Source organism: Zingiber officinale, chromosome 10A (genome assembly GCF_018446385.1).
Source record: "Zingiber officinale cultivar Zhangliang chromosome 10A, Zo_v1.1, whole genome shotgun sequence".
NCBI classification, from domain to species: Eukaryota; Viridiplantae; Streptophyta; class Magnoliopsida; order Zingiberales; family Zingiberaceae; genus Zingiber; species Zingiber officinale.
This window is the reverse complement of record NC_056004.1, coordinates 21806082-21950260: the sequence shown is the minus strand read 5'-3', so window position 1 is coordinate 21950260 and position 144179 is coordinate 21806082. Positions and strand designations below refer to the sequence as shown.

Genomic DNA, 144179 nt, shown 5'->3' with positions numbered 1-144179 from the left:
CTTAGTCCATTAAATAGGATTGTGCCCCTTCAGATGGAGAAGATCATACAAACCTAAATAATTTCCTATAATCATCCATAAAGGGAGTTTGATCTAGTGATCCACAAACAAACTCATTCGATGTGGAGGAAGACACTCAAAGCCAACACGCAAGTTTGAATGCATCACTTACAAACCAGTAATGGAGACCGTGGAATTTAAATAATTCCTTTCCCACTTAGTTATTTAAAACCAGGAATTTTAACATGCACACACATACAGCACATATAAACAGCATAAAAGGCAATAAATATGAAAAATAATTTTCCAACTATTATGGCCTGATCCATAGCTGTCCTCCGTGTGCCACTAACCCTAGCCGCCGCCAACGGGTCATGTCATCGCGTCTATCTTGCTTCCTTTTCCGCTGTGCCTCTGATCCTCAAATAGCACCACGCCTCACAAGGATACGATCCGTGACAAAAATAAAATTTTACATTTATCGATCCTATATTCCACAAGGGAATGTACATGTAATCTAGATCGAACAGAATGTAAAATCCTAAAACTAATATAACTCCTGCTGTATTTAATAATTACAATCATGCACACACATAAAATGCCCTCAACATGCCCGAGGGTCCAAATCACACACAAACACAATAGGGACATAATAGTTGGAACTAGGATGTCTGCAACCACAGAGTTAATCTATTTACACATCCTACTATTATCCTGCCTAAATTTATGTATGAAAAGTGCATAATTTAACTGAAAACTAAACACACAGAGGCAGAAAACTAACTCTGATACCAATTGTTGGCACTACTTGGAATTCCGTTCTGTTTCCCCTGTATAAAAATTTGTACAAGCACAGAACTTTTCCTAGCAACCCATGTGTTTTTCAGAAGTTAAACTTGGATTGCAAATGAAACTTAATATTATTAATCCAAGTTCAGCCCATGTGTTCATCAGAAGTTAAACCATATTACAGAAGTTGATTAAATATCTATTTTAAGGATTAGCTTCCAGGTCGTTGGCGAGGCACTCGGCCTTCTTAGGTATGGGATCATCCACCACTTCCTAGTCAAAGCTTTTCAAAGAAATTGAATATTTTAAACTCCTTACAGTAAACCCTAGGTTAAACTATGGACACCTCAATCAAAGCACAAGATCGCTCGCCTCTTGTGTTGGTACTTCAGGATCCATACAAAGAAAAAATAAACTAATACACAGCGGAAACAATTAACTAGTTATACCTTTCTTTGAAACTTAAAGACCTCTTAATCTTCTGCCTTATTCCTCTCCTCCTCTTGGACGTCGTGTGGGTGACGATCTACCAAGATGCAAAAACCACCCAAGTCCTTCTTTCTTCCAAGACTTTCGGCCACCAAGGGATCAAAACTAGGAACACCATCTCTTGTTCTTCTTTCTTCCTTGCAACCCGTCGGCCACAAGATGGTTGAAGCCTCTTGATGCCGCCGGCCTTAGGTGAGAAAGCAAGGGGAGAATAAGAATATGAGGGACCCGCCATAAAGAGAATAGAAGAGGAATAGAAATTGTGTAGATGATTATTATTTCTAAGACACCATCTATCCTCTTTTATAATCCTTGGTAATGGCTAAAAAGGAAAGATTTTAACAACAATTAAAATCTCTCTTTTAAATTTCCTATTGTGGATAGCTACAAAAGGAAAGTTTTAAAATTAAAAATTCCTCTTTTAAACATTATAGATGGCTACAAAAAGGAAATATTTTTAAAATTAAAACTTCTCTTTTAAATCATGGTTACAAAAAAGGAAAGTTTTAACAAAAATAAAATCTCTCTTTTAAACCATTGTAGATGGCTACAAAAGAAAAGATTTTTTAAAACTAAAACTCTCTTTTAAAACCATGTGGATGGCTTCAAAAAAGGAAAGTTTTTAAAATTTAAAATCTCTCTTTTAAAATATTGTAAATGGCTACAAAAAGACAGATTTAAAAAATTAAAAACTCACTTTTAAACCCATCTTGGTCGGCCCCTTGCTTGGGCACCAAGCAAGGATGTGGTCGGCCATAAGGATGACTTGGGTGGATGCGAGGCTTTATACATAGAGGTTACAACAGGGACCTAGAGGAGAAATTAGTTTTGGCCTCCTGATGAGCTTGAGCTCCTGTGTTCGATCCAAACACTCAACTCAAGTTCATCAATAATAACTCATACCACTAAAGAGTTATTATTGAACTACCGTACCAATCCCATATTATATTATGGGATCCTTCTTATCATGAGTGTGTTAATCTCCCTGTGTTTAAGATATCGAATGTCTATTAATTAAATGAGTTACTGACAACTCACTTAATTAACATCTAGCTCCAAGAGTAGTACCACTCAACTTCATTGTCATGTCGAAACTAAGTCCACCAGCAGGGTTTACATGACAATCCTTATGAACTCCTCAAGGGGACATCATCATCCTAATAAATAGGACACATTTTTCTTCTATAATCAACAACACATCATATAAATAATATTATTTCCCAACTTATCGGGCCTATTGATTTAACGAATAAATCTCACCCTTTGATAAATTAAAGAAATAAATACTAAGTACATGCGCTTGTTATTATATCGGGATTAAGAGTACGCACATCCATAATAATAGAGGTTCTGTTCTTTTATGCAGTCTGTATAAAAGGAACAACATCAAATGGTCCTGCTCTATACACACATAGTGTACTAGTGTAATTTTATAGTCAAGATAAATTAGTACCAAATTACACTACAACCATTCCAATGGTTTGTCCCAATCCATCTTGGTTGTGAGCTTCTATTTATAATTTATAAGGAACTGATAACATGATCTTCTGTGTGACACCACATACCATGTTATCTATAATATAAATTAAATGGATAATTGTATTTAACTAAATGCAGACATTTGACCAATGTGATTCTCATTTTAAAATAAATGTTTATACAAAAAACTAGGCTTTTAGTATACATTCTAACACTAGTCACTCAGTAAACTTCTCACCCTTACCTAATCTCTATTTAGGACTTCTCTTGTCAAACCTCCAAATAAGACTAGTCACTCTGTAGACTTTTCACCCTTGCATAACCTCTAGTTATGACTTCTACTTGCCTAACCTTAATTAGGACTTTACATTGCCTAACCTTAAGTTAGAGTTTTCCTTCCCTAACCTCCAATTAGGACTTTCTAGTCAAGTATCTGGTTCTCCCTTGATCTACTTGATTTTGTTGGTGCAAGTTACACTAGAATCAAACCTAAGTTTTGATGTTATCAAAAGTTTAAGTTAAGTCTTGTTGTGATCTAATAAGTTGACTAAGTGTGTAGGTTGTTTACTCAACCGGAAAAGACCTAGTTGGAGGCTAGGCGGAAGAAGTCTTAGTAGATCATGGAACCCAGGTGGAAAGACCGAGTGGGTCGAGAGGACTTGACACTTGGCAGTGAGATCGAGAGGTCTAGAGGACCAAAAATCTAGAGAAAGTCCTAACGAGCCAATCAAGGCTAAGTGAAAAGTCCAAACAGATATGGAGGATCAAAATTTGGCAGGTAGGTTGAGGTAAACAACTGGAGCAGTGACAGTGAGGTCGTGTCCTGAAAGGAACAACCTAAGGTCGTTGATCCAACTGAAGAACTTGGAAAGGTTTTCAAGTGGAGATCAAGACAGTTGAACTGTCTATTATTATTACTCATACATTTTTTATATTATTGTGCTCATCTTTATTTTTCAAGAATGTACTGTTTAACTCTATTTTGCAAGTTCGGCCTGATCGATCAACCAGACAGGAGGATCGGTCGACCAAACAAGGCTAACTCAGAACAGACACCAGTTCAGATCAAAGCAAAGCGAAATTCGATCAAAGCTCAATCGATCGACCGAACCAAAGGATCGGTCGTCCGAACCCTGACGATGTGGCATATATCAGTTCAGTCAGAAGCAGACAAGGAAACTAAGTTGATTGGTCAACCGAACCTACAGATCGATTGACTGAATGATCACCTCATCAATATAGCATTAAGTGTGAATCTTGACGAACAAGGAAATTCTCTATTCGATCGATCGAAAAAAAGTGATCGGTCGATCGAACACTTTAATGTCATTAAATGCTGAAGATCGAAACATCATCGGAGCTCAGCAAAGATAGGAAGGAGCTAGTTTGGTCGACCGAATCTAGGGATCGATCGACCGAACGTCGACGACTCTTATAAAAGTGAGCTCGAGGTCCGAGGTTAGGTAATGAAATCTGGTGGGTTTGAAGTTCATCTCTGTGCTAGCTGCTGCTATTCATACTATTGCTCTACAACTCGTCTTCACGCAAGCAACTACTTCATTTAAGCATCGACCGAGCATCATCTTCCATACAAGTATCGGTATATTTTTATTTTAAGAAGCTTGCATTGTACTTAAACTCACATAAGATAGTAGGTTGTTACTATCTTATATTCTTGCATATTTTACGCACTACTTCTTTCCGAGGTTTTCAGAAAGAAGAGTTTCAGTGGATTGCCCAACGGTGCGATCAAGGATTGCGGACCTTGGAGTAGGAGTCGATCTAAGCTCCGAACCAAGTAACTGAACATGTTCTTTTTTTCTGCTATACGACTTTGATTTAAACAATTAAAAGAAAAGTTTTTAAGAGTGCGATATTCACCCCCCCTGTGTTGCACTCTTTCGATCCTACAGATTTCTCTCTCATATATTGTCAAATATCAAAACTCAAGTTCGAGTTAATCCGAGATTAGCCAACTTAGTCAACCTTGACCTGAGAATGATTGCACCAATAATATCTCTCCTTTTTGATATTTGACAATATATTTAAGTTAGGATAATCCATTAGCCCAAGTTCCATCTTCATCCCAAGCCAAATGAGGGTTTCCTAACTTAAACCATACATTCTCCCTATTTAACACACATCAAAATTCTTCTCCCAAGATTCATCTAACCATGACAATGAAGGTTCTGTAAAATACGATATCCAAACAAGAACTAAATAATAGGATTATTGAGAAATAATCTTATTAAAATTTTTAGGAATTTTTAGAAATTTTATGGAATTTAATCGGACCTCATATAACGTATTTAGAGGGCATATATTTATGGGCTTGAGAAAAACCTGTTTAGAATATCCGGAAGTGGAAGTTGATTGAGAAACCAATCTAAGGTTTAATTTACAAATCCATAAGTTATAAAGGGAAATCTTCCCGTGCCCTAACTCCCATTCACTCGCCGATCTCCTCTTCCCTGAGCCTCACCTCGCGACGCTGCCCCATCTTCACCGCCAGCCTCTACCGAGCCCTCACCTCGCGACACCATCGAGCCCCTTTACCCCCTACCCGAATCCCATTCCTTCTCCTCTACTCCCGACCCTCTCCTTCACCTCTTCTTCTCACGCGATAGGAGCAGACGACGCCCTTCTTTGCCGCGGGACGCTACCACCCAACATCGATATCTTCCTCTCCTCAACAACTCCAGCATAGTTCTACCATTGGAGCTTCGCGAGGGGGCAAACCAGGAACGTCGACGCTGAGACATCCTTCCGATTCAGCGAGTGGATTTCCCCTGGTAAGTATGGATGAATGTTTCTTCTTGTAGGGATTCCATGAACTAGATTGCGGGGTTCTTCCTCGATTAGGGTTCTTCCCTGCTTGAGCGAGATTAGTTTGTGTGAGCTACTGATTGGCTTCGGTTGGTGGTTTTCCTGTTTATACCATCTTTATTCCTTCGAGATTGAGCTTAGCTGCAATGAGTTAACTAGACAACTTCGTAACTTTGTTTCGATAATTTAGCTTGAGTTGTTTGATTGTTACTGGTTTTCATCAGGATTCCCTATAGTTTATGGTTCTAGTGTACTTATTTCGTTTCTACTTTAAATCAAATTGTATATTAGGGGTTTCGTTCGGTTTCCCTCACAGGGAGTTTATATGTGATTTGGTTTTGATGATGTTAGGCTTCTCCATAATGTTTTCAATAAGGTCCATGCATTTGGCGTTGGTTCCTATAGCGAGTTCTAAGGAGACTCGATTGATTCCTGATGAAGCACTTCTCCCTCATAATGTTTCTTTTGACTTTCTAACAACCGATTGGGTAGACTGCCAATTATTCTAGGATTGGGTTAGATATGGTCTGAGAATTGGTATTAGCTATTTGATTCAAATGAAGATAGTTAATTTGTGTGCGTTGGTGCAGGACGTTGATTGAGATGGTTGATGTGATGGGGCGTGATCTGGTTCAGATTACATATTGAAGGCGGGTACTTCTTATCTTGATTCTGTAGTTCTTTGAACTTAGTGCATGAGCTACCTTTGGATAGAAATTGCTTTTACCTTGACTCCACTCGTATTTTTCCTGTGCTTGATACTTCCACGTGATCTTTGAGATATTCATTTCCATATCTATACAGTCTCTTGTTGTTGTCCATGATAAGTAGCAGATACTAGATATCATGTTTGTATGCTTTGACTGTTGTTTATTTATGTAATATATTGAGCATGCTGGCTTCATGTAGTATACCTAATTTCTTGCTTATATTGGTATGATGACTGTTGTTTGTTTATGTACCGTATTGAGCATATTGTCTTCATGTAACATACCTAATTTCTGCTTATATTTGTATGATGACTGTTGCATTTGGCGCATCATATCATGGCATGCATGTCAACGGCCAATTCTCCCTTGCGGTCGAGAGAGTCGTTGACTAGGGCCACATCCTCGGCCACTCGAGAGAGTGGTAGCTGGAGTTGATGCCGCTTATCCTGTCGTGATAGCTAAAGTTGAGAGCAGCAGGGACCCTCGTCGCAGATGTAGCTAGTTAGCTACTATGCAATTGTCCCCTCGGCCACTCGAGAGAGTGGTAGCTGGAGTGGTGTACAGTCTGTCACTGACCCGGCCTCTCGACCATACAGGGGTCATGATGTAGAAGGATGGGCGGGAGTGACCATCCATGTATACGCTGTTGTTATACTTGCTTTGGCTGCTGCTGTGTACATATGCTGTTATTGCTTACTTACTGTTGTTGCTCACTTATGCTGCTATGCTTGCTTATGTTGAGATATACTCTCGTTGTAGGTGTTTAGTCCTTGGTTTACTTATTGAAAGTTTGTATATACCTTACATATTTCATCTGTAGTTATGAGCAGTACTGTAGCAGATTAGTACTACTTCTGACCTTCTATTACTAGCCTAGGATATGGTTTCAAGTATGAGCATTTATTATGATTTTATTTTAGTATATGCTATTTCCTTTATGAGACTGTATACTCTTGGCTCACTTACTATTTGTATATTATGTTCATGCACTATCTTTCCTTACCCGCTGAGTTCCAATACTCACCACCCATAAACTGATTTTTCTTTCGTCAGGTAGCAGGTAGATGAATTATAAATACTTGGAGAGTCCCGACTACCGGTCCCACTTCCCACATCATATCTGAGGACATTTATCGGTTTTGTTCCGCTTTACTTATATTTTTAGTATTCAACAGTTTTACTATTGTATGAATTTGACTGTGTTTGAAGTTTGATTCGTGGTGTTTTGCTATCATGATCTTTTGGTTGTGTAAGTCTAATTGGCTAGTAAACTTTAGTTGTGGATTGTAAGTTTTCTATTCATTTTTCTGTTGTGCTTTTAAAACAGTCGTGTGGGCTAAATATTAACTGCGTGGTTGTTTTATTGATTTATGTCCAGCCGGGTAGGCTGTGTTATATAAACTGCGTGGTTATGTATGTTCCAGCCGTGTGGGCTGATGAATATGTTATATGTTGTTTGTGTATGTATATTGCTTCATATTGTCACCATTACAGGGGAGATGCTGTCGAAATTTTATCAGTAGACACTCCTTTGGGGTATGACAGGTTCCCTATCTTCCATTATTTCCAAATACTCAACCTTGAGCAGTTCTCAAAATTCCTTTTTATAAGTATCCCGGGTTAGTTTTGATATGATCAATTGAGTTAAGTTAGACCTTGTATGTTTGATGCCTTGTGTCTGAGTATGTAGGGACTTAGGAACACAAGAAGTGGAGCGAAAGATGCAGTGAGTAAGAATGATGGCACAGGAAGAAAGTTGATAGGCTTGGTGCATCCGAGGGATGAAGAGCTACGAAAGAGTACACTGGTGGAGGGAGAAGGATGCATGTGGTGCATCCGATGGACAAGACGCTGGGGAGAAAGTCTATTCGAGGAGAAGGTTAGAGTTGAATTTAGATGAGCTCAACTCTAGATAACTAGAAATCACCCAAGTGTGTAGGGCCCAAAAATGGTCAAATCAGGTGTTGACCATGAAGACTTGAGGCGCCTCAGTTGGCTTAAGGCGCCTCAAATGCCTCAGTAGAAGAGCTATCGTGGAAGTAACTTGAGGTGCCTCAATTACCTTAAGGCGTCTCGAATGAACAGTACACAAGGCGTCTCAGTTGACTAGAGGTGCCTCTAATGAAAAGTAGCCGAAGAGCCTCTAGTTGATCTGAGATACCTCCATTGAATAGTAATCATTATGTTGTCATTGCATTTAGGGGTGAGCAAAAATTAGGTTAAACCAAAAAAATCAACCAAACCAAATGAATTTAAAAATTCAGTTCGGTCTATTCAAAAATTCAATTTTTTCTTTAAAAAAATTGATTATATCGGCTCAGTTTCGATTTTAGAAATTGTTATTTGATTAAACCGAAATAGAATAAATAAGAATTTAAAAATCCAACCCTATAGAAAGTATTAGAATTTAGAAGCCCTAAATCCTGAATCTATTCCGCCACACTGCCATCCACGACTTTTTCTCCTTTTCTCAACATCCCTCAACTTCGCGTCCCCTCCCTATTGCACGATCCCTCCCGTCCCTTCATTCTCGCCTCCTGCATCGGCGAGCCTCGATCCCCTCCCGTGATCTCCTACCGTCGCTCTTTCATAGTCGAGCCCTCAATGCCTCAACCCTCCTTAGTCCTCAAGTCGCTCTCTTACAGTCGGACCCTCAAGGCCAAACCTGTTGGTGCAATCGACCTAGGTTTTGATGTGTGTGTCAAAGAGTTTAAGTTATGCTTTCATATGTATTTGATATGTGTTTGAGTCTTGTAGGACTTGGTGAAACACATGAGAACTTGGTGCGGCCAAGTGTGGGAAAGCTCATCCAAGGACTCGGATCCTTGAGTCGGTGAAGGATGATGTGGAAGACATCTGAGGGACCGTCGGACGAGGAGCAATGGAGTGGAGCCGAGGAAAGCGGACTTCAAGGTAACGTGAAGGATGACATGGAGAGGAGTCGTGGGCTCGGGTGCATCTGAGAGACGAAGGCAAAAGAAGAGGGCTTCAAAGGCGACTCCGGAAAGGATGAGAGGAGTGAATGTACTGGGACCAGTCGACTCGCCATGGGACCAGTCGACTGATCCTATTTCACAGAATGCACAGAATTATTCTGTTTTTGTCGACTACGGGGACCAGTTGACTGGTCTTGGGACCAGTCAACTGGTACATAGCCATTGGCAGAAAATGGGCTCGACAGAGAGTCATTGGCTATGTCTAACGGCTACATCAGTCGACTGGTGCATGGACCAGTCGACTGGTGTCAGGGTTTGAGTTGATTAGTGATCAACTCTCTCCTCTTATTTAAGGGGTGCTTTGGGGCATGAAGAAGGTTACTTATGCACATTGAATAACTTCTAGTCTCTGCCCAAAGCTTCCAAAGTTCACTCTCTTCCTCCTAAACCTAAGTTTCATCTTGTAAAGAGGAAGAGACCTTTGTGAGAGGTTTGCTCCACCGAGAAGGAGAAGCTCTAGCTGGAGATTGTCGGGGACTGATCCACCGAAGGATCAAGGGCTTGTCCACCTCAAGGACACGTCGTGGAGTAGGAGCAAGCAATCTCCAAACCACGTTATATCGAGCTTGTTAGCATTTGTATTTTTCCTTGATTGCTTTCATTGTTTTGTTTAGTGTATTTCGCTGTGTACTAACCTTCTTGTAGAGAAGAAATCGATTTGGGGGTGGCCTAGCTATCCAACCCCCCTTCAAGCAGGCCACCGATCCTCCTACAGTTGGTATCAGAGCGAGGTTACCCTTCAACAGACTAATCGCTGAGAAGAGCATTCATCAAAATGGCCGGCTCAAACATTCATCCACCAAAATTCGAAGGCGACTTCTCTTGGTGGAAGAAGAGAATGGAGGTATTTTTCAATACCGATTTTGACATTATGCTAATCATGAGAAGTAGTTTTGAAGAGCCCAAGGATGAACACAATGAAACAATCGACATAACAAGATGGACCAAAAGGCAAAAAGAAGAGCATCTAGCAAATTCCAAGGCAATCCATCATCTACTAAATGTTCTTCCTCAACAAAAAGTAACAAGGGTTGGAACTTACTCAAGCGCCAAGGAGTTATAGGAAAAGCTAGTGGAGCTTCATGAAGGGACATCGGAAGCAAAATTGGCAAGAAGAGACCTCCTTCGAACTCAACTCAACAATATCAAGCTTGAGAAAGGAGAAAAGGTATCAATTTTACATTCTAGAATTAAGGAAATTATTAATGGACTAACAAGTGTAGGTGAGACACTTTCAAATTGAGACATGATGATGAAAGCCCTAAATGCTTTCCCAAGAACTACAACTTGGAGCTCCATTGTAGATTCATACTACATATCAAAGGACCTAGAGAAATCCTCTCTAGATGAACTCTTCTCAACAATGGAGCTCCACGAAACAAGAGTTGAAGGATTAGATGGAGAAGCTCATAGATCAAGAGGAGTAGCCCTTATGGCAAACAAGGGAAAGGATAAGAAGAAGAAGTCTTCATCCCCACCATCCTCCGACTCCGAAGAATCAAGCGCCTCAATGGATAGTGATCAAGAGGCGTATATGATAAGAAAAATGAGAAGGGTATTTAAAAAATTTTCTACTAACAAATCTCATGCTAGGAAAAGCTTAAGAAGCAAAAGTAGAACAAGGAGGGTAATTTGTTACAATTACCAAGGAGAGGGACACATAAGAGATTATTGTCCTCTCTTGAAGAAGAAGGAAGGAAAGAAGAGGGAGGAGAAGAAGACAAAAGAAAAGGGGAAGAAGGCTCAAAACCTAAAAGCAACATGGGATGATCCTTCATCATCATCGGAGGAAGAAGAACATCATGTAGTCAATTTTGTTCTAATGGGAATTGATGATATAGCCTCCACTTCATCTGAAAATGAAGAAGGAAAGAGCTCAAGTGAAGATGAAGAGGGGAGCTCAAGTGAAGGGGGAGGTCAAACTTCGGATTCGGACTTCTCGGTAAGTGAGGTACATAATCTTCCTCCCCATATTTTAATCAAAATTATTTCAAGTACAAATGATGATTTGTTTAAAGCTAAAAGGAAAAATAAATCTTGAAACATGAGATTATTTGTCTTGAAGAAAAATTAGAATCCATGCTTATTTCTTCCTCTACAAGTTTAAATAATTCATGTTTAGAAGAGGAAAATAGGAAATTAAGGGAAAAGGTAGAATACCTTACCAATACCCTTAGGAAATTTGAAATTGGCTCTAAAACCCTAAACATGATTATTGGGAGCCAAAGGGCAAGTTTTATGAAAAATGGGTTAGGATACAATGAACCCAACAATGAAAAGACCTATCATTGTCTACTTGCTAGGGGGCAATCAAAGACCAAGACCATAGATAGAAAATGGATCCCCAAGGAATATTTGGTTAACCCAATTAGAAAGAATTTCTATTGGGTACCAAAATCAATCCTCAAGGGTTAGAGGATTTTGGGTCAAGTCAATCATGGAAATCATAATTCAAATCTTTAGAAAATGGTTGACTTAAAACCTTAAGGGGGAGCACTTAGCCTTGATAGAGATTTATGATCAAGAGGGCTAAGTAGAGGTTACCTTTATCTCACAATGATTTATATTATTTTTTAACCATAAATGTGAGATATTAGGATGATACAAATAATTCACTTATACTTATGGCATTTTGATGAGTTATAATATGTATCAAATTGTTAGTAATTATAGACCAACTATGGGGAAAGCAAATGTTTAATTAATGTACATCTTGCCCATAGATCATAGTTGAATATTTTAAATATTTTGGAAACAATTCTATGTTTTATTTACTATGATATAGCTATATGGAAACATATGAGTGTAAAACTGGGTTCTAATTTGATACAAACTTACATGTTTTCAAGATTTTTGAGATTTGGTCAAAATTTCAAAAATACTTTGATTTTTCATGAGAATATATTTTTCCTAGTTAAAAGACATTTCAAGAAATATGTGTTCAAAATTTCATGATTTTTCAAATTTTCTAAAAAATTTTATGCATTTCTGAAGTTGACCTCAAAAGGTTAAAATTTGAGTTCAGCATGTACCAGTCGACTGTGACAGGTACCAGTCGACTGGTACCAGCCTTCCAGCATTCTGTTGGTTTCTAAAATCAAATTTTTGGTCAAAATTTGGTTAAATTTGATACCATAGTATGTGTACATCTTTGGTACAATTTTTGATGGTGTCAAAGGGGGAGAAATTGGTAGGTTTAAGTTAGAAACCTTTATTTCCATACTTGTGTATAACATTTTGAAAATTAAGGATTGAGAGCATATTTTAAGGGGAAGTGTGGTTTTATGCTTCATGTTTACATATTGCTTCTAATTTTCAAAGTTGTTATTTGTGTCTAACTTAAACATATTGTCACACATCAAAAAGGGGGAGATTGTTGGTGCAATCGACCTAGGTTTTGATGTGTGTGTCAAAGAGTTTAAGTTAGGCTTTCATATGTATTTGATATATGTTTGAGTCTTGTAGGACTTGGTGAAACACATGAGAACTTGGTGCGGCCGATCGATTCAGGCTTTCTCGCGATCGCGCAAGAAAACCAACTGCCAATCGATTGGCGGTGCCTAATCGATCGGCTGATCGATTGGGCAACTCTCTGTGCTCGCGACACTTGCTCCCAATCGATCCGCCGATCGATTGAGCTACTGCTTGTCGCAACACTCTCCCAATCATTCGACTGATCGACTGGGCTTAGGTCAATCGATCAGCCGATCGATTGCCCCAGCCTTGACTTGCCTAAACTCAAGTCCAAGGTTCTCAAACCCAATATCCGGTCAACCGTGACCTGTTAGGACTCTTCATGCCTAGCATCCGATCTACCTTGACCTGTTGGGACTTCTTCACCAAGTAGCTGGTCAATCTTTTGACCCACTTGGACTTTTCTCCTTGTGACAAGTGTCCGATCAACCTTGACCCACTTGGACTTACTATCTCATGCCAAGTGTTCGGTCCTCCATGATCCATTTGGACTTCCACCAAATGTCTGGTCACCCTTGACCCATCTAAATTTCTTCATGCCAAGTATCCGGTTAATCCTTTGACCTACTTGGGCTTCCCAACACCAGGTGTCCGGTCAACCTTGACCCACCTGGATCTCCATGTGCCTGCTTCACTTACCAGGTCTTTCTATCTGCCTAGCTTCACTCACTAGGGCATCTGTCTGGCTTCACTCACCAGGACTTTTATCTAGCTTCACTCACTAGGATTTTCACCTAGTTTCACTCACCAGGATTTTTCCACTGCCCGGCTTCACTCACCGGGACTTTCACCTGCCTAGCTTCACTCACTAGGTCTTTCACCTGACTTCACTCACCAGGATTTTCCCTTGCCTAACCACCAGTTAAGAATTTCTCAATCAAGTATCCGGGCAACCTTGACATACTTAACTCTTCTTCACATCTAACTGATCAGTCCTTGACTAGAGGGGAATTGTATCAACAATCTTCCCAATCGAACGATTGCACTAGCAATCTTCATGTATTATCAAACATCAAAACTCAAATATCAAGACTCAAGCTTGAGTCAACTCAAGCTTAGTCAAACCAGGTCAACATTGACCTAGGGATATTGCACCAACAATCTCTCCCTTTTTATATTTGACAATACCTTTAAGTTAGGCTAATCTCATAGCCTCAACTTATTCTTCATGTTAATGCCCTTTGGATAATGGAGGTATAATTTAGACCCTACATTCTCCTCCAAACTTTCCTTAAGGGATAAAGGTCTAACTTAAATCCTACATTTCTCCCCCTATTTGGACACATCAAAATGCTCCCCCTGAAGAGTTACTCAACTTTATTCATAACCTCACATGTTATTTGCAACACCACAATGAAGGTCTCATACCCTTCATCGTATCTAATGCTCATCCTTGAGTATACTCCTTTTCTACAATAAAGATATCTAATCTTCCATTGTTCCCCAATGCTCAACCTTGAGCATTTTTCCAAACGAAGGATTTACCACCTTCCATGATTTTGGAAAAATATTTCCATATTTTTAAAGAGTAGCTCCCCCTAAAAATATGCTTCAAACTTCTATGATTGCACTAACAATGACTTGGAATCCCTAAACCTTTAGAAAATCCAAAATTTGAAGTTTTGAGGTTTAAAAATCCAATATTGAAACTAAACCTAAACCTAAACTTCAACTTAGTCTTCCTTAACCAATCCATCCTTGTTTTCATCATGAAAACTCCCCCTAAAATATATACAAATGTATTTCAAGAGGTTAGGAATGGTTTTCTAGACTAAGAATGGTTTAAAGTGCTGAAATCAGACATTTACAGTCGAAAACAGCCTTCTCAATCGATTGAAGTTGGGTCTCAATCGATTGAAAATATTTCAATCGATCCACTGATCGATTCTATAAGCTTCTTCTTGTAGAAAATATGCGTGAATTGATCCACTGATCAATCCAGGTTTGGGTCAATCGATCGGTTGATCGATTCAATGACACTCTGTTCGTGAAAAATACCTTCTTAATCGATTGACCGATCGATTGAGGCTTCCCAATCGATCGGCTGATCGATTGGGTTTCTAAAATTCTGAAATCCAATTTCAACTGAATTTCAGAAATGCCCTAAAAATTTTACAAAATTCTAAAAATCATGAAAATTGTTGTAGACATTATATAGGGTATATACTATCATGGAAAAATAATTTTCAAATAAAATACACCTTATTTTCAAAGATTGACACAAACTTAGAAACTTGCAAAAATTTCAATGTTTCTTTCAAGTTTGTGTTTAACTTTTCAATGATGATTACTATCAAAAGATAGCCTTCACCAAGATTTTTCAAAGTATATTTAAAATGTTTTTTAAAATCAATTTCTAACCATATTCTTTGGGCTCAATGTACATGACTTGTACATTAGCTTTCTCAATGATTGGAAGTCATATAACTATGTGATTTGATGAATTTATAACTCAATAAGATGTACTAAATCAACATCTTGAGTCTTGTTCATCATCCTAACATCTTACTTATATCTAATGTGTGTTAAAACACATACAAATCACCTTATAGTCCTTGTAAGATGTAGTTTTTGGTTTTGCCCTAAACTAGGGATCATGCATATCTATCTAGGCATTTTAAATTATGAACATCCACCTAGGATGTCACTTGTTAGTAAATGTCATTATCCTTAATTGCAAAGAATTAAAAAATAATGCATGATGATTTATGGCATACATCAAACTAAATGATTTTCAAAAAAGAAAATATACTATTATTACATGATGTATGTATGACATGACATGGTATTTTTATTGTGTTTTTCATAATAAACATGAATACAAAATGATGTCATGACATATGATGGGCAAATAAAGCATGATAATTTAGCATAAGTAAAATACTTAGATTATCTATCTAAGTATCCTTAAACCTTAGCTAACTTAAAATTAAATCTTAGATTGCCCACTTTTTCCTAAGAAAATGTCAAACTCCCAATTTGACATTTCTTTTGCTTGTCTTAATTTGTGCTAATTTAAATTAAGCATAATTCCTTAATGTTTGGCACACATTACTCTTTCAAAGAATAAACATTTAAATTAAGACTTAAAATTTGCCCTTAACTCCTTAAAAAAATACCAAAATCCCAACTTGGCATTTCTTATGCTTTTCTCAAGTATGCCAATTTAAATTAAGTTCAATTTCTCAAATTTTGGCACATTTTACTCTTTCAAAGAGTAAACATTTTATCCACCACATTTTCAAATGTTAACACTAACCTTGAAAATGCTCTCCAAGTGTCAACTTTATCAAAGTTGGGTTATCTATCCCTCCAATTTTAGTTGACACTCTTTAACTTTTTAGGGTGTAGAAAATATGCTCCTAGGAACCCAACACCTATTGGTGCTCCTTGGATGTGCAAGGTATTCACTAGGGATAACTTCCCTAGATACCTTTCTAATGATCTTTCTAGATTTCTTAGAAGCCTTAGTCACTTTCTCTAGGTCAACTCTAGAGATAGTATCCCTTGTGGCCTCCTTAGTAACTTTCTTAGACTTCTTAGAAGTCTTAGTCACATTTGTCTTTGCAAAAACACTTCTAGGAATAGTTTTCCTTGTGTTTTTCACTTGACTACTAGACCTAGGATTAGTTCCATAGTTATATGGAACCCTATGATAAGAAGGAACATCCTTCTTGGCTTGAGGTTTGTCTCCCAAACTTCTATGCCCATTGGATGACTTTTGGTTTCCTAAATCTAGGTTATGCTCATTTTGACCCTTAATAAGATTTTTCATCCTTTTCAGGATTTTTTTTCTATTTTATCAAGTCTTGATCTCAAGACTTGATTTTCCATCATTAAATCCATAGTTTTGGATTTTTCTTGATTCCTATGGGCATTTTTATTCTTGGGCCTATATCCAAAATTCCTAGGGTTTTTACCCAAGTTATCTACCTTCCTAATCCTAGGTTGAGTTGTTTTAGCATGAGAAGCCATATAACTTTCTTTAATTCTATCATACCTTCTATTTGTATGATAAATAGTATTAAAATGATATAAACTAGAATTAGCATGTTCTTTACGATTTCTAAGAGGAATTGCATCAATAAATGTTATCTTGGGTTTGCTCTTAAGAGCTCCTCCTTGACTTGTACTTCCTCTTTTGGGCTTGACCGACTTCTTTCCCTTTGGGCATTGGCTTCAATAATGTCCATTTTGTTTGCACAAGAAACACACAATATGTTCCTTACTCTTCTTTGTTGTGGGAGCGGTCTCCTTGGGCTTCCCCTTGCCCTTTAGTGTCGGTTGACTCTTTTTCTTGGTCAACTTTGGGTATTTACTCTTATAGTGCACTTTTTTCCTACACTCAAAACATATAATATGATTTTTATTTTTAATTGAACTTATTATACCTTCACGTGTAGGGATGACACTTGATCTTCTATTTGATTTTTCTTGATTTGTGGAAGTGGCACCATCTTCTTCTTCTTCACTTGACCCGGAAGTAGAAGCCTCTCCTTCTTCTTGGTCTGGTGTCAATGAATGTCGCACCCCCTCAATCCTAAAGGTGGAGGCTTCTTCATCTTCATCCTCTTGCCCATTGAACAAAGAGTATGCTCCCTCTTTGCCCTTTTTGTTGTACGTTGAGGATGAAGCTTCAAGGACTTCTTCTTCCGATGTTGAGCACCTCTCAACCTCGGAGTCCTCCTTCTCTTAGTCTTGCTCCAATGAGTTTCCCTTTTTGGATTTCTATTGAGTTGGTATAGTGGAGGGTTCTTCATGAAGCTTGGCCAATTTGCTCTAAAGTTCATTTGTGTCCTTGTATTCTCCAATTTTATAAATGATTGTGCTTGGCAATAGACTAACTAATAACTTGGTTACCTTGTCATTTGTCTTGCACCTTTGAATTTGCTCCTTGCTCCATTTACTTTTCTTGAAAATTTTACCTTTTGAATCTTTTGGAGTTTCAAAGCCTTCCATGAGAGCAAACCATTGCTCTATCTCTATCATCAAGAAATTTTTTATTCTTGATTTCCAAGAATCGAAGCTCGTCATTGTGAATGGTGGAGGCACCATTGTGTCGAATCCGAGTCCATCTCGAAATTCCATCTTGAATTTGAGCTTTTGATGAAGTCTTCGACTTGATGAAATTGCTTCAACCTCTTCACCCTCTAGCTTCTTGCCCCTTCCGGCGATGATTCCAGCGAAAAGCGACCTCTATCTGATACCACTTGTTAGGATCGATTTGTGCTAAAGGGGGGATGAATAGCTCATCGCGTTCTCGTCGTTGCTTGCTTCGTGATGATGTGCAGCGAAAAAGAACTCGAAGCAAACACTCACAACGCTAACACAAGGGATTTACATGGTATCCACCTCAAGAAGAGGCGACTAATCCAAGGATCCACACACGACGCTCACTCCACTAATAAAAACACTCTTTCTAAGTAACTACCGGAGGTGGAGAAACCTCATAGAACACTCATACAACAAATACAATACACGCAAGAAGAAAAATACAAGAATACAAAGAAAAACTTTCTTCTTGCTCACTTGTTGCTTGTTGATGCCTCTTAAATCTTAGAAGTGCACTTGCACTTATCTCCAAGAGCTTTCAAGAACTGGCGGTGAATGTCATGGAAGAGCACGTGAAGATCGGGAAGAAGGGTTGCAGCATTTGAACGTTTCGTCATCTTTATATCTGTGCTTCTAAGGCTTCCAATCGATTGGGGCTCCTCCCAATTGATTGCCATGTCAGATCCTAGTAATCTCGGCCGTCCAAAACCTACATCTTGCGCAACGATCGTATCCCAATCGATCAGCTGATCGATTGGGGAGGTTTGAATCGATCGATTGATCAATTCAGAGTGCCTCTGTCCTCACTCGAAGCTGCCTGAATCAATTGACCGAACGATTCATGCTTTCTCGCGATCGCATGAGAAAACCAGTTGCCAATCGATCGGCTGATCGATTGGCCAGCTCTCTGTGCTCATGACACTTGCTCCCAATCGATCGGCCGATCGATTAGGCTTCTTCTTGTCACAGCACTCTCCCAATCAATCGGTTGATCGACTGGGCTTGGGTCAATCGATCAGTCGATCCCAACCTTGACTTGCCTAAACTCAAGTCTAAGGTTTCCAAACCCAACATTCAGTCAACTGTGACCTGTTGGGACTCCTCATGCCTAGCATTCGATCTACCTTGACCTGCTGGGACTTCTTCACCAAGTGTCCAGTCAATCCTTTGACCCACTTGGACTTTTCTCCTTGTGCTAAGTGTCTGGTCCTCCATGACCCACTTGGACTTACAGTCTCGTGCCAAGTGTCTGGTCCTCCATGACCCACATAGACTTCCACCAGATGTCCGATCACCCTTGACCCATCTAGATTTCCTCGTGCCAAGTATCCAGACAATCCTTTGACCTACTTGGGCTTCCCAACACCAGGTATCCGATCAACCTTGACCCACCTGGATCTCCATGTGCCTGGCTTCACTCACCAAGTCTTTCCATCTGCCTAGCTTCACTCACTAGAGCTTTCCATCTGCCTGGCTTCACTCACCAGGACTTTCATCTAGCTTCACTCACTAGGGTTTTCACTTAGCTTCACTCACCAGGATTTTCCCACTGCTCGACTTCACTCACCTGGACTTTCACCTGCCTAGCTTCACTTATAAGGTCTTTCACCTGACTTCACTCACCAGGATTTTCCCTTGCCTAACCACCAGTTAGGACTTTCCCAATCAAGTATCCGGTCAACCTTGACCTACTTTACTCTTCTTCACATCTAACTGGTCAGTCCTTGATGAGAGGAGAATTGTACCAATAATCTCCCCAACCGGAGATTGCACCTGTAATCTCCATGTTGGTTGCTACTCGGAAAACCTATAGGTTCCACTGTACAAAAATTTTGTACAAAGGTCTGAACCTTTTCCTAGCTACCATGTGTTCTTTTAAATTAAATTTTGGATCGCCTGCGGAACTTAACACGTTTGATCCAAAACTTAATCTATTTGTTCTTTTAGGTTTTGACTTGGATCTCCTGCGGAACTTAACACGTTCAACCCAAGTCTCCTTAAGTTATTAATTCCATTAAATATTAATTTCCATAAAAGGTTCCCAGTACTGACGTGGCGAGGCACATGGCCTTCTTGGATATGGGAGCAACCACCACCGACTAGACAAAACCTTTAATAGAAAGCTAATATTTAATTTCCTAAAATAACTTTAGGTTAACCAAAGAGAACAATCAAATCACAAGGAAAAGAAAAAATAAAAGAACACAACTTCGAAAAAACATATTCGAAATTCTAGAACGTAAGCCTCTTGTATTTGGTATTATTTCCATAAATAACTAGCATGATGCGGAAATAAAAATTACTAGTTATACCTTGTAGAAAAACCTCTTGATCTTCTACCGTATTCCTCTTCTAACCTCGGACGTTGTGTGGGCAACGATCTTCCGAGACGAGAAACCACCAATCACCTTCTTCTCCTCCTAGCTAGGTTCGGCCAACAAAGAGGAAGCTTCACCAAGGAAGAAAATCAAAATACTAACCAAGCTCCAAGAGATGCTAGCTTTCTCTCCTTCTTCTTCTTCTTCTCCGAGTAGTATCCGGCCACCACAAGAGCTCCAATGGAAGAGTAGGGTTCGGCCACCACAAGAGGAAGAGAGGGAGAGGTTGGCCGGCCACACCAAGGAACAAAAGAGGGAGAGAAATAATAGATGTTGTGTCTTGTGAAGGCACCCTCACCCCTTCTTTTATATTCCTTGGCCTAGGCAAATTAGGAAATTTAATTACAATAAATTTTCCTTAATTTCCTTGACATGATTTAATTGAGAGAAATAAAATAAAATTTCCCCAATTAATTTCAAGTGGTCGGCCACATCATTGGAAAACAAAAGAGGACAAGTTTTAATCAACAATTAAAACTTCCTAATTTGTTTCCGGAAATTTTAAAAATAAAATTTCTCTTTAAAATCTCTTCATGGTTGATAAAAGGAAATTTCTATAATTTTAATTTTATCAACATGTGAATAATTTTTAAAGAAAAAATAAAACATCTCTCCAATCTACAAATAAGGAAAGAGATCTAATCTCTTTCTTTAATCTTTTGTAGATCTTTTACAAGAGAGATATTTTAATTTTAATTCTCTTTAAAATATATCTTCCACATAATAATAAAATTTAAAATTAAATTTCTTTTTTAATTTATTTTGGCCGGCCCTACTAGCTTGGGTTCAAGCTAGGGCCGGCCACCCAATCTCATACCTAGGCCCTAGCTTGATCCCAAGCTAGCTTGGCCGGCCCCTATTGGGTGGGTATAGAAGGTGGGTATAGGTGGGTATAGAACTCTATAAATAAGAGGCTACGATAGGGACCGAGAGGAGGAATTGGTTTTGGTCTCCCGATAAAATTAAGCATCCCGTGTTCGCCCCGAACACACAACTTAATTTTATCAATGATAATTCATTCCACTAGAGAATTATCATTGAACTATCGCACCAATCCCAAATTACATTTTTGGGCTCCTTCTTATTATGAGTGTGTTAGTCTCCCTGTGTTTAAGATATCGAATGTCCACTAATTAAGTGAGTTACTGACAACTCATTTAATTAATATCTAAGTCCAAGAGTAGTACCACTCAACCTTATTATCATGTCGGACTAAGTCCACCTGCAGGGTTTAACATGACAATCTTTATGAGCTCCTCTTGAGGACATTATCAACCTAGTATCTCTAGGACACAGTTTCCTTTTATAATCAACAACACGCACTATAAGTGATACCATTTCCCAACTTATCGGGTTTATTGATTCAACGAACTAAATCTCACCCATTGATAAATTAAAGAAATAAATATCAAATATATGTGCTTGTTATTACATTAGGATTAAGAGCACACACTTCCATAATAACCGAGGTCTTTGTTTCTTTATAAAGTCAGTATAAAAGAAACGACCTCAATTGGTCCTACTCAATACACTCTGAGTGTACTAGTGTAATTATATAGTCAAGATAAACTAATACCTAATTACACTACGACCTTTCAATGGTTTGTTCCTTTCCATCATGGTCGTGAGCTACTGTTTATAATTTATAAGGTACTGATAACATGATCTTCTGTGTGTGACACCACACACCATGTCATCTACAATATAAATTAATTTAACAACTACATTTATCATAAATGTAGACATTTGACCAATGTGATTCTTATTTCTAGATAAATGTTTATACCAAAAGTTAGGCTTTTAGTATACACTCCAACAATCTCCCACTTATACTAAAAGACTAAGCTGCTATATCTGCTACCATACATCTGATTCCTAATCCTTCAATATGCCCATCAAAAGCTCTTGCCTTAAGGACCTCAGTGGAAGGATCAATAGGTCATCACCTGATGCAATCTAGGCAGCAACAACTTCTCCTCGTTTATACGATTTCTCGTATTGGGTGGTACTTGCGCTCTATTGTGTTTACTTGCCTTATAGACTTATGGTTTCTTCGAGTTTGCTACTGCACCAACATTATTACAATAAATTGTAATAATCTTTGGACAAACCAGAAATCATATCTAAGTCTATCTTGAGGTTATTGAGTCATACAGCTTTTAATGGCTACCTCAGAGGCTTGCCATATACTAAGCTTCTATGGTGGAGTCCAGAAAAACACCTATGCTTATCACTCTTTCATAGTTATGACTTTACCTCCTAAAGTAAACACAAAACCCCGAGGTTGACTTATTATTGTCCCTATCTGATTGGAGGTCAAAATCCATACAACCCATAGGAACCAAATTAACTGCCTTGTAAGCTAGCATATAATCTTTAGTGCCTCTAAGGTACTTTAATATATGTTTTACTGCAGTTCAATGTCCTTGTCTAGGGTTACTTTGATATCTGCTAATTACTATGCTCTTGGCAAAACAGATTTCTGATCTCGTGCATAGCATACATTAGGTTGTCTAACTGCCGAAGCATAAAGAACTGCCTACATATCCTCAATCTCCTTTAATGTCATCAGAGACATCTCTTTAGATAAAGACACTCCATGCTTAAAAGGTAAGAAACCTTTTGAGGAGTTTTGCATGCTTAAAACGAGCAAGGATTTTTCCGATGTATCAAGCTTGGAATAAATATATTTTTTTTCTTGTGATCCCTTATTACTTTGATCTTAAAAATATATACATTCTCCCAAGTCCTTTATATCGAATTATTTGGACAACCATACCCCTACTTCTGACAACATTTTGATATTATTTCCAACTACCAAAAATGTTATCTACGTATAGTACAAGAAATACCACCACGTTTCCATCACATCCTTTGTATACACAAAACTTTATCCGTTTACTCAATAAATCCATAGGTGTGGATTACTTTGATAAACTGGATGTTCCAAGACCTTGAAGCTTTGTATCAGTCCATAGACTGATTGAGCTTGCACACAAGATGCTCTTAGCACTTTGCAATGAACCCTTCTGGTTGCTTTATATGGATGCTTTCTTCAAGACTTCCATTAAGGAATGCTGTCTTGACATCCACTTGCCAAATAGATAAAGAATCCGGATAGACTTAAGCATGGCTATCGGTGAAAAGATTTCCTTTTCATCAAGCCTTGCTTTGAAGGTTTCTACCTTCCTGTCTATCCCTCTTTTTCTATTATAGACCTTTTACACCCAAAGGCTTTTACACCACTTGGTGGTTCTACAAGCTTCCAGATTTTATTAGAATACATATATTCTAATTCTATTATTCATTACTCTTTGCCAAGATGCTTCATATTTATCTTAGAGTGCTTCGTCATATGTCCGGAGATCAGGTTCATGTCCTTCAGGGATCGAGTTCAAAAACTCTCCCAAAACATTAATCTTTTAAGGTTGCTTTAACAACCCTCCCACTACGACAAGGCATCTTCTGCAATTGTGTATCATTTGTGATACGTGTTGCAGTTTTCTTGTGGTATCTCATCTTGTACAGTTGGTACTAGATTAGACATGTCTTTTATTATTTTCTTAAGAACAAATTTACTTATGAGCACGTGGTTCATTATATAGTCCTTTTCTAAAAATCAGTCATTGATGTTATCAATGACCTTCTGATTTTTAAGACTATAAACCTACTTTTGTTTATCTAGGATAACTTACAAACAAGTGAACTCTTATCCAACTTATCTCTCTTTAACATATATGCTGGATTACCTGAATCCGAATATGCTTCAAAATAGGCTTACGCCTATTCAGCAATTCTATATGAGTAGAGAGTTATGACTTGGAAGGCACTATGTTCACTTTCATTTTCAGAGTTTATCCTTAAAACAAATTTGGTAATTTTCTGAATAACTCATCATCTATCTAATTATTCCATAAGAGTTCTTTACCTTCTTTCTACTACACCATTCTGTTGGGGTGTACCAGATGCAGTTAGTTGGGATCAACTTCTGATAAGTGACTCCTAAAATCTCTCAAGAGGTACTTGCCACTACGATCTTCCATAGTGACTTTTTACTTTATTTCTCCACATCAACCTTGTACTCTTTGAACTAATCAAAGTACTTAGTCTTGCGGTACATTAAGTAAATTTATTTGTATCTTGAATAGTTGTCTATAAATTAGACAAAATATTCAATACTACCTCTTGTCTGGATAGTCATAGGATCACACAAATCAGAATGAACCGATTTCAACATATCTTTGACTCTATACCCCTTGGACTTAAAAGCTTCTTGGTTATTTTTCTTCCAAGTAAGACTCGCAGGTTGGAAAGATTTCCACTACCAATGAACCCAAAAGTTCATTAGCTACCAATGAATCCTACTCAAGTATAACCTAGCTTTATATGCCAAAGATATAATTGGTTCATTTCCGAAGGTTGCTTTCTCTTAAAATTAGAAGATGTGTTACTAATTTCCATTTGTTGCATCGTGGGAGTTATTGGATTATAAATTGTCAACCATCATACCAGAATAGATAACTTTCCTATTTTTCTTGATAACAACTTTGTTATCAAAATAGACACAATATCTATAATAGTTTAGAAACTGAAATCAGGTTCTTTCTAAACTTGGTACGTAAAGACAATTACTTAAAATCCATATTTTATTCTTATCAAAGGATAAACATCTCCCACTGCAACAGTTACCACTTTTACAGTAGTGCTCATGTGGACGGTGATTTACCTTTCATTTAGTTGTCGGGTTTCCTGGAACCCTGCAATGAATTGCAGACATGATTAATGGCATCTTGTATCTACACTCCAGGTTCTGGTAGATAACACCACTAGACATGTTTCAACTAATGAATTAAATACACCTAAATTGTTCTTAGTTCTAAGAAGACCTACCTTAATGTCCAAGTCCTATTTCCAATCATTACAATTGGGACTACTAAGTCTTTTCTATAGTATGACTACTAGGAGATTGACAAACATCCTAAGAATCACAAAAACATTTGGTCAAAATCAACTCCTTAAAATCTCCATGAATTTTGTGTATACAAAATCGAAGAGGAGATTTTATTCATTAATTTTATTATCTCGTCAACTTTACTTTATGACGAATAAAATTAATAGTTGATCTGTCTTTGATCAAATATTTGGTCAAAACTCTTTGAATTTAATATAACATTGATTCCTCAAACAATATTATTTAAATTTACCAACACCTCAAACACCGTGAATTTTGCATGCCACGTTAGTGTGGACGTATACAAATTCAACATTTGTAAAAGGAGGGTTTTACCCATTAACTATCTTGCCAACGTATCTTTATGACAAATAAAATTATCTCAACACCGTTAATTTTGTATGCCACGTTAGTGTGGACGTATACAAAATCAATCATTTGTAAGAGGGGGTTTAACCCTTTAATTTTATTATCTTGTCAACCTAGTTTTATGACAAATTAATAGTTGGTTTCATTTGGTCACACAAATAATAGCAGTGACTCCGATGGGGAGGATACTATTAGATGTGTCTAAGTGTATACCATTACTTGACACTTAGTCCATTAATAAGATTATGCCCCTTCCGTTGGGGAAGATCACACGCTCTTAATTAACTTCCTATAGTCATCCAAAAATGGAAGTCTGTTCTAGTGATCCACAAACAAGCTCATCCGTTATGGAGGAAGGCACTCAGAGCCAACGCGCAAGCTTGTTTGCATCACTTACAAACCAGTAATGGAGACCATGGGATTTATTTAAAAATCCCTCTCCCACTTAGTTATTTATAAACGAGGAATTTTAACTATGCTAGCCTACTAGTCATGTATACTAACATGCACACACAGTACAATATAAAAGCAATAAATAGAAAATCTAATTTTCAACTATTATGGCTTTTATCTCTAGTTGTCCTCCGTGTGTTGTCATCCCAAGCTGCTGCCATATTTGGCCACCGCCACCGGGTCTAGCTGTCGCATCCATCTTGCTCCTAGTTCTGCTGCGCCTCTGGTCCTTAGAAGGTTCCACGCTTTGCAAGATTCGATCCGCGACATAAATAGAATTTTACATTTTGATCCTATATTCCATAAAAGGAATGTACATGTATCTAGATCAAAAATAAAATCCTAATAAAACTAAATACAGCTCCTGCTGTATTTTAATACAATCATGCACACACAGATAAATGCCCTTGACATGTCCAAGGGTCCAATCACACACATAATAACTAAAAGCCATAATAGTTGGATCCTGCATCCACAAAGTTAGCACATCCTATTATTAACCTGCCTAAATTATGTATGACATGTGCATAATTAAACTAATACCAAATACACGAGGCAAAACACTAGCTCGATACCAATTGTTGGTTGCTACCTATAGGTTCCACTGTACAAAAATTTTGTACAAAGGTCTGAACCTTTCCTAGCTACCATGTGTTCTTTTAAATTAAATTTTGGATCGCCGGAACTTAACACGCTTGATCCAAAACTTAATCTATTTGTTCTTTTAGGTTTTGACTTGGATCTCTGCGAAACTTAACACGTTCGACCCAAGTCTCCTTGTTATTAATTCCATTAAATATTAATTTCCATAAAAGGTTCGACGTGGCGAGGCACATGGCCTTCTTGGATAGGGGAGCAACCACCACCGACTAGACAAAACCGTTAATAGAAAGCTAATATTTAATGTCCTAAAATAACTTTAGGTTAACCAAAGATAACAATCAAATCACAAGGAAAAGAAAGAAACAAAGAACACAACTTCGAAAAACATATTCGAAATTCTAGAACGTAAGCCTCTTGTATTTGGTATTATTTCCATAAATAACTAGCATGATGCAAATAACATTTACTAGTTCTCCCTTGTCGAAAAAACTCTCTTGATCTTATACAGTATTCCTTTTCTAACCTCGGACGTTGTGTGGGCAACGATCTTCCGAGACGAGAAACCACCAATCACCTTCTTCTCCTCCTAGCTAGGTTCGCCAACAAAGAGGAAGCTTCACCAAGGAAGAAAACAAAATACTAACCAAGCTCCAAGAGATGCTAGCTTTCTCTCCTTCTTCTTCTTCTTCTCCCAGTAGTATCCGGCCACCACAAGAGCTCCAAAGAAGGGTAGGGTTCGGCCACCACAAGAGGAAGAGAGGAAGAGGTTGGCCACACCAAGGAACAAAAGAGGGAGAGGAATAATAGATGTTGTGTCTTGTGAAGGCACCCTCACCCCTTCTTTTATATTCCTTGGCCTAGGCAAATTAGGAAATTTAATTACAATAAATTTTCCTTAATTTCCTTGACATGATTTAATTGAGAGAAATAAAATAAAATTTTCCCAATTAATTTCAAGTGGCCGGCCACATTATTGGAAAACAAAAGAGGACAAGTTTTAATCAACAATTAAAACTTCCTAATTTGTTTCCGGAAATTTTAAAAAATAAAATTTCTCTTTAAAATCTCTTCATGGTTGATAAAAGGAAATTTCTATAATTTTAATTTTATCAACATGTGAATAATTTTTAAAAGAAAAAATAAAACATCTCTCCAATCTACAAATAAGGAAAGAGATCTAATCTCTTTCTTTAATCTTTTGTAGATCTTTTACAAGAGAGATATTTTAATTTTAATTCTCTTTAAAATATATCTTCCACATAATAATAAAAATTAAAATTAAATTTCTTTTTAATTTATTTTGGCCGGCCCTACTAGCTTGGGTTCAAGCTAGGCCGCCACCCAATCCCTAGGCCGGCCCTAGCTTGATTCCCAAGCTAGCTTGGCGGCCCCCTATGGGTGGGTATAGAAGGTGGGTATAGGTGGGTATAGAACTCTATAAATAAGAGGCTACGATAGGGACCGAGAGGAGGAATTGGTTTTGGTCTCCGATAAAATTAAGCATCCCGTGTTCGCCCCAACACACAACTTAATTTTATCAATGATAATTCATTCCACTAGAGAATTATCATTGAACTATCGCACCAATCCCAAATTACATTTTGGGCTCCTTCTTATTATGAGTGTGTTAGTCTCCGTGTTTAAGATATCGAATGTCCACTAATTAAGTGAGTTAACGACAACTCATTTAATTAATATCTAAGTCCAAGAGTAGTACCACTCAACCTTATTATCATGTCGGACTAAGTCCACCGCAGGGTTTAACATGACAATCTTTATGAGCTCCTCTTGAGGACATTATCAACCTAGTATCTCTAGGACACAGTTTCCTTTTATAATCAACAACACACACTATAAGTGATACCATTTCCCAACTTATCGGGTTTATTGATTCAACGAACTAAATCTCACCCATTGATAAATTAAAGAAATAAATATCAAATATATGTGCTTGTTATTACATTAGGATTAAGAGCACACACTTCCATAATAACCGAGGTCTTTGTTTCTTTATAAAGTCAGTATAAAAGAAACGACCTCAATTGGTCCTACTCAATACACTCTGAGTGTACTAGTGTAATTATATAGTCAAGATAAACTAATACCTAATTACACTATGACCTTCCAATGGTTTGTTCCTTTCCATCATGGTCGTGAGCTACTGTTTATAATTTATAAGGTACTGATAACATGATCTTCTGTGTTTGACACCACACACCATGTTATCTACAATATAAATTAATTGAACAACTACATTTATCATAAATGTAGACATTTGACCAATGTGATTCTTATTTCTAGATAAATGTTTATACCAAAAGCTAGGCTTTTAGTATACACTCCAACACTCCATGCATTGTCAAACATTGAAACCCAAACATCAAGACTCAAGCTTGAGTCAACTCAAGTTTAGTCAAACCAGGTCAACCTTGACCTAGGGATAGTGCACCAACAACAATATGAATGTAAAATATAATGTTATGATATATGATAGGATACATAAAATATGACAATTATAGCACAAAGAGAATACCTAGATTTTTCATTTAAGTGTGATCATTTTAACTAATTTTCTATGCAAAGTTACAATTTAACATAGACGGCTCTATCTCCCTCAAATATGTCAAACCCCCAACTTAGCATATTTTTTAGTTCTATCTTATTTTTGTCAATTTAATTAATCTCAATACCTTAAATATTTTATTGGCACACTTTAACTCTTCAAGAGGAAAAGTCAACTTCTCATTTTCAAGATATCATAATACTTTGAAAATGCCTTAAAGTGTCAACTTCACCATGGTTAGGTTAGCTTCCCTTCCAATTAGAGTTTGCACACTCTAAATATATTTAGTGTGAAGAGATCACACTATTAGAAATCCAAAATCTATTAGTATGTCTTGGGTGTACTAGGTACTCACTAAGGATAACTTCTCTAGAAACCTTCCTAATGACTTTCTTAAGCTTCTTAGAAGCCTTAGTCACATTAGTCTCCTCAAAGTCCACTCTAGGAATAGTTTTCCTTATAACCTTGGCTTGACTCCTAGACCTAGGGTTAGTTACATAGCTATATAAAACTCTATGGTATTAGGACATGTTGTCCATGTTGGCGCAACCTTAGGTCAAGGTTGACCTGGTTGACCAGACTCGAGTTGACTTGACTCGAGTTGTGTTTTGATGTTTGACGAGTTATGTTTGACGTGAACAGAAAAGTTGTATCTTGATGTTTGACAAGGATACAAGCTTGGGAGATTGTGGGTGCAGCCCGTGGTCAAGGTTGACCTGGTTGACCCGAGGTGAGTTGACCTGACTCGGAAAAGTCCAAGCAGGGAACTTGGCACGGGAAAAGTCCAAGCAGGGAGTTTGGCATGGGAAAAGTCCAAGCAGGGAGTTTGGCATGGTGAAAAGTCCAAGCAGGGAGCTTGGCACGGGAAAAGTCCAAGTATGGAGACTTGGCACGGAAAAGTCCAAGTATGGAAGCTTGGCACATGGGAAGTCGGAGAGGGCTCGGTAGCTCGTTCTCCGACCTGTGGTCAGAGAGGGCTCGGGAGCTCGTTCTCTGGACCGGATGGAAGTCGGAGAGGGCTCGGTAGCTCGTTCTCCGACCTGTGGTCAGAGAGGGCTCGGGAGCTCGTTCTCTGGACCGGATGGAAGTCGGAGAGGGCTCGGTAGCTCGTTCTCTGGACCGGATGGAAGTCGGAGAGGGCTCGGTAGCTCGTTCTCCGACCTGTGGTCAGAGAGGGCTCGGGAGCTCGTTCTCTGGACCGGATGGAAGTCGGAGAGGGCTCGGTAGCTCGTTCTCCGGACTATGGTCAGAGAGGGCTCGGGAGCTCGTTCTCTGGACCGGATGTGGAAAGTCCTGGTGAGTGAAGCCAGGCAGACGGAAAAGTCCTGGTGAGTGAAACCGGGCAGATTGGAAATCCTGGTGAGTGAAGCCAGGTGAAAACCCTAGTGAGTGAAGCTAGGTGAAAGTCCTAGTGAGTGAAGCCGGGCAAGGGAAAATCCAGATGGATCAAGGGTGATCGGACATCTGGTGTTGAGAAGGTCAAGTAGGTCAAGGGAGTGACCGGATACTTGACACGAAGAGAAAAGTCCAAGTGGGTCAAAGGGATTGACCGGACACTTGGTGGGGAGTCTTAGTAGGTTAAGGGAGTGACCGGATGCTAAGCATGATGTACCAACAGGTCAAGGTTGACCGGATGTTGGTTTGGAAGGTTTGGGACTTGGTTTGGGCAAAAACCAAGCTCTGGATCAATCTGGGGACCGATCCAGTGATACGGCTGATCGGTCTGGTGACCGATCAGTAATCAAACAAAATGCTTCTGTGGATTATCTGATCGGTCTGAAGACCGATCAGGAAGCAAACAGAAGAGAAGAAGGAGAAAGGCTGATCGGTCCAGGCTTAGCCTGATCGGTCCCCAAGACCGATCAGGGACAGTGTGGACCGATCAGGTTGGAGCCTGATCGGTCCAGCACTAGCCGTTGTGACTCAATGGCTAGGTTATTTCGGGCTCCTGTGTTCTGGTCTTTTTGCTTGCAGGTTCGCAGGTTGGCTCAGGATATCAGAGGTTATAAGAAGAGATCGAGGGTTGCTACTGCTACTTCTTCTTTCTCTCCGCTTCTTCTTGCTTCTTGCAAGTTCTTCCTGGTTCCTTCTGCGAGCTTTGCTGAGCCCTCACTGCCGAAGTTTCGGGTGAGCTTCCTGCTGATTTTCTAGCTGAGCTTGGATCCGAGAAGTTGCTGCTTCATCAGGATTCCAGTCGACAACAAGAAGGCAAGCAAAGGGTTTTACATTTCGATTGTTCTTGTTTGCTTTCTCTACTGTTGTACTCCTTATTGCTGTTGTAAAGTTTTTGTGGCGAGGTTTCTCCACCCATAAGGAGTTTATATTAGCCGGTTTTCCGGGGACTCATCCACCGACGGATTGATAGGCTTCGTCCACCTTACGGACACGCCGAGGAGTAGGAGTTTCATCTCCGAACCTCGTTACATCGACGAGTTTGAGGTTTGCCTTTTTCCTTTGCGTTTCTATTATTTATTTCCGCTGCGCTAACCTTGATTTGTAGAAAGAAACGAACGATTTGGGGTCAGCTATTCACACCCCCCTCTCTAGCCGCGATCATCGATCCTAACAAGTGGTATCAGAGCAAGGTCGCTCTTCGCCGGATTAGCACCCGAGGGAGCACAAGCTAGAGATGGATCAACTCGGAGAAGACATCACGATTCCACCCTTCTACGATCACGACGACTTCGCATTTTGGAAGGTAAGAATGAAGTACTTTCTTATGACTAACCTTGAAAATTGGAGTTGTGTTCAATTAGGGTTCAAGCCTCCGATGGACAAGAAAGGAGAAACCCTAGAGAAGAAGGAGTGGACCAAGGAACAAGTCCACCAATCCCTAGTCAACGATGAGGTATTGAAAATTTTTGAATTTTCTTTACCTAATGATGTTTTGTGTAGGATAGGTGGATATAACAATGCCAAGGAGTTGTGGAACAACTTGGCTAAGTTCCATGAGGGGAACTCCACTTCAAGCCATGAAGAGGAGTCAAGTGAGCCAAGGAGTTCACTTCATGGAGGAATGGATTTAGAAGTTGAGGGTCACTCAGCATCTAAAGAAGAAGAGGAGGAGAGTTCTTCTTCAAGTTCGGAGCAAGAAGAAGAAGCTTCTACCTCCGGAAGGGATGAAGGAGAGAGCATTCATCCATCCTCAACTCTAGGTAACTCAAGCCATTTAGTTTCTAGTAAATTACACATAATGTGCTTTGAGTGTAGGGAGTATGGACATTACAAGAGTAAGTGTCCAAGGAGGATTAGGAAGACTCCACCGGCACCAAAAGTCAAGGAAGCCGGAGTCCCAACACACAAGGGCAAGGAGCACGTGGTGTGCTTCCAATGCAAGCGAAGGGGACACTATAGGAGCCAATGTCCGAGGGGGAGGCAACCTCACAAGGACAAGAAGACGAGCACATCGATAGGGGGAGCTAAGGCAAACCCTAAGGTAATCTCTAAGGCTCATTTTTGCAATTCAAATAGAACACATGCTAGTAACCTTATTGCTATTGTTAATAATGGTAAGCATGATAACATTAGAAATCGATACACATGCTTAGGTGCCAAACATGTGAGCCTAGATAAGGATAACACTAGGAAAGCCAACCCTAGAATTAACCCATCTAAGGCTAAGGAAAACCTAGGTAGGAATCCCAAAACAACTAGACACATGCCTAGGAATACCTCAAAGAAAAATAAAAAATTAAAAATTGAGGTATTAGAGAAGGAGAATCAAGTCTTGAGGTCAAGACTTGATACTTTGGAAAAGGCTCTTAAGAACTTGGAGAAGTTATCTCTAGGGTTTAAGGGTCAAAAACCAATGTCCAAGGACAAGAAAGGTTTGGGTCACAAACCTAAGTCCCAAGTGGTCAAGCCCACTTATCATAATGTTCCATTCGATTATGGAACAAAATCTAGGGCTAGGAAGACCATCACCAAGGTCACAAGGGGAGTCACCCCTAGAGTTGATCTTGATGAGTCCCAAATGACCAAGGCTTTAAAGCCTAGGAGGGTCATTAGGAGGGTTGCTAGGGAAGTCATCCCTAGTGAATACTTAGTGAACCCAATGAGCTCCAATAGGTATTGGGTTCCTAGGAGCGTGATTTCATCACGCTAGATGGTTTAGGGTGTGCCAACCTTACTTGAATAGGTAGTTAACCTAATCATGGCAAAAGGTGGCACTTTAGGAATTTTCAAGGTGCAATCAAGCCTTGAAAATGAAATGGAAAATTATTCCTAAGGTGATTAGAATGTGCCAATCAAATTTGAGGAGTTGTCTAGAGTCAATCTAATTGGCACATAGTGATCTAAACATCTTTGGTATATGATTTGAGGTCTATTACACTTAGGAATATAGAATTTATGGCAAAATGATCGAAATTATCAAAAATGGCAACTAAGGCTAGAATTAGGTATTTTCTATACCTTTATGTGCTATTTGCCATATATTGTTTGCCATATGCCATGTCATGACATCATATTTATTTTATGATAATTTAAAATGTCATGATAATGCTTAGGTTAGTTAAATGTCATGTTTTATTTAAGTTTCATACTTTATACCATGACATCATGACATTGGCACATGTTTCCATTTATGATACAATTATATGCCATGTCATCATCTTGTGCATTAATGATCAATTAACTTGATTTAAGGATAAGAAACACAATTTGATATGGGGATCAAATTGTTGTTTAGAAAAATGCATGAGAACTTAGAATAAGCTAACCTAAATCCATATCTCTCATCAAAATTGACTTGGATGTGTTTGATACACCTTAGATGTATGTGAGACATTAGAATCATGAGTTAGGATCAAGGTGCATAGTTCTTGTACCTAGATGAGCCTAATTCGAAATTGAGGATCATAGGGAAAGCTTATGTACAAGTCATGTACATTTAGCCCAAAGATTGTGGTCATAAATTGAATTGTTTTAAAATCATTTCAAAATTGATTTGAAAAACCTTGATGAAGCTTTTCTAGTGATAGCATTCATCATTGAGCAAAGTGATACAAAGATGAGTTAACTTTGAGCTATTTCAAAGAATTTTGAACTTTGTATCAAGATTGAAAAATGGAAGTTATTTTCATAGAAAACTATTTTTCCTTGATAGTATATGTTATGAGGAATGTATCCTCAAAATTTCACAATTTTTGGAATTTTCTGAAATTTTGTAGGGGTTTCTGAATTTCGGAAGGAAATTCAAAACCTGATATCAGAGGTTGTGGACCGATCAGAAGGGAGTCTGATCGGTCTAGGAAGTTGTGGATCGGTCACTGTGACCGATCCAGGGAAGACCTGATCGGTCTGGTGACCGATCAGGGTGTGCCAGTTTCGACTGTGCTGTATGAAATTTCTGAAATTTCAGCAATGAAGTTGGTGTTTTGGATTTCTAAAGGGTTGAAACTCTCCAAGACATTGTTGGTGCAATGGTCAAGGGGGAGTTGACCTTTAGGGGGAGCTTTACCTATTAGTCAAGGGGGAGTTGACTTTTAGGGGGAGTTTTTACTCCTAAAGACTTGAGTGATATGGGATTATCACTAAGTTAATTGTTGGACCTTAGTATCAAGGGGGAAATTAAGAGTTTCAATGAAAGGTATGGGACTTTCATTAGAAAGAAACTCTTGACCTTGATTCACTCTTTTTAATGTGTGTCAAAAAGGGGGAGAGTGTAGGTTTGAGGAGAATAGAGAATGTTCAGGGAAGAACATTGGAAACCTAAGTTAGGTTATCGGGTTAACCTAACTTGATTATGGGTTTGATTATGAGTTTTGTCAAACATCAAAAAGGGGGAGATTGTTGGTGCAACCTTAGGTCAAGGTTGACCTGGTTGACCAGACTCGAGTTGACTTGACTCGAGTTGTGTTTTGATGTTTGACGAGTTATGTTTGACGTGAATAGAAAAGTTGTATCTTGATGTTTGACAAGGATACAAGCTTGGGAGATTGTGGGTGCAACCCGTGGTCAAGGTTGACCTGGTTGACCCGAGGTGAGTTGACCTGACTCGGAAAAGTCCAAGCAGCTGCCACGGAAAAGTCCAAGCAGGGAGCTTGGCATGGGAAAAGTCCAAGCAGGGAGTTTGGCATGGTAAAAAGTCCAAGCAGGGAGCTTGGCACGGGAAAAGTCCAAGTATGGAGACTTGGCACGGAAAAGTCCAAGTATGGAAGCTTGGCACATGGGAAGTCGGAGAGGGCTCGGTAGCTCGTTCTCCGACCTGTGGTCAGAGAGGGCTCGGGAGCTCGTTCTCTGGACCGGATGGAAGTCGGAGAGGGCTCGGTAGCTCGTTCTCCGGACTGTGGTCAGAGAGGGCTCGGGAGCTCGTTCTCTGGACCGGATGGAAGTCGGAGAGGGCTCGGTAGCTCGTTCTCCGGACTGTGGTCAGAGAGGGCTCGGGAGCTCGTTCTCTGGACCACATGGGAAGTCGGAGAGGGCTCGGTAGCTCGTTCTCCGGACTGTGGTCAGAGAGGGCTCGGGAGCTCGTTCTCTGGACCGGATGGAAGTCGGAGAGGGCTCGGTAGCTCGTTCTCCGGACTGTGGTCAGAGAGGGCTCGGGAGCTCGTTCTCTGGACCGGATGTGGAAAGTCCTGGTGAGTGAAGCCAGGCAGACGGAAAAGTCCTGGTGAGTGAAACCGGGCAGATTGGAAATCCTGGTGAGTGAAGCCAGGTGAAAACCCTAGTGAGTGAAGCTAGGTGAAAGTCCTGGTGAGTGAAGCCGGGCAAGGGAAAATCCAGATGGATCAAGGGTGATCGGACATCTGGTGTTGAGAAAGTCAAGTAGGTCAAGGGAGTGACCGGATACTTGACACGAAGAGAAAAGTCCAAGTGGGTCAAAGGGATTGACCGGACACTTAGTGGGGAGTCTTAGTAGGTTAAGGGAGTGACCGGATGCTAAGCATGATGTACCAACAGGTCAAGGTTGACCGGATGTTGGTTTGGAAGGTTTGGGACTTGGTTTGGGCAAAAACCAAGCTCTGCATCGATCTGGGGACCGATCCAGTGATACGGCTGATCGGTCTGGTGACCGATCAGTAATCAAACAAAATGCTTCTGTGGATTATCTGATCGGTCTGAAGACCGATCAGGAAGCAAACAGAAGAGAAGAAGGAGAAAGGCTGATCGGTCCAAGGGACCGAACAGACTCCTCCTGGACCGATCAGGACATAGCCTGATCGGTCCAGGCTTAGCCTGATCGGTCCCCAAGACCGATCAGGGACAGTGTGGACCGATCAGGTTGGAGCCTGATCGGTCCAGCACTAGCCGTTGTGACTCAACGGCTAGGTTATTTCGGGCTCCTGTGTTCTGGTCTTTTTGCTTGCAGGTTCGCAGGTTGGCTCAGGATATCAGAGGTTATAAGAAGAGATCGAGGGCTGCTACTGCTACTTCTTCTTTCTCTCCGCTTCTTCTTGCTTCTTGCAAGTTCTTCCTGGTTCCTTCTGCGAGCTTTGCTGAGCCCTCACTGCCGAAGCTTCGGGTGAGCTTCCTGCTGGTTTTCTAGCTAAGCTTGGATCCGAGAAGTTGCTGCTTCATCAGGATTCCAGTCGACAACAAGAAGGCAAGCAAAGGGTTTTACATTTCGATTGTTCTTGTTTGCTTTCTCTACTGTTGTACTCCTTATTGTTGTTGCAAAGTTTTTGTGGCGAGGTTTCTCCACCCATAAGGAGTTTATATTAGCCGGTTTTCCGGGGACTCATCCACCGACGGATTGATAGGCTTCGTCCACCTTACGGACACGCCGAGGAGTAGGAGTTTCATCTCCGAACCTCGTTACATTGACGAGTTTGAGGTTTGCCTTTTTCCTTTGCGTTTCTATTATTTATTTCCGCTGCGCTAACCTTGATTTGTAGAAAGAAACGAACGATTTGGGGTCGGCTATTCACACCCCTCTCTCTAGCCGCGATCATCGATCCTAACAGTCCAAACCCTTCTTGTCCATAAATAGCTCTTGTCTCCCTAACTCTATATTTTGCTTCTTAGACCCTTTGATATTATTTGTCATTTTCTCTAAGACCTTCTCTAATTTTTTAAGTCTTAACCTCAAGACTGGATTTTTAAATCTTAAGTACTCAAACTTTGATTTTTTATTTTTCTTTTAGACATTTCTTTTTTTAGACATGAGTATAACTTCCTTACGGTTATTGCCAAATTGTTTTTTTACCTTTTTATCCATAGGTAAGATAGTTCTAGCATGATACGATTTATAATTTTCCTTAGAATTGTCATGTTTTTATTTTCATGATAATAGCACTAAAATGATAACATTTATTTATAATATGCTTTTTATTATGATACAAAGGAATACTATTAACTAATGGTACCTTAGATTTGCTTTTAGAAGTTCCACCTTGATTTGAACTTTCTCCTTTGTTCTTAGTCAGAATCCTCCCCCTTGGACATTGATTCCAATAATATCACTTTTTATTATAAGAAAAGCACACAATGTATTCCTTGCTCTTTCATATCACGAGGCTAACCTCTTTTAACTCTCATTCATCTTGGGTGTCACTTTACCCTTCTTCTTCATAATTAATCTTGGACACTTACCATTATAGTGTCAATTCTCCCTACACTCAAAACATATGATATGATTTTAATTTTACAAATGGTAATAGCTATACCTTTATGCTTTATAGAGGTGGCATATGCTCCTTCATAAATTTGGATGTAGACATTTTTTCTTGTTCCGATGTCAATGAACTTTGCTCCCCCTCAATTCTTGAGGTTGATACCTCTTTTATTTCATCCTCAAATGTTGAGCATCTTTTAACCACTGAAACCTCTTGTTCTTGATCCAAAGAGTTTATCTCTTTAGATTTGGTTTCATTTTGCATTGAGGTAGGATGTTCATGAAGCTTTGTTAACTTGTTTCATAGCTCCTTGACATTTTAATATTCTCCTATCTTGTACAAGAGATTGTTAGGTAATAAATTAACCAACAATTTGGTTATCTTATTATTTGCCTCGGATTTCTTTACTTGCTCGTCAGTCCATTTGTTCTTTCGAAGAGGTTCTCCCTTTTTGTCTTTAGGAGCTTCAAATCCTTCCATGAGAGCAAACCATTGCTTTATTTCCATCATCAAGAAAATTTTTATTCTTGATTTCCATAGGTTGAAGCTTCCAACTATCAAGAGAGGAGGTGCTTGGACATCATATCCAAATCTATCTTGTTGATCCAGTTTGAAGTTGAACTCCCTCAATGATGAGTCCTTTGACTTGTTGATATTTAGGGCATCACTTTCAACTTCTTCTTCTTCTTTCTCTAGCTCATTAATCTCTCATGCGAATATTGTTAGTGCAATTTCCCTATGTCAAGGTTAACTAAGTTTGAATTGGCTCAAACTTGAGTCGTAATGTGCGAGTTTCAATGTTTGACAATATATGAAGATTGTTTTGACAATGTATGGAGATTGTAGGATCAATCGTCCGTTTGGAGAGATTGGTCAAGATTGACTAGTTTAATATGTAGAAGAGTCAAGTAGGTCAAGGTTGACCGAGTACTTGACTAGGAAGTTCAACCGGAAGGTTGGCAGAAGATGAAAATCCAAGTGGGTCAGTTTTGACCAGACACTTGGTGTGAAAGTCCTGGGTGAGTGAAGCTAGGTGAAAGCCCTAGTGAGTGAAGCTAGGCAGTAAAGAAGCCCTGGTGAGTGAAACCAGGCACATGGAAATCCAGGTGGGTCCAGGAGGATCGAACACTTTGCACGGAAAGAAAAATCCAAGTGAGTCAAAGGATTGACTGGACACTTGGTGACGAAGTCCCAACAGGTCAAGGTTGGCTAGATGTTGGATTTGAAAATCCTAGACTTGAATTAGGCAAGTTAGGATTGGTCAAGTTGATCAAGAGATCAATTGAACCTGAACCTAATCAATCAGCCAATCGATAGGGAGAGTACTACAAGAAAAAGGGGCCCAATCGATCGGTAAATCGATTGGGAGACATTCTCGCGAGCACAAAGAGGTTCCCAATCGATCAGTCGATCGATTGGACACGGCCAATTCATCAATCGATCGATTGGGGTTGAATTTCTCGTAAAGTTGTGAGGAAGCTTAAATCGATCGGTCAATTGATTCCGAGTATTTCCAGCGAAGAGCACAGAGGCGCTCTGAATTGATCAGTTGATCGATTCAAACATCTTCAATCGATCAGCCGATAGATTAGGATATAACCGTTGTGTAGGTAGCAAGCTTTGGACGGCTGAGATTGCATTGATCTGACATGGCAATCGATTAGGAGCAGACCCAATCAATTGAGAGCCCTAGGAGTGCAAAGTATAAAGTCATTGGCGAACTTTCTTCTCTACAGACTTCTCCTGACATTCTCCACCGAGCTCACGATTGCTTCCGCTAGTTCTTGAAGCATCTTGGGGGCAAGTGTTGCTACACTTCCAAGAGTCAAGAGGCATCCTCAAGCTACACAAGATCAAGCAAGAAGAGGTTTTCTTTTGTATTTCTATATTTACCTTTTGTTTCGAGTTGTATCTTGTTGTGTGAGTATTGTACGAGGTTTCTCTACCTCTAGTTATTCCGAGAATGAGTTATTTTCTTAGTAGAGAATGCTCGTGTGTGTGGATCCTTGGATTAGTCATCTCTTCTTGAGATAGATACTAAGTAAATCTATGTGTTATTGAAAAGTTTGCTTCGAGTTTATTTTGCTGTAAATCAACAACATCGAAGCAATCAAACAAGTGAGACGAGCTAGTCACCCCCTCTAGCTCCCGAAGTGACCCAACAATTATTGTATAGAAGAATGACCTCACTCTAATACCACTTGTTAGGACACATATGAGCTAGAGAGGGTTGAATAGCTCTTTTCACTTATTTGAACTTGAATGGTAGTGGAAACTTGAAGCGAAGAACTCCACAATCTCTAACACTTAGATTTACTTTGTATCCAGTTCCTTGAGGTGACTAATTCAAGGGTACACTCCTCGCACAGTATGTACTATGAAAACCTCCTTCTCATAAATAATCCAGAAGCAGAGAAATTTCGTGCAAACTCAAGCACGAGAATACAATAAGAGAGACAAAAGAAAAGACTATGAAATTGAAAACGACTTTACAATAATGAAATCATACTTATCTTATCATCTTATTGCTTGGAAATGTCTCTTAATCAGTTAGAAATACAATAGCACTTCTTCCTTAACCTCCCAAGAACTGGCGTATTGAAAACATCATCAAATCCATTTTTTTAGGGTTTCTTTAGGGTTGGAAAATGACTCCCAATTGATTAGTCTTATCCCTAATTGATTATCACATCAAATCGACTATTCAAAACTTATAGAATGGTTCCTTTTCATCCGTTTAATCGATTGGTGAGTCATACTAATCGATTACTATCTTCTAATCGATTAACCCACTCGATTCCGAAGTTTTCTATTCTCTCACAAAGAGCGTTCAATCGATTATCTCAATCAATTGATGAGGTTTGAATCGATTGCCACAATCAATTCCATCACCTTCTGTACTATGATTCGCGAAAAGCCTCCCAATTGATTAGCTCAATCTATTGGCCTTGGGATAATCGATTGAGCTAATTGATTGGTCAACCCTAAACTCTGAACCCAAAATTAGGGTTCTTTTGTCCAACCCTAAAGTCATCTGTGACTCGTTAAGACTTCTCGTTAGCTAACATCCGGTCAACCTTGACTTGTCAGGGCTTCTTCACCAAGTTTTCAATCCTTCTTGACTTACTTAGACTTTTCCTTGCCAACTTCCCATTAGACTTCTGGTTACTAAGTGTCCAGTTAACGTTTAATCCACTTGGATTTTTTCACCAAGTATCTGGTCCTCTTTGACCTAGCTGGATTGTCCTCTTGCCAACTTTCCTATTGAACTTTCTTTACCTAACCTCTAGTTAGAACTAGTGACTCGGTAGACTTCTCATCCTTGCCTAACCTCTATTTAGAATTTCTTTTTTCTAACCTCTAGTTAGGACTAGTCACTCAGTAAAATTCTTACCCTTACATAACCTCTAATTTGGATTTCCCCTTATCTAACCTCAGTTAGGACTTCTGTTGCCTAACCTCCAGTTAGGACTTTCCCTTTCCTAACTTCTAGTTAGGACTTTCCTAGTTAAGTATCTGGTTCTCCCTTGACCTACTTGACTTCTTTCTCACATATTGTCAAATATCGAAACTCAAGTTCAAGTTAATCCGAGCTTAGTCAACTTGGTCAACTTTAACTTGAGAATGATTGCACCAATAAACCCCATATAAAATGATACAATTGCTCATAAGCTCCCTTCACACATATTAAATCATAATCGGTCGGTGACGCTGGGCAAAATAATTATTATCCTATGTGCTGACAAGAGAGGAAAATTGAGGAGAAGAAAAGAAACCGTCGTCACCTAGATTTTTTTTAAAAAAAGAAATATTATTTACAGATACTTATATAGACTCCGAATTTTAAAATATAAATTAAAAAATTTCTAATATATGAACTACAATTCTTAACCTATATAAAGAAAAAATAAAAAAAAATTAAAAGAAAAAATTATTAACATATTTACAATCCTAAAATTCATAAATTATTATAGTATTTATAACCGTTATAAAAACGATTATAACGTAAATAATATTAAATAGATAAATTCATTTAATATTGTATTTAATGTATGTGATACCGATACTAAAGATAATATTGTATTTTATAAAGGAAGATAGTGGAGTAGGATGGTTAAATATAATATTGTATTTTATAAAGAGAGATAGTGGAGTAGGTTGTTTTTTTTATTAAAAAATAAACAAGTTAATCTTGAGAAAAAAAAATAGGATTTTTTTTATTTTTGTATCATATTCTTTTTTTTAATCCAATTATTTTTAGTTTTAAGCCTAAAAAATTTAAGGGTAGATTTTTTTTTTCTTCTATCATTTTCATTTTTAAGCATTTTAACTTTGTCGGCTCTCCTTTTTTAAGCACCTCTAATCATGGATCAGGCAATAGGGTTTGGGCTTTCTCAAAGCGTAGAAGGATTTGGCCCATTAAATTGTAGGTTTTATTCTTACTATCGGTGAGGATCAAGCATTTCCTTTGGCTAAAATAAATTTTAATATACGAAAAACTCACAAAATTAATAAAAAAAATTTCTTATGCAAAATAAAAAATATAAAAAGAATATCTTTAAAAGAACATGTTACATATCACATAAACGAAAAAAATTACATAAACGACAAAATGCCTCTCTCTCCCTTCGAGCTTTCCTCAAGCGGTCGAACCTCCAAAATTGAAGAAGTATTGGAGTCCCAAACTGCTCCATTTATTTAATCAATTCTGTTCCATGCATTTTGTTAAAACAAAAACATGTTTACTAGAAAATCCACCCCAATCCTACTTTTCCTTTCCTCTTCTCTCATGTTTCGCTCCTCTTGTTTTTCGCCCTTTTTCTCTCGATTAAAAGCTCCACCATTGATGAACCGCCACGCCGGCGTCCCTCAGCTTGCCGTAGAGCGCCAGGCACTCCCAGTACGGGCGGCGGCGGCGGCCCATCTTCGCCTCGTCCTCCTCCGTCTCTCCCGTCTGGTGGTCGCATTCCAGGAACAGTTCGTCCACCAACCCGATCGATCCCTCCCCTACCACCTCCTCCACCGCCGTAGCGTCCGCCTTCACCACCACGTACTCCTCCTCCTTCACGTTCCGCTCCAGCCACTCCGCCAGCGATGGGGTTCCCGCCTCTGGCTCCGCTTCCGCCGTCGCCTCCTCCTCCTTCACCTCCACGTGGATGAACTCGAAGGCACGCCCCATCGTCGGGTAGTTGCGCTCGAACCACGCCGCGCCGTTCCCGGATGCGCCGGCTGGGGCCACCTCCACGAAAACCCGACGAGGGTAACCGTCCAGCGCGTCCCCTGTCAGCACCGGTAGGTACCTCGCCTTCCGCCGCCATCCCAGCCGCCCCGGACCCGGAGGCTCCAGAAGTACTTCTTCTAGCCCGCTCAGCGCCTCTTTCTTTGCCACCGGGACAGACAGAAGCCGTCGAACTCTCAGGCCCCCGTCGATTGTAGTCTTCTTCAGCATCGCCACCATGGCGGCGGAACCGGTCTGTCCGATATAATCCACGGCGTAGTTCACCGGTGTCCGGAAGGATTCCGATGGGTCGCGTCCCAATCGGACGGCCGCGAGGTCGGCACGCTCGAAATCGCCGGCCGAGGCGGATATTACAAAGTCAGAGGGTAACGCCTCTGCACCTCCCTTGCTTGCATCGCGGAGGAAGAAGTCGTGGTCCTCGGCTCGGAGCAGGCCGCGCCGGCCAAGGAAGCTGAGGCGGTTCGGCAGGAAGCTAGCGCCCGCATCGCCTGATCGATCGCCGTCACCGTACTGGAGGACGGCGGCAAAGGAGAAGACGGTAGCGGCAAGGAGAACCGACCGTGCGATGAGCCGGACGAGGCAGAGGTCCGGTAGGCGGATGACGAGGCGGTTGTTCCCAAGATGCACGGCGCCGCCGAGGCCGAGGTGACGATGGACGCCCATCGGAGACATTCTTTTCTGTCAGCGGAGCGTCTGGCGAGGAAACTTACCGCGAGAAACTAGATGCAATTGTCAGAGAAGGTAGCGAAAAAACAGAGAGAGAAAGAGAGAGAGGGGAAGAGGGAGGATTAACGAGGGTTATCTAGCGTGTGCAAAAACGGGCAGCGGTGTGGTTACCACCCACCAGTGCAACCCGAGTGCTTTGAGATCGGAGGCAGAGGAGCATCAGGTTCTTGGAACGCTGCGATTCCATTGTGCTCATGCGGCGATGGACGGCTGGAAACGCAAGTTAGCGCTGCATATCTCTGCCTCCGAAGCGTGCCGCACCCGGTAATTATTCTTCTCCCAAGGCACTATTTCTTGAGTCCGTCAAATTTAATCGTAGAGTTCCGACTTGCCTTGTGAGTGCGTGGGTGGGTGGAGAACCTAATTTGAAGGGAATAAGAGAATTTTTAAAAGGAAAAAAAACAAAGAATGGTAAATGAGTCGATGGGATGAAGGAATCAATGGGCCTCTTTTAAACCCACGAAATGTAGTAACTGACGTGGATAATTATAGGATTAAGCTAATTTAAGGGAGGCAAAATTAAATTTAGAAGAGAAGATTTGGGGTAAGGGCCGACAGTTATGGCAAGCCTTTTAAATGTAAAAGTAAAATAAAATTTCGTCTAATTTGAGAAGGGCGAGAGAGTTGCTTGTAAATTATTAGAGGGGGCAAGAAAATGGGCCACCGATAAGCTCGTCTAAGTAAAAATTTAATTAAACTGGATTTGAAAAAAAAAAATATTTTTTAAATAAATTAGTTAATTCGATTTTAATTTTGAAATTTCTTATTTAATTAAACTGAATAGTCCAATATAATCACATTTTTATACCAAATTTAATATTTAGATCTCATTTTTATCATTTTTAAGATGAAATTGAATTTTATTTAAAAATTTGAATTAAAAAATATTTAATTCGGTTTCAATTGAATTAATTGTTTAGTTTATTTGTTTTTTTAAAAAATTGATCAATTCAATTTTTTTAAAAATAATAATAATTTAGTTTGTTCGGAGAAAAAAATTATACTTTATTTAAAATTATTATAGTATTTTACTAAAAATATCAGCTTTGTGAATATATTTTAGAAGTCTAAAATATATTATAAAAAGATTTATAAATCAAACAAATATATATATATATATATATATACGAACTTGTTATCCTGCTCGACTGTGCACGTCGTGCAAGATATCAACTGTTTTTTTATTTATTTTTTTTATTTATGAATTAACAAATAATTAAAATATTTTTTTAAGATTTTTATTTTAGGGTTCAGACTTTGGGTTATAGTATTAAAGTTATTTTTTTTTAGATTTTACCTCTAGGGTTCAAGCTTTCCAATTAGGTTATAGTGTTTGGTTTTAAAAAAAATTAAAATAAAATTAATTTAAGTATTTATTGAGTATTGTAATATGTTGAGGGGATATATTAAGGTATTAAAAATTTATATAAGGAAATGTTAAATTTTTTAATTGATTTTTTTAATTTAAAATATTAAAAAAATCAAAAAAACAAAAAAAAAATCGAGCGATCTCCTGCGCGCGCACAGTCGCGCACTGTGTGAGCGCGCAGGAGATCACACCTCTATATATATATATGTTTATTTTGTCGCACAGTGCGTGATTGTGCGCACACAGCATATCAGACTTGTTTTTTTAATTATTTTTTTTAGATTTTGAATTTAAAAATTAATATTTCTTTATATAAATCTCTAATACATAAATATATCCCATAAACATATTACAATACTCTATAAATATTTAAATTTATTTTATTTTTAATTTTTCTTTTTACTAAATAATATAACCCAATTGGAAAATCTGAATCCTAGAGATAAAGTCTTAAAAAAAATAACTTGAAAATTATGATCCAATTGGAAAACATGAATTCTAAAATAAAATCTTAAAAAAATATTTTAATTAATTTTTTTAATTCAAAATTTAAAAAACTAATAATAAAAAATAAGTCGATATCTATTATTTTTTAAATTTTGAATTTTAAATATCAGTTTTAATCCGTTGCGGACCAAATCTTGCGGATCGTTGCGGACGGGCATCGTGGCAAGTCCGCGTCACGCGTTTTTAATTTGCTTCTCGCCATGAACATGGCCGACTCTCCTCCTCCCGCCCTGTGCCCAACTCGTTGTTCTCCTCGCCGCACCCTCCCCACCTCGCTCTCACAGCCACCCTCTCTCGCGGTCCTCCCGGCGCGCCAAGACTCGCGGCGCCAAGCTAACAGAAGTGCCATCGAAGCTAGGGTTCACAGAATCGCCTCGCCCTCTCTTGCCGTAGAATCTCTCTCTCTTGTCGTGCCTCCCTCGTCGCGACAAGCTCTCACAAGCACCGTCGAAGCTAGCTAGGGTTCACAGCCATCCTTGCCCTCTCTTGCCATAGAAATTTGCCTCCCTTGTTGCGCCTCCCTCGTCACGACAAGCTCTCACAAGCGTCGTCGAAGCTAGCTAGGGTTCACAGCCGTCCTGCCCTCCCTTACTCATCGGCCGAATCAAGGGTTCCCCGCGCCCTCCCCCACTCGCAACGATGAAGCTTGCTTGACCCTCGCCGAGGTAAAACCTTGTGCCTCCCTTGCAGCAAGGGGAGACTGGTGATTGAAAGATTTGAACTATTCTACACTCCGACAAGAGCGTCAGATTGTTGGCTGGCGACATCGTGGTTTCGCAACAACGGGATCTCCATAACTATTCTACCAGTATTCTTCTTCTCCACTTTTTAATTTTTTTTGTTTTGTTTTGTTTTGTTTTTATCTTTTTATGTTTATTTCTTAATCCACGAGTGGATCTTTGTACTTCAATTTCAATAGATTTATTGCAATTACAATGTGTGTGTGATTGTATTTTCTACTTCATCATTTAACTTCTGTTGGATCTAAGATATTTAGAATTGACCATGCTAGACAATTATTTTAGATAGTGTCGAAAAGGGTTTGCTCTCTGTTTGATGTGATATATATTTGGGCTGTGAATTCAGTGATGGAGTAAAGATACCAAGTTTATGATAGTTTCATTAGGGAAAGTACTCATTGTGCTTCTTTAATCCCCTGGTCGATTTGTAATTCGTAATGTTATCCATCATGTCTTCAATGATTAATAACTTGTTTTTTTGCTATTTTTGTTCATAAATTCATGAGGTTTCCATCTTGTTATTGTTAAAAGGAATGGATGTGAGAATAGAGGATAAACTCCATCACTTAGTCTTCAAATTCATATGCTAGGAATGGTTGTATATAATCTTTGAAGCTTAATTTGTTAATCATTTTTGTAAAATTATGTAAATCATATTTAAATTTTCTAAATTATTGATGTTGTGAATTCAATATTCATGTCCATCTACTAGTTATTTTACAAAAGAAGGTTTCATAGTGAACTTCATATATGTAAAACATAAATTCCTAATTTTGGTTAATATGATGTTTTCTTCTTGATTTCTGTTTTGCATGGTATGATAAAATGTTGACTTATTTAAATATTAGTAATACAACTATGCATGGAGTGCAATGGAGGTACACGATCCATATAGTTAACCTCGAATAACTAGGACAAGCAACAATGATTTGATGAATGACTTCCAAGAATCACATTAATATTACTCAAGGGTTGGTTGACTAATTTTGATCTTGAGTCTATTCTGATTGATAATAGATAATGTTTATTTATGTAGAGGGATAAAATTGTATAGAAGTAATTAAAAGGAGTCAGATTAAATCGTAAATAGGATTCTCATATAAGACCAAGTTACTAAATACCCTATGTGAACCCATGCTTTTGGTGACATTGGTGACTATCTTCAAATGATATTTTGGCTGACTTGATGTAATGGTCAAAAGAGTTGATGTAGTTTTTGATCTGGTTTAAAAACATCAGTAATTATTTGGTTTCTTTAGTTGTCAAAATTTTGGAAGTTTTGAAATATACAGTTATAGAGTTAATAAGTTGTAAGTTTATGTTTTGAAATACACAACAAAATAGAATTATTTACACTTTGTAGCAATAGAAAAAAATTATTTGGGAATTGGTTATCTGTTTATCAAATTTGTAGTGTTTGGGGATTGAGTCATGCTTGGGTCTTTAAAAGAGACCCCCAAACTTTTGTTGTTGAAATATCTTTAAATTAATGAATTTTATTATTTCTGTTGCAAATTTCAAAACTAGATTTGAATCTTTTTTTTTTTTGCAGGAAACTTAAAAAACACATGTATTGTAATTATCAAAGAAGGGTAAATCGTTTCATTTTAAATTCTAATATTTTATTTATACAAAATTTTGAATATTATTTTAATGTATAGAAAAACATATGTTGTGTTTGTTGGATATAATCTAGGTATTTATGTGTTAGGACCGAAAAGTAGCTAGGGGGGTGAATAGCTCTTCGCGTGCTCGTTGCTCGGCGTTGCTTGTTTCTTCAAGGATGCGCAGCGGAAATACAAAGAAAGAAATACAAACACGCTAACACTTGGATTTTACTTGGTATCCACCTCCAAGGGAGGTGACTAATCCAAGGATCCACACAACGCACGCACCCTCCACTAATGAAACTCTCCTTTATGGTAACTACTAAGGGCGGAGAAGCCCTACAAGACTCAATACAAGAAGAAGAAAGGGTAGTAAAGAAATACAAGCTTACAAGCTTACAATGAGTGCACAAACCCTAACCATAGTTTCTTCTTCTTGCTTTGATCCGCCTCTTGACTTGGAAGAGCCTCCAAGAACCTTCAAGAACTGGCGATCTCGAGCTTGAGAAGAGCTGTGGAGGAGCTGGTGAAGATCTGAAATGAATCTGTGAAGTGATACCGAAGACAACGCTCGTCTGCGGCTCAAATACGACGCAACGGTCGGATCCCAATCGATTCGATTATTCCCAATCGATTCGATTATTCCCAATCGATCGGGGAGGCTTTGGATCGATCCACGGATCGATCCAGAGCGCCTCTGTGCTCTGGAAAAACGCCTGGATCGATCCACGGATCGATCCAGCGCATATCGCGCGAAGCAGCAGCGTCCCAATCGATCCACTGATCGATTGGGACCTCTGGATCGATCCAGAGGCTTTCTGTTCGCTGGGAAAGGTCTGGATCGATCCACTGATCGATCCAGAGCTTCTCAAACCAACATCCGGTCAAACTTAACCTGTTGGTACGTCATGCCTAGCATCTAGTCACTCCCTTGACCTGCTAGGGCTCCCTCACCAAGTGTCCGGTCAATCCCTTTGACCCACTTGGACTTTTCTTTCATGCCAAGTATCCGGTCACTCTCTTGACCTACTTAGACTTTCACCTAGCTTCACTCACTAGAGTTTTCAATCTGCCTAGCTTCACTCACTAGGTCTTTCACCTGGCTTCACTCACCAGGATTTTCATACTGCCTACCTTCACTCACTAGGACTTTCACCTGGCTTCACTCACCAGGATTTCCATCTGCCTAGCTTCACTCACTAGGACTTTCACCTGGCTTCACTCACCAGGATTTCCATCTGCCTAGCTTCACTCACTAGGACTTTCACCTGGCTTCACTCACCAGGATTTCCATCCAGTCAGGTATACCTACTTGACTCTTCTTCATTCACACTGATCAGTCCCTGATCAGAATCTCCCCATATGAACAACTGCACATGCATTGTCCATGTGTCTACATGTATTGTCAAACATCGAAACTATGACCAAGACTCAAGCTTGGTCAAACCAGTCAACCTTGACCTAAGGGATATTGCACCAACAATCTCCCCCTTTTTGATGTTTGACAATACCTTTAAGTTTGGACCATTCTGAGTTAAGCTAATCTCATAGCCTTAACTCCATTCATGCCAAAGTATGAATGTTGGTTCCCTTCATTCTCCCCCTATGACCTCCCCCATAGGTAATGAAGGTCTAACTTAAACCACACATTCTCCCCCTATTGGCACACATCAACCCATCTTTGAGCACACATCAACCCGTGCCTCAATTTTGGGCACTCTTCAACAAATGCCCCATTGTTGAAAACTCTCCCCCTGAAGAGTTGCTCATCGTTGTTCACAACTTCACTCGTTGTGACCAACACGATAATGAAGGACCCATTCCCTTCATTTTCAAATAATGCTCGCTCTGGAGCATTAACATAGTCTAATGACCCAAATGAAGGTCCCATACCCTTCATTTATCCTTAACCCTACATTCTTCCTCAATGTAGGCTAATGTCCATCCTTGAGCATTATTCACTTTAACGGAAGGTTAACCACCTTCCAAGATTTATGAAAAATAATTTTCATGCCTTTAAAGAGTCCCTCCCCCTAAAAACATGGTGGTAACTTCTGTCATTGCACCAACAATGACCTGGATTCCCTAAAACTTTAGGAAACCCTATTTTAGAAGTTTTGAGGTTCAAATATTCAAAATCTGAAACAAACCTCAACCTAAACTTCAACTTAGCCTTCCTTAACCAATCCATCCTTGTTTTCACATGAAAACACCCTTTTTATGTATACACATGTATTTTTAGGGGTTTGGAAAGGTTATCTAGGTTTAAAGATGCTGAAATCAGGCTTTCCCAGCCAAAATCAGCAACTTGGATCGATTGGAGTTGGGTTCCAATAGATTGAACCTTTCTGAATCGATCCACTGATCGATTCAGACTTCCTGGATCGATCGGCTGATCGATCCAATGAGCTTCTGCTCGCGGGAGACTTGCCTTCTAAATCGATCCACGGATCGATTCAGGCACTCCAATCGATCCATGGATCGATTGGAGCTCTGATAGTAGCTGAATTTCAAAATCAGTCAACTTCAGAAACCCCTAGAAAATTCTACAAAAATCCAAAAATCATGAAATTTTGTGTAGGCATTATTTAGGGCATATACTATCAAGGAAAAATAGTTTTCTATGAAAATACTTCATATTTTCAAAGATTGACACAAACTTGAAAACTTACAAAAACTTTAGTGTTTTCTTCAAGTTTGTGTCTAACTATTCAATGGTGATTACTATCAAAAGATAGCTTTCACCAAGGTTTTCCAAAATCATTTTGAAAACATTTTCAAACCAATATCCCACCATGTTCCTTGGGCTTAATGCACATGACTTGTACATTAGCTTTCCCAATGATGGGAAAACACATAACTATGTGTTTTAATGAACTTAAAAACTCAAACGAATGCACTAAATCAACATCTTGAGTTTTGTTCATCATCCTAACATCTCACTTGTATTTAATGTGCACTAAAACACATACAAGTCACCTTATCGTCCTTGTGAGATGTGAGATTTTGGTTTTGCCCTATTCTAGGGATCATGCATATCTATCTAGGCATTTTAGAGATATTAGACATCCACCTAGGATGTCACTCGTTAATAAGTGTTGTTAAATGCCATTTGTCCTCAATTACAAGGAATTAAACTTAATGCATGATTATGTTATGGCATACATCAAAAGGAAATAATTTTTCAAAAGAAAATATCCTATAACTACATGATGTATGAATGTCATGACATGGTGGATTTTTCATAATAAAACATGAATGCAAAAATAGACATGATGTCATGGCATATGATGGGCAAACAATCATGGCAAGGTTTAGCATAAATAAAATATACCTAGATTACCTATCTAAGTATCCTTAACCACTTAGCTAAATCAAAAAGCATAACCCTAAATCGCCCAATTTCCTTAAGAAAATGCCAAAACTCAACTTGACATTTCTTTAATCTCTTGATTTGTTTATGCTACTTAAAAATTAAGCATATCCTCAAATGTTGACATATTCCATTTTTCCTCAAGAGTAAAAACGTAAATCAAGGCCCGGATTGTCTTAAATTTCTAAGAGAATACCAAAATCCCAACTTGGTATTTCTCTAGGTTTGCTCAATTTATGTCATTTAAGATAAAATCAATTTTTCCACCATTAGGCACATTTTACTCTTTCAAAGAGTAAATAATAATTTCATTTCATTTTCAAAGGTTAACAAAAACCTTGAAAATGCTCCTTGAGTGTTAATTTCTTCAAAGTTAGGTTAACTACCCTTCTTCTTAGAGTTGACACTCTCTAACCCATCTATGGGGTAGAGAAGATGCTCCTAGGAACCCAACACCTATTGGTGCTCCTTGGATGCTCTAGGTACTCACTAGCGATAACTTCCCTAGATACCTTCCTAATGACCTTGTTGGACTTCTTAGAAGCCTTGGTCACATTTTCTAGGTCAACTCTAGGGATAGCCTCCCTTGTGACCTTGTTAGTGACTTTCTTAGACTTCTTAGAAGTCTTAGTCACATTTATCGCAAAAATACTCTTAGGGATGACTTCCCTAGTATTCTTGGCTTGACCACTGGACCTAGGGTTTGTTCCATAACTATATGAAACTCTATGGTACGAGGGCACATCCTTCTTAGCCTTTGGTTTGTATCCCAACCCTCTATGGCCATTGGATGGCTTTGATTTTCCTAGCCCTAGGTATTTCTCATTTTGCCCTTGTAGGATATTTTCCATCCTCTTTAGGGTCTTTTCCATTTTATCAAGTCTTGACCTCAAGACTTGATTTTCTATCATTAAATCCTTAGGTTTTGGTCCATGAGCATTTCTATTCTTGGGCATGTATTTATTATCCTTAGTGTTCCCGCCCAAGTGTCTATCTACCTTCCTAACCTTAGGTTGGGTAGTTTTGGCATGTAGGGCCACATGCTTTTCCTTAAAGCCCTCATGCTTTTTATTCTTATGGTAAATTGCATTAAAATGATAAAAATTAGAACTATCATGCTTTTTACCATAATGTAAAGGGGTAGGCTCAATAAATGTTACCTTCTTCTTTACCTTGGAGGCTTCCCCTTGACTAATGCCTCCTTGAGCCTTGACCATCTTTTTCCTCTTGGGGCATTGACTTCGGTAATGCCCCTTTTGATTGCACAGGAAGCACACAATGTGCTCCTTGCTCCTTTTTGTTCCGGGGATGGTCTCCTTGAGCTTCTCCTTGCCTTTTTGTGCCATTTGACCCCTTTTCTTGGCCAATTTGGGGCACTTGCTCTTGTAGTGCCCATGTTCCCTACATTCAAAGCATATAATATGATTTTTATTATTAATTGAAATATTTATACCTTTGTTTGTAAGGGTGGCATCTTTTCCTCCATTTGATATGAATGTAGAGGCTTCCTCTTGATCCGAAATCGATTTCCCTCCAATTGATTCATCTTGACTTGTGGAGGTGGAAGCTTCTTCATCCTCTTCTTCTCTTGACCCGGATGTGGAGGATTCTCCTTCTTCTTGATCCGGTGTCACCAAGAGTTGCTCCCCCTCAATCCTAGAGGTGGAGGCTTCATCATCTTGAATATGAAACAAGGAGTATGCTCCTCCTTGTTCCCTTCGATGCATTCCCTTGAGGATGAAGCTTCTTCTTGGACTTCTTCTTCGGAGGTTGAGCATCTCTCAACCTTGGAGTCCTCCTCTTGGTCTTGCTCTAAAGAGTCACCCTCTCTGGATACTTCTTGCTCTTGTACAGTGGAGGGGATCTCTTCATGAAGCTTGGCCAATTTGCTCCATAAATCCTTTGCATCTTCAAATTCTCCAATTTTGCAAAGGATGGTGCTTGGCAATAAATTTATCAAAAGCTTGGTCACTTTGTCATTGGCCTCGCACCTTTGGACTTGCTCCGAGCTCCATTTGCTTTTCTTGAGAAGCTTGCCCTTGGAGTTTGTTGGAGCTTCAAATCCTTCCATTAGAGCAAACCATTGCTCTATCTCCATCATAAGAAAGTTTTCGATTCTTGATTTCCAAGAATCGAAGCTCGTGGAAGTATATGGTGGAGCCACCCTCGTGTCGAATCCGAGCCCATCTCGGAATTCCATTGTAGAAGTTGAGCTTTTGAATTTCTTTGACTTTGACTATTTTGCTTCAACTTCTTCACCCTCTAGCTCTTCTTGTTATGCTTGACCCTTCCGGCGATGATTCCGGTGAAGAGCGGCCTCGCTCTGATACCACTTGTTAGGACCGAAAAGTAGCTAGAGGGGGGGTGAATAGCTCTTCGCGTGCTCGTTGCTCGGCGTTGCTTGTTTCTTCAAGGATGCGCAGTGGAAATATAAAGAAACAAATACAAACACGCTAACACTTGGATTTTACTTGGTATCCACCTCCAAGGGAGGTGACTAATCCAAGGATCCACACAACGCACGCACCCTCCACTAATGAAACTCTCCTTTATGGTAACTACCAAGGGCGGAGAAGCCCTACAAGACTCAATACAAGAAGAAGAAAGGGTAGTAAAGAAATACAAGCTTACAAGCTTACAATAAGTGCACAAACCCTAACCCTAGTTTCTTCTTCTTGCTTTGATCCGCCTCTTGACTTGGAAGAGCCTCCAAGAACCTTCAAGAACTGGCGATCTCGAGCTTGAGAAGAGCTGTGGAGGAGCTGGTGAAGATCTGAAATGAATCTGTGAAGTGATGCCGAAGACAACGCTCGCATGCGGCTCAAATACGACGCAACGGTCGGATCCCAATCGATTTGATTATTCCCAATCGATTCGATTATTCCCAATCGATCGGGGAGGCTTTGGATCGATCTACGGATCGATCCAGAGCGCCTCTGTTCTCTGGAAAAATGCCTGGATCGATCCAACGCTTATCGCGCGAAGCAGCAGCGTCCCAATCAATCCACTGATCGATTGGGACCTCTGGATTGATCCAGAGACTTTCTGTTCGCTGGGAAAAGGCTGGATCAATCCACTGATCGATCCAGAGCTTCCCAAACCAACATCCGGTCAAACTTAACCTGTTGGTACGTCATGTCTAGCATCTAGTCACTCCCTTGACCTGCTAGGGCTCCCTCATCAAGTGTCCGGTCAATCCCTTTGACCCACTTGGACTTTTCTTTCATGCCAAGTATCCGGTTACTCTCTTGACCTACTTGGACTTTCACCTAGCTTCACTCACTAGGGTTTTCAATCTGCCTAGCTTCACTCACTAGGTCTTTCACCTGGCTTCACTCACCAGAATTTTCATACTGCCTAGCTTCACTCACTAGGACTTTCACCTGGCTTCACTTACCAGGATTTCCATCTGCCTAGCTTCACTCACTAGGACTTTCACCTGGCTTCACTCACCAGGATTTCCATCCAGTCAGGTATACCTACTTGACTCTTCTTCATTCACACTGATCAGTCCCTGATCAGAATCTCCCCATATGAACAACTGCACCTGCATTGTCCATATGTCTACATGTATTGTCAAACATCGAAACTATGACCAAGACTCAAGCTTGGTCAAACTAGACAACCTTGACCTAAGGGATATTGCACCAACATTATGAACCATGGATAGAAGCATCAAGTCAAGTTATTGGCTTTAAGGGCTCAATATATCAATCATTCAAAAGTAGAGAGGAGACATAAAAAACTTTCCAAGCACACTTCGATAAAAAATTTGCACAAACTTTTATTTCATTATATACAACTTCAACTTCACAATCAAATTCAAATTTAGACAAAAAACTTTCGAGATCTAAAAAAAACTAAGTTAAAGGATACATTAAAAAAAATAGAGCAGCTTTTCAATTCCTATTATTTATGTTGTTTTTTTTTTATTTGAGTTCAAGTTGAAACAATAGTGTTGCAAGTGATGTATCAAATTGAAACATATGTTATATTATCTTAATATGTTGTGAAATATTTGTTATGTTTGGAATTGGGTTTTCTAGTTAATATTGTATTTCTAATATCTTTTGATTTTCATCATATAAATAAAGTATATTCGACAGATGTTATTCTATGTGGCATAATGCATGTGTACTTGAGCCACCAAAAGGATATGCACAAAATGCATGTGTACCATTCTATATGAAGATGGAAAGTGTTGCGAGTATACTTAAAACATCTGTATTGTTCATCCAATTTGAATTTTGCTCACTATTGCACTTGTTGTTGCTGCTTTGCTATGGATGGGAAGTAGATCCTTTGTTTTCTAACACTGTTCAGACTCTGGTTTTTACTAAAGCATTAGCCATGCTCTCGAGACTTGGGAATATGTTCCTCCATCTACTCCATGTGACAACTGTTCTATATGTGAAACTTGTCACAATGCTTCTCCATCTGCTTATATACAGTTTGTCGCACCTTAGCTGTTGCTGCCATCACCATTGCCACCTCCTGCAACAACTCAAGCAAAGTGTCCGTGTGTTACAGTTTAGTGTTGTCAGGCTCCTCTATCGCCTTTAGTTTATTATGCCCTATATTTTAATTACTCAACCTCGTCCCCCTTGCAATTGCCTACCAAAATATTAACTGCTTCAATTGTACTGAATTTTGTTTTCTTGAAGGGTTGTAAGGGTGTGCAATCCCATGTTTTATAATCATTCTTTTTTGGGAAAAGGTAGGCTTCCAACACCTATGATCAATAAACTATTACAATCATTCATAATACACTCCCAACAAACACATTAGACTCCTAACACCTCTGATCAATAAACTATTGCAACCATTCAAAATACATTCCCAACAAACACATTAGTCATGTAATTGTCAGATGCAACATATAGAACAGAATCATCAAGATATAAAACAGATGAAAATCCACTTGTTCATTTTCTAGGTTATAGATTAAACTACCACACACCGACACCAAACAGCGAACAATCACCAACATAAATATTGCTCTCAAATAGTTCAGAATCTGAAAATCTAAAATTATCAAGAGAAACAAATACGCCATGAAGTCTTCAGCATGAAGCTACAAGCTCCATGTAAACATGGCATGGAAATAAAGATCCAATGGAAACTAAAACAAGATCAAACTAATCGCTGCTTGGCGGCATCAATAGTTTTTCCCCTCCTTCCAGCAGTTTTTGTGTGTTGACCGTAAACTCGAAGGCCCAATAATGTCGAAGTCGTCTGTGATTTCTGTAAAAAAATATTTCCACACGATAAAAAATTGAAACAAGGCACTGAGAAAGTAGAGAATCAACCCACACCACCTTACACTAAAAAGTAGAGAACCAATAAATAGTTATCCTGCACTATGAGAGATAGTTGCTGAGGCGACAATCATTTCAGACCATAAGAGAGTAGAAATTAATTAAAGAGAAATGAAGAATGAAATAGTCAAAAGATTGATGGTGTTGCACGATTAAAAAAATAATCGATTTAGATCTCGACTATCTTTGAATCTTGATTTTCTTGTCTAGATAATGTCTTTGCTTGTAAAATACATGTTGACTTACAATGTGCAATTGGACAATCCAAGGACCGAGAGCAAGCAATCCAAGGACCGAATGTGCAATTGAAGACACGATGGATAACACCACCGATTACAAATCAACCAGGGGATTAAAGAAGCACAACGAGTACTTTCCCTAACGGAACTGTCATAAACTTGGTATATTTACTCCATCACTAAATTCACAACCCAAATATATATCACATCAAACAGAGAGCAAACCCTTTCCGACACTATCTAAAATAACTGTTCAGCACGGTCAATTCTAAATATCTTAGATCTAGCAGAAGTTAAATGATGAAGTAGAAAACACAATCACACACACATTGTAATTGCAAGAAATCTATTGAAATTGAAGTACAAAGATCCACTCGTGGATTAAGAAATAAACATAAAAAGACAAAAACAAAACAAAAAAAATTAAAAAGTGGAGAAGAAGAATACTGGTAGAATAGTTATGGAGATCCTGCCATTGCAAAACCACGACGTCGCCAGCCAGCAATCTGACGCTCTCGTCGGAGTGTAGAATAGTTCAAATATTTCAATCACCAATCTCCCCTTGCTTCAAGGGAGGCACAAGGTTTTACCTCGGCGAGGGTCAAGCAAGCTTCATCGCTGCGAGTAGGGGAGGGCGCGGGGAACCCTCGATTCCACAAGACGAGTAAGGGAGGCGAGGACGGCTGTGAACCCTAGCTAGCTTCGACGACGCCTGTGAGAGCTTGTCACGGCGAGGGAGGCGCAGCAAGGGAGGGATATTTCTGTTGCAAGAGAGGGCGAGGATGTTAACGTGGCAAGAGAAACGAAAGACACTCAACAAAGGCTTCTTCTTTGCATAAAAAATTTCTTATCCAGAAAGGAAAACCAGAGCCTATTTATAGGCTTTTACAGTACAATATTTCATCCACTATCTCCTAATTAATAGGATCACACTAAAACTAATCGATAAGCAAAAGACTCGGACAAATGATAAAACTTTTTAGTCTTATCACCCTCCCTTAAACTAAATGTTTGAAAAAAAACATTTGGTTTAAGAATTATCAAATGGGCATACTCCAATCAGCCCCCTTAGCCTTTAAAATGTAGATAACTTCAATGGCTTGGTCATAATATCAGCAACTTGATCTTCACTTGTGCAGAAGTAAATATCAATTACTCCATCCTTTGTCAAGTCCCTTAAAAAATGAAACCTCACATCTATGTGCTTGCTTCTTCCATGCATGACGGGATTTTTAGAGAGTTTAATAGTTGAACTATTATCACAATAAATTTTAACAGCACCTTCTTGCTTGAAATATAACTCTTCAAGTATGTTCTTTAGCCTAATTGCTTGAGAAACACAAACTGTTATAGCTACAAATTATGCTTCTATTGTGGATAAAGTCACAATTGGTTGCTTCTTTGAACACCATGAAATAGCTGCTGAACTCATCATAAAAATATATCCAGAAGTACTTTTTCTATCATCGAGATCACTTGCATAATCACTATCAGTAAAACCAATTAAGTCTGATTTTTCATCCTTCTTGTAGAACAAACCATATTCAATGGTTTCTTTTAAGTATCTAAAAATTCTCTTCGCGGCTTGAAGATGTATCTCCTTTAGACTTTCCATGTATCTGCTGATAAGACTTACAACATGCATAATATCAGGTCTTGTAATTGTTAAGTACATCGAACTCCTAACAATTTGCTTATAATTTGTGCTGTCAATCTTCCTGCCTTTAGGATTTCGAATCAGCTTCAATCCTGCTTCAGCAGGAGTGTTAACAGAGTTGCAATTTTTCATTTGAAACCTGTCCAGAATTTCTTGTGCATACTTCTTTTGGGAAATGAAAATTTCAGCTGTTGATTGAACTACTTCAATACCCAAAAAATAATGCATCTTTCCAAGATCAGACATATCAAATTCAACCATCATAGATCTTTTAAATTTTACAATCATGGCAATATCATTTCCAGTAAAAATAAGATCATCCACATATAAGCAAACTATAAGCAGTTTTCTTCCATCTTCAATCTTTGTAAAAAGTGTATGTTCATATGGACATTTTTTAAACCCCTCCTTTGAAAAATATGTATCTATGCCTATACCAAGCACGTGGAACTTGTTTCAGTCCATATAATGCCTTTTTGAGTCTATAAACTTTATTTTCACAACCAGATTTTATATAACCAGGTGGTTGATCAATAAATACCTTTTCTTGAAGTTCACCATGCAGGAATGCTGATTTAAGATCCAATTGGAAGATAGGCCACGATCTTTGTGCTGCCAATGTTATCACCAATCTAATTGTGTCAAGTCTTGCAACTGGTGCAAAGACTTCTTTGTAATCCACACCAAATTCTTGCTTGTAGCCTTTTGCAACTAAGCGTGCCTTGTACTTGTCAATTTCACCATTTTCTTTCAATTTTGTCTTGTATATCCACTTGACCCCAATTATTTTATGTCCTTTTGGAAGATCAGTTAACTCTCATGTATTGTTCCATTCAATGACTTTAATTTCTTCATCCATGGCCTTTCGCCATTTTGATTCCTTGATAGCTTCTTCAAAAGCTGTAGGATCACAATCGAAAAATAGGGCAAAGTATGTAAGTGGATCATCAGATTGACTAATTCCAGTTACCTCATAGTCTGTCATCCAAGCAGGTCTTCTTCTAGTGCGTCGAGGTAGTTCTTCACTTTCTACTATTGTTGGCAAGCTTGAAGCATCTACTTCAAGTTGTTGATTATTTTCTGTTGTTGATTGCTGCTCTTCATCAACTCCATCAAAGCTAGTAGGTATTCATTCTTCAGTAGAGTTGTTGTTCCATTGCCAAAATTTTCCTTTTTCAAAAACCATATCACGGCTGATGATAATTTTCTTGGTGATAGGATTATAAAGCTTATAAGATTTTGATTGATCACTAACACCAAGAAATATACATTTTTCTCCCTTGTCATCAAGTTTGATCCTCTTCTGATCTGGAATATGAGCATAAGCAATACATCCAAAAATTCTGAGATAATCTACCTTTGGTTTTTGATTGCTCCATGCTTCTTCTGGTGTCATATTCTGAACTGCAAGTGTAGGACATTTGTTTAATATATGGATACTCCAGTTGACCGCTTCAGGCCAAAAAGCTTTTGAAATGCAGCATTTTGCCAAAAGACTTCGCACTATATTCAAAATAGTACGGTTTTTCTGCTCATAGATACCATTCTGTTGAGGAGTATAAGCCGTAGTTAGTTGCCTTTTGATTCCATGATTTTCACAAAAATTTGAAAATTCTTGTGAGAGATATTCTCCACCACGATCTGTGCGTAGAACTTTTGTTGGACTGCCTGTTTATTTCTCAACTAGCGCTTTATAGCTCTTAAAAGCTGTAAATGCTTCAGATTTTTCTTGCAAAAAATACACCCATGATTTCCTACTAAAATCATCAATGAAGGTGATTATATATCTCTTACCTCCATTAGAATATGGATTAATTGGGCCACACAAGTCGAAATGCACCAACTCCAAAGCTTTCTTTGCTCTCCATGATTTTCCTTTTAGAAAATAGTTTCTATGTTGTTTGCTAACAACACATTCTTTACAAACTTCAGAAGGAGCAATAATTTGAGGAAGTCCAGTTACCATATTTTTTTGCTGCAAAGTCTTCAATCCACTAAAGTTTAGGTGGCCATAACGAAAATGCCATAACCATGAAACATCATTCACTTTTGCTGAAAAACATGAATGAGTAGTATTGTTCAAGTAGAGTGGGAACATGCGATTTGCTGTCATGTTAACTTAAGCAATTAAACCCATCTTTGCATCTTGAATTTGGCATACTCCATCTTTAATAGAAATCTCATACCCTTTTTCTTGCAGCTGACCAATACTAAGGAGATTGGTCTTTAGATCTGGGACAAAAAGAACATTAGATATTGTATGAGAAGAATTTCTTTTGGTTTGGATAGTTACCATTCCTTTTCCCATAACAGAAATGGTAGAGTTATCACCAAACTTGACGGTGTTACGGAATGATTCATCCAGTTCAGAAAATGCCATCTTATCTCCACACATGTGATTGCTGCAACCAGTATCCAAATACCACATATTTTGCTCAGTTTCTTCATTTACATGGCACACCATTAGGAGAGAGACCTCTTCTTCCTTTTCAACAAGGTTAGATCTTTCTTCATCTTGCATATTCAGATTAGTATGACATTCTGATTGATAATGGTCATACTTATGACATCTATAACATTCAATATTGGACTTATTTGCTGATTTATGTCTATAAGTTGTTGAGTGATTACCTCCTCTTCCTCTTCCACGAGATTGATTTTCTTGGTGATGGTGACGTTGTTGTTGGCTATCACGATAATTACTTCCTCTTGCTTTGAATTTTCCTCTTCCTTGCCTTCTACCTCCTCTTTGTGTTGACTGATTTTCTGTTGAAACTTTCAATGCTTGCTCCTCTTTGTCTTGTTGGTTGAGTTTTTGTTCATGAACCAACAAAGAACTCTGCAACTCATCAATTGTAAGTTTATCAATATCTTTTGACTCTTCTATTGAGCAAACAATAAAATTAAATTTTGGTGTCATTGATCGAAGAATCTTCTCAACAATGGTGACGTCTTGCATTTTTTTCACCATATATCCTCATTTTGTTGGCAATTGTCATGGTTCTTGCAAAAAAATCTGAAACAGATTCCCCAGACTTCATGCGTAAAGTCTCGAATTCTGTCCGAAGACCTTGAAGCTGCACCCTCTTAGCCTTGGCATTCCCTTGATACTTCTTCTTCATGCAATCCCAAATATCCTTGGATGTTTCTTTGCTAAGAATTGTCTCCAAGGTTGCTCGATCTATGGCTTGGAAAAAATAGTTCTTTGCCTTGAGATCCTTCAGCTTCAATGCATATAATTCCGTTTTTTGTGCACTCGTTAGTACTTCTCCAACTGCTGGCTCTGCTACTCCAGATTCAACAACCTGCCAATACTCCTTGGATCTCAAAAAGTTCTCCATTAACATGCTCCAATGGTCATAGTGACCATCAAAGCGAGGAATTGTTGGTTGAACAAAGTTGTCAGACATCATGATAATATACTACTGCTGCAGAAAGAACTCAAACTCAACCCTTTTTTCTCACAAAAACATTCACACAACTCAACCTCTTTTTTTTAAGGGCGGACTAGTTCTCCAACCTCGCTCTGATACCAATGTTAACGTGGCAAGAGAAACGAAAGACACTCAACAAAGACTTCTTCTTTGCATAAAAAATTTCTTATCCACAAAGGAAAATCAGAGCTTATTTATAGGCTTTTACAGTAGAATATTTCATCCACTATCTCCTAATTAATAAGATCACACTAAAACTAATCGATAAGCAAAAGACTCGGACAAAACCAAAAGACTCGGACAAATGATAAAAGGACGGCTGTGAACCCTAGCTAGCTTCGACGGCGCTTGTGAGAGCTTGTCGCGGCGAGGGAGGCACGACAAGGAAGGGAGATTCTGCGGCAAGAGAGGGTGAGGCAATTCTGCAAACCCTAGCTTCGATGACGCTTCTGTTAGCTTGGCGCCGCGAGTCTTGGCGCGCCAGGAGGATCGCGAGAGAGGGTGGCTGTGAGAGCGAGGTGGGGGAGGGTGCGGCGAGGAGAACAGCGAGCTGGGCATAAGGAGGGAGGAGGAGAGTCGGTCGTGGCGAGAAGCAAATTAAAAATGTGTGACGCGGACTTGCCATGATGGCGGTCCGCAACGATCCACAGGATTTGGTCCGCAGAGGATCAAAACTATATATATATATATATATATATATATATATATATATATAGTGATGACATGTCGCGTGTCGCACAGTACGTGACTGTGTGCACACAATATATCAGACTTGTTTTTTTTAATTATTTTTTTTAGATTTTGAATTAAAAAATTAATATTTCTTTATATAAATCCCTAATACATAAATATATCCCCTAAACATATTACAATACTCCATAAATATTTAAATTTATTTTATTTTTAATTTTTCTTTTTACTAAATAATATAAGTCAATTGGAAAACTTGAATCCTAAGATAAAATCTTAAAAAAAAAATAGCTTGAAAATTATGACCCAATTGGAAAACATGAATTCTAAAATAAAATTAAAAAATATTTTAATTAATTTTTTTAATTCAAAATTTAAAAAACTAATAATAAAAAATAAGTCGATATCTATTATTTTTTTAGATTTTGAATTTTAAAAAATAACTATTTCTTTGTATAAATCCCTAATATATCTATGAATATATCCCCTAAACACATTACAATACTTCATAAATATTTAAATTTATTTTTAATTTTTTTTATTAAATACTGTAACTTAATTGGGAAGTCTAAACCCTAAGGATAAAATCTTTAAAAAAAATAACTTATGAATTATAATCCAATTGGGAACCTAGAAATAAAATCTTAAAAAAATATTTTAATTATTTTTTTATCCGAAATTTGAAAAAATAATTAAAAAGGAAAAAAATAAAGCCTGCTGGACGCGTATAGTCACATACTGCATCTGCATGTATCGTGAAGGATATTATATATATATATATATATATATATATATAAAAGGCTGCATTTGAAAATTAGAAAAAAAACATAATGGTTTAATATTCTTTTAATTTCAATTCAATAGTGTTTCAAACAAAAAAAAAAAAATTTGTTGTATCCATGATTGATGGGGTTGGATTATCGTAAAAAAATCCGAGCAGGCGCAAGCCATGCCCCCAGAATCTTATTATAGCCTTACCGGTGAATATAACGATGCCACGTATCCCATGCGGTGGGACCCGTCGTCAGGTAAGGAATTAAACGGGCGCAAAAACGAGATGACGTAATATTAATAAGGCCCTCCGCTCACTCTTTCAGTTTGTACCCATTTCAAACCCCAACATCTGTTGGCGAGCTATGTGTGGGGTAATGTGACTTAAGTAGTGTAGGTGAATAAAAAGGAACTAGTAAACCAGGAACACGATCGCCAATCATGCTCAAATTGCAGCGAACAAGCAACGTGTTAAAAGTGATCGATTCGCCGGGCGCAAACTCTGCTAGGGGACGATGGAGGCGACCGAGGTGGATGGTGGACGCAATGTCTCCCTCGCACCAGAGCTCAGCCCCAGCTTGGCCGCCGCAGAGGACCATTTCCGCGTGAAGCGGCGCGCCCTCGAGGCGGTCCTGGAGAATTGTAAGAGGGCCCTCGAATTGCTGGAAAAACCCTACATCGACCTAGACCCTGCAGGCGACGAGGCTGCAGAGGCACAGCCTATGGGAGAAGTTGAGGGATCCCTGCCGCGGTCTGAATCTGGAGGCGACTTCGAGGCCGATGAGGTATGGGTCGGATTGGATCCCAAGTTGTAGTTTGTACCTTTTGTAATGATCACATGGGGAATTTTAGATGACTCTTAGCCACTTGATTCCTTTTTATGATCGTGCTAGAAGCATGTAACCGTAGGCCTCTCTGCTGAGTTTTCTACTGTTCTTTGAACTATGGCGGTGCGCTTGATCGGTGCAGATTATTCCTTTTTTTTCTTTTTCAAATTTAGTTTCTGGTGAGGAATGAGACATGATTTAGTTGTTGAAATTTACTGCTGGAGTTCGTTGCACAGAACTACATGCATAGAACACAAGCGGATCCATAATTCATTACGACCCATTCTACATCCAGAGAGTTAATCTATGTTAAGTGTGCAAAGTGTTCGTGGTAAGTGTTGGTTTCTTTTCATTACATTATTATGCTAATGGTTATACAAATCATGCTTTGAAGCTGTACTTGCTCTAGTTATTCTAATTCTTATGTCAAAATATTTTACTTGTCAGTAGCATTCTTCTTTTGAAAAACATGAATCTTGAGACAAATCTATGTTGCTACATGTTGTGTGCATGAAAATTGTTGATCTGTTTCCTGAATGACTGTGCTTGATTTGGCCTTTAGCTTACCCTTGCAGTCTAATGCCAATTACAATAGGTAGCATTGATAATTTGATATAGTGAAACTGAGAAGTACAACTGTTGATTATTTTGGTTTGGATATTTGATGATCACTATTCTAAGTTTATTGCTCTAGAAATAAGGATAAATGGGACTCGAAGCAAAATGGGGGGAAAACACTCTAATTTAATTTCCTCTTACCTTGTTTAAAACAACTTGCTTGCTACCATTTGTTGGAACTTGGAAGTTAATGTAGCAGGATGGAATTAGCTTATACTCCACCATTGTCATCGTACATGATATGAATATTTGTCTCATATCTTGCTTTTTTCCCATATCCAACCCCATCTAGTAGGATAAGGCTTGGTTGTCGTTGTATCATTGCTTTGTTCCAGCCTATATTTTTGGAAATTAGAACATTTGTTTAATTAATTCCTTCCCTATTTCCTTTCTATCCCACATTTCCATCCAAAGAATTATAAATAAGAGAAACAAACTATTTTTTTTTCTTCCCTCTTGTTTTTCTCCCCTCTACTTTCAGTCAAGTAAAACAGGATACTATATTGCTAGGAAAAAGCCTAATCTGTGCTTGTAAATTGTATAAGATAAACAGTCTCCCTCAAGGATTGTCAAATAATTAGATTCAATTGGCTCAATCCAAAGTCAACTCTTTTCTCTTGTTTAGACGACAGGATTTGCATATATTTCTTTTGCTCTCATTCCATATTTAATTTTGCTACTTACCACATAAGCTTAAGATGTTAGGAAAGTGTCCAATGTCTATTTTGATATTCTCATATGTTGTTAACTGGGATCCTATTGTGAAGCTATGTGCACTTCTGAAATCAAGAGTTGAATCACCAGACTTCCTTGAAAAGCTTGAACACATCCAGACATCTGTTTACCAAAATATTCATGGTAAGCTAACTTGTACTCAGCCCATTTATTTTCTAATAATTTATTCTTAAAACTTGTTTTATTCATCAAGTTGAAATATTTTAGGTCTCTCAACTAAAATGTTCTACTGTATGACTGATGTAGTATTTTTGTTAATAACTCCTCTTCGTAGGTGATGATAATGCATCATGGGATATGATCACCGCCAAAGATTTGTGGGATGATAAGCATTTTGATGGGAAGGATGGCGTTGACCAAGATGATTATGTACTTGTTAAGCAAGAGGACATAGTGGATGGTGTGGCAAATTTCATGGCTACTTATCTGCTATCACTAAAGCAAACTAAAGTATGCCTAGATGGAAATCTTATAAAAAATTACTTTAATTGTGTTTCTTAGTAATAGTTTTCAATTTAACTATTTGAACAACTTTATTATGGAGTCTGTCTGCTCATTGCTACTGTTTGGTATTGCAGGAATTAACTCCAAATCAACTTCAAGCAGGTGAGACTGTTGAATCTGATTTTCTTTTTGTATGAAACAAATATTTGACAGTAATTCTTATGTGCTGACAACTAGTTGTTACTTATTGTGAGTTGGCAGCCCTATGCAAAACGTTTTCTGTTAAGAAGAAGAAAAGCAAGCTCAGGAAGGCATGGGATGGAAGCAAGGTTGTTTACAATGTTGCTTCATGGAGTGCTACTGCCATTGGGTATGTCTTTTCTTGCAAAGAAATCGAGAGGGGCTATCGTCTCACACTAACATTTACTTGATGCTGATAACTGAAGTTTCCTAGTTACCTTATTGGAAATGGGGCTAATGGGCCTGGCTCTGTTATGAGACCTTAATTAGCTCTAGCCCTAGAGAAATGTGGCCTGCCAACACCAAAGATCACTTTTTGGCCATGCTCTCTAAGGGTAAATGATGGTCAGATCAAGTTGGTTCTAAACCAAAATTTGACTCAACCCAAGTTTTTCAATTAAGATACATTGTCCGAAAACAATATCCAAGAATCAATGGTATATTCGACCAATCCAAGTCAAGTTGAGTTGAATCAGGCTGATTATTGGTTTTTAGGTCACCAATATAGCACCTGCTAATGTCAATATATATTGTTTTTTACTTTATTCAAACAAAAATTAAATTCTAATATTATAAACTAGTTCCATAAATAAAGATATCAAGAACCTAGCTTATGAAATACTATTATAAATCCAGACATATTAATATAAACATAATATTCTTACAGTGCAATAGAGTTTCCAAGATTAAACAGTGAGAGTCTTCATGTTAATTCTTGTAAAAATCTAAGTTGCATGAATTTTAAACGCCGGATAAGAATTTGAACATAGGAAAACAAGAACAAGAAAGATCTAGTTTCATCATGAGCATAATATAAGAACGTAAATACATAAGCATGATAAGAAATCTGATTGAAGAGTCATGTCCTTATCTTGAAGCGTCGTTGGCTTGATCCCTGTGGAAGATGCAGTGGAAAGAAGAGGAAAGTCTTCCAAGGAGCTTAGGATGACGCTAAAAAAAATTCTAGGTTAATAGGGAACAAGAGCTTTGTGAAGATTACCCTAACCCTTTGAGCCCTCTCCTTTATATAAGAATCCAATCCGTTATCAGTCCATAAATGATAACAGATTGAGCTAAAAAGTTCTACACATTGAACCCGCATCCAATAACCCGAAATCTAATAAAAATATAAGTTAGATCACTTTAAAGGGTTCAGATTGTATTCACATGTTCAACTTACAAATAAGTCCACCTAATAGAGATAATAAAATCCAACAATCTTTCACTTGGGTTACATGTGAGTTGTATGTAAAATACAAGTAAAAACTTTAGTTGATATCAAACTTTATGGATACAAGATACCCTGTAAACAATCTGGTCCATTAACATCATTGGTATAGGACTAAAGAGATCATAACTACTGTATATGATTGTAATAAGCCCTCATAGTAATCACAATATCAATGTCATTAACGACATAGATCAAGATGTGGATCTATAGTGTAGAAATTATATGAAATATAATTAGTATATATCAATTTTCAACTGATCTTAAGTGACTTAAAAGGATATCAGATCATATTTGCAAATACTTTATGCTAAACTGCAAGAACAAATCATGATCCAAACTTTATGATTCCAAAAGGAGTCTATATCACATTTATAAATATCAAATGCTAAACAACAGCAGTAAATCATAATATTGTATTTAAGAGTGTCCAACAAACAAATAAAATCTCATGAATGTTTTGAACTTTAAGTACGTATAATAATCTTCAATATCAAATATAAAGCAATAAAATAAATATACTCCTACTAGATGAGTTTTTCTTCCATAAGCACTCTCATATCCACAACATACGCATGAAACACCGTAGGCATCCAACCTTTGGTGAGTAGATCAGCAAACATGGAATCTGTGCTGATGTGCTCTACCATGACTTGACGACTCTAAACTCTTTTTTTAACCGTTAGAAACTTGATGTTGCTTAGACTTTGACGAACTATGATTGTTCTTGGCATAAGTTCTGCGGCTTTATTATCACAGTAGATCCTGTCAATTCCATCAACGATATGTAATGATGTGATGAAGTTTCGCAACCAAATTTTATGATTAGATGCTTCATAGAATGCTATCAAATGTGCCTCCATAGTAGAAGTAGATACTAGTGTCTGTTTAACGCTCTTCCAAGATATAACTCCTCCAGCAAGTATGAAAATATAGCCCGAAGTGGACCTCCTACTATCCAAGCATCCAGTAAAATTAGAGTCTGAATATCCAACCAGCTCAGGTGATCTAACCTCCGATACGTGAGCATATGCCCTTTAGTTCCTTGCAAATACTGTATCACTCTCTTAACCGCTTTCCAATGCGACGGTCTTGGATTACTAATATATCTGTCTAATATCCCTAATATAAATGTTATATCTGGTCGAGTACAAACTTATGCATACATGAGACTTCCCACAACAATAACAACAAACAAGTCTTATCCCACTAAGTGGGGTCAATTATATAGATCCTTTTACGCCATTGAGCTCTATCTCCTACTATGTCATCATATATACTTAAATAAATTTTATCTTGTTTAATTGTTGCTAACCAAGTCTTTTTTGATTTTCTTCTTCCTCGTTCGATATACATGTTTATCATAATTTCACATTGCCTAATTGGAGTATTTATTGGTCGTTTAAGTACATGCACATACCATTTTAAAGGTGTCTCTCGGAATTTTCCTTCAATAGATACAACTCCGACTTTCTCACTAATTCTCTCATTTCTTATTCTATCCATTCTCGTATATACACACGTTCACCTTAATATCTTCATCTCTGCAACTCTCATCTTTTAATCATGTGCTCGAGTCATAGCCTAACATTGAACTCCATATAACATAGCAAGTCTAACTGCGGGTTTATAAAATTTTTCTTTAAGTTTAAATTTTAAAGGTACTTTACGATGACATAAAGATCCGACGCTCTCCTCTCTTTCAACCATCCTGCTTGTATTCTATGTAAGACATCTCTTTCAATTTCTCCATCATTTTGTAAAAATGATCCTAAATATCTAAAGCTCTCAGTTTTGGATAACACGTCATCTACTATCTTACAATTATCTCATTATGTCTAATATTGCTAAATTCAAATTCTATATATTTTTTCTTTATTCTACTAAGCCTAAAACCTTTTCTTTCTAGTGTTTCCTGCTAAAATTATAGTTTAACATTTATTCCTTCACGTGTTTCATTTACCAAAACAATATCATCTGCAAACAACATGTACCACGGTATTATTTCTTGAATGTGTGCAGTGAGTTCATTCATAATTAGTGTAAAAAGATAGACTCAGAGTTGATCCTTGATGTAATGCTATCTTTATTGGAAATGCTTCAGGTACTCTGCCTGAAATCTTTACTCTAGTCGTTATATTCTCGTACATATCCTTAATTAGTTCAATATATGTTACGCTAACATCTCTCTTTTCTAGAATTCTCCATATAATTTCTCTTTATCATAAGTTTTTTCTAAGTCAATGAATATCATATGGGAATTGTTCCGTCTCCTTTATTTCAAGTTCAAGGCGTGAAAATTGCTGCAAGCTGAACTTATCACTTATTGACATAGGTGTATCATCATGTATACAGTCTGTATCTCATACCTTATAAGCACCTTTTCAATATAGGCATGTTGTGAAAGTCATGCATGTCTCTTGAACGATCACGATAGATCCGTATGCCTAAAACAATATATGTTTCACCAAGATCTTTCATTTCAAAATTACCAGATAGAAATGATTTAGTTTCATGTAGCAAACCCTTATTATTATTCGCAAGCAATATATCGTCCACATACAGAACAAGTATAACAAACTTGCTCCCATTGAACTTGACATATATGCACTGATCAACGGGGTTCTATTTAATCCAAATGAGGTAACCACTTGATCAAATTTTCGGTGCTACTAACAGTATACCTGTTTTAAATCATAAATAGACTTCTTTAATCTACATACTAGGTGCCTTGAATCCTTAGACATAAAATTCACTAGACTCCTCTATGTCTCTATTGAGGAATGCAGTCTTTACGTCCGTTTGATGTAGCTCCAAATCATAATAAGAGAGTCTTTCGTCAACACAGGTGAGCTTCTTTCTGAGTGAATCCCTTGACAACAAGACGAGCTTTATACTTTTCGACATTACCCCTTGAATTCCGTTTGGTTTTAAATATCCATTTACAACCAACGAGCTTTTTACCTTCAGATAATTCAATAAGTTCTCAAACGTCATTGTTTGTCATAAACTTCAACTCTTTTTGCATGACGTTAATCTACCTTTCAGAGTTAGAGTATTGTTTGACTTCTTGGAAGGATGTAGGACCACTTTCCAATTCTATGTCAAAATCATGCTCTTGGAGATAAACATAATACAAGAATTTGTGGTTTTCTGTTCCCTTGTGAATTGCCTTACAGGCACTTGTGTTTGAGGTGGTTGAGGTACTTCCTCATCAGTATGAGACAATACCTCAATTTCAATGGTAGACTCCTCCAATTGCATTGGAGATATCATGGGAATATTTTGGTTCACTACACTCATTGGATGTACAATATTCACAATGTGCGGTATGGTAACCATACTACTATTAATCACACTATTAGTGACTGCAAGAGGATAGTCAACGCTTTCCTCAAAAAATACTTTCCTGATTTTATTACTCTCACAGTCCTATCTGACATTTTTCGTTTCGAAGAAGGATCTCTTAAAGAGATCATAAAATTTATATCCCTTGACTTCTCAGACTAACCTACAAAATTGCAGCTAACTGTTGTTGAGTTTAATTTTCTTTCGTTAGACATGTAAAGCCCTCAACAACCCTAGACGTGTAAATGTTTAATGCTATGCTTCCTACCTGTCCACATCTCGAATACGGTTTTAGTTACTGTCTTACTAGATACTCTATTGAATAGATAAATTGAAATCTTGAGTGTCTCACCCCCACAAAGATTCAAGTAAAGAAGTAATAGTCATCGTACTTCTTACTATATCTTTTAGAATACAATTGCATGACTCAGCTACACCATTCTGACTCGGTGTACCAGGCATGGTATACTGAAGCGCAATCCCACACTCGGCAAGATAGTTCACAAAAGGTCTGGATGTTATTCACCTGATCCATCATATCGACCGTAATATTCACCTCAACAGTCGAATTAGACGGCTTTAATTTTCTTACTTAGTTGAAGTTCAACTTTGGCTTTAAAATTTTGAACATATCCAAAGATTGTGACTTCTCATGAATAAGGTACAGATAGTCAAATTGAATAGTCACCCATTAAACTAATAAAATATGTGTCCATTTCAAGATGTCTTAGGGAATAGTCTACAAATATTTATATGTATTAGTTCCAAAACGTTACTAAAACGGCTAGCCCCTTATTCCTTTTGCTAGTGGTTTTTAGGGATGACAATTTCATCTGAACCCGATGGAAGATCCGATATCCGACCCGAATGAAGAGGGTATGGAGGGACTATCGATGCATGATATCCTACCTGAATACCCGATTAAATTATATATATGTTAATTCTAATACACTTTTATTAAATGATGATAGTTAGATGGAATGAAAAAAAAAATTATTAGTCTAGGTATCGTGATGGATATCCTATACCTGATAGGTATGGGGACTGATGATATAAAATTTGACTAAAATCCTACCCATTGTCATCCCTAGCGGTCTTCCCTTTAACACACTATGCAGACATCAAAGTCTGACATACCAAGGAAATCGAGAATTCTATGTGACATTAACCTTTCTAGGCGTTGTTTGGATATATGTCATAAACATCTATTCTACAATATGGAAGAATTCTCGTCGGTCAATTTGGATATTATGCATTATCACGTTGTCAACCGTAGGAGTAAAAATGTTCAATTTATAAAGTTTATCAACCAAGAAATCATTGTCAATCAAAATTGAATTTAAAAAAATACTAAACATTTCATTTTCAAATGAACAAGAATAACCTGATTTGTCTAAATAAGAAATTGAAATTAAGTTCCGTGTAAAAGGTATAATTAAAGTATTATCTAAATCCAAATAGACATCAGTTCCTAAATAAAGCCTAAAAACACCAATAAACTCGATCGCAACCTTCTTTCTATTTCTCGTATAGATGTATCTTTCCCATCAAGTAGAAGTCGGCTGACAACTCTGCATAGTGATACTTATATGAATAGTAGCACCGGTATCTATCCACCTAGAGTTAGTGGATACGATTGCTAAATTGACTTTTAAACTAATAAATTTGAGAAGTTTACCGTTCTTTACATGCTAGTTAATATATTTGAGACAATCTTTCTTCAGATGACCTTTCTTCTTACAAAAGAAATAAGTGGATTCCTTATCCTGCTTTTTGTGTTCCATATGACCATTGCCTCCAGAATCTACACTTTGTTTCCTTTTTCTTTGTTATTCATCATCTTTCGCTTCTTACTCGCATTTGAAAAATCAGATGCTAAGTGAGCACTTTCAATCTTTAGTCTCTCTTCTTGCACACATTAAGCAATAAACTCATTCAATGTCTACTTTTCCTTTTAAGTATTATACAATATCTTAAAAGGAGTGAACCGTGCAGACAGAAACATCAAGATGAAATGTACTAATATACTACATATCGAGTTATAGTGTTTTCAGACTTGTCGATATATTGGACATCTCCATAATATACTCCCTTATGTTTTCTTTACCATTGTACACATGGTTACCACTTCGTAAAAAGTGTAGCAGTCTTGACCTTTTCATTTGAGGTAAATCCGTCTGTCAGTTGGTTCAACAAACTCCTAGCATCTCCTCTCTTTGTTATTAAGCCCTTTATCGGTGCCTGCATGGAAAGCCACGCATGCGATTTGATTCCTTAATGCATAGTCTAAGTCCATGCAGCCTAAGACTATGATATGTATTCTTTTCATTTAGCAAAATTCAAGCTAGTTAATGTTGGGATTTATTAATACTAACCGTTACAAATTACGCTGAAATTAATAAGAGAAATTTATTTAAACTCACGATTTAACTAAATCTAAGAACATGCATAAGTGCAACTAATAAAGTATAAGATTATGAAAATAAAATAAAATTTAAATGCATATGAATGAGCTCCTTATGAGATATCAAATATAACATTGCATTTTACTCTACGTACTAAAATACAATTTGTTAGCCGCACTCTTTGATATAACTCACACTTTGATTGAGCACACAATTTGCCTTCCTTTGGGTCGACCCACTATGTACATAATATGATACTTTATATGAGTTATATTTTGGTTCATAGCTCATAACAATCTTAATCAACCACATATGTCTTCCTTTGGGCCAACATATTTTGTGCTTGATCTGAATTAAACAAAATTTTATTTCATTGTTGTAAGATACCTTGAGCATATATCTGGCATAAAAGTAACCTTCTTTTGGGTTCATTACTCTTAGCATAGATATTCGTCTATCAATACAAAACACACTAAACCTACCTAAGGGTCTTCCTTTAGGCTGACACAATAGTTTACTTAATAGCACGTTGTGTAGATACACGCAAGAAAACACTAGGAACTTTAACTGAACAGATAATTGTAAGTACCCTAGTTGGATTTGATGTGATTAACCGAGTTAAGTTAGACTCTATGTTTTGGATGCCTTGTGTTGTGCAGGGACTTTGGAACACAAGAAGTCCAGTAGAAGACACAGCTAGCGAGAAGATTAGCATGAGAAACGAGTCGACAGGCTTGGTGCATCTGAGAGACGAGATGTTGCGGAAGAGTACATCGGCGGACGAGAAGGATGCGCGGGTGCTTCCGAGGGACGAGAAGTCGGGAGGTAGATTGCTCGAGGAGAAGGCCAAAGTTGAGTTCGGGTGAGCTCAACTCTAGACGGTTGGAACATCATCCAAGCGATCGGGCAAAAGTCAATTGTTGAGTTGACTATGTCCAAGCGCTCGAACAAGGTCCCGGTGCTCGGACCTAGCCTAGGCGCTCGGATCCCTTTGGGCCACATTAGATTGCCGTTGCGGCGAAGAGGATTTGTGCAGAGCCACACCAGCCGAATCCAGGCACCTGGATCCCTTCAGGCCATATCATACCGCTGTTACGATAAAGAGGATTAGTGCAGAGCCACGTCAGCCGAATCCCGGCGCTTGGGAGCCTATAAATGCTTATTAGGGAATCGTTGCAGAGTGGATCGAGGTGACCATGTCCAGACGCACGGACTGGGTCCAAGCTCCCGAGAGCTGTCGCATCAGCAAACGGCTAGTTCGATCGGTGAGCTATAAATAGAGCCCTGATTTTTGAATTCCATATAACACACTTGTACTTTCAATTCTCCTTCTATTTAGTTTGTTAGTACTTTCAATGCTTGTAAGAGACTTCTTCATCTACATCGAAGGAGAAATTTAGTGAGCTTCCACTATCTTGGATTAGCAACTTTCTCGGTTGCAAATCAAGTTAAAATCTTTGTATCTCTTACTTTCTAGTTTCTTTTTATGTTTTTTATTTTTTATTAAACTAACGTGTGTTCCTTGTTAAATTCCGAAAGCAAGAGAAGTGCTTACCTTTTATTGCAGGCTATTCACCCCTAGAGTCGGCCTATACAGAACCAACAATAATTACTTAATCAACCTTAATTTATCAATCCATTGATATCATATAACAATCGATTGGATTTACCCCATTGATTATCACAATCGATTTGAAAACCTATTGTATGCGACTATATATATATATATATATATATAAATCTAAAATTTCTTTTAAATTCTATAATGTAATCATTATTTAATACTAATTAATCCATTCTTACATGAAACAATTGTTACAATTGTTTAATACCAATTAATAGTTTTTTTTTCATTGTTTCACATAGAAAAGAATTCTAATTGATTCGAAATAATTCTAATCGATTAGAAACAATTTTAATCGATTGATAATTGATCCTGTCGCAACTTAAGGCGGTTAATCGATTGGAAAAAATTCTCAATCGATTAGGATAGTTTTAATCGATTAACCGATCGATTCCAATCGTTTCTGTGTTCAATTTTAAAACGTTCAATCGATTGGTGAAAATTGGTTGGCGAAAATCACCAATCGATTAGGCAGCCATGATCGAACTTGTAATCGATTAAAATCAATTGCGTATTCGATTTTCATTGAGCCAATTGATTCCCAAACCAACGCAATTGATTAGGGCTAATTGATCGATTAAGTCAATCGATCTTGACGGTTCTGTTCGCTATTTTTGGCTTGACAATCGATTGTCCGACCAAGGCAATCGATTGAACCATCACGATTTTGACCTAAAATTAGGTTAAATAGCGGTGGTTTCCGTCATTCTTCGTGTTTTTCACGTAAACATGAAAAACTTGAAATGCAAGTCTAATCTAGTTTTTTCTTACATGATTTTCGCTGATAAAAAAGTGTGTTATACTAGGAAAACTTGATCTAGCATACAAACAACAAATCTACGAAAAACTTAACCTAATAGCGATCAAAACGATAAAACACAAAGGTTGGATACCACATGCTAGTTCTTGTAAAAACTTAAGCCGTATGAATTCTAAACACCGGATAAGAACTCGAACATAGGAAAATAAGAACAAGAAAGATCTAATTTCATTATGAGCATGACATAAAAAAATAAATAGATAACCATGACAAAGGACCTGATTGAAGAGTTATGTCATTGTCTCGAAGCGTCACCGACTTAATCCTTGTGGAAGAAGATACAGTGGAAAGAAGAGGAAGGTCTTCAAGGGGCTTAAAGATGACGACGCCGAAAAAATCTCTAGGTCAATAGAGAACTAAAGAGTTCTGTCAAGATTCCCTAAACCCTTGGGAATCTTTCCTTTATATAGGAAGTTATCATCCCGATGATAACAGATTGGGCTAAAGAGTTCTACACATTAAATCCGCATCCAATAATCTAAAACTCAATAAAACATAAATTAGATTACTTTAAAGGGTTCAAATTATATCCACATGTTCAATTTACAAATAAACCCATCTAATATGGATAATAAAATCAAATAATTCTTTTTTTTTTAAATGATACTCTTTTATTACTATTAAGTAGGATAAAACTCTTTCATTACTATTTATTCTTTTATTGTATATATATATATATATATATATATATATATATATGCACACACTTAGAGTGACTTATCCTATTAGTTAGCGATTGGGATGTCTAACAGGTCATGCAATTTAATTTTGGCTAAATTTTATATGTATTTTAAAATTTGGTTGGCTTGTCTTAATTGCAAGTGTGAACTAGATATCATATCTGATCCAAGATCCAAATATATATATATATATATATATATAGAGAGAGAGAGAGAGAGAGAGAGAGTGACTTATCCTATTAGTTAGCGATTGGGATGTCTAACAGGTCATGCAATTTAATTTTGGCTAAATTTTATATGTATATTAAAATTTGGTTGGCTTGTCTTAATTGCACGTGTGAACTAGATATCATATCTGATCCAAGATCCAAATGCATATTATTTTTGACTTGCAAACCAAATGGAAGTCAAAATAATCTGGAATTTTGGGTCGATTCAGATGTCCATTGGATCAAGTATTTTACCCACCCCCAGTGCTTTGTAACCTTCAGCCTCATCCCTTCAGACATGCCCAAGATCATTATTGACAATGCCTATGCCCCGTGAAAGCCTCAATCAAAGCCAGTGGTTCCTCATTGGCGCCATCTCCTTCCTTTCCTAGCATGTGTCGCACCAACCACAATTGTTTAAGCTATGGCCTCTAGGCCTGGCATCAAGAATAGGGTGATCTTTGATACCTCCCTTCTCTCTCACGAAGCTAATGCTGCTCCTTTGTCACTTCGCCTCAATCTCACATCCACACAAGCCATCACTGCACACATGAGCACCACCTACATTTGCTTGAGTTCATGATACTGTCAGAGCAGTACACAACAATCACACATGACCTTCCCCATCCTTGAGTTGCTACCTTCAGTCTACTACCGTGCTACTTCAAAAAATGGAAAAAAGGAAAAATTGTTCCTAAAATCTCATTGTGTCTTAATCCAATCTTCTTTTATCCTCTCTTCGTTGATGTATTAATTTGAAGTCAAGTTAATCAATTATGTGCTCCAAAAAGTTTGAGAGCTATCATTGTATGCATGCTCTATCTCTATCAACAACTCTAATGCTTTGGCTATTTGTGTTTTCATCTTCTAGTCATGATTTTAGTCTACATTTACTAGTTCATGTAATAAGTTAGACATAGATTGTTTCTTAGTCTGCATTTACTAATTCATGAAATAATTTACACATGGATTGTTTCTTGGTCTACATTTACTAGTTGATCAAGCTAGTCATAGATTGTATCTCAGTCTACATTTACTAGTTCATGTAGTGATATTGATGCCCGAAATAGATGTGGGTCAGATGAAGTTAGTTGCATACGATGTATTGCAAGAACATACGGGAGGAGCAAGACTATAATAGATTAGGGTTGCATGCTATTCAGTTAACTTGGATTGCAGCTTCATGCTTTGTAGTCTATTGTAAACATTTTAAATAAATAAAGCTTGGTCTCTTTTTGCAATCTTAGTGGAGCTTGCTCTGGTTAATTAAACATTGCACTGCATCCACCTCTGAGGTCTTAATGCCTCTATATAAATTTGATCATTCATTTGTTCATCCTTTCAGGATATATCAGAATCCAGCATTAGTTAAAGCAGCTTCTGTAGCCTTCTGGTCCTCTTGCCGTGTTATATCAAAGTTGTTTTGACGATTTATCTACTTGTTGGGTTTGACATCAATGTTCCGGTCGACATGGAAGCCCAAGACACCTAGACGCTTCCAGTGCTGGGGAAGGGCAGGAAATTAGCAGCTACAATGGCGTCAAAAAAGACTGAATTCTTCATGTGTAAAAAAGGGAGCTAAGTCCTCTCTCATATGTTATTTGTAAATTCGTAGTGTTCGTGATTCTGGGAAGTTCTCTGATTGACAAGCGTTCTTAGATTCGTTTACATTTGTAGGACTAATTATTGATCCCTGGTTGGCACAGTAACACCGAGATTATTCATTGAAATCTGTGTTCTTTAAACCTGGGAATTGTTGATTGGAAAAGAGACTATTTGGATGCTGTTCAGTAATATGAGCAGATGGAAGAAATACACTTGAAAGAGTAGTGTTCAACTGTCCAAAACCTCAAATATAGTGGTTTAGTAGTTGAAATACGAGGACGCAAAAAAAAAACAAAATGAGTATGATTGGAAAACTAAGCTAACAATTAAATTATTTTTGTGACGCCACTTGGGATGCTTCAATACACCTGATTGTGGTCTGTTAATCCAGTATCTATATTATGTTTAAACTTACATTAAACAAAATTATATTAATCACAACAATTTGTCATTCCCATATGTTCTGTCATGTGCAACACAAACGCAATGAAAATTTTAGATTACAATAAAATAAAATGGCTCTTAATTTATAAGTAATTCATAACTTTTCTTTAAATGCATGATGGTGCGACTGCTAAGCAACTTTCTCAAGTGCCGTTGGAGAATATTGTTTTCCGGTGTTATGGTGTGCAACACAGACTCAAGTATTTAGGGTTTGATTCCCAATTATGGTCGAATAAGTCCGTCTCAGATTCCGTGTTTAAAGATGCGATCAGGCCCAGGCAAGCATTTCCTCAAATACGTTACGTGGTTGCTCGAATAATTGCAACAAAGAGTGTTTAAATTTAGCTGCCATTTTCCAAATTGAATGTTTTTTCCCTTTTATTTCTGGCATACTATAGACGCTGATCAAAAAGTGAACAGGAGCTGGAAAAAATAGCTAAAAGAAATAAAAATTATTATTAAAAAAAAATTTAGAATGAGTTTAATTCAGTAGAGATTCTTCCAGATTTCATTAAAATGTTGTGTGTAAATTCTAATACAGATCAATATTTTTTTATTTAACAAAAACTTTATTTATAGTCATAAAAGATCCAAAATCCCAACTCCAATCGAAGATTCATGGATCATGGTAGAAAAATCAAGTAAATAGATAAAAGAATCCACTAACTCATGTTGATAGAAAACGGAGAACAAATGTAAATATGAAACGTCAACCTAACAAACAAAAAGAGAAATGATCCCTAAGCGCCTACATCGCGAACGCGACAGCAGCAACGGCGAAGGCGCCGATCCAACTGAAGGAAAGATCAGCAGCGCCATTACCAGCCGGAGGCGGGGCGGTGGGAGCAGAAGCAGGGACGCCGGAGATCGACGACCTAGGCGCTGGCGCAGGAATATCTGAGGTCGGCGGGGCGGGAGGGGACAAAGAGGGCGACTTGGCGGCGGGGACAGGTGCAGGCGGCGCGGAAAGGGGCGCTGCTGCCGGGGGCCTCACTGGAGCAACTGTGGGCGGCGGAAGGAGAGGCGAGGGAGCAGGAGGCTTCACCGGGGCCACAGAGGGTGACTTGGAGGGGGAGGCGGCCGGGCCCTGGGCAGAGGCGGAGACGGCGAGCGACGCCAAGGCGAACGCGAGCAACGCTAAGCGAGATGCCATTTCCACCGGAAAGCGATCGAGGGGAGGAATGCGAGAGATGGCTCGAGAAAGCAAGCGACCGTGATCGTGATCGGGAACAAGCGTTAGGGTTTGGACTGCGGGGAAGAAGCAGCAGCGCGAGCGGTATTTAAAGACAGAGAAACTCTATTTAATATTATTTATTCCATCTTTAAAGTTCTCGGAAGCAGAGGGCTGAGGGCGACGCGTTGGAGCCGTTAACGAGACACCGTTCGATGAATTGTGGCCATCTGATGAAGTACCAACGGTTGTAGTAGATCCGGTCAACTTTTCCTCCGTTTCTTCTCCCGTTAATTTCGAGTTTCCGCGTTTGTCGGGCAGGACGGAGCTGGCCGAACGCGAAACCGTCATTTTCCGCGTCCACGGTGGCAGAATCGACCGTCCCGATTCCGATCGAAATCGGACGGCCGATCTTACACAGAATGTGAACGTTGCAGAGGACGGAGACGCGTGAGGAAGTCCAACTAGCCGTTTCGAAGCTTCCAGAAAGGAATAAATGAATAAAAGGCTAAAAACAATTGATTTACCAAAGACGGACTAGAACTGTGTGGGCGACGACAAGGGACGGAGAATGGCAGATCGGACGGAGAGTTGGAGAAAGAGAGACGACTGTTCGTGCAATCCCACAGCAGGTAATATTTGATACAAGTTAAAAAAAAAAAAGGTTTGATTGAATGATTATGGCAAAATCTCGATGTTGTTTTTAGCAGTAGTTTGGTTACGGTAAGAATGGCACATTCATGGAGTTTCAGAGCTTTGCAAAAAACGTTGTTTTGGCATTTGAATGAAGTGTTTAGTGTTCTTTTATGTTCTATTTTTTTTCCAGTACTGTGTTGGATTGCCATATCTCAGTGGGAGGTAAGATTTCAAATAGTTATGACGAAAATAACTCGATGATCGCAATATTATATCATGTAGGCTTTATTTTACCTTGCTCTAGAGTTGCCTTACAGATTAGAAACATGAACTTGAAGTGGATCTGGCTCCAAGTATTTGCTCCCATATGCCATTTTAACCATGCGCACATTTTTTCATGTCACTATGACTTGTGCTATTAGTCGAGCTGTCTCTGTCTCTGTCTCTGTCAACTGATAGCTACTGTAGACAAAATAATGGCTTTTTCTGTAGATTTATTGTGACAGATTAGTTTTTTATTTGATTTTTGCTATTCATTTAGATAGAACTTTAGATAAACAAAACATTCGTGAATAAATTTATTATTCTTTTAATAAAATTATATTTATATTAGTTTAATATACATAAAATTAATTAAATAAATAATTTTGAATAACTTATTAAACTAAACAAATAAACATGAACCAGTGTTGCACGGATACGGATACAGGTATCGTATTGGATACGACACGGATACGGGGATACGAAAAATTTTAAAAATATAGGACACGATACGGCTAGGATACAACGATTATTAAAAAATAAAAAATATTATATATATATATATATATATATATATCGTATTAAAAATTTAAAATCCTATAATAGAAAACTATGTTCATATTAGATCAACCATAATATCCATTACAATTAATCATCAACATCCTCATGTGCACTCTCATTTTGAAAACTTTCTATGGCAAGTAAACTGAAAATAACAATTAAGAAATAAGAAGCAACGCAGGGGACTGGGGAGCCTATTGTTAAACTTACCAGAAATCGTACCAAAAGCAAAAACAAATTCGTGATCTCAAAAGAAAAAACAAAAAACTAAACTTACCACTTTACCAGAAAGAGGGCGCTGGGCAGAAAGAGGGCAGCGACGGGAGACAGTGGGCTGTTGCGAGCAGCGGCGGGAGACGGTGAGCAGCGCCGGGCTGCTGCTGGCTTCTGCGAGGGCTGCTGTTGAGCAGGCGACGGCGCGACGCCTGGCTTTTGCAAGCAGCGGCGGCGACGCTGGCTTCTGTTGAGCAGAGAGGCGACGCTGGCCGCTGGGCTTCTGCGAGCAGCGACGAACTGCTGCTGGGTTCTGCGAGCAGTGGAGTTGTGGCGGACTTCTTCGAGCAGCAACAGGCGACGCGGCGAAGGCGCAGGGGAGATGGTCGCGTCTCGCGGCGTGAAACAATTTGTCGCGATGGAGAAAATGAATCGGGAGTGGGGAGAGTAATTTAGAGTTTTTTTGTCATTTTAATAAGTAGTCCTCATAATTTTATTATTTTTTATTTTTACCCTCGAAATTTTTAATTTTGTTACAATTGTGCCCAAACGTGTCCGGAAACGTGTCTCATCCGTGTCCTAGCTGTGTCTGGCTAGTCAAACTTGGAAAAAGTCAACGACACGATTTTTGCCGTGTCCGACACGCGTATTTGCATGTCGTGTCCGTGTCCGACACACCCAAAAATTTTTTTTGAGGGGTGTCCGTGCTACATAGACATGAACAAATATATATCCAACTCGTTCATGTTCGTGAACAATAATATTCATGAACAATGTTCGTAAACAACGTTCACGAATTATATTCATTAAATAATTTTTTTTTCAATATGCTAAATAAAATAAACAAATAAGTTTGAATTATCAAGTTCAAACTAATCAAACAACTAAACAATCAACAGTTTGAATTAAGAGTTCGATAACATCTAAATGAATCAAGCTCGAACCAAGTTCAAGCCAAGTTTGAATTGAGAGCTCAATAATATTTAAACGAACCAAGTTCAAGCCAAGTTTCAAACAACCCCAAGCTCATAAAAAATAATTCAAGTCAAGTTTGAACAATCATTTTAAAAGCTTGGTTCATTTTAAGCTCAGCTCGGTTTGGCTCAGTTACCTTATCAAATCAATTTGAACACCCCAAATCTCAACTCCACTCGACTTATTTACAGTCCTACATTTAGAAGTAAAATTAAATATCTAGGAAATTCTCTTGTTAATCTACTATTTATTGCAAAGTATCCTAGTATGTGGAAATTACCAACTAGATTCTTAGAACATCTCCAACCATAAGAGCAACTCCAACCGTATTCCTTTCACACCATTTTGTTGTAAAAGGGACACCAAATGTACTCCAATCGTATCACTTAAACTTGCACCATTTTGGTGCAAGTGAACAGTACAACACCAGGGGTGCAAGTGCTGATTTTTTTTTCTTTATTTTTTATAAAACTACTTTCTTTAATATAATATATTATAATATTAAATTTATATTTAAAAGAGTCTAAATATTATAAATTAATATTATTTTATTTTATTTAATTTATTATGTAAATTGTATATATTATAAATTTATATTAGTTATTAACTTAAATAAGTAATATTTAAAATATTTGTTATATTACTTAATATTATAAATATTTTAAATTTAAAATTAGTGTTTTTAAGTTACATATTTTTTTTATTTAATTATGTATGGATTTTGGTACATTATTTTATTTTTAAATGATTTAAAATTTAACTTAGAAGTAATAAAATAACAAATTATATTAGTAATTTCATAACAAATACATGATTAAACATTTAAAAATTTAAAATTCATAAATATAAAATACATAACATATAGTTCAGCATACAATTTAAAGATGCAACAAAAACTAAAGTAAACATACATTTAAAATAACTATAATAATATTACAATACTAAACAAATCAATATTTAATATTCTGGAAAATCACTTCCTAAACCACTGAAATAATCATGAAATTGACTGGAGTCATTCAAAGGATCTTGAGATCCTTGTCTTTCTTCTTGAGATGAATTAAATTTAGATCCTTCTCCTTGATGTGGAATTGATTGAGATTTTTAGTTTTCAGTCCTCTTTTGCATAATTTGGACTTGTTCACCGTGAAAAAATTCACGCATTATTGGATCAGTGATGGTATTCAAATCTTTGAATAAAATTTTATTCTATTCCTTGAATATAGCAACATTGGTACTACGATCCAATGCCGCAACAAGTTCGTTATTCTATTAAACCATTTTTGTGAGTTGTTGTTCATTCTTTCTCTTCAATTTTGCTTTCTTCACCCCAATAGGTCGTTTAGTTGAAGTATCACAACTATCTGAATCACTGATGTTAAGATTAAACTAAGAGACACGTGGAGATGAAGGTGAATAAAAGTCTTTCTCGAAATTATATGATTGAGAATAATCAGCTTAAGCTGTTGTCGTTGCACTCTTGTAGATGCAGTTTTGATGTTAGTTGAATTTCTCAATAACTTGAAGAATATTTCACACATGTCCAAATTTGAAGTCCTTTGAGTAATTAGGGTCTCGTACTAATAACATTCGAGCACGATTTATTTGTAAAAAAATAATATAATTATGAAAAAAATTAATAACTAAATTAGATATTTATTACAAAATTGGTATAGTCTACAAAAGAAATAATGATTGAGAATAATAATTGAAGTATCACCACTATCCGAATCACTGATGTTAAGATTAAACGAAGAGACACGTGGAGATGAAGGTGAATAAAAGTCTTTCTCGAAATTATATGATTGAGAATAATCAGCTTAAGCAGTTGTCGTTGCACTCTTGTAGATGCAGTTTTGACGTTGTCACAGTTGAATTTCTCAATACCTTGAAGAATGTTCCACTTGAATTCAATTCTTCAATTTGTCATATGCAACCCTTCAATTTGGAAACAACAACAATGATAGTATTCATTCTCTTTTGTAATGATCTTCTTGTTCGCTTTGAATTTTTAAAATTTGGATCTAGATTATACTTCTATCTCAACTCTTGTCCAAAATTAATCCTTCTTTTGGTTGATTCCTATAATTAGATTTTGATAAATATGAAGATAAACATGGCATAAGTGTTTATCTTCTTCAACTGAGTAAGATGATGAATGAGAATTCGAACTCATTTTTTTCAAGAGTAAAGTTTATGGGAAATTATTGAATTAATGTGTAATGGTCATGTCTAGTATGTCATTATATAGGAAAAAATATGTGCATTGTATAAGATTTGTTTGTGCATTGTGATGTCCCATCGCCTGCAAACATAATAATATTGTGTGTGCATTGTGATGTCCCATCTCCTGAAATAATAATAATGATGTATGCATTGTGATGTCCCGTCGCCTGCAAAAATAATGGTGTATGTATTGTAATGTCCCTCGCCTGCAAAAATAATAGTGTTATGTGTGCATTGTCATGTTCCATCTCCTGAAATAGTAATCATGTTGTATACATTGTGATGTCTCGTTGCCTACAAAAATAATTATGTTGTGTATGCATTTTGATGTCCTATTTTCTGAAATAATAATAATGGTGTGTGCATTGTGATGTCCCGTCGCCCGTAAAAGTAATAATGTTGTGTATGTATTGTGATGTCTCATCTCCTGAAATAATAATAATGGTGTGTGCATTGTGATGTCCGATCACCTGCAATAATAATAATAATGGTGTATACATTATACATTATAAATACATACCACAATTGAAAACAATTAATTACATTCTCAATCTCAAAAAATGAATCATAATATTGAAGGTACGTTAAATTTATCATCCTCAAGATATGAAGATGATGAAATATTTGATGTAAAAGGCTTATCACTCAAGTGATTTGTCAAAACAATAAAGTCATTTTGAATTATCTGAGTGAAGAAAGCAACAAAGGCAAACATCGAGGATCTATTCCTATTCACATAGTGATCCATCGTAATAGAGAAGCAGCTAATCGTAATCTATTCAATGATTACTTTGCCGAAAATCCTACATATAATGCTGCAATGTTTCGAAGAAGATTCTGAATGGGAAGAAATTTATTTATACGTATTTTTAATATGGTTAGTAATCATGATATTATTTTGTGCAGAAAAGAGACAAAGTTGGAAAACTTGTCTTGTCAGGTTTGCAAAAAATGACAGTTGCATTTCAAATATTGGCATATGGTGTATCGGCAGACGCTACTAATGAGTACATCAAAATGGGAGAATCAACTGTCATAGAAAGTGTGAAAAGATTTTGTCGTGTTGTTGCTAACGTATTTGCAGGACAGTACCTGCGATCACCCAATGCTAATGATGTTTCCAGGCTTCTTCATATTGGTGAGTAGCGTGATTTTCTTGGTATGTTGGTAGTCTAGATTGCATGCATTGGAGGTGGAAAAATTGCCCAACAGCATAGGCTGGGCAATATTCTGATCGCAGTGGAAAGCCAACAATTATTCTAGAAGTTGTAGCTGATTATGATCCTTGGATATGATATGCATATTTCGGTTTACCTGAATCTAACAATGACATTAATGTATTGGAGTCTTCTCATCTTTTTTCTAACCTTGCTCAAGGTATTGCTCCCCTTGCTTATTATGTCATTCAAGGAAAAGAGTACAACATGGATTACTATTTAGCTAATGGTATATACCCAAAATGGTCTACACTTGCTCAAGCAATTCATGATCCACGCAGTCCAAAGAATAGGTTGTTTGCAATTGATCCTGTCCGAAAGGTGAGAGGATGAGTGGCTGGGCACTCCGCTTGGATGTTGACTGGATGGAGACTTCTTGTCGTCCTGCGTGTCACAAAAAACATTAGTGTCGGGCTAGGGAAGGGGTCCCCGGCGTTGACCCTCCGACGCTCAAGTGATCGATTTTTGTAGAAGAATAGTGAAAAACTATAGCAGTGAGTGTGTAGAAATATGTAACATCGCCTACCTTCGCTGGTGGATGAAGACCCCCTTTTATAATGTCACTGTTATGTATGCATGAATTACAAAGCATTTCCAAAAAAGGGCAAGCCATAAAATGACCCTGACACCTTTCCTAAAATGAGCCCACAAATCCTTGTAATTTGATTAGCTAGAAGCTTCTAAAGTGTGATTTGCCTGTAGAATATCTCATGTCTGGTACAAAGGCCAAAAAAAGTATAATAGTTTGTTAGGGTACGGGGCCCACCATAGACTACTTTGACCCACCAATCACATCATCGATACAATTCGACCGACCCTTCTTAAAAAATGGTACCTGACCGATATTTATGAACACAGTGGGCGATTTGGCTCTTATTTGGCTTCCTTATTTGACTCGTAAGCAATCAAGCTACTAGCGTGTCCGATTGAACTATATGCTCGATCGGCTAGAGCACTTGACTAGGGCAACTGATATTGGGTTTCAACGTTGGCATTGTTTAGGAGATCCGTCTTCAAGGCATGGTTAGCTGGACGGTCCAATCGGATAAGCCCCTGGCCTAACCATCTACTTGCACATAAAGCTGGAAACCCAAGCCCGATCAAACCAGATGCCCGATCGATCCGATCGGCCATTCTCATGTTCTGAATGATGTCAAGCATCCCTTGACTATGACTTCCACATCAACCGGTTTTCTAGAGTTTGCCCCCTCTCAAAGGGACCCACCTTAAACATCATATCACAAGTCTCCCCTTCAAGTCTAATCGAAGGAGGCTACAAGTCCGACTGATTGGACTCTAATGTTGTCTGAGCCTCTTATCCTCTGATCGGGCGTCTATGTGTTGTATCGCTGATCAGCCATAACAGATATTATACTTAGCTTCCTTACCTATGAGATCCCCCGTATTCATAGGAGAGTCCTCTAAGTGTTGTCGATCGACATATGTGGAAGGACCGCTTAGTTGTCACCATTCTCCAACTCCTCCTCCCGAACAGACCTGAACTCATGTTGGTGTCGCTTAGTTAGGGTTGACGTCATTGCTACTTCTTGGAGTCTACACTTGCCATTAATGTAAAGCACATCGAGCACAGCTTTGCATCATAAGGTTGCTTATTGTCTCCCATCCCTCATTAATACGACCTATATTATGCTGACACGTGTCGCGCGCTTGCAAAGGAGAATATCTGATGTGACTGACGACTGTTGTGATTTAATATGATAGCTACCTTTTCAAATACAACGGTCCAGATTAAATCTCCCCTTTTTAATCTCTGGATCGAACGATTGCCAATAACTATCACTAGCGTTTTTAAAGTCTTCATTCTTCGATGCACTGTAACACCTTCCCTCCTCATCTTCGTCTTCTTCTTCTTCATCTTCTGGTTGTCGCCGGCAATTAGTGTTCAATAAGTTTCACTTTTCTTCCTTTTTTTTGATCTTCGATACTCTCTATCGATGATTTCTTCACCTACTCCTCCTTCCATCCCTAGACTTTGGTACACTTCCACTTCCTTCTCCTTCAATGGGGATGAAGTAGATCAAATAAAACTTACTTATTGCATCCCTCCTAATTATTAGATTGTTGTTCCTTTTCCTTACGATCACCCCCACGCGCCTTCAACCGACTTCCTTACATTTTTCAAAGATCAACTCTATATCGGTCTCTGTTTTCCTCTACATCCCTTTTTTCTGAAGTTTGCATCTACTTTCACATCCCCTTACAATAGTAAGCATCTAACTCTTTCAGGCTATTGTGCGGGGTTGTAGTGTTGTTTCCTTTGTATATAATTCCTCTACACCCCCGCGTTTTTAATTACTTCTATTATCCGAAAAAATCTGAGCTGAGTGTTTTTCTTTTCCAAGCCCGAGTGGGCATTGTATACTTTGAAAAAATGTCCTCTTCTAACAAAGACTGAAAATCTCAATATTTTTACCTCTGACTTCCCGATCCGGTGATCTTCTTGATCGGCTAGCAAATGGAGTTGCCCCATGCTCCCGAGTTGGGTAAATATCAATGGGAGTCGGTCTACCTCGAATCCGCTGTCCGACTTGAAATATCACATTCATAAGTTGTTGATTGAGGGCGTATTGTATATATTTGGGCTGAGTCCCGTCTGCACTCGACTGCCTGGCCCTTTTGGTGAGAAATTACTCCGTCTATTGTTTTTTGGTCTAACTGATTTCCTTTTTTTTTTTTTTGCAGCTAGAGTAATGTGAAAAGCTTTGCTGAGTGAGCCCACCAAATTAACTGATGAAGAGCTTGAAGTACACGGAGCTGTAGAGCTGGAGAGCCACGGGCTCCTATCGGTCAGACCATCAGAAGGGTTGACCGGCGAAGAAGGAGCGAGTCAAGTAGCGGGGAGTGATGCAGGCGCTAATACTGAGGAGTTACCCCCCTAAGAGCCCTTCCTTGATGTCCATCGTAGTTCCTTCAAAGTTCACGACTTCGGCTGAACCACTGATCCATCGCCAACGTCACAAAAGGCGTCGCGTGAAGACTCCTATCCGATTGGCAACCTCCGTTCCACAAGCATGTGCTACCGCATCGACCGTGCAACCTCCATCCGAGCAGGGAGAAAGTTCCACATCCACGATTCCCGAAATAGCAGTCGGTCGGGTCTCCCCTATTTACTTTGACCGAACTCCCTCGTTGTCCAAGTTGTCGGCCGACCCCCTCCTTACTCAACCTATATCCTATTTGATACCGCCGCCAACTGAATCAGCGCGACCAATATTAACGGTACTCTCCCCCCTCTCTCCAAGTCCAAAAGTAAGTCCAAATCCACTACAGAGCCCAGCTAGTTGAGCAAACAAAAGAAAATCTGGGTAGTCCTTAGGTTACCTACCCAAGACTTGTTGTCCACACATACTATCAAATCCTTGGCCCTAGAGCACAGAATAAGGATTCAGGGACCCTTGGCCCAAATTTAGGCGGATGCACGTGCCCGAGTGGCCGCTAGTTCCCCTGGCCAGCTTGTTGACCTCTTTAGCCAAGGGGTTATCGGGGTAAGCTTTTTACTACTTTTTGCTTTCCTTACTTCCTTTAACCCCCCCCCCCCCCTTTTACTTGCAACAATTCTGGGTAGACGGCTTGACACTTAGCTAGAAATTGGCTCAGTTTAGCCATGAGCACAAGAAGTTGCAAGATTCAGTCGGCAGAGCGGGCACTTTTCATGATCAATCCGATTGGCTCTCCTAAGAAGTATCCCAACTGAAGAAAGAGTTGGAGATCCAGTCTGAGCACAAGAAGTTGCAAGATTCAATCGGCAGAGCGGGCACTTCCCATGATCAATCTGATTGGCTCTCTTAAGAAGTATCCCAACTGAAGAAAGAACTGGAGATCCAGTCTGAGCAATTACTCAGGTTCGAACAGGCATTAAGCTTGGAGAAAGATAAAAATCATGACCAGGTCGTCCAACTCGAAAGGCTAATGAAGTAGGCCCGCCCAAAACTACAAGTAGCTCATCAACTCAGCTAACACCAGAAAACATAGGGCTATCAACGACTTAGATATTAAAAACAAGGAAGCGATATTAAAAACAAGGAAGCCCGTGCTTTGGCCAAAAAGCTTGAAGAGACAGAAGCTACCCTGCTCGCCGAGCAAATTAGTCGAACGGTCGAACAAGCAACACAAGAGCTTTAGCTTGGGGAGCATTAGAGGATCATTAATAAGAAGGATGCCGAGCTGAATACTTTGAAAGCCAAGCTGAAGGCCTCCAAAGCTGGGTTTGCCAAGTATAAAGAAGGAGAGTCCGATCGGCAAGAAGCCTTCAAAGTGGAGTACCTGCACTCTCGAAGCTTCAATAAAGAAGCTGAGTGCTTGCACAAGAGCTTTAGCTTGGGGAGCATCAGAGGTTCATTAATAAGAAGGGCGCTGAGCTGAATGCTTTCAAAGCCGAGCTGAAGGCCTCCAAAGCTGAGTTTAAGTATAAAGAAGGAGAGTCCGATCGGCAGGAAGCCTTCAGAGTAGAGTACCTGCACTCTCGAAGCTTCAATAAGATGTTGGTCGATCGAACAAACAAAATGTTCGGATACGGCTCTGAGGGGACCATCAAGCAACTGAAGGACGACGGTTATCTAACCGAGGAGATCCCCAAAAATTTCATCAAACGTCAGAAGATTATGGAGATCATTCCTAAGTATGCCTTTGCCAACCTTACTTAATTTTTCTTTTTTGAAATGCAATAACTTTGTAAAAATTTCTAACAGTTCGTGTTCCTGTTAAGAACTAATGCATACACAATATTATTATTTTTGCATGCGATGAGACATTACAATACACACATCATTATTATTATGTTAGAAGATGGGACATAACAATGCATATATAACGTTATTATTTTTTGCAAGCGATGGGACATCACAATGCACAAACAAATCTTATACAATGCACATATTTTTTCCTAGATAATGGCATACTAGACATGACCATTACACATATTAATTCAATAATTTCCCATAAACTTTACTCTTGAAAAAAAATAAGTTCGAATTCTCATTCATCATCCTACTAAGTTGAAGAACACAAACACTTATGTCATGTTTATCTTCATATTTCTCAAAATCCAATCATATGGATCAACCAAAAGAAGGATTAATTTTGGGCAAGAATTGAGATGGAGTATAATCTAGATCCAAATTTTAAAAATTCGGAGTGACCAAGAATATCATTACAAAAAAGAATGAATACTATCATTGTTGTTGTTTCCAAATTGAAGGGTTGCATACGACAAATTGAAGAATTGAATCCAAGTGGAGCATTAGAGGAAGATTTGTAAGTTGTTATCATTATTTCTTTTGTAGACTATACCAATTTTGTAATCAATATCTAATTTAGTTATTAATTTTTTTTCATAATTGTATTGTTTTCTTACAGATGAATTGTGCTCCAATGTTATTAGTACAACCCTAATTACTCAAAGGGCTTCAAATTTAGACGTGTGGAGGAATTTAACAATGGCAACGTTAAAATTGCATCTATGAGAGTGCAACGACAACTGCTTAAGTTGATTATTCTCAATCATATAATCTCGAGAAAGACTTTTATTCACCTTCATCTCTACGTGTTTAATCGTAACATCACTGAGTCGGATAGTGGTGATACTTCAACTAAAAGACCTATTGGGGTGAAGAAAGCAAAACTAAAGAAAAAGAATGAACAACAACTCACAAACATGGTTTCACAGAATGACGAACTTGTTGCGGCGTTGGATCGAAGTACCGATGTTGCTATATTCAAGGAAGAGAATAAAATTTTATTCAAATATTTGAATACCATCGCTGATCCAATAATGCTTGAATTTATTCACAGTGAACAAGAATTATGTAAAAGAGGACTGAAAATCAAAAATCTCAATCAATTCCACATGAAGGAGAATGATCTAAATTCAATTCGTCTCAAAACGAAGGACAAGGATCTCAAGATCCTTTGAATGGCTCCGGTCAATTTCATGATTATTTCGGTGGTTTAGGAAATGATTTTATAGAATATTAAACATTGATTTGTTTAGTATTATAAAGTTATTATAGTTATTTTAAATGTATGTTTGCTTTAGTGTTTGTCGCATCTTTAAATTATATGCTGGATTATATGTTATATATTTTATATTTATGCATTTTAAAATTTTAAATGTTTAATTGTGTGTTTGTTATGAAATTACCAATATAATTTGTTATTTTAATTACTTCTAAATTAAATTTTAAATAATTTAAAAGTAAAAAAATAATATATCAAAATCCATACATAATTAAATAAAAAATATGTAACCTAAAAACACCAATTTTAAATTTAAAATATTTATAATATTAAGTAATATAACAAATATTTTTAATATTACTTTTTTAAGTTAATAACTAACATAACTTTATAACATATAAAATTTCCATATTAAATTAAATTAAATAATATTAATTTATAATATTTAAGAATCTTTTAAATATAAATTAAATATTATAATATATTATATTAAAGAAAGTAGTTTAATAAATTTAAAAGTAGAAATCAAAGAGAAAAAATCAACACTTGCATAGTGCAGCACCATCGCACCAAAATGATGTAAAAGGGACATATTGGAGTTGCTCTTAGTCCTTAACACTTGTATTCCTGACAGCTCTATGTTAGGCTCAAAACGGTTCGGCTTTGCCTCTTAAGCTGTTATGATGAATTTGACTAATCATTAGAGCATTCAAATATTTCTCCTGGATATTTGTGGTCCACATATCCACATCATCAATCAGATATCTCAAATCGCACAATCCAATATTATCCAAATAAAATATTTATGGTACCGTCTATCAAATATCTCAATTCCATAATCAAATATCTACCAACCAAATATTTATGGATCCTAGTATCATTTTATTAATTTACATCTAATTTTATATTTAAATAAAATTAATCATATTTATCAATTTTTCAATTTAATATATTTCATCGATATTTTCAGAAATATTTTTTACTTAATATTTATTTACTTATTTTGATCATTATTAAATATAATTAATTTAATAATAATATTTTATTTAACCAAAAGGAGTAGAATATAAAACATACAAATTTTAAAAAAATAGTACAATATACATGAATATAAATATTTCACAAATTGAAAATTGAAATAAAGAAGTACAAACCACATTAATAAAATATAGAATGATAAACCATAGAAATTACAAACTACAATTAGTTAATAAAATAAACAAATTCACTGCATGTTTAATCTTTTCTTCAGTTGCTCATGTATGTTCTAAAGTTGTTCATTTGTCATACCTCGTGTGTCCATTACGAGGAGTTGATATGCTTGGATGTATTGGTCTACTTTCTTACTATTATTATAATCCTCCAAATATGCTACTACTATTGCACAACCTTATTCAATTCATCAATTAGACCTACTCTTTCTGTCTTTCTTCTTTGCTGCCTTCTGTCCTATTGGACGAGATCGGGCTTCTCTATCATCCACATCAACAGTTTATGTTAAGATTAGAAGAGTCAGTATGTGCACTTGATGATTTTGATGTCCTTGCTTTCTTTGCAGCCCGTCGTCCTAAGGATTGAAGAGCATACATCGGATTCACAATCAATCTACACATGTTCATATTGGAAAGTAGATTTAAAAGTACTCTTGTATTCTTCATGAGCCTGCACCATCAAATCATCGTCACTCTATCCGCTTGGTCGATAATTGTACCATTTATTATAGATTTCATTATATCTATTCACGATCCTTTTCACCGAAACCCAATATGATTTTGCTTTATCTGTAGTTCTCTTTTTAGCTTCCTTATCGCGATTGGTATTTTAATATGTCACCACCCGTTTCTATAAAAACTCACTCTTCTGGGTATTATCAACTACTGAATCTTAGCTCATGATTGTGCAAACTGCTACAAGAAGCTTATCATCTGCTACTATACACACTGTTCTCTTGTTATAATCTCCATCTGATTCGATGCCTGTCTCAATTGTTTGATCGAAAATAATATTTTTAAGCCTTATTTGAGATGAGAATGGAGGAAATTGTGGATCGAGGACTGCATGAGATGTTTCTATACTTTTATCACTGTCACTTGCATTCTCTTCTCGATTCATTTGATTGAATCCCCGATGATTGAAGTGGATTAATTTCATGAGATGGAACTTGCATGAAATATTAGTTATTCTACCAATATTTTGGGCGGCATATATAAAACAGAGCTCGAGGGTCGTTACTCAATAAATTTGGATAACTTTGAAAATTATGATAATATGGTGGTGGGTATGGAAAAGGTTGAAAATTTTGTGGGTGTTTTATGGGAAATGGAAAAATGGAGGAGGTTGTAGATTGAGACGAGCTCGAGAATTTTCTCCACTTAAATTTTAGTAAATATTTGGAAAATTCAATAAACCCCCAAAATAATGACCAGAATTTCTATCCATTTCTCTCCAAATTTTGGATACGCAGTGGTTTTTTTGGTGAAAGATGAATGAAAAAATGAGGCATATATATAAAAAAATGGCCATTGTCCAATGTTCTAAAAATTAAATGTTTGATCAAATTCATTGCTTATGTTTACATTCAACATTCGATTGTTTAAAAAAAATAACACCACTGCTTGATTGAACTCGCAAATTTTCTCCACTTAAATTTTAGTCGATATTTGGAGAATTCAACAAATCCCCAAAATAATGACCGGAATTTCTATCCATTTCTCTCCAAATTTTGGGTACGCAGTGGTTTTTTTTTGTGAAAGATGAATGAAAAAATGAGGTATATATAAAAAAGAAAACAATGATCATTGTCCAATGTTCTAAAAATTAAATGTTGGATCAAATTCATTGCCAATGTTTACATTCAACATTCAACTGTTTAAAAAAAATAACACAACTGCTGTAGCAACAAGTGCACCCTCCCACCCACGCATTTACGCTGCTACAGACCTAGATTTGCCTTTTATTTTAAAAAAAAAAAACAAAGGAGAGAAATAACCTAAGTACCCTACTATTCTCTACAATGGGGGATATTTGAGGTGAGGGGATATTGTCACGCCCTGAGACCTAGGCGGTACCGACACCGACATTGCTCGTGAATATAAATACTAAAAAACAACAAACCTTATAAAGTGAATACCAAACCAATAATGATATAACGGAAATATTGTCTTTATAATGCGAAAATCCAAAAGCGAAAAGCGGAAGTGTATAAGTAAAGATAATATGAACTAAAAGGAAGAATCGCTTGAATAGGGCTTCATTACCAACCCCAAAACATCTCTTGCTCCTCTTTCTCGACTTGTTCCTCGTCTTTATCTGGGGATGGGTGTAAGGGGGTGAGTGCTTGGGAAAACACTCGGTAAGTAGGGGTCGATTGAATATAGAACAACATAATACAAAATATAGTAAAACATTCGGAATTCATGACAGAAACATAATTCATGAAACATGGCAGAAACATAACTTAATCGAAAACATATAGTTATAGCATTGTTAATCATCTTTTTTTTTATGGTGTTGTTGATCAGTCCCTATATGTAATTCCTCGAAGGAGTGAGGTCATATATCGGTTATTATTACCCACTGCATCAGGGTCATAACTTGTCATATTTTATCATGCTTTTGGAATTTTCCTTTACCATATCTAACTTGAGCCATAACAGTGCATCTTGGAATAAAAAAAATGAATGAGCAATATTTTAAAATGATCAATAATGAAATGAAAACATAGATCACAAAGGCTAAAAGAATAGATCGAATGGTACAAAATGTGGATTGAATGGAACAAAAATGCAATGTATCAAACTCATGATATCAAAAGGGAAGAAAAACGAAAAGCCCACTTACTTGGTCACAAACTTCATCAGTTTTGTACCGAAATACAGGACTTGAACTTACACTTATTGATCAAAACTTGGGCAGAAATTTGCACGAAATGTGCCTAAGGTTTGGACGAATTTTTGCAACCCTTGAATAGAAGGTTTTCAGCAGTTTGACACTGATTTTCAAAGGGTTTGAGTGTCCATTTGGAAGACAATGCCTTGGCTATTTATAGGCATAAAGGGGTGGCCAAGGCATATAAAGAGATGACTAGATGGAGGGTCATCCATTAAAGAGACTAGGTGATGGGTCATGACTAGATGAATGGTAGTAGCTAGGTGAAGGGTCATGGCTAGATGAAACCATTACAATTTAGCATAACACCCACTAGTGTCCATCTCCATGTCCAAAATCGGGTCTTCATAGATATCCCTCCAAATATCCCCCCATTGTGATATCCCTAAGGGCATCTATAGTGGGGTGTATTTAGAGGGGATATTTCTCTAAATATCCCAAAGGTTCAAATCTCCACCATTGGAGTGAATATTTATAGGGACATTAGAAATCACCGGTGATTTTTATTTTTCTTTTAAAAAAAACATACGTAAAAGTTGCAGTACAGCATGGGTGGCCCTACAGCTGAGCCCACCTTTGCTATTACATGGGCAACGGTTAATTTTTTTTTATTTTTTAATGTGGAATTTGGGATATTTGAGAGTGGAATATTTGATGAGTGAGATCCATAAATATTTGGTTGGTGAAATATTTGATTGTAAAATTTGAGATGTGGGATATTTGAATGATGATGTGTACATAGGGACCACAAATGTTTGAAAGAAATATCCTCTATTATTATGGATACTCTAAGAGATCTATCCCAAGAAGTGATTCTGTACTATACTTTCGTCATGTCTCTATTATGTAGTGTCATTCCCCAGTCTTATTTTAAGGGCAACCACAGTGGGGGATATTTGAGATGAGGAGATATTTGGAGAGAATAGAAGTGGGGTATTAAAAATCACCAACCAAAGACTAAAGGTATTAGAAATCACCGGGCAAAACGCCTAATGATTTCTTTCCTTTTTTTTCATTTTTTAAAATAAAAAAATATTAAAAATTTGAGCTGCTACAACCTGCAACAGTGTAAGCGTGTGGGTGGGAGTGGGAGTGGGAGGGCCCACCTGCTGCAGCAGCAATTCTGTTAATTTTTTTTTTAAACAGTTAAATGTAACGTTGGCAATTAATTTGATCCAATGTTCTAAAAAATTGAACATTGGACAATGCTTATTTTCTCTTTTATATATACATTATTTTTTCATTCATCTTTCACCATAAAAAATCACTACATATCCAAAATTTAGAGAGAAATGGATAGAAATTTCGATCATTATTTTGGGAATTTGTTGAATTCTCCAAATATTGACAAAAATTCAAGTTGAAAAAATTCTCGAGTTTGTCCTAATCTACAACCTCCTCTATTTCCATTTCCTACACAACACCCATAAAATTTTCAACCTTTTCTATACCCACCACAATATTATCATAATTTCCAAAGTTATCCAAATTTTTCAATAGCTGCCCTCAAGCTTCGTTTTATACATGTCCCCCGGAATATTGACAGAATAACCAATATTTCATGCAAGCTCCATCTCATGGAATTAATCTATTTCAATCATCGAGGATTTAATCAAATGAATCGAGAAGAGCTAGTGTTGATACAAGTGATAGTGATAAAGGAATAGAAACATCTCATACAGTCTTCGATTCATAATTTCCTTCATTCTCATCTCAAATAGGGCTTGACAATATTATTTTTGATCAAACAACTGAGACGAGCAATGAATTAGATGGAGATCATAGCAAGCGAACAGTGTGGGCGGTACAAAAGATTTAGTAATTGGTAATGGGCAAGAGAGTGAGTCTTTTTGGAAATGGATGGTGGCATACTATAATACCAATTGAGATAAGAGAGCTAAAAAGAGAACTGCAGATAAAGTAAAATCACATTGGGCTTCAGTGAAAAAGATTGTGAATAGATATATGGAATCCACAATAAATGATACAATGATCGACCAAGCGAATGGAGCGATGAAGATTTGATGGTGCGGGCTCATGCAGAATATAAGAGTACTTGTAAATCTACTTTCCAATATGAACATGTGTGGATGATTATGAAAGATAGTCTAATGTATGCTCCTCAATCCTTAGGGCAACGAACTACAAAGAAAATAAAGACATCAGAATCATGAAGTGTGCATACTAACTCTTATAATCCTAACACAACTATTGATGTGGATGATAGAGAAGCCCGATCTTGTCCAATGGGACAGAAGGTAGCAAAGAAGAAAGATAAAGAAAGAGTAGGCCTAATTGATGAATTGAATAAGATTGTGCAATAGTCAGTAGCACATTTGAAGGATTATAATAATAGTAAGAAAGTGGATCAACTCATCCAAGCATATCAACTCCTTCTAATGGACACAGGAGGCATGACAGATGAGCAACTTTAAAATCATCTAGCGATATATGAGCAACTGAAGAAAAGATTGAACATGTAGTGAATTTATTTATTTTATTAACTAATTATGGTTTGTAATTTCTATAGTTCATCATTCTATGTTTTATTAATGTGGTTTGTATTTCTTTATTTCAATTTTAAATTTATGAAATATTTATAGTCGTGTATGTTGTACTATTTTTTAAAAATTATATATTTTATATTGTACTTCTTTGTTTAAATAAAATATTATTATTAAATTAATTATATTTAATAATTATCAAAATTATGTAAATAAATATTAAGTAAAAAAATATTTATCAAAATATCAATGATATATATTAAATTGAAAATTTGATAAATATAATTAATTTTATTTAAATATAAAATTATATGTAAATTAATAAAATGGTAGTAGGACGCATAAATATTTGATTGATAAGATATTTGATCATGAAATTGAGATATTTGGGAGTGGAATATTTGATTGTGGGATTTGAAATATTTGAGAAGTTAGATATTTGATTGATGATGTGGATGCGGATACCACAAATATTTGGGAGAAATATTCGGTTAGGATACTCTATTATGAGAACTTCTACTATGAGGTTACACTAGCTATAATCTTAAGACAATCGAAATTGTTTCAGCCTTGATATCTGTTTAGTAATGCCTTTAGAATAAACTTCATTGCTTTTGGTACTCTTTGTGAAGTGGATATTTAGACAACAAATATTCTCCACAGCTAATAGGCATGGCTCACCTCTCTCCACCACTGCTTTTACCCTCCTCCTACTTTGCAGGATTCTCAGGCCCCAAACAGGTGGCACCCAATGCCGAGAGATGGTTGATGCATTCCACATAGTTCCAAATCTACGCACAGTTGATTGTTCTCACTTTGTAAACAAGAAAGAGACCTCGTTCAACTTTTGTCTGAACTTGGATTGCCTTGCCAAGTTGGAAAGGATGAAGAAAGAAGGTAGAAGATATTCGTTATGACTACGACGTAAGTGTCATTAAGGCATGTTAAGACAAGACTTCTCCTTCAAGAAAGTATATGTTGTCTCCTGTTTCTAGGAGGGGAAATGCCCTTGAACTCAAACCTCTTATCTGTTTTCATCAAGTGTTTCCTTGTCAAATTGATGCCTACACCAAGTACAAAAATTCAGCCCATTTGATAACTTGGGATGATGATATTTATCAAGTTATATGCTACATGTTGTGACCTAACATAAAAGCTAGGCTAAGGTTTTTATTTGAAAGGTAAAGCTAGGATAAATTATTTACTTGTTACAATAGCCAATATAATTGGACTTGGTTATGCATTTTGTCTGTTTCTGAAAATTTTCACATGTTGGATAGCTATGTCTGAATATATTGGATGTGTTTAATTAATAATGAGCCTGATCATTAGGCAGATTTAATCATCTTGCAGTAGATATAATATTTTTTTTCCCATCCCTATATCTAGGCACCAACCTACTGTGATAATTCAGATTATGAAATGATCATGGGGATATGGTCTCAAAATGACCTTTCTTGTAGGAACTTACAAGGAATCATAGGCACTAGTGAAAGAAAACTTGAGATGTGGATCCGAGCTTTAGCTGAAAAAAAAAATGAAAATGAAAGTGAAAGAAAAGGAATCAATTGAGAAAACTTTACTTCACAGCACATCAGCCGCAATATTGGATGCTGAAATACCAACAACAATAAAAAATTTACCATTTAACATACGAACTCAGAAATTACAAATATGTGGCCGTCTGTGTCCTACATGACTAGTGAGATTGGCTAGTAGTAGCTTTCTGGCATTTATTCAACTGCTGCACTGGCAATCTATAAACTGAGGGTGACCATATGTGAACAGGAAACTGCTGCCTGAATTGATTTGTATTTATTGTGTTTAATAAGTTCAAATGAGCTACACATGCATATTAATCTACAAGAAAGGTGCTATTCTTGCACACTAATACTTTATTAGAATGTTAGGTAGAAGAGAAGCTTTCAAAGGTTTTTTATTGATTTCCATGATCAATCTATTGAATATATAACTGTTTCTGTAGAGCTGGTTCAGATAAGAAATAAAAAGGATTTGGAAATTCCAAAATGATCTGTCTAAACAGATGGATGGATAGTCCAACATATTTGGATTTATTTGAGATGCGGATGGAAATCTTAAACTTGAGTAAACACAGGGTTTAGATCTGCAACAACTCTACCCTTCAGGTATGCATTATAAGAAGGTAAGTTGAGATCAATTTTAGGCTAAAAAAAACATTAAATTGAACCTTCAAGCAAGCTATTGTGCAGATTTTCATTTTCTTTATTTCGTATATATCCTTGTGCAGACTATAACCATAGGTACAAAATTATTGATCAGTTCAATTTTTTTCTAAACATAAATAATGGTGGTTGGTTATTGTTTATTAAGTGAACTAAATGATGTTGCTTAAGGAAATTGATATGTTTAGAGTGGACAACTACTATATTTAAGGTGAGATAAAGAAAAAGAATAATCTCACACTGATGGTTCTGAATTCAGTACTAAACCATGTGACTCTAAACTCAATAAATAAGACAAAACAAACTGGAAAACTGAAACTACTGAGAAAATGAACATTAGGCTTGTCAGTTTCTTGAAAATCCTAATTGATAGTCCTTCACTGTGGAAAATACTAGTTATTTCTTGTTTTCAACATCAATAGCTGTTAATTTTGACAAACTATAGGAAAAAGGTACCTTCGTGCTGCTCATGCTAATCTAAAAGCAGTGCTATCTGTAACACTGCTTGACACAAGTTTGAATATAAGAAGAAACGTAGCAGTGGCAGAAATGAGACAAAAACTCAATGAAATTTGAACTAACTTGCGTATTGGTTTCTGATATCATAATCTTGGATTGGAAATTTATTGTTTATGGAGGACTTATGTCATTTTCTTGAAGTTGAATAGAGATCAGTCACCCTTTGCTTTAAATTAGGCAGTGAATATATATAAGACTGATCACCTAAAACATTAGATTCATCCATATGCTTTTATCATAGGTCTTGTGCATCCTCATGAAATTAGAAATAAAAAATAAAAAATGGATGCAGACATCCCTTATGTCAAAATGTTGCAAGTACAATACTTGGCTGGAAGTGATTGCCTAGAAAAAAAAACATTTTCATTCATGGAGAATGCAGATTAAGACAATTATCTTTATTGATGATATCGTTCACCTTAAATGGTACAGTATCGGTGGTCTCATGACCCTTTGTATGAAAGAGATATTTTACACCCGTTAAAAATTGGTCATATATCTTTCAAACATAAAGCCCATCACATAATATATGTTGAAAGATAATGTAGACACAACGTCGCATTGGTTTTGCCTTTTGAGCTTCATCAACGGCCAAAGTAGCTGAGCATGCAAATCCGATGTTTACCCAAGAAAGTAAATCCATTTAGCTATATAAGTAAAGCTTGCTTAGGGCCTACTAGCAAAAACCAAAAAAAAAACATAAATAAAATCACTCTTCCCCACACCAACCACCATCATCTCCTCCACAAAATATTGCTTTTGTATAAACTAGTATTTGCTGATCTTTAACAAAACTTTTTTTTTTTCTGATTTAGGTTGCATTTCATTTAGGTGTCATTTCATCTGTTCCCCCCACCAATAACTAAGCTCACCCTTTAATCCTACCACCTCTAGAACTTTGTTGGTTTTATATATAGACTGCTAGATTCCTGCAGCTCTAACCTGTTCTCCTTCCTCTCATTTGATATCTGTATGCTTTAAGGAAAATTGAAGATGCATATAAAGAAGGCTCACAAAGAGAGTTTTGCTTCTTGTGAGGAGTTCAGAGGCACAAGTCAGAGGTAGAAAATAAGGAGAAGAAATAAGAGGCACCATGGAAACTAACTGACGACTCCATCAGCTGCCTGTATTTTCTCATCGACCTCCTCTTATCATACCAATTTCAATTATTCTTATACCATCCACACAGCCACCATCACCAGCTGAAAAAAGCAGTAAGACAAATGAAGAGGCTCAGCAGCTCAGGCTCTTTTTCAGGACATGAAGGAAAAGATGTTAGCTGTTCTGGTATACAGGCCAACATATTCTTATCTTTTCTTTCATGCTACCTTCTCCATTCTTGTAATTTAAATTCTTCTATTTCATGTTGTATAACAGAAGAAGAAGAAAAGGAGAAGCAGGAGGAAAGATTTCAGTCCCTTCTTGTAAATGGTATGGAGGAGGCAGAGGAGGAGGAGCTGTGCTCCTATGGACAGTCATCACTCGGAGAGAAGAAGCGCAGGCTTAGTGTAGATCAAGTAAAAGCTCTAGAGAAAAATTTTGAAGTGGAGAACAAATTAGACCCGGAGAGGAAGGTGAGACTGGCACAAGAAGTAGGCCTGCAGCCACGTCAAGTGGCGATTTGGTTCCAGAACCGCCGTGCCAGATGGAAAACTAAGCAGCTCGAAAGAGACTATGCCGTGCTGAAAGCACGGCATGATTCTCTCAAGCTCGACTACGATGCGCTCCGCCGTGAAAAGGAGGCCCTCGAAGGAAATGTAAGTCGCAAATTTTGGTTGCTTCAGCTAACCAACCCTGCATAACTCACTTTGTCTGATCCCCGATGGTTCAGTTAAAGGAGCTGAAGTCCGGGCTGGCAAGATCTGCAACGGAGTCGAAGAAGAAAGGCGCTGACGACGATAAAAAATCAGTTTTTGTCTATAGAGATGGCGCTTCTGACAGCGATTCAAGTGCGGTGTTCAATGATGAAACCAGTCCTTATTCTGTGGTGGTGCTGGAGCAGCACAGCTTCATGGGGCTCAATTCTCAGTGCTCCTCCTTGTTCGAGATCGAGGCTCAAGATGAGATGATGAACTACTCTGAAGTAAAATCCCTCTACGGAGAAGGTCAAGAGCCTTGTAGTAGCTTGTTCTCCGAAGAAGAAGCACCAAACCTCCCTTGGTATTACTCAGAACGATGGGAATGAGCCACAGGATCGAGCAAGCACATGATATGAGATCTCATGTAAAAAAACTACTGTAAATGGAGCTAGCTTTGCTATAATCTCTACTTAGAAATGTGTACTGAAGGGCTTAGCTTTCCATGTTGAAGACAAAAGTAGGAGTAAAGGTCTCTCTTCTCTCTCTTGTTGGAGGAAGCAAAAGAATAAGGTGTTTTCTGTTGAACTCAAAAGTAGGACAGATGATAGTTTTATCTCTTGGTTTTGGAAGTGGATGCATTTTCATTTGTTTAACATGGTAACTGTCTCTTTATCAGTAACAGACTCATACCCCCACTAGTAAATCTGAGGCTTTGGATTCCAGCAAGAATTTAGGTAGATAACAAAGATCTTTCCCACAGAAAACTAAGATCAGATAAACTATCACAAGGTAAAAAAAAAAACTTTGGGCTTTTGTTTTAGCAAACACTGCTTTTTATGCTCACTACTTTTTCTACCTGTCTTATGATTCTCAACAATGTAAAGAACAAAGCTTGGCAGCTTTTTTGTTACTGTATTAAAGGGATGAAAACACTTTCTTTTTGGTCAGAAACATGCACAGCAGAGCAATGACATGTTGAGGTGTATGCTTTTGGATCCTTTCTGCTGTTGCCTCTGTGTCATTTTCTCTCTTAAGCATTTTTCTATGGCCGTGGTGCATGTAGCTTAGCAAAAGCAAAACAAAGAAAGTAGTAGAGTCGGGACCATCAATTAATGTCCTCGAGTGAATAATTTTAAACTATATATATTTAGATTTTTGGATCACTTGTTCCACAGTCCCTAGGTTGTGATGAGATCCAAACTGTTAACCAAAATGATAAATTACCTTTCATCAAAATTATTCTTAAAGAAGTTTTTTTTAAAAAAAAAATATGAATTGCATCAACCTACTTTCTCCATGTCACTTCCATGTTTGTATTATTATTTTACTTTTTGTCATTTTGCCGAGTTGTAAGATGATGCAATCGACAAAATTAAATATTTTCATATCAAAAGGACTCGATTGAAATGAGATTTAGTCGTCGAAGTAGTATTTGATATATAATAGAATGCATGTGCAACATGCACCTATTAAAATATTGCAAGAAATGTATAGAATCAAAGAAGAAATTAAGTCAATCCCTTAACTAACTTTGCGTAAGCATAGTTAAAAAAAATGTAGTTTTAATTTGAAGACGCCACACAAATGAATAAAATTATTATATTTACTCATGTTCTTATGTAATGTCACAAATATATTGCTTCTTCTTTTTTCCTTCTATTTTAGCCTACTATTTTCTTAATATAAAAGGAAAATTTTGACTATTTTGGCATTGCTATAGGTTTCATTCACAAATCACAAGGCAGCATTTTTAGAGTCTTACTAGATCATTTAAAAAAAAAAAAAATCTTTTCAAGAGAGTTTTTATAATTGAGGATGGATAAAAAACGCTTAGGTTCTAACCTTAATTCGATGGTTTTAAGGAAAATAATAATAATAATTTTGGTTAATCTCATTGATTATTTTTAAGATGATTGATTAGTTCTACGAAAATTTTTCACTAGTTATTAGGGTAAATCGGAAAGCATATCAGTACAGAAGTCCAACATTCTTTAATTTGATTGCACCCATCATTTGGAGTAAAAATTCTTATAAATACCTCATAATTAGGGATTGAACCGTAAGTACTTGGGTGACAACCTAGATATTTTACTACGATACTATAATCCCGAGGACTAATTCTATGGTGTTAGAGATATTTGATCTTGATGTCCTAATTATTCTTCCTCTATTATATTATACCTCGATGCTTCAAGCTTAACCTAAACTTTCAATAATTATGAAAATCTCATGTTGCTAACAATTATAGCTTTTTGGGACGACAATTTTGCCTATTGCGTATTAATGGAGAAGAAGTTCAATCAAATTTGCCAACTACACTTAATTTTGCCTCAGTTTAGAAAAAAAAAAAGAATTAAATCAAGAGAAAAAAATCTAATTCTACAGTGGGATGTGAGGCCACCTACATGCACTGATGTGGTGGGTAGTGTCAACCACAAACACCCATAAATGCTCTAATTTTGAATTGAAATGCCAACTAAATTCCTTTAAATTAAAATAATTCTTTGGAAGGGCCAAATTGTGGAATTAATATATCCATGTTTTTGTTTGCTAATGGAAGCTACCTTTTTGTCACTAGTAGTGAACCACTTGATTATCTTATAATCATAAATTGGTCTATCAATTGGTTTTGTTTTTTTTTTTCAAAAAACTTCTTTAAAATATTTTGCTTTTCATTTATTTTTTTTCCAAGCAATGTCCTTGGTTTGGTACATGTCTCACTTTTCAAAGCTGGATTCCTTATGGTGCCACAAGAAAAAAGAGAAAGAGACATCACAATATTCCATGAAATTTTGTGAACAATTGGCAAATTAATTAATTAGATGGATATGTATGCATAAGCCAGATTAGAAATTGATGGACCATGACCACACACACTGGACCTTATTTAATTATATTTATTGCCATCCACATGTCATTTTCAATAAATCAATGATACAATTATATATTGAAAAATACAAATAAAGAATTTTATATATATATCTAAGAGAGAGAGGGGGGGGATTGCATTTTAGTTTTTTTTTTACTTAAATAATGGTCAAAGTCTTCATTGGTTGAACAGTGAACAAAAGTAGACAAGAAGTCATTAAGGATGCATGGTCAAACATATCACTATTGATCATTTGTGGAGGCCATTGTCAAAAGACTTTAAGTTGTCAAGATAGTAAGATTTCAGAATCAATAGTCTTTAACTAAAGATCGAACTCTCATACTCTTTCTTCATTTTCATTTTCATTTTTATATCTAAAGTCTCGAGTCGATTTATTTGGTTCATCTAATCATCAAATTTTCCATTGGGTGATGATGTCTCTATCATTTTAGTATCTTTTCTTTCTTGTCTTTTAATGGTTTTAGTTTACTTAGAAATTTAAAGGTCGAGAGTACCATGTAGATTTGGTTGCTTGGATCGCCACATTCACTTACCACCTCATCATAGCAATCCTAATCATCATGAAAAAGGAAAACATCTTTGATTCCTCCTCATCAAAACAATCCAAATCACCGTGACAATGAAAAACACTCATCAAAAGGAATTTATCTCTTAGTAGGGTTTCAAATTGAGTGTTTGATACCACTCATGCGAATATGCATTCTTTTATATATTAATGTTTGCAAAAGGTCATGAGGAAATGACACCACTCATGCTATATGTTCACAAAAGCTTAATCAGAACCAAAATAAATCCGTATTAGCTGAGGTATATGAAATGCATTATAAGATCAAATCTTGTAGCCCCTAAAACCAAAGTTTGATCAATGAAATGAAGTTTTTACTCAATTAAAAGGCATCCAGGACTATAAAAGTTACTCCAATTTTAAGGATTGGCTTGTTAAAAAGAAATAATATTTACCTCTTTATTTATTTACCTTAATTGGATGTTTAAAGTACTGCCGAACTTTTACAACTAAATATGGTAAGTCAGTTGCCGTCGGTTTCGTTATTGAAGCAGTGAGATCTATTAGAATATTTAGTTAAAATGTCACAAATTAGCCGATTTGGCGACCCTTTTTGTTATGCTCTGTATGGACCTCTGGTCACTCCATTGACGGTGCAAAGAAAGCCATCCAGCCAAGTCTGACACGCTGTTGAGTACCAAAAGCTTCTTGCTTCTCCAGGGTCAAAAGATTTTTCTGCGCAATAAAGCTGCAATACTGCGAAGCAATATTGTACCTCGGCTATCAGTTTGATTGCATTAATACATTTGATGTTTGAATGCGTAAAATCGTTACTAATATCTGCTGATCACAATTAACAAACGAATAGCTTCGGAAGACCCATCATTCACTCTTTCTTTTTTTTCTTGGAAGCTAGCAATTTAAGGATTGTTAAAAAAACACTACAAACTGTTCACTACCCACATCACACGGACGTGTGCACTGCACCACCGCTGGCACGACAACGACTCAGAATCATACTGATTCTCCGGAAGCTCGATGCGGCTACTGTACCTGCGTCGCGCCATTTCCCTTCCCTGGTCTCCCCCTTGTTCCCCTCCGCCGCATTCCGCTCCCTCCTTAGACGCCTCCCCTTTAATCACCAGCGTGCTATTCTCTGCACGTCGTCCTTCCCGAGTCCCGGCATCTCCCCCTTAAGGTACAGCGCTCTGTCGTCCTCCCTCGCGTCCCCCCCCACGCCATCCCGCCCCGAATGGGAAAATATCCAGCATCCGGTCCACCACATTGAAGACATCGGATAGGCTCCGCTGCTGGTTGAACGGATCCAGCGCATCTGCAACAGAACACTGAACCTGACAACAATCACGTACGCGATAATCATTAGATGACTAATTTAATCTGAGCGAAAGATCTCCTAAGACGGTGGGGAAGAGGTCCCCATCCCGACGAAGGCGGGGGACGGGGGCGGCATCGCGGCGGCGTCGATGCTGCGCTCCCCGCTTCCTGGATTCGGGGCGTCGGAGGACGAAGCAGTGAAGGAGCAAGAGAGAGCGGTGACCGCAGAGGTATTTTACCTGTAAGAGTCGAGTCGAGTTACATCGCAGTGATGGGCTGCCCGCCGATGGTCTCTCGAAGCCTGTCCTATGTAAACTCTCCCAGGAGCTCATCTTTGGATGTTGGATCAAACTGTGCCGACGCGAACAATAATAAATAAACAACCAATTTAAGTTACAAAACCACGTGAAAACATGCAAAGTGCATTACTTACACATAAGCTGCGTTAGAAATGGAATGCAAGGGCTCAAAAAGTCTAGATGATCATTAGTCAATCATCATGTCGCCGCATCTTAGTGAAAGAGTGGTATCTGGAACTTGTCTGACAATTATCTGCTGCTTCGTGTCTTGCTTTGAATAAGCTGAAAGACAAGATGCATAAGGATTGAAATATGAAAAGTGAATTGCACTACGCGAATGCACAACAAAAAGATACATTACATGTAGCAAATGTTGCACCTGATTCAGCATCTTCATATTCTGATGTGTGAGCACTGTTGGGGCTATCAGTGCCAATGATTTGTGAAGGTGGTTGAATTTGATCATCTCTTGTATGGCCAAGACTTGCTGAACGGCTGAGACTTGGTCTATCCTGAAGACCGTTGCAATACGGTGGGTTATTTATATGGCAATTACAAATAAATTAAAGCATGCATCGACTGAATTTATAAGATCATAAATTAACTAAGTTCAACATGACTTTCAACATATATGGCCCACGATGAGTAAGATGCCCATTTAAGACACTCTGGAGCTTAAGAGGGGTTATTGGGTTTGGTCGTCACATCTTCAAGCCATCTGTTCCAAAAAGCTTATGACCTTTGTCATAGATCTTCAATATTGGTAGGCTGGAAGCTAAGGAAACACGAAATATTTATACTGATTGAAGTTTTCATTTGGAAAATATTTTGAAATAGGTAGCTCCCAGTATTTGGGGCATATTTGCACATACTATTATGTTAGTGGCCCTTTTAAAAACTCTCTTATGGATATTACAGAACAGAAATGAAGCTTTTACTTTGTAACCATTTTAGCATGGTTGAGTCAATTTGCCGTTGAGAGACGTAAATGATGAGAGACAGACATAAATGATGGGAGACAGAGTATTCAAAAAGATAATTTGGTCAGCTTGATGTCAAACAATAGCAGTTTGGGTAAAACACACAAGCCCAGGTTCGAGGGTTAACACAGACTCGAGATGAATTCGAGTATCATGATGAATCTGTAATGCATCATGTGTGTCAGATGGGAATTGCTTTGCTTCGAGATTCTGGTGATTTAGTTGCTAAAGTGCCTGCAAGTTGCCACAGCCCATCTAATTGTTAAGGCAACAGCTATTTTAAAAACAGCAAGGCTAAAACTATTTGAGAAACAGCAAGGACAACAGAAGAAGAGTGGAGGTATAGATGGGTTCGCTGATTGTCTACTTTAGTAACTATTTTGAACGATGTTCAAGCAACTCCTTGAAAAAAAAAATAACTATCATGATTAAAGGCTGCAAGTAAAAAAGGAAAATAGCGCAATGGTAAAGTTGTTGCTTTGTGACCTAAAGGTCACGGGTTCGAATCCTGAAAATAGTCTCTTGCAAAATGCAGGGTAAGACTGTGTACAATAGATCCTTTCTCATGATGAGCAAGATAAAAAAAAAAAATTCTCTATCTAATAATAAAGTAAAAAAAACGTGTAAAATGCAAATATATAAAAATAGGAAAGTGACTTACAACCTTGACTTCACGATAATGGACGAGAACAATGTGCATGAGATCACTGCAACAAGAAATAAAACCATAAATATCCAGTGCAGTTAAAAAATTAAAAACAATAGCAATAATGAAAATATGAAGGCTTCGTGAGCACAGATTCCACAAAGGCAAAAAAGATAACAAACATGAAAGCAATGAATGCCGAGTATAGAAACACGAATGCCATAACACTGGATTACTGGATCATAACAATTTCCAGGAAAAAAGATTGCATGGACTGATGGACTGGGCGTAGGAGAAGCAAACTAAATTAAGTTTAAGTTTCTATCTTCAGATTAGTCAATGCCAACATATATCTTTTTGCAATTGGTAAGGCATTGTTGGTTTATACAATGAACCTATAAAGTTCAATTGTTCAAAAATTGGAAAATATGACACAAATTTTTGTTACCAACTCTGGAATCAGTCTGGCCCTTGGAGATTGAGTTTCAACAACCTAGGTATGCACAATTTTTGGATGATTTTGATACTTATACCCAAATAATTCAATGAAAATCTAAAGCAGGTCTTTTACACATTAGTATTGATAAGTATAGATTTTAAAATAAACATTGAATTCTAAAAATAACAATTTTTTATACACCATTTCTGCCATTTACTGATAAAGCAGAAAAGTCATCATGTGAAAATTAACCACAAAAATGGAAAAGAGAAAAAAACAGTGTTGCAGCGTAGAACTATAAAAAACACATTTAAAACTTACTCTTCCAGCATCCAATAACTCCGCCTTTGAAATTTTTCGTTCTCTTCGCCGTGAGCATAATAGCAATGAAGCATATCAACACTTCCAACCTGGAACCACATCATAAGTTTGGTTGACTTCAAGAAAAACTTCAGGAAATTGATGATAAAACATAGCTATCCTTCTATGAAGAGGAGCTACTCCAGGTAAGTACAAACTGAAAAAGTTTTTTTCCCCGATAATTTAACAAAAACTCTGAAATACTTCTCATTTGTGCTACATGTCATACAGCTTCATGTTATGGTCCCGAGTACAAGATCGAGTCACATACCAAGATCCGGATCCGAATTTGATCATGCAACACATAAAGGGGAAGGGAGGAGGAAAGACTCGTCCTAGACAGAGTCCAATTACTCAATTATGGTCCCGAGTACAAGATCGAGTCATAGGTCAAGATCTGGATCCGAACTTGTCAACTTGATCTTGCAACACATAAGGGTGAAGGGAGGAGGAAAGACTCGTCCTAGACAGAGTCCAATTACTCAATTTTTTCTTCTTCACTTTATTAATAATGTCACTCCTTATATAAGGAGTCAAACATGACACGATTCAGAAAAGACCAACCCAAAAGGAAACAAGGAATCAAAAATAGAAAAGCTAATTAGGTCATTATTTGTTTCTACTATAGCAATAGTTAAATTAGGTCATTATTTGTTTCTACTATAGCAGTAGTTAAATTAGATCTTTATTTGTTTTCTACTAATTAGGCAATAGCTAATTTATTTCTACTATAGCAATAGCTAATTAGGTAGTAGTTAATTTGCTTCCAACTATAATGGCGTCCAACAAAGGCGTCAACCTCAGCGTCTACATCATCACTCCCCCCTTGATGCTGAGCTTGTCCACGAGCTCGAAGGAGGGGTATAACACCACTAATAGCATGGAGGGAAATTTACGAATCCACTTCCCCCTCTTCCTCACCTTCCCTATCATCAGCAAACACTTCAATCCAAAACAGGTGCTTACACTTGTGACCCGTGGAGTAAAACTCATCACAGATAAAATAGAGGCCCTTGATTCTAAGTTCTGTCATCTCGACACGGGTCAAACGCTTGAAAAATGAAGCAGGTGGAGCTCCTTGCTGATGTCCCCCCGTTGTCTTGATATTCGCCAAAGGAGGGCCTCCACTACTGGTGTTGAGCTTGGTTGTGGTCCCGCCCCAATTCGTACGCAGCAGCCTCCCTCCTTGATGATGTGGACGCTAAGGTGGACGTCTTTGTTGGGCGTCGCTATAGTTAGAAGCAAATTAGCTACTGTTATAGTAGAAATAAATTAACTATTACCTAATTAGTAGAAAATAAATAATGACCTAATTTAATTACTGCTATAGTAGAAACAAATAATGACGTAATTTTTGATTCCTTTATAGGTTGGTCTTTGACTCCTGATATAAGGAATGTTATTATTAATAAAGGGAAAAAGAAAAAAAATTGAGTAATTGGACTCTGTCTAGGATGAGTCTTTCCTCCTCCCTTCCCTTTACGTGTTGCATGACCAAATTCGGATTCGGATCCGGATCTCAACTTATGACTTGATCCTGCACTCGGGACCATAACAACTTGGTATCAGAGCCGATCATGGGAGACACGGATCCTATCACATCCAAAAAAAAAAATGTAGATCCGCTACATTAACGACCCCCCTAGTATCAGCCCCACGGATATGGAGGAAGGTACATGCATGTACACAGGCGTTAGGCTCATGGTGGGATAAACCTCAGGTCGTCAATTCCTGAGAATCGACCCCTGACCATTATGCCAGAGATGTCATGCGCCCATCGTCTGTGCTATGTCCTGGGGGCAGATCCTATCACATCAAAACTCGATGCCTTCGTGGAAAAATTGACCTTGCAACAGTAAATTTTCATGGAGCAGATTACCTCCCGCTAGTGAGGACTAGAGGAGCAGATGGTCAAGTTATCCCGTACTGTTCAAGAGACAAAATGACGACCAGTGCCCACCGCAAGCACCCCTACTAGCGTGGAGTGTGGCCCTTCCAAAGCCTCGGAGGTCAGACCTGAACCGCCAATCAACGACACCCTGGTTCCGCAGTACTCGAAGATGGAGTTCCCCACCTATTCTGGAGAAGGAGATCCACTAGACTGGATTAAAAGGTGCAAAAAATTCTTTGCCAACTAAAGGACCACAGAAACCGACAAGGTTGGCCATGTTGCCTTCCACTTGGTAGGGGAAGCACAACTTTGATTTGATCAGATGGAACAGGAAGAGTCATATATGACTTGGAAGCAATTCAAAAACCATTGTCATATTTGCTTTAGGCCGCCTAAGAGTAACAACCTTCTGAGAGAGCTAGCAAATCTAAAGGAGATAGGTAGACTACCAGCAGCAGTCCCAGTCCCACCTCGCCCAAACCTCGGGCCACAACAACAAGTTGACTTGTTCACTACAGGGTTAGTCGACCTAGGCATTGCAATGAATATGGTAAGGGCATTAGAATGGAAGTCATGCTTCCATCAAGGCGGGGGGCTGCTGCACACAAATTGCGACAAGACCATAACCAAGCTTAACACCAGAGGCCCTCCTTTGGAGAAGACCAAGACAACGGGGGACATCAGCAAGGAGACTCTTCAAGTGTCTGACCCGTGCCGAGATGGCAGAATTGAGAGTCAAGGGCCTCTGATGAGTCCTACTCCACAGGTCAGAAGTATAAGCCTCTGTTTTGGATTGAAATGCCTGATGATGATAGCGAAAGTGCGGAAGAGGAGGAAGTAGATTCGGAAATTTCCCTCCATGCTATTAATGGCGTTATACCCCGCTTTCGAGCTTGAGGACAAACTCAACATTGAGGGGGGAGTGACGATGTGGATGGCGCTATAGTTGGAAGCAAATTAGTGTTGGTGCAATATCCCCTAGGTCAAGGTTGATCAGGTTGACTAAGCTTGAGTTGGCTCAAGCTTGAGTCTTGATGTTTGACAATATATGGAGATTGCAGGTGCAATCGTCCGATTGGGGAGATTGTTGACGCAATTTCTCTCTGGTCAAGGTTTGACCAGTTTGATGTGAAGAAAAGTCAAGTAGGTCAAAGTTAACCGGATATTTTTCTGGGGAAGGTCCTAACTGGAGGTTAGACAAATGGAAGTCCTGGTGAGTGAAGCCAGGCAGTTGGAAATTCTGGTGAGTGAAGCCAGGTGAAAGACCTAGTGAGTGAAGTTAGGCAGGTGAAAGTCCTGGTGAGTGAAGCCGGGAAATAAGAAAATCTTGGTGAGTGAAACTAGGTGAAAGTCCTAGTGAGTGAAGCTAGGGAGGTGAAAGTCCTAGTGAGTGAAGTCGGACAATAGGAAAATCCTAGTGAGTGAAGTTAGGTGAAAGTCCTAATGAGTGAAGCCAGACAGATGGAAAGTCCTGGTGAGTGAAGCCAAACACGTGGAAATCCAGGTAGGTCATGGAGGACCGGACACCAGGTGTTGAGAAGTCCAAGTGGATCATAGAGGACCGGACACTTGACAAAAGACGGTAAGTCCAAGTGGATCAAGTTTGACCGGACACTTAGCACGAGGAGAAAAGTCTAAGTAGGTCAAAGGATTGATCGGACACTTGGTGAAAAAGTCTCAACAGGTCAAGGTTGACCAGATGTTGGGTTTAGTAGCCCTAGACTTTGTTGGAGCAATCCCGATGGTCCGTGCGACCATATGTTTTGGTGTTTGGGGTATTTGATATGTGTATTTGAGTTGTACAGGTTTGCAGAATACACATATGACTCAGGTTAATGGCTTCGGGTCCGGTGAAGGATGAAGCATCCAAGTGACTGTGGACAAGACAACAAAGACAAGGGTCGAGGGAAGTAACTTCAAGGCATACGCGAAGGATGACATTAGGGACGAGCCACGGGCTTGAATGCATCTGAGGGACGAGAGCTAACGGAAGTAGGCTTGAAGGCAAGAGGTCAAAACTACAAAAAAGCGTCACGTGAGTCGTAAAGGTAAGGGTCCGAGTGCTAAGAGATTGTACTCGGGTACCAGTCGACTCGTGGTTTCATCAGTCGACTGGTGTATTCGACTGGGCAATCGACTGGGAGCGAACAGAATGCTTCTGTTCGCTCGATCAGTGTGGAGCAGTCGACTGGTATCGAGCCGTTGGGATGTTACGGTCGAATCTCCACAGAGGACAGTTGATTGACACTTTCACCAGTCGACTGACAGGCGGGGTTTTCTAACCCGCAACCTATATAACCAAGCCTGGAGAGCTTGGTTAAGGCCGACAAAATTGGACTTGATTAAAGTCTAATTAGTAGTCTACCAATGCTCAAGGTTTCCCTTGTGTTGAAGAGGTCTTGGTGAGTTTGTGGCGAGGTTTCTCCACCCACAAGGAGGTTTGAGCTAGCCGGAGTTTCCGGAGACTAATCCACCGATGGATTGAGGGATCACCCATCTTATAGACAGCCGTGGAGTAGGAGCAAGTTATCTCTGAACCACGTAAATCGACGTATATTGGTTTGCATTTCCTTTCTTAGTCTTAGTCTTTAGTTTTCGTATTTGTATTGTTTGTATTCCGTTGTGCTAACAAATACATAAGAAGCGATTAATTGGGGGCACGACTATTCAACCCCCCTTCTAACTAGCCGCAAGATCCCCTATAGACTTAACTTGGGCGAGCTAGGGTCGGTCAATTTGATCAAGTGACCAAATTGGACCAAGCCCAATCGATCAACTGATCGATTGGGCACAGTGCTACGACAAACAGCATCCCAATCGATCAGCCAATCGATTGGGAGCCTTTGTCACGAGCACAGAGAGCAGCTCAATCGATCGGGCGATCGATTGGGCACCACCAATCGATCGACCGATCGATTGGAGTTGGGATTATCGCGAGGAAGCAAGCGTACAGAAGCGCGTTGAATCGATCGGGCGATCGATTCAAGCCTCCCTAATCGATTAGTCGATCGATTGAGATATGATTGTTGCACAGGTTGCAGGTTTTGGACGGCTGGGATTACTGGGATCTGACGTGGCAATCGATTGGGAGCAAGCCCAATTGATTGGGAGCCCTATAAGCGGCAAGTATAAAGTCGTTGCACACTTTCTTCTTTGCAAGAGTTCTCCCGATCTTCACACGACTTCTCCGACTACTCTCCGCCAGTTCTTGGAAGCTCTTGGAGACAAGTGTTGTTGCACTTCTAAGGTTCAAGAGACATCTACAAGCAACAAGAGAGCAAGAAGAAGGTTTTTCATTCGTATTCTTTGTATTTTTCTTCTTGCGTTGAGTTGTATGCTTGTGTGGGTGTTGTAAGAGGTTTCTCCACCTCCGGTAGTACCGAGAAGGATTTATTATTCATAGTAAAGAGTGTTCGTGTGTGTGGATCCTTGGATTAGTCACTTCATCTTGAGGTGGATACCAAGTAAATCCTTCGTGTTAACGTTGTAAGTATGTTTCGTGTTTCATTCCGCTGCATATCATCATCACGAAGCAAGACAACGAGCTATTCCCCCCCCCCCCCCCCCTTTTCTCTAGCTACAAATCGACCCTAACAATTAGCTACTGTCTAATTAGCTACTGCTATAGTAGAAATAAATTAACTATTGTCTAATTAGTAGAAAACAAATAATGACCTAATTTAACTACTTATAGTATAAACAAATAATGACCTAATTAGCTTTTCTATTTTTGATTCCTTGTTTCCGTTATGGGTTGGTCTTTTATAAATCGTGTGAAGTTTGACTCCTTATATAAGGAGTGTTATTATTAATAAACGGAAGAAAAAAAATTGAGTAATTGGACTCTGTCTAGGACGAGTTTTTCCTCCTCCCTTCCCCCTTACATGTTGCATGACCAAGTTCGGATCCGGATCTTGACCTATGACTTGATCATACACTTGAGACCTGTGGCTCTAATACCAAGTTGTTATGGTTCCGAGTGCAGGATCAAGTCACAGATCGAGATCCGGATCCGAACTTGGTCATACAACACGTAATTACTCATTTTTTTTCTTCTTCACTTTATTAATAATAACACTCTTTATATAAGGAGTCAAATATAACACGATTCAGGAAAGATCAACCTATAATTAGGTCATTATTTGTTTCTAATATAGCAGTAGTTAAATTATGTCATTATTTGTTTTCGACTAATTGGGAAATAACTAATTTATTTCTACTATAGCAGTAGCTAATTAGGTAGTAGCTAATTTGCTTCCAACTATAGCACATCCAACAAAGGCGTCCATCTTGGCGTCCACATCGTCACTTTCCCCCCACTCCCCTCGATGTTGAGCTTGTCCTCAAGCGAGGTATAACACCACTAATAGCATGAAGAGAAATTTTTGAATCCACTTCCCCCTCTTCCTCACCTTCTGTGTCATCATCAGACATTTCAATCCAAAACAGGCGCTTACACTTGTGACCGGTGGAGTAGGACTCATCCCAGTTAAAACAATGGCCCTTGGTGCACCGTTCTGCCATCTCGGCGCCGGTTAGACGCTTGAAGAATGAAACATGTGGAGTCTCCTTGCTGATGACCCATGTTGTCTTGGTCTTTGCCAAAGAAGGGCCTCCACTGCTCGTGTTAAGCTTGGTTGTGGTCTCGCCCCAATTCGTGCGCAACAACCCCCTACCTTGATGGAAGCATTGCTTTCGTTATAATGCCCTTGTCATATTTCATTGCAATGCCCAAGTTTTTAGGCTTCTGCAGTTCGATGTCGATACAGAGATCTTCGACTAGCCTTGCAGTGAACAAGTCAACATGTTGTTGTAGTCGGAGGTCCAAGGTCTGGGCGAGATGGGACTGGAACTGCCACTGGTAGTCTTCTATCACGCTTGTCTACTTTAGATTTGCTAGCTCTCCCAAGGGTTGTTACTCATAGGAGGCACAAAGCGGATATGGCAATGATTTTTGAATTGCTTCCAAGTCACTGACTCTTTCTGTTCCATCTGATCAAACCAAAGTTGGGCTTCCCTTACCAAGTGGAAGGCAACAAGACCAACCTTATCGGTTTCTGTGGTCCTTTGGTTGGCAAAAAATTTTTTGCACCTTTGAATCCAGCCCAGTGGATCCCCTTCTCCAAATAGGCGGGGAACTCCATCTTCGAGTACCGCAGAACCAGGGCTGCTTGTAGTGGGCACCAACCGTTATCTTATCTTTTGAACAGTACAGGATAACTTGGTCATCTACTCCTCTAGTCTTCGCTGGCAGGAGGTGACTTGCTATTGCGAGCTCAATCATTCCACGAAGGCATCAAGTTTGGATGTGATAGGATCAGTGCCACCCATGATCGGCTCTGATACCAAATTGTTATGGTCCTGAGTGCAGGATCAAGTCACAGGTCGAAATCCGGATCCGAACTTGGTCATGCAACACGTAAGGGGGAAGGGAGGAGGAAAGACTCGTCCTAGACAGAGTTCAATTACTCAATTTTTTCTTCTTCCCTTTATTAATAATATCACTCCTTATATAAGGAGTCAAACATGATACAATTAAGGAAAGACCAACTCATAAAGGAAATAAGGAATCAAAAATAGAAAAACTAATTAGGTCATTATTTGTAATCTACTATAGCAATAGTTAAATTAGGTCATTATTTGTTTTCTACTAATTAGGCAATAACTAATTTATTTCTACTATAGCAGTAGCTAATTTGCTTCCTACTATAGTGACGTCTAGCAAAGGCGCCCACCTCGGAGTCCACATCACTTCCATAGCTTCAGTGAAGCAATGCATGAAGCAATAATATCATGATGTAGACTCTACACGTGGTAGCATGGTTAGGTGCATGAGGCAGCTTATTCCTCGAAGGCATCAATGAGTGATTGGGTCCATCGAAATAGCATTACTAAGTATACCTAGATATCATAGACTGCCCTCTAAAAAATATATCCATAAGTCTGCTCGTGACAAAGAAAACAAATTTTCCAATCTCTGTTTGTTAAAATCAAAAAGCAAGGATTGCACACTACTATATCCTCCCCCCGCCAAAAATGAAAAACAAATGGAAATAGATCATTACAAAATTTACCTACTTTTAGTCTCTCATGAGCTTCTTTAACCGTTTTTCCATCCTTTTTCTTTCTCCAGTTATGGCCATCCTTTCTGAAGTATCTTAACACTTTTCGGTCAAATAGAAATAGGGATCCACCTAAAGAAAAAAAAAGGAAGATAGTTCTTCAACATAGAATATACTAAACAAGATGAGAAAAAAGGTCAATGTGTGAAAATAACAAGAAGGTTTCTCTCTTGCAATGGTGGCAACCTTCCTCATGAGGGGTTGGATAGATCCTTGTTCTTCTTTAGGTGCTGATCCTATCTACATGAGTATGTAAGGAGAGCTTGTGTTAATGGATTGGATGATCACCAATCACTCAAGTGGGAAGGATTTTTCCAATCCTGTTCCTCTAATGAATTAAGATCTTCAGGCATTGTTAAGGAGGATTCAGGAATCTACCGCTTGTGTAGTGATTTTCTCTAATGCAAATCTGGTGAAGGCTGGAAAAGGTATGAAGTTTATATGGGGAAAAAATTGGGAAGAATTCTCGCATTGGAGTCTGTTAGTGCTATGCTCTGTTTGGAGATTGTGAGAAGGGCTGATGCTTGTGCATCCTTGAAGCAAGGTTTTATGCTTTCTTTTTTGAGACCGATGATGATTGTAAGGATGTATTGGTGAATGGGCATTGACTTGTAAATGGTAGGGTGTTGTCCTTTTTGTTGTGAAAGCCTTGTCTTTAATCTGTGGTTAGGAAGATTGATGAGGTTCTTGTTTGGATTCAGTTTCCTGATCTCCCTATTGAAATAATGAATAGGGATGTCCTGCCTTTATGAGCTATCGTTGTTGTCAACTCAATAAAATTTGATGGTATCACTGCTCTAGGGAAAAGGCCAAGTTTGTCTGCATTCATTGAAGCTTGTGGGAAGAGATTTTTATTTTTCCATTCCATTGCTCATGAGAATGTTCCTAATCTTTGTTATGCCTATGATGAACTTGGTAACTGAAGCAAAGAGATAAGTGTGGAGAGAGGAGTTTTAATGGGGATACTGCTAAGGGTTCACCTGATGGATCAAAAGAGGGCTCTTCTAAGGAGGAGGATGCAGAAAACTTTGAATTATATAGGTCGTGGGTGTAGAAAGCCAGAAGAGCATGAGGGAGAAGGCATTACCTAAAGCTAACTATGATATTTGAATCAAAAGACTAATGCCTTTGCAATATCGTGTAACGATTTAGATGAGGAAGATAGGATCAAGTACTGTGATATGGATGGCATGGGTGTTTCTTAGGAGTCAGATGAAAATGTTGTTACATTTATAGAGTTTTATCTCTATTTGTCTGATGCTTGATTTTTCTGCTGGGGGTGTACCCAAGGCTACTTCTTGTAGTACAAAGACTAACGCATTTGCAGTATTGGGTGATGATTTAGATGAGGTAGAAGGGCTCAAGTAAGGTAACATGGATGGTAAGGATGTTGTCTTAGATGGGTTTGATGTGAATATTGTTGATGATTTAGATATGGAAACGTTCGTTCTGTTGGTGATGGTTCAAATGCTAATAAAGTTATTTCTGTTTCTGGGAGTTGATCTTTCTGTTGGTGTTGTTATTAGTGAAAGTGCTGTAAGGTTTAGTGGGATACTGAATTACGAGTCAAAGAAGGATATTGGAGTTTGTAAGGGGTAAACTTCAGAGTTGGTCCTGTGAAATGGGAATTTGTTAATCAGATTGATTTGCTAGATTCTGAAGGTAAGATATAGTTACAGCTGAAAAGTTGAACTTTGTGGTGTACAGTGAGATTAAGAAGTCATTGGGAATGGATGCAGTTGCACTTGATTTCAATGGCCCAAGAGGATAGGTGTAGATCTAGTAGCAAGAATGCTCCAAAGCCAAGGTTGATAAGTGAGATGCATTTTTTTTTTTTTGGTTATTTTCTGGTAGGCAGAATAAGTTAAAGAAGAAGGTCTTCAGTGATGTGTGAGGTGAGGCTTACTCTTTAAAACCTACAGATTTAAGCATAGTCAAAATTCACTTATTGGTTCAGAGGCACATCCATTCTGCATAAAATATCAATTAATATATAAAGAAATGGCATATACTTGACTTCATACTCTGAGGTTTATTTGGAGGTTCTGGTGCTATACGAAATTTCCTATGGTTCTGAAGTATTTCACAGATTTCAGCAGGGCGTAGCCATCGATGTTGTGCTTCCACAAGTAATTGCTCAATATCTGTATATCCGCAAAAATTATCTCATCAGAGGAAAAAAATAACAAGAGAGAAGTATCTACAGGAGGATGAAAGTAAAGAGTTTGCTCAAGAAATTAGATTGTGCTTAAATCCATCCAAGTCCCTTCTTAGGACGTAAGAAATTTTTTACAAAAGCATTTATATAATCACAAGAGAAAAATAGCTGCACAATAATATTGTCTGTATACCAAATAGACAAGTTCGTACTGTAAGTATACTAGGATTGTAATGCTCCCAATGTACTTCATGTCCATGGTATTGGGATTTCAAAGCATAGAAAACTAGGACTCCAGCTGCAAACATAAAGATAGCTAAATATTCCTTAACAAATAAAACAATGAATTATAATTTGAAATCGACAAATTATTTAAAAAGATGACCGACCATAGAATGACTGTCAAAGAGAAAACAGGAGTGATTAGATAATATAGTTACAGGCCTTACGTGGTCAGGTGCTCACCTAGTCGCCATGATTGAAGTCACCTAACATGATTCAAGGTGCCTGATTGATTGCTTAACTATTTTAGTGCCTTTTGACACTAGCTTATTAACAAAAATATCCAAAACTTTGATGTGCATATTGAATATGCCAAAAATTTCAATCTTAAACCAACTTATGAACTTTCAAAATTGTAACAACGGCTTCCAATAGCTGTGTAATCATATTTGGATTAACTAAATCAGTTTTCCACCCGTGCACAATTAAGAAAAGCCCAAAATATAGTCGATTACCTTGGTGATCCGGAATACTATGTATCCAGCTAAAGCAACAATATGTTTATATAGTCCACTTATATGGCAGCCAACACAGTAGCACTTGGGGTTCCATTATTGATAATCATAAAGTTCAAGTCAAAATTCACTACAAACAGATGTTTTGGAATCTATTACAAACCTTATGGGTCAGGATACATTCGTTGATTAACCATATTGAGTGTTTACAATAACCATCATATTCGATGATTGCTTACCTTGTCAAATTAAGAGCACTTCTACATTCCAGCTTACCATACCATAATACACGAGCCTTAATCCGAATTAACCATCTGATCCAACCATTCAATGCAATATAGTGGAGAATGCACCACATATCCAAAAGGTCTAAAAGTTTACAGCGAAGAAATAATAATCAATGATTCGTCAGATTCTATCAAAGAAGAAAATCTAAGGGGTAGTAATTCTTTATTTCCTATGCCTTTTTAACATTTAACATCGATTTCGTCTCGAGGAAATAGAGCAGAGGAGAATAAAAATCAACTGTGACACGGAGAAGTAACCAAACGAAACTTATACATGAAAAAACAAATATACAATTGGATACAAAGCCAGGTCAACAGATCTACACATGCATACAAAATAAGGAAGAAAACAAAAACTAGGCCAAAGATAAGAAAAAGAGTAAAAGCACAAAAACGTAAAACCTCTCACCAAAAGATGCATTCGCTTCACCACGCCGGACCCCTGCCATATCCATATATATCCCCGATACAAGAAATCACCAGAATCCTAACTTGTAGATTCTCAAAACGCCATATTTTCCACCGTCTAAAGGAATCAAAGCGGCAGATCTGCTCAAGAGGTTCCGAGAATACAATCAAACCCCATTTGCTTCCGGAGCTATATAAGGGGTACCGATCGCGCGAAACTTCTCGGAAGATCACCGATTAGGGCCCAGGGGGGCGATAGCGAGATACTTCACAGCAACCGAGAGCGACAAACGGAGCGAACCTTCGAAGAAGGCGATCAAGGGCGAGCCGCCGAGTTGGAAACGGGATGCGACAGCGTGAGGAATGCATTGCTTCGATCGAAGTCGAACCCCTCCTTTATTTATCAAATTAAAGGAAAGAGACCTTTCCCCGATTAGCATATTACTGACGTGTCGTTGAATAATACCTCCGACCAGTCCTGTTGTACCCCGCACTGCTGACACCGTCTTCTTATTCGATGTGATATGGGTCCCGCAGTGGGACCGACTTGGGATCCTACCTACGGCACTTTCAATGATCCGTAGAATAATCAACCCTCTCCGACTTATTAGCAAAAACTATTCTCGGAATGAAACATCTGTCCGTTCGTTTTTGCGGGATCTCGATGAAATCAGGTGTGATGGACGGTCTGTAATAAGATACGGCGAAATCAGTGGGAACGAACCGGGCTCATCTTGGTTCAATCTAGAATCGACGCAATTAATTCGGCCGTCGTCATTTCACAGTCGCTCATTAATGTTTACCGTACGACTAAAAATCTTATTGAATAATTAATTTGGCCGTCGGCAGCTTCTGCGTCTGATGAAATTGAACGATGTTGTGAGGTGGACAGAAGAAAGGAAAGTATTTAAAAATTCTACGTAAAAATATTTAATTCATGTGAAAATGACGGCTCAACTAAATTTATTTTATGAGAAATTGGTAGAACTTAGCTGTCACTGTCTTCGGGATGGCCTTAAGACAATCGAAGAACCTTTAAAAAAAAATCCAGAAAATGAATATATAATAGTATAAATATTAATAAGACTAGGGGTTGAAGATTAAAATCTTTTGAATCTAATTAATTTAGTATTCAAAGGCCTCAAATAAATCCATTTTATTGTTTTTTATTAATCCAACACAAGGCCTCAAAACAGAGCGAAAAAGGCAGCCCAAATCTAACCGGATCCAACACAATAATAGCTCATGCAAGTCAAAAGTTTGACATTGTAAACGGTCAAACACCGACCAAAGTCAGGTCAAACATCGTCTAAAAATTGTCAACGCCACCACCATCCATTGCATGGCTGCCTCCTCTTTTGTCTCCCATCTAGAACCACCAGCTCCTATTGCCTGCTCCTCCTGATCCCTCCTCCGCCTCACCATGGCGGAGCAGGCGCCGGTCCGGCCCTGTAGGCCGCCCCTGCCCCTTCCCGCCGCCGGACTCTCGCCCCACCACCACCCGACCTACGTGGTCCAAATCCGCAAGGATCAAATCTACCGCGTGCCGCCGGCGGAGAACGCCGCCCTCGTCGAGCACTACGTCAACCAGGAAAATTTTCGCCGCCAACGCCATTGCCGCTTCCTCGGCTTCCTGGAACGCCTACTCCCCGTCTTGCTCCCCTTGCTCCTCGTCACCGCCACCGTCGTTGCGTTCTTCGCGGCCGTCAATCCAAGCACTCCCACGTTCGTGATCAAGTCCCTCGCCATCAAGAACGTCTCGCGGTCAGTAACAGAGTATGATTTCGCGGTGAGCGTCAGCAACCCAAGTAACAGAATCGGCTTGGCCTATGCCGGCGGCGGTCGTGTTGCCGCCTGCCACGACGGAAAAGAAATCGCCACCGGGGAGACCTCGGGGTTCTACCAAACGCACGGGAAGTCGACGGACCTCGAAGTGGTTCTTCGTGGCTCAAACAAAGCCCTGAAAGCATCCGAGAAAGGTCTTCGGATCGAGCTGGTGGCTAATTTCTCGGTGAATCCAAAAGTTGGAGGCCTGGAGTTGTGGCGTAGGAGCTTGGCGGTGAATTGTGATGTTAAAGTTACAGAGCTAGACAAGAACAAGAAGGTGCGCATCTCCTCACAAGACTGCAGCAGCAAGCTTCATTCTTGAGGAAATTAAGGATTCAGACACAGATAAATTAAGCAGTGAGTGATGTGTGGGAATTCTAGTACGAAGAGTCAATTTTTTTCCCTAACTATTAATTTCTATTCTTATTTTTTGAATAAATCTAAAGTCTTTTACTGCATTTATGGTTAATTAGCACAGAAGTTCTTCCGTATATATATATATAATAAATAAATAAGGATTCCGTATTCATGGAATATAATAAATAAATAAAATTTTATATAAATAAATTTTGTTTAATTTATATATATATATATATATATAATAAATAAATAAGGATTCCGTATTCATGGAATATAATAAATAAATAAAATTTTATATAAATAAATTTTGTTTACAAATTAAATAGTTGGTCTAACAAATTTACCGGCCGCATCGGTTAAACAAGTCTAATTAACCCAATTAATCCAATCAAATAATTGGATGGGCCAATTGGCCTAGTCCAATTGATCTAACGGCTTGACTATCTCATCCAGAGAATCTAGGGATGTAAATGAATTAAACGGTTTGCAAGTTATTCGGAGTTCGATTCGGTAAAAAGCTTGTTCGAGTTTGTTCGTTTAGTTTATCGAGCCGAACTCGAGCTCGACTGTTTTATCAAATCGAGCTGGAGCTTAAGGATATTCGGCTCGTGAGCTCACAAACATGATCGTTTATAGGCTCGTTTAAAGGGCTCAAGCTCAGGTCGGGAACATGTTTGTTTATAGGCTTATGAACTAGGGCTCGAGCTAGGCTTGTTTAAAGTGCTCGAGAATATGTTCGTTTATAAACTCGTGAAAGCAAGCTCGAGCTAGGCTCGATTAAAGAGCTCACGAACATGTTCAATGATTTGTTGAGTTTGAAAGTTTAATATAGTAGTTTGGAATATTCGAACAGCTTAGTAATTTCAAAACAAGCCGAACTTGTTAAGCTCGAGCCCATTCGTGAGCTTAGTAATTTCAAAATGAGCCTTATGATAAAAATTTGATTAAGTTCGAGTTAAGCTCGAGCCCAAATATAACTTAAATAAGCCGAGCTCAAACTTAATATTATTTAACTCAATTCTGCTGGTTTATATCTCTAAGAGAATCTAATTCATGCAGAAAATCTAAACCGTCTAATTGATTGACATATTTAGACCCAGCAAATTTACCAATCTAATTATTCTAATTGAAATCTTTAAGTATGAATAGAAAAAGAAAAAAAAATACTTTTTTTATATACATTTAGTATATCTATTCATAAAATTAAATGTTTTATATTTATTTTTATGATTAAAGATATAAGTAAATACATTTTAGGAATAAAATAATTTTTTTTAATCCACAACATTATTCGTCTATTGGGTAAATTTAAAATATAATTTATACACATAGTTATCTGAAGGGCATTCTTCTCATCAAGAATAACAATTTTCTCAAGCTCAAATTTTATTTTTGAAAAACGATCCATCTAATTACTCTACCCTCTCACGCTCAAATTTTCTGCTGAATCTCAAAAAAAAAAAAAAAAATGAAACTAAAATATTAAAACAAGAGGAAAAACATTATAAAGTATGCGACGAGAAGGTCGGCCATGGCCACTAGAGGAGCGTTGAGCTTTGGAGCTTCAGATGAATGAGGCGTTTGTGATGCAGCTGGTGACGGAGTAGGAGCTAACACTTGTGATGCAGCCGGTGATGGAGTACTGGGAGATGGCAGCAGGCTGCTGGGGGTTGGAGATGGCGAAGAGGGTACTGCATATGACGATCCACAGACATTTTAAAAATAACATGATTAATTAATTATAGACTTGATTTAAAGCAATTTAATATGATAAAATTAGACTCTACTAACGTGGAGATAGAGATGGCGATGGAGAATCTGCATCTGTAATCACAAAAGTAACGAGTTATGAATCATGATAGTAAAAGATAAAAGTACTCTATATATCCAAAAACACACCGCTGCAGTCGATCTTAGCTGCCTTGACAGAGCAAGCCACAGGGAGGCCAAGTACTCTCGTCATGTTTATAGGCACATCATAGCTTAATGCCTCTTTGAGTGATTTGCATAGGCAAACTGTAGTGCTCCCTTTGATAACGCTGGCAATGCCGATGCAGCATGCCTTGCTTGGTCGATCAACGATGCTACCGTTGGCAATATACGACAGGCAATCTATCACGCTAGATATAATGTCTGGGCAGGAAGATGGTGGTTCCGCAATGGTACTGGCAGTGGCGTCGACCGTGGTGATCATGATAAAGATGATGGCCACAAGACTAACAGCACTCCTAACTAAGTTTGCCATTGTGATTGTCTTGATTAATTCCGAGATTAAGTCAATTGAGTAGATGCTGTATATATCATAATATTTATAGAGAGAGGATAAGAAAGAAGTTATGAATTGTTAGCCGATTGACTTAATCATTGCCGAAATGTGAGGATCGATCAATTGATGGTAAAGGATGAAACTTATCCTGTGAACTAAATCCTATCAAGGAAATGTAAAATAGGTATCTTATCAAAGATTAAATAACAAAAAAAAAAAACAAAAATCGAATTGCATAAGAAAGTTCGATAATACCTCCTGCAGTGACTACTACTACGCGACCTTGCATCCAAATCTATTTCTCTTAATTAAGAGAGAAGCAGCCCACGAAAGCACAAGTGCCAGGCCGATCACAGCCACAGAAAGAACAATGAGCCATGGTAGCGCACGAAACGATAATAGGCCGGCCGGTTCAGGCGCTTCAGCCGGTTCGTTTCCGGAGGCCAACGGCGCCGGGGAAGAAGGTAACTGCGGAAGCATTGTCGGAGAAGCTCCTGCTTTTGTTTCCGGTGAAGGTGGGGATAGCGCCGGAGTTAGTTGCTGATCCGGGGATGAGGACGGAATCGGAGGTGACAGTGTTGACTTTGTTGGTGGCGATGGAGATGGGGGTGACGACAGCGACGTTGATGGATCCGGCGTAGATGCTGCTTAATAATTCAATCGAGGAGGAGAAATTAAGAGTAAAATAAGCAATTAGTTGAAGAAATAGAGAAGCTATTATATGCTTACAAGGTAACTGCGGCTCTTGAGGAGACTTTGCCGGTGTCGATGGAGATGGAGACGAGAACAGAGTCGATGGAGTCGGCGTAGATGCTGCTTTGATTTAATTCAATCGAGGAGGAGAAATTATGAGCAAAATAATTAAGCAATTAGTTGAAGAAATGGAGTAGCTATTATATGCTTACAAGGTAACTCCGTCACTAGAGGAGACTCTGCTGGTGATGATGGAGATGGAGATGGAGATGGAGACGAGAACAGAGTTGGAGAGCTCGGCGGAGATGCTGTTTTGATTAATTAATTTAACTAAGAAAAATTTAAGACTAAGATGAGTAATTACGCACATTAAAGAAATGAATTTAACTAATCTTACAAGGTAACTGCGGCGGCAAAGGCGGTGGCGGAGGCGGAGATAACATTGGGGAAGGTGACGCACGTGGAGATTGTCGCGGCGTGAGTGGTGAAGGAGATGACGACGGACATGCTGCATAAATTTTGAACTCACATGGTAACTGCGGCAGCAAAGGTGGTGGACTTGCCGACGACTTTGGGCCAGACAGTGGAGACGGAGACGGAGAGGAGGCGGCTGAAGATTTGGGTGGAACCCAAAAGGGCCCTGGATATGCTGCGACATGAACTTTGTTTTGTCAAGTTTTCTTTGTCTTTTTCTTGTATTTTCTTTACCGATATGTTTTCTTTTTCTTTGTGTTCGGCCGAGAAAGATTAACAAGGGGAGAATTAATCGACTTACAAGAAGGTGCTGCCGCCGAAGGAGTCGCCGGCGGTGGAACTGAAACTAAGCAAACGAATCACCAAGATCAGCTCAATCTAGTGGCGGCATTGGACGAAGATCAAACTACACCGAGAACTTACGATGGCAATGGATTTGAGGGGCGTCGATCGAGCAAGCGGCGGGGAGGCCGAGGGTTCTTTTGATGCTCACGGCGAAACCTAAGCACGATGCCTCCTCCACCGCTTGGCAGACGAGCTCCGGTCTGCTACAGACGTTGACGCAACACGCCGCGGTGGGCCACGGCACCGGGCTGCCGTCGAGGACGAACGCCAGGCAGTCAATGAGGCCAGTGGCGATATCCGGCGAAGCGGACGGTGAGTGATCGACGGCGGCCGCGGAGGGGAAGATGGCGAAGAGGAAAGCCGCCAAGACGAGGGGCGTCGCCATGGAACGCCGCATGCCGAACCAAATGAGGGGAAGGACATTGATCGGTGATTTGATCGACCGAACATATATACAGAGCGGGAGAGATCAAGAATCCGTTGGAGAATTATTTTTTAATTATTATTGTTAGTTTAACTTAATTGGAAAATTAAAGCAAAAAAGAAACAAAGAAGTTTGGGCACTCCACGGTAATTGTTTAATTTAAAAATTGAATAAAATGTTTTTATTTATTTATTTTTTAGTTGATATCATCGTGTTTTTAATTTTTCAAATCAATTAATATTATCCATCCATCCCACGAAATTTTTTCACCATCATTAAAATAAATTAGGAAATTTTGATAGTGCTCTATCTAGATAATCTATTTTTATATGATGACAAAAGATGAATATATTGATCCCCGTGTCCCGTTAATCCGTTCCAGAACTAATACAAAAGAGATAGATAATCTATTTTCATGCTATCTATTAGCACTGGCGGAGCCAGGAATCATAGCCCACCTGGGCTAAAATTGTCATCCGGACTAAAAGTCCTTTTTCTCCCTTTGAAAATCCAAAATACAAGGGGTGAAAAAGTAAAATCAATCTAATCACCAACTGGGTAAGCCAATGCTTGGCTCCGCCATTGTCTATTAGAGAGAATCTCTTATAAATCGTCGTAATTGATGGTCTATCAAATTGTTTTTTTAATAGTTCAATATATGAGTTAAATTAGAAAGTAGCTAGAGATATATTTAGATAATTTAAGGGCATGTGACCCAATTCAAGATGGAGGTTAAAGTTGGTAAAAAGATGATTGTGCTCGTCCTTAGTGTCTCGTCAATTTATCCCAGGACTAATACGGAGAAAGTAAATTACGGATAACTACTAACATTTGGAATAATGATTGATGTATAAAGAAGATATTTACTTCGATTATGTCGAGATTTGAATCTCCTACCTCAAAAATGAAGATTAAAGGCTTTAAGAGTAAGTAGCTTATAGTTTGAATTGAGAAACCAATCAAAAATTGAAGAACAAATAATCTATATTTGACCTAAATATCCAAAGGCTTTGTTTGCCCTTCCTAGAGTTGTTGGATTGGCCATTAATAAAAATGATATTTGTACATGTACACCATAAGGCAAATGTATCCTTGGATAAATTTTTTTTTAAAGATAGACGGGCTTCTTCTCTGGTTTAAACTATCAGAATGAATCTGAAACATAAATTATGTATGCTCATATGTCTATCCACTCACTACATGGGAGCTCATTTTATCTTCTAGTGAAAGGTGACGTTGACATTTATTGAAAGAAAATTTGATTAATATCAAACTCATAAAGAGTTTGCAAAATCCCATCGGTTAAAATGTTATCCTAACCTCAATCTGAAAGATTTACCATATTACTTTTTTTTAAAGGGTTGATTAGTGGAGCCAATTAATTAGAATGAGGTACTCAAACTATCTAACTTATTTTATAGAAAGAAACATGGACCATCCCAGGACTTGATGTAACAATAAAACTCTCAAATAATTTTTCAAGTATTCACAATTCGAATCTCAACTACAACTACAATATACTTGAAAGCATTTTCAACTTTTGCTCTTCATGCACACTTAAGATTTAGTAATAAGAATCATTTGAGCTACTTCATTGCCTTATTTCCTCTGTAGACAATCACCTTCAACGACCATGTTGAATGCCCATCTTTTATATGCACTGAATTAATTGTCTCTATCTAAATCAAATCTCAGTTTATGTGTAACCAACTAGAAATAGCTAAGCACTTGAAAAGGTGTACCAAATAATTTGTCGAATGATAAATATCGGGGAGAAAATGACAATAACCATTGATCATTAATGTTGCATGCATTAATGGGCTCTTCTCCAGCACAAAATGTCATTTCATAGTGTTTTAATTTTCACCAATGAAATGCCATTTTAATAGATGATCGAAAAGAAAGACGTAACCAGTTAGCCATCAATTAAAACAAAGTCATAAACTTCTCATAGTTTATGCAAATTGCCTCTTGGCGAAATATTATATATAAAGTCATCTTCTAATTTTTATTTTTTTGTTTTGATGATAAGCGTATTCTTGTCACAAAATTAGTTTTTTTTTTAAAAAAAAATAAAATAAAAATGACAAGATGAAGACCTTATAATAGCATGCACATTATATTCTAAAAGGTTAACAGGCAACCTTTGAATCTAATCCATTTACTATAAATGGAAAGTTTATTATTTTACACCTTATACTATTTTTTTTAAAAAATTATCTCCTATATTTTAAAATATTTCGCTTTACTTTTCATAGTTTACAAAATAAGATCAAAAATATTCTCTCACCTGAAAGCCTTCTCTTCTCGCATATTCGAAATTGCTAAAGTATCGCTGATCGAAATGTATCATATGCTCGTTAGAAATGTGAATAGAAAAGAAGAAAGAAGAAATTTATGAGTTTAGTTTTATATTGAAATTTTTAAGTTATTATGGTTGATTTATATTATTATGCATATATGGATGATGTAAATAAATATAAAAAGAGATTTTTTCTCACTCGTGGATATAAATATAGGGTTCGGATTGCACTGAACTAAGTTGACTTTTGTACGAGCATGACATGTACACGTCGAATGTCGGACTGATCAGGATAAAATTTACCTAAGTGAATAAGACTGTGATAAAGAGCAAGGGGATAGAACTAGGAGTAAAGATTTTCCTCTACCTTCGTTCCCCAAATCTTCTCTTCGTGCATTTCCATTCGATAGTTCACACATGATAGTAATTGAGTACTTTCTCAGTTTGCCACAAAGGATCAGTGTTTGGTTATATCATTGTATCTTAGAAAACATACGTTCATCATAACCTCAATGCATAGTCAGACGAGGACAAATCTGTTTTAAAAAAATTATTGGAAAGCAAGCCTCAACCTCTTCTTTTATTCAATTTGGATTTTCCAGTCGAGATTATACACTCGGAAGTCAGGAGTTTGTACTCGGTAGTTTGCAACTTGGACTCTAGAAGTTTTCTGCAACTCAAATTCTCCAGTCGAGAGTCTACACTCGGGAGTCGGAAGTCTGCAATTCGAACTCTGTAGTTTTCTGCAACTTAGATTCTTCAGTCGGGAGTCTACACTCAGGAATCGGGAATCTAAACTCGAGAGCAAGGAGTTTGTACTTAGGAGTCGAGAGTCTATACTCGAGAGTAACAAGTTTGCACTCGGGAAATTGGGAGTCTGCACTTGGACTTTGCACTCATAAGTCTAAACTTTGGGATACAATATAACTCAATTTTCTATCCAACTCGGTCATTCCAAATAACTCTTCCTTTCCTATTTGATAAATTGATATTATCAATTCAAGTTAACTCAACATGTAACTCTAATTTGATTTATAATTTCAATTCAAACTAACTATTCCTCTATCGTGATAAAATTGTCCAAATTCAATAAGGTCGCAAGCTAACAAATCCTTGAGATCAATAAATTATATATTAGATTTGTGTGATAAAACTATATATTAGAAGAAGTTTAATCTTGTTGTTCTCGCTCCTAAGGAGGCACTTTAGTTCTATTTTATACAAATTATAGAGGTTAAAATATAATCTGTTGAAATATAAGGACTAAGATATAAAAAAGAGTTAAAGCGAGAAATTAATATACTTAGGTGGTCTGCTGTTTCTCGCCCGGAACTGCGTGCGTCTGTCAGACCCTCCTTTCGTACGCCCAGATTTACTCTAATGAGATGCTATAAATAAGTTGATTCCATAATTTAACTCTTATCGCCTGAAAATGGGATGTGAACTGTAATTGACTGTCATACCCTCGACTGGACCAGTTTTCGTCGTGGTCCCCGAACAAACTGTACCACTGAATTAGGATGGTGAACTGCACGGGCGAGCAGTTGGGGACGATTAATAAATTCACGCATCCGTAAGCGCAACCGCAAGCACATCGCTTGTGCTCCGTCGTCGGCGCCCACAGTGTTAAGACTGATTGTTTCGGCGGCAAGTTCTAAATCCGTCGTTTTCATCAGGTTTTTTGCATGATTTCAACTCTTTTCCTCCTCACGTATTCTCGAAGCAACTAGTGCCCCTTCGCGCCTATAAGTTGTTTGTTTTCCCCCGTAGTGTTTTGGATTTCTTTTGCTGTCGCTTTCCGATCGCCGTGTTCTAGAAAAGATGGTGTTTTGGGAAGGATACGTCAGCGACGAGTTGATGGGCACGATTGCTCCGATCGTTGTTTACTGGCTCTACGCCGGACTCTACCAGCTGCTTCCGCCGTTGGACCGGTTTCGGCTCCACTCCCGGAAGGAACTGAACGCGAAGAATTCGGTGACGTTGCCGACTGTGGTGAAGGGTGTTCTATCTCAGCAGCTCCTCCAGGCAACTCTCGCGCAATCGCTCTTCTGGGTGAGATTTCAAAAACCTTTTTCTTGTGTGTGTGTTTTGATTTGGTCCACATGACTTGATTCTTCTCCTTACAATAGTACCATGAAGTTGCATTTATTGTTTCATAATTATACCTCCATTCCCAGTGTTATAAGTACCTGAGCTCGATTGACAAAACGAGTACGAATGGGCTTCCATAGCTGGTAGGTGTTATCATTAAAGATTGGTAGGTGGATATAATTTCTTGTGGATATATAGTTCGTGGATTCATAATTGTCAAAAGAAAAAAAAATCTGGTTCTGCTTGCAATAAAACGATGGTAGTTGTGACATTTATTTCTTGCTTGTAGCTACATTGTTGATATGGCATCGATTATCTCAGGTTACGGCAAAGATGGGTCTATCATCGAACGGCGCCGAGCGCTGCCGATTCAAGCCCTGCAGTTTTTGGTGGCGATGCTTGTAATGGACTCGTGGCAGTACTTCCTCCATCGTTACATGCACGAGAACAAGTTCCTTTACCGGCATATCCACTCTTGGCATCACCGCCTCGTCGTCACTTGTGCGATTGGAGCCCTTTACAACCATCCGTTGGAGGGTCTCCTTCTTGACACTTTCGGCGGCGGCATCGCATTCCTGGTCTCCGGGATGACCGCGCGGACTGCTGTGTTCTTTTTCTGCTTCGCGACGATGAAGACTATCGACGACCATAGTGGCCTTTGGCTGCCTGGGAACGTCTTCCACCTCTTCTTCCGCAACAACGCGGCCTACCATGACATCCATCATCAGCTTAAAGGGTTGAAGTACAATTACTCTCAACCTTTCTTCTCCGTTTGGGATAGACTGTTGGGGACTTACATGCCTTACGACTTGGTCCCTCGACGAGAAGGTGGATTGGAGGCAAGACCTTCAAAAGATTAAACTCCATGTGTGAGTTTGAGTACATATTTCCAGGATCAGTAGAATGAAGAGTAGAACTGTTCAGTTATTTGAAAAACAAGATCTCTTGCAAAAGAAGTACTTGTTAAATTAAAGTTTTCTCCTAATTAACCACATGAGTTCTATTAACAAATGGAATGTGAACAAAGAAAATAATCCTAAACATGAGATCTAGCTAGTTTCATCAATCACTATAGCACAATAGATAGATACAAAATTATAATAACGACAATGAAACCTGAATGCATTAGAAGAGTCATTGTCGTAAAGCGTCATCTCGGAGATCTTGAGATCCTACGGAAGAAGAAGAATGAGAGGATTTTCGGAGGAGCTAGGGTGACAGCGTTGAAAACTCTTGTCAATGAGGGACGAGGAGTTTTCTCTGATCCCTAATCCAATCGGACCAAATTTGTATATAGAGGATCCACATCCATTATAAGTCCATCATTAATAATGAATACAGGTAATAGGTTATATATATATAAGTCCACATCCAAGAGTCAAAAATCCGAATTAATATAAGTTAGATCACTTAATGGGTGTAGATCCTTAACAACATAAATCCGCATGTCTTAAATCGCATGTTAGTCCACCTAAAGGAAATCAAATTCAACAATCTTCCACTTGAGCTACATGTGACTTATATATCGCATTCGAGAATAATTTTAGTTGACATCAATAACAATATCTAACTTTATAGGAACGAAATATCCCCTATAATCAATCCGGTCCATTAACTTCATTGATATAAGACTAAAGATATTATAGTTACTATATATGACTGTAACAAGTGTAAGGCACTAAAATTCCATTCTGTTTAAATTTCTCTGTACAAAAAGTGTACAAGTACAGAACTATTTCTAGCAACCCGCATGTTCGATCAGACATGTGTTTGATCAATCAAGCATATTCTTGATGGATCAAAGCACACCTTGATCGAAGTACAAGATCGCTGGCCTTTTGTATTAGTATTCAAAATCGATACAAAGAAAACTTAAACTAATTACGCAGCGGAATTAAAGAACTAGTTGTACCTTTCCTTTGTAGCTAAAGATCTCTTGATGTTATGTCGTATTCCTCTCCTCTTCTTGGACGTCGTATGAGTGACGATCTACCAAGAGAACAACCACCCTTCCTCTCGTTTCTCCAAACCGCTGGTTACAAAAGGAGGCTCTAGGATGGGGCATCTTCTAATCTTCTTCCTTCTTTTCTTCTTCTTCTTCTCCAATCCATCGGCCACCAAGGAGGGAGGGGGGGGGGGGGGGGGGGCGCCGACCACCAACGAAAAGGTGGGATGCCACCAACCCTAGGTAAGGAGAAGAGGAGGCTTGTGGGAAAATTAGGTTTTAGGGGGCATCACTTACTCTTTTTGTAACCTTTACAGTCGGTTACAAAGAAAGAAAAATTAACAGGATTCTGTTTAGAAAAAATTTTCCTTTCTATAACCTTGCCGTCGACCCTAAGAGGATGGAGAAAACCAAACCAAGTTAAACCAAATCAAGTTAAACCAAACCAAGTTATGGATGGGTGGATGTGAGGCTTTATATAGAGGCTACAACAGAGACCTAGAGGAGGAATAAGTTTAGGCCTCCTGATGGGCTTGGATTTCCTGTGTTCGGCCCGAACACTCAACCCAAGTCCATTAATAATAACTCATACCACTAAAGGGTTATTATTGAACTACCGCACTAATCCCATATTACAATATGTGCTCCTACTTATCATGAGTGAATTAAACTCCCTGTGTTTAAGATATCATATGCCCGTTAATTAAATGAGTTACTGATAACTCAATTAATTAACATCTGATTCCAAGAGTAGTACCACTTAACTTTATTATCATGCCAGACTAAGTCCACCTGCAGAGTTTACATGATAATCCTTATAAGTTCCTCAAGGGGACATCATCAGCCTAAATAATTAGAACACAATTTCCTTCTATAATCAACAATACACCATATAAATAATACTATCTTCCAACTCATCGTGCATGCTGATTTAACAAATAAATCTCACCCATTGATAAGTTAAAGAAATAAATACTAAGTATACGTGCTTGTTATTATATAGGGATTAAGAGGACACACATCTATAATAACAAAGGTTCTGTTCTTTTATGTAATCAGTATAAATCGAACAACCTCAAATGGTCCTGCTAAATACACACATAGTGTACTAGTGTAATTTTATAGTCAAGACAGACTAATACCAAATTACACTACAACCGTTCCAAAGGTTTGTCCTAATCCATCTTGGTTGTGAGCTACTATTTATAATTTATAAGGAACCGATAGCATGATCTTCTGTGTGACACCACACACCATGTTATCTACAATATAAATTAAATGGACAACTGCATTGACATATATATAAATATAAAATGCAGACATTTGACCAAAGTGATTCTCATTTCAAAATATTTCAAAATATTTCAAAATAGATGTTCATACAAAAGCTAGGCTTATAGTATACATCCCAACAACAAGGCCTAACAGTAATCACAATATCAAGGTCATTAATGACATTAATTAAGATGTGGATATGCAATATAAAAATAACATAAAATGTGATCAATACATATCAATTTTCAACTAGTCCAAAGTTAAACAAAAAAAAAATGATCTGATCACATTTGCTAACACTTTATACTAAATTGCACTCGTAAATCATGATCTAAACCTTTTGATTCTAAAAAAAATCTATATCACATTTACAAACATCATAAATTAAACAACAATAGTAATCATAATACTTTATTTCAGAGTGTCAAATAAACAAAATACCCATATATATTTTAAATTTTAAGTATGTACAATAATCAAAATAAAATGTTTATCTTTATTAACAAATATAAAGTAATAAAATAAATACAGACTTCCACTAAATGAGTACTTGTTCCATGAGAAGGAGCCCATATCCACAACATAAGCATTAAACACCTTAAACATCAAGCTCTTGGTAAGTGAATTTGTCAATATAGAATCTATGATGACATGCTCTATCATCATCTAATGACTGTGAACTTTTTATTTAATAGATAGAATTTTGATGTCGATGAATTTGGACTTCGACGAACTATGATTATTCCTGGATAAAGTTCTGCGTCTTTATTATCACAGTTGATTTTCAATGGTCTGTCAATGTAATCAACGATCTACAACGTTGTGATGAAGTTTCACAGCCAAATCTTGTAATTGGATGCTTTATAATGTGATATCAGCTCTACCTCCATAGTAGAAGTAACTACTAACGTCTACTTGATGCTCTTCTAAGATATAACCCCTTCAGTAAGTATGAAAATATAGTCTGAAATGGATCTCCTGTTATTCAAGCATATGACAAAATCAGAGTCTGAATATCCAATTACCTTCAGGTGATGTGATCTCCGATATGCGAGCATGTGACTTTTAGTCTTTTGTAAATATCGCATCACTCTCTTCACTGCTTTCGATGTGATGGTCTTGAGTTATTTACATATCTGTCTAACATTCCCACTATGAACGCTATATCTGAATGTGTACAAACTTATGCATACATGAGACTTTTCACAGCTGACGCATAAGAAAATTATTTCATCTCCTTTATTTCAAGTTCAAGTCGTGGACAGTAATGCAAACTGAATTTGTCACCTCTAGACATAGGTGTGTCACCAGGTACAGAGTTTTACATGTCATACCTTACAAGCACCTTTTTTTTATATAGGCCTTCTATGAAAGTCTAAAAATGTCTCTTGAATGATTACAAACATATCTTTATGCTTAAAATAAAAGATACTTCACCAAGATCTTTTATTTTAAAATTACTGGATACAAATAACTTGGTTTCATGCGACAAACCTTTATTATTACTTACAAGTAATATGTCATCCACATACAAGATAAGTATAACAAACATGCTCCCACTGAATTTGACATTTATACACAGATCAATAGGGCTTTTTAAAAATCCAAATGAGATAACCATTTGATCAAATTTTCGATATCATTGAAAGGACGTCTGATATAAACCATAAATAGACTTCTTTAGTTTGCATACTAGGTGCTTTGAATCTTCAGACTTAAAATTATTTGGTTGCACCATATATATAGACTCATCAATGTCACCATTAAGGAAGGTAGTTTTTACATTCATATGATATAGTTCTAAATCAAAATGAGCTACAAGTGGCTTAATTACTCTGAAGGAGTCTTTCGTCGACGTAAGCGAGAAAGTTTCCTTATAATTAATGTCCTCCTTTTGAATAAATCCCTTGGCAACAAGACAAGCCTTATACTTTTCAAAATTGCTCTTTGAATCTCGTTTGGATTTAAATATGCATTTACAACCAATGAATTTTGTATCTTCAAGCAATTCGATAAGCTTCCAAATGTCATTGTTTGTCATAGACTTCAACTTTTCTTGCATGACATCAATCCACCTTTTAGAATTAGAGCATTGTTTGATCTCTTGAAAGGATATAGGATCACTTTTCAACCCTATGTCAAACTCATACTCTTAGAGATAAACATAATTATGAGAAATCGTGAACCTCCTATCCCTTGCAGAACACCTTAAAGATACTTGTGCTTCTGATGGTTAAGGTACTTGCTCATCGATATGAGATAATAACTCTACCTGAGTGGAAGGTTTCTCCAATTGCTTTGGCGATAACATGGGAATAGTTTGGTTCACTACTCCCACTAGATTTACAATATTTATAATATAAGGTATGATAATCATACCTCTACTAATTCCACTAGTAGTGACCACAAGAGAATTGCTAATGCTTTCCTCGAAAGATATTTCTCTAACCTTAGCACTTCCATCGTCCTCAATGAATTTGGTGTTTCTTGTTTTGAAAAAAGATCTATTAGAGGGGATTATAAAATTTATATCCCCTTGACTTTTTAGAATAACCTACAAAATTATAGCTAACAGTCCTTAAGTCCAGTTTCTTTTCATAAGGCCTAGCCTCAATTGGACAACCCAGACATGTAAATATCTAATACTAGGCTTCGTACTCGTCCACATCTCGTATAAAGTTTTAGTTACTATCTTATTGAATAATATGTTAAGTAGGTAAATTACAGTCTTGAGTGCTTCACTCTACAAAGACTCTGGTAAAGAAGTAAAAGTCATCATATTTCTCACCATATCTTTTAGGGTCAGGTTTCGTCGCTCAACTACATCATTCTGACTTAGAATATCAGACATTGTACATTGAGGAACAATCCTACACTTAGCAAGGAAATTCAAAAAAGGTCTTAGACGTTGTTCATCTAATCTATCATATTGACCGTAACATTCACCTTCACGATCGGATTTAACGACATTAATTTTTTTACCTAGTTGATTTTCAATTTCGACTTTAAAAATTTTAAACACGTTCAAAGATTACGATTTCTTGTGAATAAGATATAGATAGTCAAATCAAGAGTAGTCATCTATGAAACTAATAAAATATGTGTATTCATTCCGTGATACCTTATGGAATGATCCATAAATATCCATATGTATTAATTCCAAAACATCACTACAATGACTAGCTCTTATTTCTTTTGTTAGTAGTACATATATCAAAGTTTGACATGTCAAGGAAATCAAGAATAACATATGACATTAACTTTTCTAGGTATTGTTTGGATAAATGTCCTAAATGCATGTCACAACATTGAAGAATTCTCGTCAGTCAATTTATGTTTCATACCTATACTATGTACAATCATGTTGTTAGTCAGATGTAAGAGTTAATGTGTTTAATTTATACAACTTATCAATCAAGAACCATTGCTAATCAATACTAAATTCAAAGAAAATACTAAACATTTCATTTTTAAATGAACAAAAATAACCCGATTTGTCAAAAAAAAATGAAATTAAGTTTCGTCTAAAAGATAGTACAATAAATGTATTTTACAAATCTAGAAAAATATCAGTTCCTAAATAAAGCCTAAAAACACCTATGGACTCTACTTTCATCTTCTTATCATTCCCCGTATAGATGTATTTTTCACAATCAAACAGAAGACAACTCCTGAGATAACTCTGCATACTACTACTTATGTGAGTAGTAACATCGATATCTATCCATCAAGTGTCAGTTGATACTATAGTCAAATTGACTTCCGAACTAAAAAAATTTAAAAGTTTGCCTTTCTTAACACGTCAATTGGCACATTTGGAGCAATCGTTTTTCATATGACCTTTTTTCTTACAAAAGAAATAATTGACTTCCTTATTCTATTTCTTGTGCTCCTTATAATCATAGCCCCAAAAATTTACAGCTGTTTACCTTTTCCCTTATTGTTGATCCTCTTTCATTTCTTACTCAAACTTTGAGAACTATATACTAAGTGAGCACTCTCAGATGTCTCATGCATTAGTTTTTCGTCCTCTTGCATACACTGAGCAATAAGCTCATTCAATGTCTACTTTTCTTTTTGAGAATTATATAAGATCTTAAAAGGAGTGAACTGTGTAGGCAGAGATATCAAGACAAAATATACTAATATACTCTCAAATATTTCAAGTTTTAGTGTTTTAATACTTGTGAAGATATTAAACATTTCCATAATGTACTACTTTATGCTTCCTTTACTGGACCCCAACTTCGCAAGAAGTGTAATAGTCTCAACATTTTCGTTTTATACGAATCAATTTGTTAATTTGGTTCAGAAAACTCCTAACATCCTCCCCTTCAGTTATTAAGTCTTTAATTCGAACCAAAATAATTGAAAGTCTCATGATACTTAGACTAATACGGTTTGATTATTCCCACTTTTCAAATTAAACCCTTTGCGATATAGTACTAGCACTTGTTAAGGATGCGGAGCAATCATTTCTCAATGCATAGTTTAAGTCCATGTAGACCAAGATTATGATAATGTACTCTTTCCATTCCATAAAGTTTAATCTAGTTAATGTGGGGATGTTGTTAGTGTCGGTAATTACTAATTGCACTAAATTAAAAGAGAGAACACACTATAAACTCGTGATTTAATTAAAGTCAAGAATAGAGATAATTAAGATACTAAATATCATAAAAAGTATTCAATAATAAAAAAAAATTGCATAGAATAAGCTCTTTTATGAGATACTAAATACAACCTTACATTTATAATCTTTGGATTAAAACATGAAATTTATTAACGGTACTCTCAAATACTAATCAACTTTATGTAGTCACACAATGTATCTTCTTTTGGGCCGATACATTATTCGCATATATAACACTTTATATGAGCTATATAATGGTCCATAGCCCACAACAACCTTATCAACCACACAAAAATGACTTTATAATATGAATCTTGCTTTGCTTGCTCTTTTCTTGCTTTAGATTGCTTCTTGGAGATAGAAAATACTGCAACACTTCTTCTCCAAACACCCAAGAACTAGTCAAAACAAGTGTTCTTTAAATCTTCGTGAAAAATCCTTTTCTAGGGTTACTTCGACATCTCTCAATCGATTAGACATACCAGCTCAACTATTCAAAACCTACAGAACTACTCTTTTTGCTTGGCTAATCGATTGATGAGTCATATCAATTAATTAGAAAGTCTTTAATCGATTGCCCCAATCGATTCTGAGGCTTTTTGTACTATCACAAAAGGCCCTCAATCGATTAGTTTGACCTTAATCGATTGTCTAATCAATTCCAACACATATTGTGTTATCACAACAAATCTCTCAATCGATTATCCTAATTGATTGGGTTATGCTGAATCGATTAGCATAATCGATTCAGCACCTTTCTATGCTTTACGAAAATAGCTTCTAATCGATTATACCAACTTAATTGATTGGTTGATTGATTTAGAATGCTTATGTGTTTGCGAAGAAAGCTCCAAATAGGGATGTGGGTTGGATTTTTTTCTTTAAAAAAAAATCTCGACCCGAACACGAATACAACCCAAAGCCCCTAAACTCGAACCCGAATCCAACCAACCCGAACCCGATCTGAATAACCCAAATAACTCAAATAACCCAATTCAAAATGACTTTTTTTTTTTACTATTTTTTTTTATAATTCTCCACTTTTATCTTAATACTCCATCATTATCATACTAGCATTGATATTAATATACATAAAAGCATCTTAATTTTTAAAATAGAATTTGATTTAATCTCCAAAAAATCATTAAATCCTAAATTCGGGTCAACCTGGGTAAACCTGAAAATCCTCCAAACCGAATATAATTTTTTTCGAGTCGAGTTGTTGGGTCGAGTTAATTTTTGACACTCATAGATCCAAATCGATTAAGACTTGCTTAATTGATTTGAATTTCTTCTATCTTCATAAAGAAAGTTTCCAATCAATTAGGCAACCAACCTAATCGATTGATCTAATCAATTACCCAATCCTAAACTCTGAACTTAAGTTCAACGTTCCTTTACCCAACCCTAGAGTCATCAATGACTCATTGGGACTTTCTGTTGCCTAACATCCGATCACCCTTAACTTGTCAGACTTCTTCACCAAGTGTCCAGTCAACTTTTGACCTATATGGACTTTTCATCTCTCGTGCCAAGTATCTGATCCTCCATAACTCACTTGGACTTACCGTTGTTGGCGCAGCGGTGGGGCCGGTGAGAGGCCGCAACGTCTATAAACAAAAATAAAACATTTCCCTTATTTCCAACCAAGATTAGTAGCAATATCACAATTAAAATAAACTAAAATGAACAACTAATTAATTAAAAAGAAAAGAGGTAAATAGATTTAACTTGGTTACAACCTAGGTGGTTGTTAATCCAAGGCAGTTGCAAAGCTCTACTAGAAATATTTCCTTCTATGTAAGTGGAGAAGCCTCTTACACTCTTTGAAAAGCTCAGAAAATCTATAGGAAATGATTACAGTAGTTGTTCTAAAGTTGCTGTATCTTTCCTAGGTCCAGGGGTTTTTTTATAGCCCTTGGAAAATCTTATCTACTGCTTAAGGGCGCCTCCAAGGGGCTTGGAGGGTGCCTCTAGCTAGGCAGTGGATAAAGCTTTATCTGCTGTCAAACGACTACTAAGACTGGGTCGAGGGCGCCCTCCATAAGCATGGAGGTCACCTCCAATACCTTATGTTGGGCACCTCCTATACCTTAAGGAGGGCGCCTCCGATACATCATGAAGGGTGCCTCCTATACCTCATGGAGGGTGCCCTCCACTTGCAGGTATAAATAGCTCCAGTCTTCCTTTGGATCTCCCGCTGCTCCGTTCGCTTGAGTGATTGTGACCAACTGAAATAGGGTTCACCCGAACCCAATTTCCGACATTCTCCTCGAGCAGGCTTTCGCTCTGGATTCTCGTCCCTCGAATGTCACGTACATTCTTCTCATCCACCGGTGTACTCTTCCACAGCCCTTTCATCCCTCGGATGCACCGAGCCCGGCGGCTCCCTTTCCATGTCATCCATCTCGCTAGTTGTGTCTTCCGTTCGACTTCCTATGCTCCTAAGCTTCTGCACACTTAGACACATGGATCAAAACCAAACAGGACCCAACTACTTGGTTGATCACATCAAAACAATCACGAGGTCCAACAATTTTTCCTTTTTTAATGTGCATCAACCCAAGTTCAAGTTAGGGTAATAACAAAAAAAGAAATTACAAAAATATTTTAAGTATGAAGTTTGCAATAAAAGGAATTGCAACACTAATTATGATTTATCAAAATTTAGACTTATAAAATAGAGTTAGCAAAAAATTCATAAAAATTCCTACTCCCCCTAAACTTGTATTTATTTCTCCCCTTTTAATCACATCAAAAAATAATTTGTAAATTTAAGTTTTACAAGTAAAAGAAAACAAATAAAAGAAATTTAAAATAATTTCAAATTTATGGATTTTTCCAAAAATTGACGAACATTGAAAGTAATTATCTTGATTAATTTCACAAGCTTATCAGTATGTCAATTAAATATCTAATTCAATAATCGGCTTCCAGACTGTAGCGAGGCGCTAGGCCTTCTTGGTTATTGGATCATCAACCACTTCTAGACAAAGCCTTTTAAAGAATTTAAACATTTAATCTTTTCTGAAAGCCTTAGAAAACTGTTTAATCTAAGTAAGACTTTGGAACCCAATATAGGTTCCTTCCTATTGGATTAACTAAGAATTTGGGGGGTATATATTCATTGGAAATTTTTCTAAGTTGACCTTGATGATGTCTAATATACCAATTTAATTTATCATAAATTCTAAGTTTTGATTTTTGAAAGTTATTCAAGCATGCATGGTCATTTTTCGATTTCTATTTTCAATTTTTCATTTTCTAATTTTAGATTATCATACAATTCTAGAGGGCATGTGTTGAACCCCGTGGTTATTTTGATGTGATCAACCAAGTTAGGTTAGGTCCTACTTATTATTTGATCCCTGTGTCTAAGTGTGAAGGAGCTTAGGAGCGCAAGAAGTCGAGCGAAAGACGCGGCTACCGAGAAGGACGACACGAAGGGAGAGCTGACGGGCTCGGTGTATCCGAGGAACGAGGTGACCGCGGAAGAGTACACCGGTGGACGAGAAGAACGTGTGCGGCGTTCAAGGGACGAGAAATCGGGAAGGAAGGTTGTTCGAGGAGAAGACCGAAAGTTAGGTTTGGGTGAGTCATATTCCGGATAGCGGAGATCACCCAAGCAAACGGAGCCGGAGCAGAAGAGACCCGGACCGAGGCGAGCTGAAACGGAGCAGAAGGCTCGGATGAAAAGTCAACCTGGTTGACTTCACAGTCCGGGCGCCCGAATCCATTTCGGGCGCCCAG

The 144179-nt window shown here is 37.8% G+C and overlaps 8 protein-coding genes across 14 annotated transcripts; 4 read left to right on the top strand and 4 right to left on the bottom strand.

Moving 5' to 3' along the window:
- Nucleotides 1-42518: 42518 nt before the first annotated feature.
- On the bottom strand, nt 42519-43592 carry LOC122026506. Its single transcript, XM_042585247.1, has one exon. It carries the CDS (start codon nt 43590-43592, stop codon nt 42519-42521), a length of 1074 nt encoding a protein of 357 aa, XP_042441181.1.
- Nucleotides 43593-63796: 20204 nt separating this feature from the next.
- Nucleotides 63797-78285, top strand: LOC122026374. The gene is made up of 6 exons (XM_042585072.1): nt 63797-64145; nt 65573-65663; nt 65815-65990; nt 66119-66146; nt 66246-66354; nt 77884-78285. Exons 1-6 carry the CDS (start codon nt 63876-63878, stop codon nt 77963-77965), a joined length of 756 nt encoding a protein of 251 aa, XP_042441006.1. The 5' UTR covers nt 63797-63875; the 3' UTR covers nt 77966-78285.
- Nucleotides 78286-79335: 1050 nt separating this feature from the next.
- LOC122026505 (lysine-rich arabinogalactan protein 19-like) lies at nt 79336-79740 on the bottom strand. The gene has a single exon (XM_042585246.1). The coding sequence runs from the start codon at nt 79738-79740 to the stop codon at nt 79336-79338; it is 405 nt and encodes a 134-aa protein (XP_042441180.1).
- A 22114-nt stretch (nt 79741-101854) lies between these two features.
- LOC122027461 (homeobox-leucine zipper protein HOX13-like) lies at nt 101855-103350 on the top strand. The gene is made up of 3 exons (XM_042586440.1): nt 101855-102225; nt 102316-102695; nt 102770-103350. The coding sequence occupies exons 1-3, from the start codon at nt 102162-102164 to the stop codon at nt 103121-103123; spliced, it is 798 nt and encodes a 265-aa protein (XP_042442374.1). The 5' UTR covers nt 101855-102161; the 3' UTR covers nt 103124-103350.
- A 3587-nt stretch (nt 103351-106937) lies between these two features.
- LOC122026370 (calmodulin-binding transcription activator 2-like) lies at nt 106938-122183 on the bottom strand. 7 transcript variants are annotated; one of them, XM_042585067.1, is made up of 10 exons: nt 121796-122183; nt 120575-120660; nt 120217-120348; nt 118161-118276; nt 110153-110241; nt 109408-109453; nt 108128-108278; nt 107901-108048; nt 107707-107818; nt 106938-107484 (listed from the first exon to the last, which is right to left on the bottom strand). In XM_042585067.1, the coding sequence occupies exons 3-8, from the start codon at nt 120224-120226 to the stop codon at nt 107954-107956; spliced, it is 507 nt and encodes a 168-aa protein (XP_042441001.1). In that variant the 5' UTR covers nt 120227-120348; nt 120575-120660; nt 121796-122183; the 3' UTR covers nt 106938-107484; nt 107707-107818; nt 107901-107953. The 7 variants fall into 7 exon arrangements, with proteins under 7 accessions (XP_042441001.1, XP_042440995.1, XP_042440996.1 ...); XM_042585061.1 differs by lacking the exon at nt 120575-120660 and having other exon boundaries at nt 121796-122181; XM_042585062.1 differs by lacking the exon at nt 120575-120660 and having other exon boundaries at nt 106938-107478; nt 121796-122181.
- Nucleotides 122184-123217: 1034 nt separating this feature from the next.
- LOC122026504 (NDR1/HIN1-like protein 13) lies at nt 123218-123943 on the top strand. Its single transcript, XM_042585245.1, has one exon. The coding sequence runs from the start codon at nt 123218-123220 to the stop codon at nt 123941-123943; it is 726 nt and encodes a 241-aa protein (XP_042441179.1).
- Nucleotides 123944-125545: 1602 nt separating this feature from the next.
- On the bottom strand, nt 125546-126226 carry LOC122026503 (non-specific lipid transfer protein GPI-anchored 31-like). Its single transcript, XM_042585243.1, has 3 exons — nt 125877-126226; nt 125773-125805; nt 125546-125672 (listed from the first exon to the last, which is right to left on the bottom strand). The coding sequence occupies exons 1-3, from the start codon at nt 126224-126226 to the stop codon at nt 125546-125548; spliced, it is 510 nt and encodes a 169-aa protein (XP_042441177.1).
- A 5864-nt stretch (nt 126227-132090) lies between these two features.
- On the top strand, nt 132091-133568 carry LOC122027712 (very-long-chain aldehyde decarbonylase GL1-9-like). The gene is made up of 3 exons (XM_042586711.1): nt 132091-132161; nt 132256-132521; nt 132866-133568. Exons 2-3 carry the CDS (start codon nt 132307-132309, stop codon nt 133434-133436), a joined length of 786 nt encoding a protein of 261 aa, XP_042442645.1. The 5' UTR covers nt 132091-132161; nt 132256-132306; the 3' UTR covers nt 133437-133568.
- Nucleotides 133569-144179: the final 10611 nt, after the last annotated feature.

Excerpts from the sequence above, each read along its gene's own strand:
- LOC122026506 (XM_042585247.1), bottom strand. The coding sequence starts at position 43,592 with ATGGGCGTCCATCGTCACCTCGGCCTCGGCGGCGCCGTGCATCTTGGG.
- LOC122026374 (XM_042585072.1), top strand. The coding sequence starts at position 63,876 with ATGGAGGCGACCGAGGTGGATGGTGGACGCAATGTCTCCCTCGCACCA. Across the intron at positions 64,146-65,572 it reads GCGACTTCGAGGCCGATGAG|CTATGTGCACTTCTGAAATC; the intron begins GTATGGGTCGGA and ends CCTATTGTGAAG. Across the intron at positions 66,355-77,883 it reads TGGAGTGCTACTGCCATTGG|GATATATCAGAATCCAGCAT; the intron begins GTATGTCTTTTC and ends TCATCCTTTCAG.
- LOC122026505 (XM_042585246.1), bottom strand. The coding sequence starts at position 79,740 with ATGGCATCTCGCTTAGCGTTGCTCGCGTTCGCCTTGGCGTCGCTCGCC.
- LOC122027461 (XM_042586440.1), top strand. The coding sequence starts at position 102,162 with ATGAAGAGGCTCAGCAGCTCAGGCTCTTTTTCAGGACATGAAGGAAAA. Across the intron at positions 102,226-102,315 it reads AAAAGATGTTAGCTGTTCTG|AAGAAGAAGAAAAGGAGAAG; the intron begins GTATACAGGCCA and ends GTTGTATAACAG. Across the intron at positions 102,696-102,769 it reads AGGAGGCCCTCGAAGGAAAT|TTAAAGGAGCTGAAGTCCGG; the intron begins GTAAGTCGCAAA and ends CCGATGGTTCAG.
- LOC122026370 (XM_042585061.1), bottom strand. The coding sequence starts at position 121,841 with ATGGATATGGCAGGGGTCCGGCGTGGTGAAGCGAATGCATCTTTTG. Across the intron at positions 109,454-110,152 it reads AGTTATTGGATGCTGGAAGA|TGATCTCATGCACATTGTTC; the intron begins GTAAGTTTTAAA and ends TTCTTGTTGCAG. Across the intron at positions 108,049-108,127 it reads AGGTGCAACATTTGCTACAT|CTTATTCAAAGCAAGACACG; the intron begins GTAATGTATCTT and ends CTTGTCTTTCAG.
- LOC122026504 (XM_042585245.1), top strand. The coding sequence starts at position 123,218 with ATGGCGGAGCAGGCGCCGGTCCGGCCCTGTAGGCCGCCCCTGCCCCTT.
- LOC122026503 (XM_042585243.1), bottom strand. The coding sequence starts at position 126,226 with ATGGCAAACTTAGTTAGGAGTGCTGTTAGTCTTGTGGCCATCATCTTT. Across the intron at positions 125,806-125,876 it reads AAGATCGACTGCAGCGGTGT|ATGCAGATTCTCCATCGCCA; the intron begins GTTTTTGGATAT and ends TTGTGATTACAG. Across the intron at positions 125,673-125,772 it reads ATCGCCATCTCTATCTCCAC|TACCCTCTTCGCCATCTCCA; the intron begins GTTAGTAGAGTC and ends CGTCATATGCAG.
- LOC122027712 (XM_042586711.1), top strand. The coding sequence starts at position 132,307 with ATGGTGTTTTGGGAAGGATACGTCAGCGACGAGTTGATGGGCACGATT. Across the intron at positions 132,522-132,865 it reads CTCCTCCAGGCAACTCTCGC|CTACATTGTTGATATGGCAT; the intron begins GCAATCGCTCTT and ends TCTTGCTTGTAG.